This window comes from Nyctereutes procyonoides, unplaced genomic scaffold (genome assembly GCF_905146905.1).
Source record: "Nyctereutes procyonoides isolate TBG_1078 unplaced genomic scaffold, NYPRO_anot_genome, whole genome shotgun sequence".
NCBI lineage: Eukaryota > Metazoa > Chordata > Mammalia > Carnivora > Canidae > Nyctereutes > Nyctereutes procyonoides.
The window spans coordinates 27,494-162,987 of NW_026575139.1; the positions used below are offsets into that span (position 1 = coordinate 27,494).

The 135,494-nt window shown below is 62.8% G+C and overlaps 5 protein-coding genes and 1 long non-coding RNA gene across 16 annotated transcripts; 3 read left to right on the forward strand and 3 right to left on the reverse strand.

Annotated features, from left to right (window-relative positions):
• Nucleotides 1–4,104: 4,104 nt before the first annotated feature.
• CDCA4 (cell division cycle associated 4) lies at nt 4,105–12,543 on the forward strand. Of its 7 annotated transcripts, none has more exons than XM_055304490.1 (2): nt 4,105–4,212; nt 10,150–12,543. In XM_055304490.1, exon 2 carries the CDS (start codon nt 10,156–10,158, stop codon nt 10,879–10,881), a length of 726 nt encoding a protein of 241 aa, XP_055160465.1. In that variant the 5' UTR covers nt 4,105–4,212; nt 10,150–10,155; the 3' UTR covers nt 10,882–12,543. The 7 variants fall into 7 exon arrangements, with proteins under 7 accessions (XP_055160465.1, XP_055160466.1, XP_055160467.1 ...); XM_055304491.1 differs by having other exon boundaries at nt 4,105–4,197; XM_055304492.1 differs by having other exon boundaries at nt 4,117–4,182.
• A 3,012-nt stretch (nt 12,544–15,555) lies between these two features.
• On the reverse strand, nt 15,556–21,595 carry CLBA1 (clathrin binding box of aftiphilin containing 1). The gene is made up of 5 exons (XM_055304213.1): nt 21,299–21,595; nt 20,015–20,160; nt 18,501–18,630; nt 17,265–17,375; nt 15,556–16,243 (listed from the first exon to the last, which is right to left on the reverse strand). Exons 1-5 carry the CDS (start codon nt 21,572–21,574, stop codon nt 16,079–16,081), a joined length of 828 nt encoding a protein of 275 aa, XP_055160188.1. The 5' UTR covers nt 21,575–21,595; the 3' UTR covers nt 15,556–16,078.
• Nucleotides 21,596–27,081: 5,486 nt separating this feature from the next.
• Nucleotides 27,082–64,066, forward strand: AHNAK2 (AHNAK nucleoprotein 2). Its single transcript, XM_055303646.1, has 7 exons — nt 27,082–27,204; nt 41,955–42,013; nt 42,126–42,224; nt 42,793–42,897; nt 43,605–43,746; nt 44,050–44,234; nt 44,390–64,066. Exons 1-7 carry the CDS (start codon nt 27,150–27,152, stop codon nt 63,677–63,679), a joined length of 19,935 nt encoding a protein of 6,644 aa, XP_055159621.1. The 5' UTR covers nt 27,082–27,149; the 3' UTR covers nt 63,680–64,066.
• A 2,369-nt stretch (nt 64,067–66,435) lies between these two features.
• On the reverse strand, nt 66,436–73,778 carry PLD4 (phospholipase D family member 4). 3 transcript variants are annotated; one of them, XM_055304145.1, is made up of 10 exons: nt 73,676–73,778; nt 71,069–71,268; nt 70,444–70,627; nt 70,149–70,269; nt 69,482–69,609; nt 68,726–68,926; nt 67,923–68,062; nt 67,617–67,782; nt 67,440–67,536; nt 66,436–66,920 (listed from the first exon to the last, which is right to left on the reverse strand). In XM_055304145.1, the coding sequence occupies exons 1-10, from the start codon at nt 73,700–73,702 to the stop codon at nt 66,718–66,720; spliced, it is 1,467 nt and encodes a 488-aa protein (XP_055160120.1). In that variant the 5' UTR covers nt 73,703–73,778; the 3' UTR covers nt 66,436–66,717. The 3 variants fall into 3 exon arrangements, with proteins under 3 accessions (XP_055160120.1, XP_055160118.1, XP_055160119.1); XM_055304143.1 differs by having other exon boundaries at nt 67,923–68,926; XM_055304144.1 differs by having other exon boundaries at nt 67,923–68,926; nt 71,069–71,262; nt 73,676–73,769.
• A 12,185-nt stretch (nt 73,779–85,963) lies between these two features.
• Nucleotides 85,964–111,406, reverse strand: CEP170B (centrosomal protein 170B). 3 transcript variants are annotated; one of them, XM_055303764.1, is made up of 19 exons: nt 111,263–111,406; nt 108,480–108,611; nt 101,258–101,347; nt 99,735–99,815; nt 98,959–99,015; nt 97,785–97,923; nt 96,948–97,052; nt 96,316–96,798; nt 95,301–96,025; nt 95,051–95,221; nt 94,490–94,580; nt 92,605–94,305; nt 91,267–91,405; nt 89,304–89,463; nt 88,863–89,006; nt 88,637–88,725; nt 88,188–88,281; nt 88,034–88,085; nt 85,964–87,904 (listed from the first exon to the last, which is right to left on the reverse strand). In XM_055303764.1, exons 2-19 carry the CDS (start codon nt 108,582–108,584, stop codon nt 87,669–87,671), a joined length of 4,662 nt encoding a protein of 1,553 aa, XP_055159739.1. In that variant the 5' UTR covers nt 108,585–108,611; nt 111,263–111,406; the 3' UTR covers nt 85,964–87,668. The 3 variants fall into 3 exon arrangements, with proteins under 3 accessions (XP_055159739.1, XP_055159738.1, XP_055159740.1); XM_055303763.1 differs by having other exon boundaries at nt 91,267–91,510; nt 111,263–111,405; XM_055303765.1 differs by lacking the exons at nt 108,480–108,611; nt 111,263–111,406 and adding an exon at nt 102,915–103,993 and having other exon boundaries at nt 91,267–91,510.
• Nucleotides 111,407–111,903: 497 nt separating this feature from the next.
• On the forward strand, nt 111,904–113,325 carry LOC129495900 (uncharacterized). Its single transcript, XR_008661637.1, has 3 exons — nt 111,904–112,070; nt 112,485–112,539; nt 112,952–113,325. It is a non-coding gene; the product is annotated as an uncharacterized LOC129495900 (long non-coding RNA).
• Nucleotides 113,326–135,494: the final 22,169 nt, after the last annotated feature.

The window sequence follows — 135,494 nt, forward strand, 5'->3', positions numbered from 1 at the left end:
CTCAGATGGAGCATGGTGGGTCCGTTCGTTTCTCAGACAGACATCTCGCCTGGCCCCCCCCCCCCCCCCCCACCCCCCCCCCCCCCCCCCCCCCCCCCCCCCCCCCACCCCCCCCCCCCCCCCCCCCCCACCCCCCCCCCCTGCCCCCCCCCCCCCCCCCACCCCCCCCCCCCCCCCCCCCCCCCCCCCCCCCCACCCCCCCCCCCCCCCCCCCCACCCCCCCCCCCCCCCCCCCCCCCCCCCCCCCCACCACCCGCACCCCCCCTCCCCCCCCCCCCCCCCCCCCCCCCCCCCCCCCCCCCCCCCCCACCCCCCCCCCAGCCCCCCCCCCCCCCCCCCCCCAGTTCCCCTCCCACAGAACAGCTCCATCTGCTCTGAGCTTTCCACCGGTCAGGCTTCCCTGTCTGTTGTGTTCTGAGATCCACCCGCTTTGCCGGGTGTAGACCTGGCTTGCTCTTAGCTGGCGGCCTGCCCGCTCTCCTGCCGCTGCGCTCGGCTTGTTCTTACCCTGGGGCTGTTCATGGAGTATCCCTCCCCCCCTTTCGGAAAAGATTTTATTTATTTATTTGACAGAGAGAGAGAGTATGGGGGCGGGGGCAGAGGGGGGCACTCCGCACTGAGCAGGGAGCCCAGGACCCTGGGAGCATGCACGCCCGCGTGCCCGTCCGTTGGCGGCAGCAGGGAGCGTGATTCCATGTGGGGGCCTGGGACCACGTGCTTGGAAGCCCCGGGTCTGGGCCCTCCTGGGCCTCCCCCCGCCGGGCGGGGGTCTGTCCAGTGAGGCCTTGTGCATCGCGGCACCAAGGGCGGCCCTGGTGGGCGCAAACCTGCTGCGGGTGTTGAGGTCAGGGGGGAGCGGGGGCTGCTCCTAACCTTGCGCTTGTGTATATTCAGTTTGCTCAGTATTTTATCGTGAACGTGGGTTGCATGTTTTTTTATTTTTAAGATTTATGTATTTATTCATGAGAGAGATAGAGAGCCGCAGAGGGAGAAGCAGGCTCCCTGCAGAGAGCCAGATGTGGGCCTCGATCCCAGATCCCAGGATGAGGCCCTGAGCCGAAGGCAGACGCTCCCCTGCTGAGCCCCCCGGGAGTCCCAGGTTGCATGTTTTCAGGGGACTCTTCTCCGCCAGGCTGTTCCATTTTGCCTCATGACGTCATGAGTTACTTGGTTTGAGCTGGAAGGTTAACCTTGTTTCCCGGAGCAACCCTCACTCGGTTGTGCTGCGTCGTCTTTTCTGCGTATCGTGGGACTTTGAGCTGCTAATACTGTTGGAGGTTCCCGGTGAGGCCCCGAGAGCCATCAGCCTACGATTCGTCCTTTCCGGCCTCCTTTTCTGGGGTTTTAGCGTTGGGGTCTTGCTGGCCCTCTCACTGAGAAGAGTTGCTTCTTTCTCATCCAGAAAACTTTGTGTAAGATCGACGTTACTTCCTCCCCTTGAGTCATTTTATTTTTTTTACATTTGAGTCATTTTAGTACATTCCCGTTCCACTTGTCACTAATTTTTGTGAATAAAATGATTGCTGTTTTTTAAATATTTTATTTATTTATTCATGGAAGACACACAGAGAGAGGCAGAGACACAGGCAGAGGGAGGAGCAGGCTCCACGCAGGGAGCCCGACGTGGGACTCGATCCTGGGTCTCCAGGATCACGCCCCGGGCTGACGGCGACGCTAAACCACTGAGCCACCCGGGCTGCCCAATGATCACTATTTTAAAAAGTCTGAAAGCTCCAATGTCAGGATCACCCGTGAGTCCATTACTATACACTCTGTTTTTGTTTGTCTTTTTACCTTGTTTTTTCCATTTTCTGGGCTTGGGTCCCAGGATGCCTATTAATTTCTCATTTGATGCTGGACATCTGGGGTCAAAAAGACTGGTGGCTCCGGCAGACAGACGTGCTGCAGAGGATTCTGGGTTTCTGGCACTGTGCGGGCCTGCGCGCACCTAGCTCAGCGGCAACACCGCGGCTCTCCTTCCCGGGCCAAGGCCCTTCCACCAAGACAGGAAGCCTTGTCTCCGGTGCTCTGACCTGTGCGTTAACATCCTTTGCCCGCCTTCTACTGGTTTGTTCATCTTGCTTTCGTTGGGAGGGAATCTGCGCATCAGGGAATCTAATCCCTTGTGTGGCATATGGCTAGGACAAGGGCTCCCCCAGCTTTTCCACCGTTGGACACGCCAACATTTACACGTGTGCAAGTCCCATGTGTCAGAGCACATGGCGGTAACCTGGGCGGCCTTTCTCCTTCTCCCCTCGTCCCCCGCACACCTGTTCTCCACAGCGAGGCTCTCTGAGCCCCCGGAGAATGCCCCCCTCCGCCCCCAGGCACACGCAGTGTTGTGCCCAAGATCGCGGACCCGAGAAACCACCGAGGAGCTGGACACCGATGCAAACACACGAGGGTTTATTAACAAGCTCGAGCTTGGGGCCACGTGTACCCGACACAGCGGAGCAGGGACTTGGACCCCGCGGGGGGGTTACAGCTGGGTCTTTATGGGCTGGTCTAGGGGATTTTTGGAAGGGGTGGAGGAATTTCTTAAGCTCTGTTTTCATTCCAATATGGGACTTTCTGTCTCTGTCAAGGGCGTTCTGAGCTCTGTTTTCATTCTGATATGGGATTTTCTGTCAAGGGCATTAAGCTCTGTTCTCATTCTGTTATGGGACTGACTCTCTGTCAAGGGTGTTCTGAGGTTTTCCCTGTAAAGTTCAGCTCTTATCCACAGGGGCCTGAGATGGCGATACTTGTGCTAACGCTAAACTTGAGGTGGAGTGGCCTTAATTTTCTCGGCCTCCACAGCAGGCTCTGGGGTCTCCAACCTCCCCACTGCACATTCCCCGGGAACCCCAGGGCTCCTCGTCTCCAGCCTGGGACTCCCCCCACTTCGCTGTCTGCACAGGGTGCCCAGCACTTCCCACCCTGGGTGGGGTGCAGGGGGGCTGATGTCTTCAGCCCCATCAGCAGACAGCAGGGCGCGGGGGCCCTCACCCGGGACTGCGGCCCAGCCTGCGCTCAGGCAATGTTGCTTCGATTCATGCCGTCAGGATCTCATAGTCTATTTAAGACGTTTTTCCACTAAGAAATCATTTTTACAAAACCCCCCTGCTTTGCACTTTTAGGGTTTCATTTCTTGCATGTAAACTAGGAAGTACTGGGACGCCTGGTGGCTCAGTAGTTGGGCACCTGCCTTCGGCCCAGGGCGTGATCCTGGAGTCCCGGATCGAGTCCCACATCCCCACATCGGGCTCCTGGCATGGAGCCTGCCTCTCTGAGCGTCTCTCATGAACAAACAAAACAAACTAGGAAGTACTTGCGATCCTAGGCTGTCCACCGGGCTGCTGCCCCCTCCTCCTCTTCCCTCCCGCCCCCACCGCTCTGACTCCTACCTGCACCCCTCTTCCCAGGGCCCCTCTCCTCTCCTCCTCCTCCTCTCCCCTCCATCTCATTTCCTCCCCTCCATCCCCCCTCCTCTCCTGCCCTCCCTTCCCCCTCCCTCCCCGTCCTCGCCCCTCCCCCTCCTCTCCTCCCTTTCCCCCTCCTTCCCTGCCCTCCCCCTCCTCTCCCCTCCCTTCCCCCTCCTTCCCGTCCTTTCCCTCTCCTCCCTCCCCATCCTCTCCCCTCCCGTTTCCCCCTCCCCCTCCCTCCCTTTCCCTCCTTCCCCTCCCCTCCCTCCCCGTCCTCTCCTCTCCTCCCTTTCCCCCTCCCCTCCTCTCCCTTCCCCTTCTCCCCTCCCCCTCCTCCCCCTCCTGTCCCCTCCTCGTCCTCTCCCCCCTCCTCTCCCCTCCCCGTCCTCTCCCCTCCTCCCTTCCCCCTCCCCCCCTCCCCTCCCCTCCCCTCCCCTCCCGGGTCCTGCGCAGGCGCGCCGGGGCCGCGCGCGGAGACCTGGGAGCGGGCGGGGGCGGGGCGGGGCGGGGCGGGGCGGCCAGCGCGCGCGCCCCAACGGCCAACGCGTCCGCGCGGGAAGTCTCGCGCCAGGCCCCGCCCGCGGTTTGAACCGGAGGCCCCGCCCCCGCGCTCGGCCAATCAGCGTGCGGGGCGGCCGGCGCCATGGCGACCCTTCGTGGGCGCGGAGCGACCCCGCCCGCCCCCGCCCGCCCCCGCGGCCCCGCCCCTCCGTCGGCGGCGGGCTGGGGCTCGGGCTCGGGCTCGGGCTCGGGCTGGGGCGCGGACGGCGGCGGCCAGGTGAGCGGCGGCCAGGTGAGCGGCGGCCAGGTGAGCGGCGGGCGGGCGGGCGGGCGGGCGCCCCGGGGCGGGGGCGGGGCGCGGCGGGGGCCCGGCTGTCGGGGGTGCCCGCGGGCCCGGGGGTCGCCGCGCGGCCTGGCCCTGCCCTCCCGCCCGAGCCCACCTGCGCACCGGCTCCTTGTCCTTTGTGTCCCGGCCTCAGTGCTTCGAAGGGGCCGTGGGGGGCAACGGCCTGCGCCCCGGGTGCGGGCCCCGAGCTGCCGGACGCCGGCGGGGCCTCGGGGCGCAGGTGCTGCGGGGCGGGCCGGGGGCGGCGGGGGCGGTCAGCGGCGGTCAGCGGCGGTCAGCGGCGGTCAGCGGCGCAGGGCACGGATGGGCCGCCCGCCGCCCGCTCCCCGCCGCCCGCTCGCCGCTCGCCGCTCCCCGCGGGTGACCTTACGTGCAAGTTTTGCCGTGTTTTCCACGAAAAGTCCCGCTTTAACGTCTCCAGAAGGAACCGTGTCTCGGAAGGGCGCTAGGAAGTGTCCCCCAACGTCCGGACCGTGTTTCCAGGCCCAGACGGTGCACTTCACCCCAGGCCCAGGAGGAGCAGCGCCGCGGGAAGACGCCGCGCGGGGCACCCGGGCCCTTCTGCCGCCGCCCTGCCTGCCGGTTCGGTTCTCTGGGGTGACACGTTTCCGAGACAGCCTGAGCGTGTGACCGAAACAACGCAGCGTTCGCGTTATTTTGCCGGAAAAACCTGAGTCAGGAGCGAGCTTGCGGGTGGCTGAAGGTCGTAGGGATGCGCCAGGTCAGGGCCGAGTCTGCTGGCAGCCTGGGGGCTGCTGGCCACATACGGGAGAGCCGCTGCAGGACAGGGAGAGGCAGCTCCCAGGCCGGGGTCCCCTTTGTCTTGGGGGCGCCCTCATGGATGGGCACAGCACCCCTCCCAGGCTCCACCCCCGACGCGGGACCCCTCCCGTGATCTCTGTTCCATCAACCCTTGGTCTGGAGGCTGCTGTGCTCTGACCGAGGGCTGAACCCTGATGGCCTGCTTGTCCCCTGACGTTGGAGGGTTTGGAGCAAAACACCCTTAACCCTGAGGAGGTGATGGGATTGAACTCCGCGGGACCCTCTGGCTGTGTGTGGGGGGATGGAGGTGATACCAACGCTTTCTTGTTCAGGACTGAATGGTGAGTCTGCTTCTGCAGTTAGGGCAGCCTGGCAAGCGTGGGGCCTTGTGTGCTGATTTCGAAACGTCCAGCCCCAGGCCACTGTCGCGGGCTGCCCCAGGAGCTGTAACTTGGACCAGCCGGGCCCCCGGGGTCTGTGTGCCCACCTTGTGCTGACTTTGTTGTAAACACAACTGTGTGAGGACGGTGAGGCTCTCCGGCCCCCGTCAGCCTGACGCATCACCTCCACACAGGCTCTGGGGACCCTCCATCGGCTCCTGGAATTGGATGTGCTGCCCTCCGGCTACTCCTTCTGAAATCCTAATCGGCTAGCAGCTAGCGTTTGCTGGTACTGAGCGTAACAAAAATTAACAGTTGTTCAGGGGTTGGAACATCAGAAGGGAATGATTAGAGTGACTTTGAACACATACTTGTCCTGGCATGCCGAGTGAGATCCAGCGCTTAGTGATGCACGGGAGGCACTACCTAAAATGGTTTCACTTTAAATGAATGTGGTAGCCTCCCCCATCAACTCGATTCTGTATTTTTCTTTGTAACCAAGGTATCATTTACTTCATACAATGCAGTGGGCAGTTAGTAGTTGTGCAGTTGTGTGAATCTGACAAGGACCATGCACCTGTCTAGATGGGGTGCATTGCCATCATCCTGGAGACCTCCAGACCATCCCTGCCCCTCTGTTGGCAACCATTCTGCTATTTTACACCTTAGGTTAGCTTTACCTCTTCTCGAAGTTCATGTGAACAGAATTATAGGGTGCCTGTTTCTTTGTTCTTGCTTTGTGATTAGGCGTGATGGCCGAGGTTTGCTCTCGTTCCGTAGATCAGCGTGAACTTTGTTTCAGGATCGTGTTTGGTTGTCAGACATACCACAGCTTACATGTTTGACTTGCTTATTTTGAATCTGAAAATGTTTACACCCGGGGTGGTGAACTGGGTTTGTGGCAGGAGTATGGAGCAGGGATAATAATGGGTGAAGTGGTGGTGGTGGTGGGGGGGGGGCTTGCCAGCAAATGTGAGGAAGTCCATACAGAAAATCCTGGTGGAGAGTGAACTGATTCTGCTTCTTAGAAAGCAGCTTGATAATGTGGATCATGTGCCTGTCAATAAAGCCCCGGGTCGGAACCGAGCGTCACTGTAACTGGGGAGATTGTGAGCGGTGCAAATGCAGGGAATAAGGCTCAGTTCCTGCGCTGTGTTTATCCTGAGGGTCGGCTTTTGCTGACATGGAAAATGCGGTAACCAAGAACAGCTCGCCGTGAGCTCTCATGCAGAGAGGAGGCTGCTTAGGGAGATGCTGGGAAGAACCTGTGTGGTGACTGCTTCTCTGAGGAGTCGGCCACGGTGATTTTTGTCTTGTACTTTCTGATGTTCTTCCCAATTATGTACAGTAAGCTGCGGAAACAAGGGAAGGCGCCTGCATGAGAAGAGCAAAGGCTGTTTTTGGAAGTGGCTGCCGCCAGGGATTGGGCCACCTTCTGGCTTGCAGAAAGACACTTGGGGACAGGAAGGGGAGTCGGACTGGAAGGGCTTCCAGGGCCCCTGATGGGGTTGCAGCCTGAGGAGCCAGCCGCCCTGGTGGCTTTGTGGGGGGAGCACGTTTGGATTTCTCTAGGAGGTGGGGACAGATATTAGGAAAGCCGTCTGTTATTGATGAAGTCCAGACCCTTGGGGGTGATTGTTACAGAAGTCATTGGTTTCCTGGCCTGTCATGGAGATAGAAGTCTGACTTCCTGGGCCGTGTTAACCTTGAAAATGAAAGTTCGTTATTTCACTAGCAAAAAATGGGTTTATTTGGGAATAACAATAGCAGTTCAGGGTATAAAAATTAGTAAAACGATGCTTTTTAGAATGGCATCAGGAGGCCGGCAGGAGGAGCGCTCACACCCACCACTCACTGACCGCTGCAGACCCCACAGGAATGTGCGCCCCTTGCTCCTGGACACACTGCTACCATCCCAGCAGGGCGAAGGAAGGTTTCCTCCTGCCCTGGCAACAGCCCAGCCAATGGGAGACTGTCCCAGCCCAGCCAATGACAGATGGTAAACCGGCGTGAGGCTGCTGCGGGTCCGAGGAAGCGGAGGGTGGCGCGGGTGGGGGACCTGGGGTGCCCTGGGCGCATTCTGGTGCTCGCTGTGGCCCCCGCCCCTCCTCTGGGCTCCCGCGGCTGTTGCTGCGGCTGCGGGTGTAGCCGGTGCCCGGTGCGCACTCGGGCTCTGAGAGCGACTGTAACCCACCCCACCTCCCACCCCGGCTTCTCGGTGGAACGTGATGCTCCCGCTCCGCAGGCCGCGCTGGCCGCCCCGGCTGTGGGTGCACCGGCTCCCGCGGGCTCCCTGCCCGACGGCCGTCGGAGGACAGGGATGCTGTCTGAGGAGCCCCCGCGGCCACAGCCGGGCCCTGCTGCTGACTCGTCTTGCTGGGGGCGGAAGCGGGGGCTCAGGCTCATCCTGTGATTCCGGGGCCTTCAGTGGGCCTATATGAAATGGGCTGCCGTACAGACTTGGGATCTGAGGCCCTGAAGACAGGCACCCCGCACCCTGCATGTCCTTCCCCAGGCGGCACTAGTACCCCATCATCTCACCGAGATTCTCCACGTGCTCATCAGTGTTAAGCAAGTGACCTTTACACAAAGATTGACAGAAAAAACCTGTAAGAGTTGTTTGCAGCCATGAAACACTCGGATCCTTTACTGTCGTAGTGAGTGAAATCTTCACGCGGTTGGCAGTAGCTCCTTCGTCGTTCGTTTAAAAATAGGCAACAAGTCAGTGTGTGGCAGGTGTCGTGGTGGAAATGGCAGGTGGCTTCAGGGGCCTCAGAGTTGGTAGGTCAGAGCGGTCTGCTGCTCCAGGGGGGAACAAGCTACAGGCGCTTCGTATTGTAAACTTAGTTTTAAATAATTACAGGTGGGACAGCCGGGTGGCTCCGCGGTTGAGCATCTGCCCTGGGCTCAGGGCGTGACCCCGTGGCCCCGGGATCGGGTCTCAGGGGAGCCTGCTTCTCCCTCTGCCTGTGTCTTTGCCTCTCTGTGTGTCTCATGAATAAATAAAATCTTTTAAAATACATACATACATACATGCAGGTGCACGGGCCGCTGTAAAGAACCGGCCTGGAGAACACCTGCCTCCCTGGTGTCGGAGCTTCAGCAAGATGCCCAGGCAGCGTGTCCTGTGTGTGACCACAGAGCCGGTCGCGATCCTGGGTGCTCACACCGGGTTCTGCACCCTTAGAGCACATGCACGGCCTCATGGACCCGCTACACCCACCACATCTCTATGTCCTGTTCCACAAATATGCGTACCACGCACAACAGTTTGAGGTTGGCTTTCTCTTGGAGCATAACTCCCCTAAGATCCCTCCAAGTCTGGTGTCCCTAGGGCCCTCTGCCCTCCTGCCCAGTGGCCGCGTGCGGCCAGTGCCCTCAGGTGTCAGCCACTCCCTGGAGCAGGGCTTTACGTGTAGAGCCACCGTGAACATTCCTGTGCAGGTTATTGCATGAATGTTGGCTTTTCTTTGTTTGGGATAAGTGCCCCCAAAACACTTCATTTTAAAAATGTCTTAAAATGTTAAACATCCAGGAGATGAGATCTACGACACCGAAAGGAAACCCAGGGGACGGGGCTCCTCCTCCTCCCTGTTGAAGGGTGGGGCTGGCAGGAGGGAGTTCTCAGAGGGGCTCCTGGCAGGGGTGCCGAACTTGGGGGCCTGAGTGCAGACAGCACCGGCGCCACCCCACCCCACCTGGGTCTCCAGGGACCCCGGGCTTGCCAAAGTCCGGCCAGCAGCGGCCCCAGAGAGCCACTGCATTGATCTTTATAAAAAAGGAAATACAAAAATTTGCAGATTTGAAAGACCGTAATCCTCTTCATGAATAACTCGAATTACTGGAAATCAACACGGTTAGCTACCTACAAACCTGAGAAGAGAGACGCTTGATGCCTACCCCCGCCTCTGGTCTAGAGAGGGTGGTCCTCAGGCTGCTCGCCGTGTGCCCCGCGCCGGCTCTGGAGCCTCCTGGTGCCAGGCTGGGGGTGCAGGTGCCACCCTGCAGCCCCCAGACCCGTCCTGCTCTGCCTGTGATTGTCCGGAGCTCTCTCCGCTTAGAATCAGTTCGAAGGACAGTTTGCTTGTATTTTGGCTTCTGCGAGCAGAGGTAATGGCCTGCTGTGTGAGTGACACCAGTGCCACCCCAGAGCCTACGCAAGGTGCCTGGCCCCACCGGTGCCCGGTGAGATTGAGTCCCATCTGTACCTTGGGGGAGGGGACATGGTTGTAGGGAAGCCGCCCAGGTGCTGCTGGGGCACCGCCAGGGCTCTGGGCCGCGGGAGCCCTTGTAGCCCTCTTGCCGTGAGCCCTGAGGGAAGAGCAGCTGCCAGTGCCTGGGACCCACAGTTGTCAGCTTGGGCACAGGCAGGTGGCAGCAGGCAGGCAGGCACCTGTCCCGCTTCCTCCACTCTCCTCCCTTGTGGGCCCGGTGGGCACCAGTGCCCAGCATCCGGGTGTAGCGTTCCAGCCTTGTTTCCGACGAGTGTATTCCCTTACTTGCAGTCCATTTCTCTTTTTTCTGGTGGAGGCAGAGGGTGGGGGGGCCGTGTGGTGGTTTAGAGCTCTGTTCTGTGTCAGGGCTGTCCCAGGAGCCGGGCCCTGCTTGGACACATGCCCACAGGGCCACAGCGGTCATGTAACTGCAGCCGTCCCCTCCCAGGAACCCCGTCTTTGACAGTTGCAGACTGAGTCTCAGGGCAGGGTCTGCTGGGGACTCTGCAGTGTGCTAAATGGCATCTCCTTGCTTTCCACAGGGCACGATGTTTGCACGAGGGTTAAAGAGAAAAAGCGCCGAGGACGGGGAGGATGTGGAAGGAGGCCTGGCGGGCACCCAGGCCACGCCTTCCTACAGCCTGCAGCGCCAGTCGCTCCTGGACATGTCCCTGGTCAAGCTCCAGTTGTGCCACATGCTGGTCGAGCCCAACCTCTGTCGCTCGGTCCTCATAGCCAACACGGTCCGGCAGATCCAAGAAGAGATGACCCAGGACGGGACCTGGCGGGTGGTGGCACCCCAGGCGGCAGGGCGGGCACCGCTGGACCGCCTCGTGTCCACTGAGATCCTGTGTCGCTCGGTGCGGGAGCAGGAGGGGGAGCACCCTGCCCCTGACGGAGGTGGCCGCATGCCAGGCCTGGTCCCGGGACTTTCCGCGGTCCCATCTGCACAGGCCCTGCGGAGCCCGCAGAGCAGCCTCTGGGAAGTGGACAGCTCTCGAGAGAACAGAGGAGGCTTTCAGAAGTCACTAGATCAGATCTTTGAAACGCTGGAGAGTAAGACCCCTGGCTCTGTGGAGGAGCTGTTTTCAGACGTGGACAGCTCCTACTACGACCTGGACGCGGTGCTCACGGGGATGGTGGGCAGCACCCAGCCGGGCCACGGCAGCGGGCTCCAGGCCTTCACCTCTGCGGCCACCCCGCCCCCCGGCTCCAGCTGCAGGTCGGATCTGGGCGAGCTGGACCACGCGGTGGAGATCCTGGTGGAGACCTGAGAGGGCCCCTGTGCCCCGATGGGACACTTCACGGATGGGTTCGTAAGGCGTCCAGAGTGCTTGGCCCGGGAGTGCTCGCTGCCGTGCATCTGCGAGCTCAGCGCCTGGTTTGTCTGTGATGAGGAGAACCTTCCAGAACAACATCTAGTCGCCCTCTCCCCTTTCTTCCTGAAGGGGCTGCGCGGTTTTCCATTGGGCTGGTCACCCAGGCCGGCCGCTGGTGTCCTGCTGCAGCTCCGTGACCAGCCTGGTTTAACTTTAGATAGGTGAATTTTTTTAAATTAAGTTTTATATGTTTTGGGCAATATTTTGTCTTAAGATATATTTTTTAAACTTTTTATACTTTTATCTTTTTAGATTTTTTCAGCTATTTTCTTAAAAGTATATTTTTTCTATAAACATTTTCTGCTGCTACATTAGAAACTTATAACCTAAACAGTTGCAGTCGGTGTATTTCTTTTTATAAGGTTTAAATAAGGACTTTCTTACACGAGGCTTCACTACATTCTGTGTAGCGTACCTGGATCGTGAGTTTTCTCTTTATGTTGGCGTGAGCCTTCTCCTCGTCCTGCTGCAGTCAGAGCACCTTGCGCTGCCCACCTCTTATTCCTGAGTGTCATTACCACATCTGCCGTGCCAGCCACGTCTCCAGTGTGGACCTCGGAGGGTTTTATTTATGCCTATTTGTGTGTCAGTGTTGGAGGCGGGGGTCTCCGGCCCCCGGGGGCCTCAGGCGGTGCCTTCAGGGGCTCTGACTCCCGGGCCCCCTCCTGTACGTGCCCTGCCACCGTGGAGGCCCCTGACTGGCGTGGACATTGATCAAGGGAAGCGTCATTAAAATGTGGTGAGGAGGCCGGGGGGGGGGGGCTCTCCCGCCGTCCCACTGGACATCAAGGGTCGTAAGTCACAGGCCCAGCAGGAAAAGCTTCGGCCGGAGAGTTGGTTCCAGGCCCCACGGGAAGAAACCCACGAGAAACGGCCAGAGATGAGTCCCTGTCACCCTGGACTCCCACTTCTCGCCTGTGGACTCCTGTTCAAAACAGCCCTTCCAACTCCTCCCTTCTCCATAAATAACGTTCCTCTCATTTGTTGGCCTTGCCTCTGGTTCTGCCATGGTGGGTTGCAATTCTCTTATTCCTGAATAAGCCCATTCTGCTGGTAAAACGGTCAACGCTCGCCTGGCCGCTGGACCCACGTTTACTGGGCTGGCGTGCACAGGCTGCCGGGTGCCCAGGGTGTGGGAAGGGCGCTGTCTGGGGACCGCAGGCCTGCAGAGTGCCACGCTTGCTCTGGGACGCTGGTGCTGGGACAGAACTTCGAGGTTAAGTCTAGAATTAAATTTGGACACTCACTACATGTGACCTCCCAATCCCGGGGGCCGTTGGGGGGTTGGTGGGGCAGTGCCACCTAAGTGGGCTCTGGGGTACCTGCATGCGTGACCCCATGACGCTGTCCTGGACGCTAGGAACACTCAGACTTTTATTTGTTTCACTGGTTGACATGTAAGACCGCACTCTCTCCCCACCCCTGCCCCACTCCTGCTTCTGCCTTTCCTTCCTTACCCAGCCCTTGGCCAAAAAGACCTGTTTCTTTCCAACATGTGACCTTTCCTTAACATCAGCCATGTATGCGTCTCTATTAAAAATTATCCATCAAACCAAATGGAAATGTGTTCTTTATCAGCTGCATCATAATTCTCCAGGGGATCTCTTTTTCCTAGTTCAGTTCGGCTGCATTACCTGTTGCACTTGGGTGTGTTTCATCGGCATTTTGCCGACCACCCACACTTCGTGGTTCAGCACCCGCCTCCCTGCCCCAGGACTTGGGCTGGATTTGGGGACGGTGCCCTTGGAGGAGCCAGGACCAGGCTGAGACTTCGACCCACTGCCTCCTTCACATTCCATAGTTTTTTCTTGTGGAAAAGAAAGTATGTTTTATAAGGTATAACCTGAAGCGGTGTGAAAATCAGGACACCCCTATAGAATGGCATCAGGGGGAGCGCTCAGCCCCACCACTCACCACTGCAGACCCCACAGGAAGATGCGCCCCTTGCTCCTGGACACACTGCTACCATCCCAGCAGGATGGAGGAAGGTTTCCTCCTGCCCTGGCAACAGCCCAGCCAATGACAGATGGTCCAGCCAGCCATTGAGAGACTGTCTCGCCCCAGGCAATGAGAAACCTCCACACTCCAAGCTCCCAGTTTCCTCCAATGGACTTGCTGTTTACAACACGCCCCCACCTGCCCCATCAAAGAGCCTCTACTTTGCTCTCAGGACTGTGGGTGGCGTTCCTGGGGCTCGTCCTGGATGGGAGTTCTGTTATTCCCAGATGCATCCACCTGCCCAAGGGAGAAGCGCGGGCTTACCGTCTGGGGGACAGACTTCATGTCTTTAAGGGTCACATTCTGTGTCAACATCTGGGCGCCCACCTGGCTGTGGTCAGTAGGGCAGTTCCAAGGCCGTGCCGCCCCCCCTGCTGCACCCACCCAGAGCTCCCTCCTGGGGCCCCTCTGCAGGCCCCTCTGCCACCCCAGGCAGGCGGCACGTGCAGCGTCCCCGGAGTGGGGCTGAGGACAGCCGTACCTCCACCACACCTGGACCGGGGACTTGGGCTGGAGGGCAGGAGGTCCCGGCCCCCTGACCCCCCACCTCCCTGGCTCCCCAACCCCCACCCCCCCGGCCCCCCCCCGCCCACTCCCTGATACCCCGGCTCCCCAGCTGAGCCCCAATGCCCCACCTCCCCTGCTGTCCGGGCTGTGGCAGGGGACCCTGCCCACTGCCCCGACCCACAGCCCCCGGGTCACAGCGCCGCCCCCAGAGGGGCCTGCGGTTGGAAGAGCCTCCTGAGGCACCTGCTGCAGATGTCTCCCGGAGCTCTTCCCGGGAGCAGGTGACCGGGTGGAAGTACTGTCGCAGGGAGGCGGTGACGTCGGTCACGAAGCCCGGGAGAGGCGTGGACGGAGGCAGGCAGCCGTTATGCAGAGAGCTGCTGCCCTGCGCTCTGTGACGTTTCTGGATCTGGCCTCTTTACATTTTTCCTTTTCTCATTATGCTTCAAGTTGCTTTCTGTTGCTAATTTTGTTCTTGTACTTTTGTAGTCTTTGGGGAAAAGGCCCCAGAAGGTATAAACTGCAGCCCAGCGCTCCTTGGGGAGGCCTGCTGCCACCCGCCCCCAGGAGCCAGGGAGCCAGCTCGCCCAGGGAGCACCGAGCATGGGGCCCGCCCGCGGCCACCGTCTACAAGGGCGCACTCTCCCGGCACCTGCTGGCACGTTGGTGCAAGTACGAGGCCGTGGGAAGCAGTCGGGCCAGCTGACCCAGGGGGCTGGGGTCTCAGGAAGGCCGCAGCCACTGGCGGGGCGCTGGGCCCAAGGAGGGGCCGCCCCACGGAGGCCCCCCCCGTCGGATGGATGACAGGCCCGAGAGCAGGGCAGAGGCCGTGGCCGGGAGCGCCCGGGGCGAGGGCCCAGCTGCCCCGCGGGGCCCCTGGAGCGAGCAGCAGGACCCTGAGCTTCCCCCATGGGGGTCTCTCGCTTCTCCGGGCCCCACTCTGGACCTGCCAGGGGCATGGAGCTGCCCTGGGGTCCCCCGCTCTGGCCCTGGGGCACTGAATTTAATCAATGTAGGTTCCTTGAATCCGCGGCTCTGTGATTATTCTGGAGCTGCCCTGGCAGCTGACGGGGCACGTTCTGGCCGGGGGCACCTGTTGGCACTCACCCGCCGGGCTCAGAAGCCCCTCCTTGAGCAGACTGGCCAGACATCAGGACGTAGAATCAGAACCACACTTGAGGGATCCCTGGGTGGCGCAGCGGTTTGGCGCCTGCCTTTGGCCCAGGGCGCGATCCTGGAGACCCAGGATCGAGTCCCACGTCGGGCTCCCGGTGCATGGAGCCTGCTTCTCCCTCTGCCGGTGTCTCTGCCTCTCTCTCTCTCTCTCTCTCTCTGTGACTATCCTAAGTAAATAAAATAAAAAAATAAAAATAAAAAAAAAATAAAAAAAAAACCACACTTGACATCTACGTGGACGCGGAGTGAGGGACAGGCCTGGCCTGGGGCTTGGGGGGAAGGGTGGGGGGTGCTGGGCCGGCTGGGGGTCAGGAGAGGTCAGGGAGGGCAGCTGGGGGAGTTCAGCGCCGGGTCAGGGTGACTGGTGGGAGGAAGCAGACCATGGAACGGCCTATTTTGAGTTCACGTCTGACTTGAAGGAAAGACTGGGACACGATGCGCATCCCAGCGGGTCTGCTGGCGGGACCCCGGGGTCCCCAGGGGGATGCTGCCCTTTGGGGATAGCGTAGAAGAAAAGCAGTTTCCAAGTGTCCATCTCTCTGTGCCTGAAAGTGAAGACTTAGGGCACGTTTCCCAAACACCCGGCACTAAATCATCTGGTCACCCTTTAAAGAGAGACTCAAAACCACGCGCAGTCTGGGACTGCGCAGAGGGGGCGGAGGCAGGTGCCCTCTGCTGGCCACTCTGGGTCTGACCCCTGGGTTGGTGGGGCTGGGCCCTCCCAGCTGCACGGTGGCCCGGGTAGGACAGCGACGTGCGCCAGGCAATCCGCCAGCCTCAGGTCCCCAGGCCGCCCCCGGAGGGCCGGGCGGGCTCCCGGGCAGGGGCGGGCTGGAACGGGACTGCTGGCACGGTCCCCCGACGGCAGACGAGTCGCCAACAACGTGGGCTTATCCAGGCCACTTTATTTAATAAAATTTTACAAAAACCCGTGCCTCAGCCAGAACCAGCAAAGCTTGCGCAGAGTCGCGGGGACATCCGGACGCAGAGCCAGGCGGCTGAGCAGAGCCGCAGGCAGGTGCTCACGCTTCGCTCTGACCCACCAGGTGCCCTGCCCCAGGTGACAGCAATGCAATGGGACTTCCTGAGCTGCAAACGGCTGCCTTCCGTGACGGTCCAGCCTGGTGTGCCCCGGGCGGTGCCACGCTGGCAGCCAGGCCCCTCATGCCACCGTGGTCCGTATCAGGCGGGGGCGGAGCTCCTGGGACCCTGGGCGGCCCCTTCCTGTGGAGAAGGCTCTGCCCGAGGACACAGTCTTCTAAAGCGGTCAGACCCCTGCCCGTTGGCGCAGGACAGGTTTGCCCCGGGCGTCCCAGGAAACATGCCCACGACGCGGTCCCGGGCTCCAGCTACCCGGCTGAGCCAGTAAGAAAACATAAAATTCCTCATAAAAATACCAAGTACTCCTGTTTCAGCAGACGTCACTATGAAACAAGGTGATCTTCAGGGTACGTGGATTGAAAATCTTCTTTTTCCATGGGATTGGGACGTACTGCCCGTTTCTGCGTAAGGGCGTCTTCAGAAAGAGGCTGCAGGCAAGCAGGCTCCCCTGGCTGCCGCCGGACGGCCCCGAGAGCTGCCGGGAGGGGAGAGCGCGGTCAGGGCCCGCAGACGCCAGCGGCCGCCGCCCCCCCGGCCCCGTGGGGCTCACCCCACTGCCTCGAGCTGCTGTCCTCGGGCCATCACCCCGGACGTGTGCAGGAGGGAGCGCACAGCTAGCTCCGCGGCTTCCCCCGGCGCACGGGGCACCACGCTGGGAGGACGGCGGGCTGTGTCCCCGGGCCCAGGGCCACGCAGGCCTCCTGGTCCCAAGTGATGCTAGGACGCTGGCCTGAGGGCCTAGGTGGGGTCACAGGGCCCCGGTGCTGTGGGTCTGGCCTGTCCTGCTCTCGTCTGCAGCATCCACGGATTTCCGCCTACCAGCTGCTGGGACACGTGGGCTACTCTGAGTGATGCTGCTGTGGACGTTTCTAGACTGGCTGCTCTCAGGGGCCCCTGCTTGCACGTCTAGAAGCTTCTCTCTCCCACCTGTTGGGGTTCCCAAAGAGCAGATGGAGCAGCGTGCTTGGGCATCCCTGGAGAGGGCCCCGGCCTGTGTGACCGGACGACAAAGGGCCTCTCCTGTGCTCCGTCTGCCCTGCTGCCCTGTGTGTTCCCAGCGGCCGCAGCAGCAGCCCGGCCCCTCCCCGGCACACACTCTCCACACCAAGCACCATCAGGGCAGACCCTGCGGTGGGCGCCCCTGGGTGCCAGTGTTCTCCGGGGCAGGGGTGCGGGCAGAGGGAACCCCACCTGTGCCCCGGGGCCCTGCCTGGCCCGAGTGTGCAGGCCGCCCCAGCCCCAGGAAAGGCTGTGCCGGCCCTCAGAGGGGGGTGGGAGGGGCCCCTGGCCGCGCGCCCCTCCCTTGAGCCTCAGGTGCGCCCCTCGGCTTCCCTGCAGCCCCTGCTGCCGCCCAGCAGTCCTGTGACAGCTGCTCCCCTCCAGGTGCTCCGGCTGCCCCCGGACAGCGGCAGTGCCCGTTTGTCCCGAGTCCATGAGCCTCAGGTCGGAGGTGCCACCACGGAGGCCCACGCGGCCTGTCCCGGGGGGCGGCTCACCTTGGTCTGGATCAGGGCTCTGCAGGGCTGCAGACGGGAGGGCGCGCCCGCTTCTTCAGGCTCTTTGAGGTCGGAGCATTCCGGAATGTGACCCAGGTCTCCGGAAAGGTCCTAGTGAGGCGAGCCCAAGCCCGTCACCCAGCGGGAAGGAAGCTAAAGGGCCGCTTTCCCCGGGTTTCCCCGCCCCCGCCCCTCTGCGCAGCCACTGGGAAACCGCACCAGGGCTGGTCCCACCGTCCCCCCCTCCCTCCAGACCCCAGCGCCCTCTGCCTCCTCAAGTCCTCCCCGCTCCAGGGTGAGCCCTGCACCCCCAGCCCGGCCGCACCCTGCAGCCTGTCCCTTCCCCGTCCTCCCGGCTGACTCCTCGCACAAAGGCAAGGTGCGGGTGGGCTCACGGGGCCCCCGGGCCCCCACTGCTCGCGGTCCCCCTGGCCCGCGGCCAACGCAGCAGCCAGTCCCAGGGCCCGTCCTCACGAGGCCGCCAGCCGGTTCTTGTGTCCCGTGTCTGAATACGTCCTTAATACTTGGGACACAGGAGGGTCTTTGCCAACTGGATCGAGGAGACTGTTCTGGATACAACTGGTGAGGTCTCTGATGTCACGGTGGCCCCTCCTCGGCCACCCCTCACCCCTCTGCTCCAGCTCTGCTGGCTCCACCTCAGGTGCTAGGACCCACCTCTGCCTGCACTTGTGGCTCTGCTGAACCTGTGCCCCTCCCTGCACCCCCCCTGCAGCCCCTGAGCAGAGGCCACTCCTGCCTCCCCACCCCTGTAGCCTCTGAGCAGAGGCCACTCCTGTCCCCCCCTCACCCCTGCAGCCCCCCCCAGCAGAGGCCACTTCTGCCCTGCTCACCCCTGCAGCCCCTGAGCAGAGGCTGCTCCTGCGCCCCCTCACCCCTGTAGCCCCTGAGCAGAGACCACTCCTGCCACCACCCCCACTGCCCCCGCCAGCAATGCTGTGTCCATCCCTGCAGTCTGCCAATGTCCTGCCAGGAGCCTGGCACAGAGCAGGGGCCTGACTCTGATGAGCTGACCCGTCTCGCCCCTTCCCTGCCTGTGTTGCCTCATCACCCCCCTCCCCAGAAACCTGTGCATTTTCTCCCCCACCTCTGTTTTCTGGCAGCAAGGCCCCCCTACCCTCATGCTGTGTAGACAGCTCCCTGCGGCCACAGGGTGGCCGGCAAAGTTGCTGCGGAGTCCAGCTGCACCCCCAGGAGCCCCGTGTACACCTGAATCACCTTCTGAGCAGCATCTATCCCAAGAACAAGAAAGAAGTTTTCCTGGCAACGGGACTTGCTCCAGAGGCATCGAGAGGCCGACATGCCAGTTGTGTTCTGAAGGGCTCTCCAGAGTTCTCTAGATTCAGAACTGGAAGAGACATACGTTAGTTAAGAGGTGACGGAGAAGCCTTCAGAACAGCAGCCGGAGGGCACCTGCCCTCGGAGGCCGCGAGAACAGAGCACGCCTCCTCCGGGACAGCGAACACCCCAGCACTTGTGGCACCGCCACCCTCTGCCCCTGGCACCGCCAGGCTCATGGTCATGGCTGAGCGCTCCTCCAAGGGCACAAGCTCCTGGAGGCCTGGTACTACTTTTGTTCCTGATGATCTCGTGTACCAGAGATGCTCATCAACTCGGGCTGGAGGGGTGCCGAGAGGATGACCGCTGGGTGTCCGTCATGCACCGGCCACAGTTGCCAGCCCAGTGCCTCCGAGGGAAGAGAGGGGTGCCCACGGACCACAGTAGGGCAGTCACGCTAAGCACCTGCTTCCTTTCCAAGCCGTCCTCACGGGTTTACACCCCAAAGTAACAGCAATGTCCCGTCTGACCCCGCCAAACCTGACACCGGGGGCCCCTGTTTCTGGGTGTCTGAGGCTCATGCTGCCCCCGAAGGCCCTTCCACCTGCCTGCTGGCCTGGGCCACACCTCAGGGAAGCGCCACATCTGAAGGGCACATGGCCCTCTGGGCTATGGTGGTGACAGCCTCCTGGGCTTCAGGCCTGTCCCCAGGTCCCTGCCGGGGGTTTCCTGGGGCAGGCACTGGCTTAGACCCCAGGGGTGGCCCTGACTGGGGCCGAAGCCAGAGCCCAGCAGGGCCAGTCCGCAGAACTCCCTGACAAAGAGGTCAAGCACAGGGGCCAGGGAAGCCAGCTCACACCAGCCCTCTCCTCCTCCTCCTGTGGCCTGGACCCAGAGGACCTCGGGCTTTTCGACCACTACACAGGATCCAGTGAGCTACACGTGGGTTCCCCGGGTGCCCAGTGAAAGCGTGTCTGAGAACATGGCCATCTGGAACAGCTGTGTTTGTGACAGGCCATAGGACTAGTCCCGGGGACCACCAGCCTTGCTGGCAGCACCCAGAGCGCTCAGGCTGGCTGACCCTGTGGGTGCAGACTGTCCCTGCGGGGCATTGGCGTGTCTTCTCTGTGGCTGAGGATCAGCGGGTCAGGTCCCCCGGGGCAGCGCTGTGCCGCAGCCCAGGCCCCCAGGCCCTTCCACAGCCCCAGCACTCGCATTAAGACACAAGGAGCTGGCGCCCCCGGTCCGCCTTGCTCCAGGTGAGCGCGGCTCTCAGCGGGCGACCGTGGCCAGAGCATCACTCCGTGGCACCCAGTCCCTGTGTGAGGACCCCCTGACCCCAAGGCTGTGGGGACTTCAGGAGAGACGGGCTCTCGGGAAAGGTCCACTTATCAACCAAAAGTATAAACTCAGACTCGCTGTAAGAAATGTCCGTTCCCGTGTAGGTTCATTACCACGGTGTGTGTACAGGCTCGCAGCCAGGCTCCCCTTCGCTGCTTGTGTCTAAGACGTGGTCTAAGGGGGAGATGCCTTCAGCGGCCTGCGGGACCGGGACTTCTTGAAACGCAGACCTGAAAACGTCCGCGTAGCTGAGCGCGAGCTGAAAGAGAGAAACACACACACACTACGTCACCTTGTACCCAACACGCAGCCTCGGTGCAAACGAAGCGTGTGAACAACCACATCGTTACTGCTGCCACGGCGGGACACGCTCGCTCCTACAAGTCTCCGCCATGCACACTCCCGATGAGACGCGCAGGCAAAGTGGGTCAGGGCACGATACTCATAAGCCTCGTCAGTGACTCACGAGAAAGAGGCGCCCCTGTGTCAACTGTCTGGGAAGTCTAGCCACACGACACTAAGGGTGGCCGTTCCCGGACGGAGACCTGAGGTCGCAAGGTTGGGAGTTAGCGTGAAGTGCTGGAATGAGGGCTGTGCAAAGTCTGACAGCAAGTGCAGGAGTGCAAACCGGGGGGCTGGAGGTGAGGGCGGGTGAGCACTGGGCAGGTGGAGGTGAGGGCAGCTGTGCAAGCTGGGGTCCTGGGGGCCCCGAGAGCACTGGAGGTGTGCGTGTGTGCAGAGCTGCATCCACGGCAGCGGGGGGCGGTTTCCTTATTCCCCTAGTGTCTCTTGCAAAGCTCCCATTATCCTCAGACTGTTCCCTGACAAGTCCTGTTTCCAAGACAAGCGTCCTAGCAGGGTGGACTGATGAAGAGGGTGCCCCGCCGAGGTCCAGGGGTCACCGCCTGGCTCAGGAAGCAAACAGCTCACCCCTAGAACCAGAGAAACCTGTTCCCGGCCCTTCCCCATCTGACTGCTTTTGTTCTCCTGGTGCTGGGGCGGGGGGAGCCCTTGGGGGCAGATGGTGGAGGAAGAGAAGCCGAGAACGGAGGGATCAGGTGCAGTCACAGGACAGGTGGAACCGCTGTGAGGTCGGGAGGGGCAGAGCCAGGGGCCAAGGGGCCCAGAGTGCGGCATGGGCCGCAGGCTGGAAGTGACTCTCGGGGAGGCTTTCTAAGGAAGCAGAGTGACAATTCGGACGAAAAGCTCTTTCCAGTGTGCCCTGAACTGCGGCGGGCAAAGTGGGCCGGCGGACTGGGCGCCCGGGGGCGGGGAGCAGCGGGCACAGGGCGCCCAGCCCCTGAGGACCCCCCGCCCGGTCAGGAGGGCAGCAGGGACGGGCCCAGGGGAGACGCAGAGCCGAGCCCTCCCGGGAGCCCGGGTCGGCCCGCAGATACCTCACGAGGCGAGCTGCCCGCGGCTCCCGTCCCCCCAGCCTGCCGCCCTGGATGCGGGGGGCTCTCCGGGGCCTCCGAGTTTGCCGCGAACTGTCCAGCCTTGGCCGGGGCCTCCTGAAAGCCTTCGAACTCCCCCCAGGCGCTGCCGTGCTCCGCGGGCTCCGGGCCGCCCGGGGGGCGGGGGCCGGTCCTCAGCCCCTCCGCGGGGTCGCGGGGACACCGGCCGGGAGGGCGCGAGCGGCCAGGGCCTGCCCCCCGCTGCCGCTGGCCCTGCATGGCCGCGCCGCCGGGCCCGCGTCCACGCGCCGGGGAGCCGGGGAGGTGCACCCGCAGCGCCGCGCGGGGGCCTCGGGGGCCGCACGGGCGGGGGCGGGGGCGGGGGCGCCCCGGGCGGGGCTGACGGCAGCCGGGGGCCGGGCCGCCCGCTCCCGCCGCGGCCTGCGCGAGCCGCGGTCCCCACGCCTGCCCGTTGCCCGGCAACGGAGCGCGCCAACCCCGCCGCGGCGGCCGTCGTGACGTCAGCGCGCCGGCCCCGCCCGCCCCGCCGCGTGCTGCGTGTGCCCCGCCCCCGCCCTCGGCCCCGCCCCCGCCCTCAGGCCCCGCCCCCGCCCGCGGCCTCTGCGGAGGGGCTGCCCCCCCGCGCCGCCCGCCGCCCCCGCGAGCCCCGGGGCGCGCTGCTGCCAGCTGGGGGGGACCTGCCGCCGCCACCCGCCCAGGGCCTCCCTGCCGGCCCTTCCAGGCCCTTCCAGACCCTTCCCTGCGCGCCCGCCCCCAGGCCCGGGAAATCCAGCCTGATGCGTGCACAGGACTCCGTCCTGCCCGGATGCACGGCCCCCTCCCCCGCCCCCCTCCGTGCTCCCACGTCTCCGCCCTGCGACCTCCCTGGGCCCTGTCCCGCTGGCATGAGTCACCTGCCCTCCCCGCTACTGACCATTTTAATTTTGAAAATTAGCAGATGAGATCATCCCCGCCGCGGGACAGCAGAGTCCGGCCCCCCGCCCTGTTTCCCGAGGGGTGCATCAGGCGGCAGTGCAGTGTGCGAGCACCCAGCTCCGGCAGACACCTGGGTCACCCTGCGGGAAGGTGACCAGATGCCAGCTCTCCTGCCTGGATGTCACCCCAGGGACACTGTGGGTCCCAGGCAGTTCTGCTGTGTGCCCACTGCTTGGACCTCCTCATCCACCGTCCTTGCTGCCCTCATAGTCCAGGGAGCTGGAAAGGGGTACGAGGAGTGTTGCACTCGTGCGCAGGTGGGGAAACTGAGGCCCGGGCCCAGAGGGGGTGTTGCTGGGCTGGAACCAGGTCTCCTGAGCTCAGCAGTCTCCCACGCCCTGTCTGGGCCTCAGTGGAGAGTGAGGATGGCCTTGTGACCGTCAGGGTGCGGGTGGGCTGGTCTGCATTACAGCTGTGGCAGCTGATCAAGGCCACCCAGAGATGTCCACACCCCGATCCCCAGAACCCGTGGCTGCGACACCTTACAGGGGACTTTACAGACATGATTGCATTAAGGCTTTTGAGAAGTAAGTCCTGGGTCATGCTGTTGGGCCCGATGCCCTTACAAGGAGGAGGCAGGAGGGTCAGAGTCTGAGGAGACGGACAGACAGAAGCAGAGGTCAGGGTGATGCAGGGCTAGGAAGCAGGGGATGGGGCAGCCCCTAGAGCCTGAAAAGGGCAAGGAAGTACACCTCCCCTGAAACCCCAGAAGGAAAACAGCCGTACCAGCACCCAGCACCCAGCACCGCAGGGACTGAATGTGTGTTTAAGCCACTGTGTGGTTATTTGTTAGTGGCCATATGAAGCCAGTAGACTTGGGTGGCCCTTGGCTGCTAGGAAGGTGCTGCCTTGGGGGAGCCCAGACTCAGAGGAAGTGGCAGAGGTGACCCAACATAGGGTGCTCAGCCCTGGCTACAGGTGGAGGGGGGTAACCCACATAGCCGACAGGTGGCCCCTGGCTCCTCCGGCCAGCAACTGGGTGGACTGGGCAGGAGAGGGGCCACCAGCCGAGGGCCAGGCCTCCAGCTGGGGCGGCGGGGCACATAGCTGTTCAAGTTTAAAAGGCTTCACCTGCTGGGGGAGACTGGCCAGGGGGGAGCATGGCGCCATCCAGGCAGGAGTTCAGGGGACACATGCAGGACGCCCTGAGGGGCCGTGGAGGGGATGCAGGCAGTGTAGTCAGGAGGAAGAGTCCATATGCCCCCCCCAACTCCTCCTGGGACACCTTGGTCCATCCCTGGTCCCCATCCTGCCCAGCACGGGTGGGGACAGCTTCTCTGCCGCCAAGCTGAGCTTCCGCGTCCCAGCCTCCGAACAGGAGGAAGGGGCCGGCCTCCACTTGGCCCAGAGCCGCACAGTAGCCTGGCACCCCCTGGCCATTGCCTGGCGAGGGATGAGGAGGTGTCCTTTGCCCTCAGAAACATCTAGGTATCCTGCTCCTCTGGGGTTCTCAGCCCCAGATCATTGGGGTACGTCAATGAGGCCGCTGCCCCCAGGCCTGGAGCAGGCACCCAGTTCAGGGGAGACTGAGGCAGTCAGAAGCCAGGGGTCAGGAGACCTGAAGCTGCCGCAAACCCCTCCCCCTGCTGTGTGAGGACTGGATCGGTGGGGGGCAGATGGCGGCTGATGGGGTCCTGCGTTGTGACTCTGCGCTGGGCCAGGCCGCAGCAGGTACAATGGCAGAGCTATTTTTGCTTATGGTGCTGCGGCTGCCGCATGGAGACATGAATCATTGATGCTCCGGGCATCCCTGCCCGCCCGGAGAGGCCCGAGAGCGACCAGCGGGCGCGGAGTGGGGGTGGGGGGCTCTGCTGGGGAACCCCGGCCTGTGGAGTCGGCAGCCACCACCCGTCACCCTGGCCCCACCAGTTCCCAGACAGCCCACCTCGGGAGACCCCCGAGCATCACGAGGGCCGTGGGGTCCCCGGCGTGGTGGTCCCAGGGAGGCGGTGAAGCCCGTGCGTGCCAAGGGGAGAGAGCCCGGGGAACTGCACGACCGCCACTGCCCTCCCGGCGCTCAGTGGTGGGGGCCGTGTGGGGGCCAGGGGTGGGCGGGCTGGGCCCAGGGCTCTGTGCTTGTGGGGGAACAGTGACTCCTCAGCCACGTCCAACTGTTGTCACCTTCCCCAGCAGGCATCTGTGCCCGGAGGGGCCAAGGGGACCGGGCTGTCTCGGGGCATGACGACAGCAGCTCTGGCAGCTCAGGGCTCTGCGGCAGGCTCACTGCCAGGCTTCAGCTCCGGGGAGGGACAGGCGGGGAGTGGGGAGGCCTGGATGCGCTTCACAGGCTCCACCTGAGCAGCTTTCTCCCTGGGCCCACCCTGTGATCCTGGGGCCAGGCTGGGGCTTCTGAGGCCCCCGTAGGTGGGAGGAGGGAGTGGACACAGGAGGCAGGGCCCAGTCTGGCTGGCCCAGGGGGGAGAGGGCCGACTTAGGGGCCGTCTTCCTCTACACAGGGGCCAGGCCCCCCTATAGATGAAATGAGGCCCACAGGGTCCCCCGGGGAGTGTGCAGGGGTGAGCAGAACAGGTGATGCCAGCTTTCTGCAGGAGACGGGAGGGGCGGCCTCTGGGGCAGGAGTGCCCTGGATCTAGGGCCCTGGGTCAGTGCCGAGCCAACTCGCTTGCTGCAGGGTAAGCGAGGCTCCAGCAGGGCAGTGCAAGCCCACCCAGGCCTCACCAAGGCCAGTGCAGAAGCAGCTGCAGGGAGGGTCCCTGCCCTGGTCCCCCCCAGGCCCTGGCTGGTCAGGGTCCCAGGGACCGCCCAGCTGCACACTGGCCCGCTGGGGGCTGCTCCGTCAGCAGCCATGTGAGACCCCTCCTCCTGACCTCTGCTTAGGTGGGGCGGCTCCCTGGCCTCCCCACCCATCCCCCTCTGCCCTTCAGAGCCCCACATGCATCATGCTAGACGATCAGGATATGTCACATGGAATGAGACCGCTTCATTTGGACACACAACTTTGCCAAGGTCACTCATGTCATGGGGTGGGGGGACACAGAACTGGGTCTGTGTCCCAAGGTCCCCGCTTGGACAAGTGCCCCTTCTTCCCTGGCCCCCAATGCCAGACTCACATACACAGATGGGCAGGCTGGGATCCCAACAGATCTGGACAGATGTGGGACACACCCAGGGACACAAAAAGTGCTCCCTCCCTGCACCCATGAGCAGCTGACTCCCAGAAGAACAGAGCAGGGCAGGACTCCAGGGAAGGAGGAGGGCGCAGGGTCTGTGGCTCCAGGGCAATGCTGCCCAGCCCATAGGGAAAACCCCACACCCCATTGTCCCCACCTGAAGGACAGAGCTGCACCCCGTTGTCCGTGGGCCCCGTGGATGAGAGGCTGCAGAGCCTCTTCCCAGCAGTGATGTGCATGTCTGTGGGACCTGCTGCTGGCAGGCTGCCCGGCTGCAGCCCAGCTAACGGGAACTGGCACACATGAGTCATCCTGCTGGGCAGGCTCACCTGGGCCCTGCCGGCATCCCCAAGGAGCCCCAGGAGGAGAGTGCACCTGTGTGTGCATGTGTGTGTCTGTGTCCGGTTGTGCATACCTGGGCTCTTGGGTCCAACGGGTGCACTTGTGTCAGCATGGGTGGGACTGTGTGTGTGCCTCTCTGTGCACAGAGACACATTCAAACCCATCTGTGTATTGGTGTGAACATGTGCGTCATCTTGTCTACCTGTGTGTCTTGGGTGTGTCTCATGTGCGTCCCTGTGTCTGAGTGGCTCCCCGTCTCTCTCTGCCCCAGGAGCAGGTATGTGTGTGTGTCCACCTGTCCGTCCCAGCACCACCGGCACATGCCTAGGTGGCGCCCAGGCGTGGTCCTCCTTGGCGCAGCGATGCGTTCCTGGGTCTGTTCTGGCCCAGGCTCCCCGCCCGCAGCCCCAGTGGGACCCACACCTCCAAGGTGCCCTTCCTCAGGTCTACGCCAGGCTGGGCCTCAGCGAACTCCTACTTTGCTGGAAACAGAATTCTCCTGGGCCTTCCCACTCCCTGCCGGTTCCCCAAGGAGTGTGGTGTTCTGCACAGCACCCAGGCTGGAGCTCAGGGGCCCCCAGCCATCCCCACCCCAGCCCTTACCAAGGCCCTCTGGAGCATCCGGGGCCTTGTGGCCTTGTCTCCCTCCTCATATTGCTGCCCGGGCCCAGCCCCACCCTCCCTCTTGCAGGGCTCCCGACTTCCAGCAGGGCCCAAGCTCCCTGCCCCCCCGCCGCCGCCCCGGGGAGGGTCTGGGGAGGGTCTTTCCTCAGCTCCCACCGCCCGGTCTCGCTGCCCCCCGCCCCGCTGCACCTAATTCTCGGCCTGGGCCCTCTGTGGCCTCGAGGGAACACTCTTCCCGCACACTCCTGCGGTCCCAGCTGGGACGGCCCCTTGGGAGCCTGCCGGGACCCCCCACGCACCCCAACCGCGGCAGCGCGCTCCCCGGCAGAGCAGCGTCTAGACTGCGAGCCCCTGGGCGGGGCCGGGAGGTCGGATCTCCGGCCCGTCGCCCCTCGGGCTCCCTCTGCCCCTGTGACCCCGGGGTCCCGCCCCCGCTGGCGGCTCCAGTCCGCGTGGGGACCCCTGCCCGGCAGCGGCCCGAGGCGCGCGGTCTGGGCGGGCGGGGGCCGGCGGGCGGAGGGCGGAGGGGGCGGGGCCGGGGCCGGAGGGGCGGGGCCGGAGGGGCGGGGCCGGGGCGCGCCAGCCAATGGGCGGGAGGGGGCGGGGCGGGGCGGCGGCGGGGTCCCGGGCGCCGGCGGGGTCCGCAGTCGAGGCCCGCCGCCCGCGGCAGCGCCCTCCCGGCTCCCCGGCCGCCCGCGCGCCGAGCCCAGACCCGCGACCGGACGCGCCGGGCCCGCCGGCCCGCACCGCCCGGCGCCGCGATGTGCGACTGTTTCCACGTGGTGCTGCCCTCCTGGCCCGGAGCCCCCGGCAGCGGTGCGCCTCCTCCCGCCTGCTGCCTCCGCTGCACCTCGCCTCTCACCTGGCTCTGCCTCCCTCTCCCATCTCTGCCGCTCACCGTCTCGGGGTCGCTGACTCATCTCTGCCACTCCCTCTGTCGCTCCCGCCTCTGTCACTCTCCCTGCCTGGCTTTCCCTCCCTGTCACTGCCCCCGTGTCCCTAGAGGCGGCCGCTCGGCGAGGCCGCACGTGTGAGTGGGGCGTCGGGGCCGTGGGTCACCTGGCACGGGGACCTGCAGCCAGGCTTGCCCGGAGGGGCCCTGCTTTGGGGCCGGAGGACCACGGACTTAGGGCTGGGTGGGTCCACAGTGTGGCTGGCTCACCGGCTAGGCGGGGGCTCGGCAGGGCTGGCCCCAAGGGCTGCGGCTGGGTGAGGGGCCACAGGGCCCCTGGTGCTGGGCAAGGGAAGGTGGGTGTTGCCCTCGCCTCTGCCCGCAGAATGGGAAGCAGGTGCTTTGTCATCTGTCTGTCCCCGCTCGAGGTCTGGTTCCCGCGTCTGCGTGTCTCCGCGTCTTGGGGGGCAGGTGGGGTGAGGCAGGGGCAGTTATCCCAGCTCTGGGTCAGGGATGCGGCAGCCACGCCCAGGGCATCTGGCCAGTTGCCAGCAAGGAGGGTTGGGCCTTGCTGCAGTGGCGCAGACCGGACCCCACTCCTTGAGGAACGCAGAGGAGGAAGATGATGATGGTGCTGCTGATGCAGAGGGGGAGGGCTGCCCCTTGGCCTGGGCACGCCCCTCCAGCCGCAGCGGCAGTCCCCATGGTCCCTTCTGTTGCCCGTCTGTCTGCTGAACACCAGCTGGCCTCCTGTCAGGGCCTCCCTCGTCCCAGGGATGTTCCCTGGACAAGCCTTGGGAGGATGATAGATGCTGTGGGTCCCCAGCCCCCTCCTCCTGACCGTGGCGGCCCTGGCCCGCATCCCTGGGGATCTGCTGTATCACAGGGAAAGGAGGGGGGCAGAGGGACGTGGGGCCATTGCTCTGCTTCCGGCATCTCCCACCGGCCTACACCCTCACTCCCAGGCTGCCCAGAGGCGCCCGGGATGCAGGGTGCAAGGCCACCCCCTCCACCCGTCTGCCTTGAGATGGCCTGGTCGGGACAGCCCTCCCCCCCGCTGAGACCCTTATTCTCTGCTTTGACCTGGGGCCGGCCTGTGGGGCAGCCCTTAGGGAATGTCAGGGGCTGTCATGGGGCGTGGGTACGAGACCTAGTGCATCAGAGCCCCTGGGGGTTCCGTTCCGTCCAGCGTGCGGATCCCCAGGCCCTCGCCCTCCCTTCACGGAGGCTAGACAACATCACTTCACGTGCGGTCCTGGGGGTTTGGTCCAGGTCTTCCCAGCTGCGGTCCCCCCGCCGCCCCCCGTCGGGCGGGAGACGGGCAGGCGGCACCCCACCCTCATCCTGCTGCCCAGGTCCCAGCCTGCTCCTGGGCCAGCCATGCTAGGTCCTTTGAAGACCCCTCCCAGAGCCTGGGTGCCCTGCTACCCCCAGCCAGGGGGAGGCAGCCGTCGGCCGCCCCACCCGCACTGGGAGGCTGGCCCCTGGCGGCTGGCCAAACGGGCGTGGAAGGGAGCTCCACCGGGGTGCCCGGCCGCCCCTCCCCACCATCCCTCCGAGGCAGCCGGTTTCTTCCCAAGGCAGAGCTGGGTCCTGGGCAGCTGGACTGACAGGGAGCCCCCGGCTCCTGCCCCGGGCCCCTGCCCTGCACCTGAGGCCCCTGACTTGGCCTGAGACCCCCCCCATCCCCACTCTGAGAAGCCCCCACGAGGTCCAGGGAGGGCCCACCATGAAGGAGAGTCTGGGTGGTCTCTTCTTGTGGGGGGCCGTGGTAAGTCTGGGGCCCTTCCCAGGCGCATCGCAATGTGGGGCCTCCCTGCAGTGGCCTCCCTCCTCTGAACGGGGCTGGTGGCCTCTGCAGGGCCCTGGGCTTGGGGCTGCAGGGGTCTGTGGGCTGCGACTAGCACCTGTGAACGGGAGTGAGCACGGCCGCCCACAGCAGAGGCCGGGCGGAGAGGCCAAGTGCCGGCGCGGGTGGCAAGTGTCTCCAGTGTCCATGCTGGCAGCTTGCCCTGGGTTGTCCAGTGGCACAGGGCTGTGTCCCCATTTTGCAGACAGGGATGCTGAGTCTTGGAGCAGTGAGGCAGGGCCTTGCACTGAGGTCGAGGTCGAGCCTTCTGGTTTCTACAGGGGCCGGAGTGGCCAAACCGCAGGCCGAGGGCGGTGATGTCGGGCAGGTGCTGGTGCGGCCACCCCACCAGGCAGGGCTCTGGAGTGCCCCCTCCTGCCCAGAGTGTCCGTGGCAGGAGCCAGCAGCAAGGAGGAGGGGTGAAGGTCATCTTGGGCTGGTCCCCACCCTCCCTCCTTCCCTGTGCTTTCTGAGGTGGGTTCTCCCAGCCGCCGCAGGTGCTGCTGGCAGATGTGTCCCTGACAGCACCCCAGCTCTTCTCCCGGTAGGAAAACTCAAGCTGGACAGTCTGCCGCTGCTCCAGGGTCTCAGGAGAGTGGTGGGGGGGTAGGGCCCAGGAGCCCCTGCCTCCCCGTGTGCCAGCAGTGGTGAGTGCGGGGCCTTCTCTCCATCTGGTTGAGCTCTTCCATCCTGGACTTGCTAGAAGCTGCCTCTTCCAGGAAGCCTCCAGGATTGCTGGGCCCAACCCTGTCTCACCCTCAGGCTCCAGCCCGCGCTGTGTCCTTTCTCCCATGACTGCCCTTTGCTGAAGGCTTCTGTTTCAGGTTGAGCCTGGGGCTGGCCTGCCTGGGGGTGGGGAAGTGGCAGTGAGAGGGGGAAGGACCCAGCAGGTGGGGAAGGGCACTAGCCCTCTGCCCCCCCCCCCCCCCCCGCCACTCGCTCCAGGCATGAAAGCCCAGATCTCCCCAGCACAGCCCTCTGGGTGGAGGCAGGAGGAGGCCGACCGTGCACCCCGGGCTCTGGCAGGGGCCCCGGGACCTGGGAGGTCACACATCAGGGAACACTGTACCATTGTTTATTCGGCTAAGGTGAGTCAGGCACCTCTCGGCTGCACTGACGAGTCAGAGAGGGCTTCCTGGAGGAACGTGCGTGTGGCCTGGAGAGCCTTGGCTGGGGGACAACAAGCAGATTTACAGGGTGGGTCTGGGGATAGGCGTAGGGGTGAAGAAGGGTAGAGAGGGCAGGGGCCAGCGGTTGGGGGGGTTTGTTCCCAGGGCGCTCGGGGCTCCACACGGGTTCGGGGCAGTCCCCATGGGAAGAGATGAGGCTGGGCAGAGGAAGGGGAAATGGAGAGGCAGAGGGGCCCAGCGGGGAAGTGGGGAGAGGTGGGGGGCTCTTAGCTGGGTGCACGGTGGGACCCTGTGTGCGCCCGACCTCCCCGAGCCTCCCCATGGGCCAGGCCCCGCCCAGCTCCTGCTTCTACCTCCAGGCTTCCCTTTGTTTGTCTTTTTTTGGAAGCCGCAGGCCGCTGGGAGCCAAGGGTCCAGCTCACTGGGGTAAATATTTAATAGTTAGAGACACTTTCTCTAATGGAAAGGTCCCAGGAGCTGGGGCAGGGGGGCGGCAAGTGGTGGCCCCGCCCACGCCCAGCCCACTAGCCCCCTCTTCCCACCCCGCTTCCTGCCCTGCGCTGTCCCGTGTGGGTGGGGGGGTGCCATGCCCCCCGCCATTGTCGAGAGGAACCCCCTGAGGTGACTGGCTCCGAGCCAGCCGCCCCTGCCTGCAGGGTGGACGCTGGGGTCCGGGGCAGGAGTCCTGAGAAGGGCCCTTCGCACGCCTGCCTGGACACAGCCCCGGATGCGGGCGCCCGGTGCTGAAAGGACAGTGGAGGTTCAGAAAGGAGCGGCTGGGGACAGGAGCTCATGGGGCCCTTGTGCGGGCCTCCATGCCCTGTCAACACCCGCTTCTGCTGGAGGGGCTGCCCCGGCACTGGTGGGCACTGCTGTCTGCTGGGTGGGAGGCCCGGGGCTCAGCCCCGCTGGGCCAGGTCGTGTCCCCTTTGTTTGGGGGTCAAGCCCCTGGTGGGGGTCAGACCATGGGCTGCCTGCATCAGGTCTGGGTGCTCTGCATCCCCTGCCCCCACCGGCCCTGCACCTCTGTCTCCCATGCATGCTCGAGGTCCCTTCTGGGTGGGGCAGAGGATGGCCTCCCACTCCCACAAGGCACTAGGCCACGTGCGGGACCCCTGGAGGAGCAGCTCCTTCCCCGGCAGGCCTTACTCCTGGGTGGCACCAGCCCCCAGGGGCTCCTCTGTGACACATCTCCTGAGAATGCGGTGCTTGGCCCTGGCCACCTCCCCAGCTGATTCACTATCAGCTGCCCGTGGGCCTGCCCAGCCCCTGCCCAGCCCTTGCCAGCCCCCGAATTCCTGTGGTGACACTGAGCAGCAGCCCAGGGTGCAGGGGGCTTTGAGCGACGACTGCCTGTGAGGTGGGCATTGGCAGGCATGTGCTGGACGGCCTGGATCTCAGGACCCTTGGTGTGGCAGGTCAGCAGACACCCTTCAGCTGGCCCAGCACCACCTGGGGCCAGGGACCAGGCGGGTGGGGTCCTCAGTTGCCGAGGCAAGGGGGCGGGGCCCTACACGGGAGCCCTTACCTGCAGGAGAGCCAGGTATGACCCCTGTGGGACTGGACACCAGCACGGGGGCAAGGTATGGAGGGCGGCCCCCTGACGCTTGGCCCTACAAGGTCATGGTGGCCTGGAGCCAGAGCCCTGAGCCTCCAGCCTGAGTCCCTGCCCGCCCGGTGCCCCCGGCTGGCCCGTGCATCTGCAGGACCTGCTGGCACCCACCTCCCGTCTGCAGGGGCCTCACCCGGACACAGCGCTTGCCAAGGGCTGCGGGCAGCTGCCTGTGGGGAGGGAGTCCAGGGTCCGAGCTGGGAAAGCGCTTTGGGCAGAGCAAGCCTCATGTGCTCACCGAGAGTCTGGAGGGAGCCTGGGTGCGGCAGGGGTGGGGGGTGAGGGGTGGCAATGTGGGGGCGGGGGGAGCAGAGCACAGGGTGTCGGGGGGCGGGGGCAGGCCCAGCCTGCAGGCTACGCAGCGTGGGGCGACCTGGCCACATCTCCCCCTGGCTGCCGAGGTGGGGGCCCATGTGCTCCAGGGCCAGACGGCTGGGGGGCAGTGGGGTTCCCGAGGAGGGGGACGAGTGGCTCTGTGGGCTTGGGGTCCCGGGCTGGAGAGAGGAGTGCGTGGCCCGCTCTGAACCCGCAGCAGCCTCCTTCTGGCTGGGCTCAGCCCTGGCCTGGGGGCGATGAGAGAGCCGTGGGGTGCCAGGCAGCGTGGGGTGCCAGGCAGCGAGTTCCCAGGTGAGAACTGTCTGGGGCTGTGGGAGGGGTGAGGTCACCGCCAGCCGGCCTGGCCAGCTTTCCCGGCTCACTGTAAATAGAGTCATTTGTGACCGTTAAATTTTTAGAGAGGGGGAGGCTGGGAGAGGCCTGGGTACGGCACCTCCTTCCTGGACTGGGGGCCCACCCTGGGCCTCTCGCCCACCCTGACCCAAGAGCACCCCTGGCCCCGGGACGGGCTAGAGCCTTCTGTGTACCTGGGATCCCCCTGAGCGGCCAGATGCCTTCCCTTACTGTCACCCCCTCCATGTCTCCATGGGAGGCTCGCTGCCCTCGGCTGTCCCCAGAGCCCCCAGTTAGTGGCTGCCTTGCCGATCGGGCCTGGGGTGGCGGCAGGGGTGGGGGTGAAGCCATCCCACCACCACCTCCCCAGGGCTGGGCCTGACCCCTCACTGCCCTGGAACCCCAGGCTGGGTCCCTCAGCTGGGCGGGCCTGCTCTGACCTGCTTGTTGGGTGCAGGTGCCAGCAGCCAGCTGAGCCCCACCCCGCAGGGCCCCGGGGCAGGGCGGGGCAGCTTCGGGATCCAGCAAGAGATCTGCTGATGGCACAGGCTGCGCGGTCCTGCCCAGGCCTGCCAGGGCTCCGGGAGCTGGAGGGGCCGAGGAGCCAGACTCTGCGTCCTCCCACCCGCCCCCTGGGCCCCTGGGCTAGGGGCTGGGTCCTGGGGGTCCCGGGAGGTGACAGGAGGTGGTAGGCCAGGCAGTTGGCGCTTCGGGGAGGGCGGAGCTGGGGTCTTCGGGCTCAGAGAGGCTGCGTCTCAGCTCCCCCTCAGGCCCCAGTGACGCGGGCACGGGTCATACACGCGGGGTCCAGGGCCCTGCGGCGCCCAGCTCGTCAGAGGCCCCCGCTTTGGGTGGAGGCTGCTGTGGAGCTTGGGCTGAGGGGCTGCAAGGGTGGCGGGGTGCACGCCGAGGGGCACGGGCAGACCTAAGGTCACTCACTGGCCCAGGCTGCGGCGAGCTCGGGCTCGTCCTGCTCCGGCCTCGGTGGTCTCTGCCGGGGAAGGGGCTGGCTGTGCCCTGGGCAGGGGTCTCGGCACAGCCTGACGCGCCGTGTCACCCCGACGTCGCAGGTGGAGCAGGCGTTAGCACCCCGCGCCGGGCTCTCTTGGAAGGGCCTGGGTACCCCTCGGGCTGTGCCTCCCCTTCTCTGTGCCCCCAGCCTGGCCAGCTTCCAGCCTCTGTCCCTGCACGTACAGGGAAACTGAGGCACGGGGCCAAGGAACAGCCTGGCGGGGGGTGGGGGATCCTATCTGACATCTGCGGCTGCCTACCTGTCTACACAGCAGGACCGGACTGGACTGCGCTGGCGGGTGGTAGTGACTCAGACATCCCCAGGCGGGCGTTTCCTTTCCCAGTCAGCTGCTTGGGCTGGGGGGGGGGGCACTCTGGGGGAGGGGCCTGGCCCGGCTCCGGGCCTGTGAGGGGGCCGCCCAGCCCCCTGGTGGGGCTCCAGGCCAGCGAGGAGGAGGCCAGGGCGGGGCAGCGAGCGGGGCTCTGGAGGGGAGGGACCCAGGAGGGCAGCCGGAGGGAGCGCCAGCTGGGATCTTCACTCTGGGCAAGTTGGGAGGACGTCGACCTGGGTAAGCCACTGCGGCTGTCTTCTGTACCTGCCCCTGCCCCTGCCCCCTGCCCCCTGCTCCCAGCCTCCAGCCCCCTTCCCGGGGCTCAGCCCTAGGGTACCTGTGCCCCTCACCACCCAGTAGGCCTGTGGGGCCCGGGTGGGGGCTCGGGCTGCGGGCTGAGCAGGGCTGTCATCTCCCAGAGCCCCTGCCCTGCCTCATCCCAAGCCCACGTTGGTGGGCTGGGCCACCAGGTCGTGGTGGCCGAGGGCACAGACACAGCCATCGCCATCCCAGGGCAGGTCCCCAAGGTGGGACCATGTGGCCGGGGAGGATTCCTCAGGTGACGTCCACCATCCTTGTTTGGTGCACTGGGGACCCCAGGATTTTGGGGCGGGCGCTTCCAGCGTGTGCAGGCTCCCCTGCAGCGGGGCAGGTGGGCAGCGGTGGGCAGGACCTCCAGGGTACCGGCCTTTCAGCTCAGAGAGAGAAACGGGCTCAGGCCCACTCCCCTCCTGGCTGCTGGGCCCTCTGGAGTCAGAGGCCGGCGTGCCTGCCTCGGTTTCTCCAGGTTCAGAAGGACCCTCCCAGCCCCACAGCTCGGCGGCACCCTCAGGCCCGTGGACTTGCCCCTTCCCAGGAGAGCTGCCCTGCGCCTTCTCTTTCTTTCCCCATCTGCTCTCTGCACTGGCACTTATTATGCACCTACTGTGTGCAGGGCTCTGAGTGCTGGGGACCAGAGAGGAAGGGGGGCAGTGGCCAGGCTTGGTCTGAGAGTTGGCCGGGGTGGAAGAGCGAGGTGCCCGGGCTGGGGAGGCTGCTGGTCTGCAGCGCAGTTTGGAAGGTCTGGGCCCAGGCAGCGGTGGGAGGGCTGTGCACGGTCTGGGGGCGCTGCAGGGTGACCCGAAAGTCCTGGAAACTCCTGGCTGCAGCCGGGCAGCCGCGGGAGGGGTGTGGCTGCGGGTGGGTGCCAGCCCTCACTCCCAGGCCCAGCCGGCCAGGCGAGGGCCAGGCGAGGGCCTTGGGGGCAGAAGCGGGAGCCGAGCTGGCCTCCCCACGCAGTTACCTTGGGAGGGCCTCGCTGCCGGCTGTTGCTGTGGGAAGGCTGAAGGTCTCATGACCAGTCAGCCGAGCCCAGCACTTTCCTCGCGCAGTTCCAGGCTGGGGTGAGGCCTAAGCGTGCCGTGCGCCTCTGTGGGCACTGGGCTCCAGGCCCAAGGGTGAGCCTGCCTCGTGGAGTCCTGCCCCCGCGGCTCCCTGGGTGGCTGCGGGACTGTGCGCTGTGCTCAGGGAGGGTCCCAGGCGCAGGCACACACGCCCACGCTGGATCTGAGGCCACGGCCGGTCCGGGTTGCAGCTCCCCTTCCTGCCAGTGTCCTCGTTCCCAGGCCCACCAGTGCCCTGGCGACATGCAAATGCGCCCACCGTCCCTGGCCCCTCTGGAGGGCGGCCAGTTTCCATGCAAACTGGGCTTTTGTTAAGCACACTTGCCGCTGAGAACCCCCACTTGGCGGGGGGGGCTGCCTGGAGAGTCCCTGGCTCACCCCGAAGTATTAGTAGTCATTATTCGATGTGGCTGCTGAGCCGAGTCCCCACGGGGCCCGTCTGTGGGGCCCGGGTCAGGCCGACAGGACGCTGCCCCTGCACTCACGGCCGAGGGGGGCCCTCGGGTCGCAGGGCCCGGCAGGACGATGCTCTGGGGGATCCTGGGGTGCCACGGCCTCCCGCCCCGGGGTGCAGGTCCGAGGCCGGCAGGCCCCTGGCAGCTCTGCCCCGCAGCAGGCAGGATTTCCTCCTTCCTGTTTGTGTGACCCTGGGCCAGGCTGGGGCCAGCTGGCGGCTCTGAGGGGCGCCCAGGGACCCAGGGCTTAACCCCGCAGCCCCACCTTCCAGCCTGTGGCCTCGGGCTGGGCCCGCCCCCTCCAGGGCCTGCTCCTCACCCCCCAGCGGCTGCGGGTGCGGGTGTGGGTGCGGGTGCGGGTGCGGGTGCGGGCAGTGCAGCTGGCCCGCGGGAGCAGGGCAGTGGGCTTCTGGGCCTGCCTGGGTCCCCAGGATCCCGGTGCGGGCGTGCACCCACTTCCACGCCGCCACCGCCTACGCCCTGGTCCTCGACGCCTGTGAGACACCCCGGGGTCGATCTGGGGGTGCAGCTTCTCAGGGCCGGGGATCCCTGCCCTGCCCGGGAGCCTTCCCTGCGGTGGGCCCCCTCCCCCGGCCCGGCTGCCGGCTGGAGGCCCTGCCCGGGTGTCCTGTCCCAGGCCTGTGGGACTCCGCCCCCCGCCTCTCCGGGTCGCCTGCCGGGAGAGGGCGGCCACCGGGATCTTGTTTTGTTGTCTGACTCACAGAAAGGGCTGCGGCCGCGGAGGCGCTGGGCGGTGGTGAGCTTGGCAGGCTCCCCAAGCCCCTGGCCCCTCCCCGGGGCACACCCTCCTCTCGCCCCTGTGGGTCCCCTGTGCGCTGGGCTGGCCATGCAGGTGCCGCCTCCCTGGGACTCAGCCGGCCCCTGCGCCCCGCCCCAGGTGGCCGCCCTGGGCAAGCGGCTCCCCTCTTCCAGGCTGGGCATTCTCATTCCTCGTTGCTAACACACGGCGACCCCCCCCCCCGGGGCTGGGGGTAAGGGCCTGGGGGGGCCTGGATGGTAAACTGAGGCTGGAGAGTAGGGTCGGCCGCCGTCAGCGTCGGCTGCTGTGTGGGGGCAGCAGGCTCGTGGAGAAGAGGCGAGGCCGGGAGTCGGAGGCAGGGCTGTCCCCACTCTGTGTCCCCACCCTGTGCCCCTGCCCTGGCAGGCCCTCTGGTTCTCCTGGGCGCACGCAGCAGCCCTCAGACGCCCACGGGGAAATCAGGGCCCGGAGGAGGGACGGCCTTGCTCAGGGCCACACAGCAGCTTGGCCAGAGTGCAGTAGCCCAACCTGCGCTCCTGCGGGGACTGGGCCCCCATGTGCTCCACAGGGACAAGGACCTGCCCGGTCCCCGAAGCGGGGTGCCCACCCCACGGGGCTGACTGGGGTGCCTGTGGGGTTGGCAGGGGGCGCTTGTCCCCCTGGTCCCCGGCAGTGTGGGTGTCTGGAGAAGGGGTGTCCCCAGGCCCAGGCAGGCATGCCAGGGTGTCCCCAGCGCTGTCTCTTCCTGGAATGCGTAGTACGGTCCCGGGGGTGGGGGGGCTGGAGTCGTGTTGCTGGAAAGGCCGTGAATATGGCTTTCATTGTTCAACCACGACACAACCATGGAGAGTCCACTTCTCCTTGTGCGGCGTTGGCACAGCGCTCCTCTGCACGTGGGTCCTGCCGGTCTGAAGGTTCAAATCTGTGGCCATGAAGTCTGTCATTTCCTCTTTTCAGTTTCATGGAGAATTTTTTAAAGTCTCTCTTGAGAAGGAGTGCAAGTCGCAAGTGTGTGGCTTGAGGCATTTTCCCCAGGTGGCCACATGTGCGTCCCCGGGACGAGGCGCAGCCCCTCCGCTCCCCGAGGGTCCGTGCCTGCAGCTGAGCTGGCCGAGAGAGAGAGAGAGAGAGAGAGAGAGAGAGAGAGAGAGAGAGCGCAGGCAGGAGTGGGGGGAAGGGCAGAGGGAGAAAGAATCCCAAGGAGACTCCCCGCTGAGCGCGGAGCCTGAGGAAGGGATTGATCCATCCCATGACCCTGAGATCGTGAGCTGAGCCAAAATCAAGAGTCGGTGCTTGACCGACTGCGCCCTCCAGTCTTGCCCGTTTTTCTACTGGGTTGTCTGTCTTTTCCTTCTCGTCTGCAAGAATTCTCCGTGCGTTCTGGGGAGGAGGCCTTGGTTCGGCCACCGCGTTGCACGTCTCCGCCCGGTCCGTGGGCTGACGGCTGGCTCCCTCGCGGGGTCTTCTGGGGGGTGGAGGCTCTTCGCCGTGACCTAGACCTCTTTCTCAGCCATACCCCGTGGGCCTAGCGCCTTCCCTGTGCTGCTTAGGATTTGTTTCCCTTCCCCCAAAGTCATTCCTATTTATCCGCTGGAAGCTTTACCGTGAGACCTTCTGCTCGGGTTCTACAGCCCACACGGAATCACCTTTCTGGGGCTGCCATAATGTTGAGATTAACGTTTTTCCCGGGAAAGCCAACGGCCCCACGCGGGCGACGGAAAAGACCGTCCATTTCCCGCAGCTTTGCATCTGTGAGTTTGGTTCTGGGGTCTTTGTTCTGTTCTGTTGGTTTTAATTGGCGTTTTCCTGCCTGGCTAAGGAAGTTGACCGTCTTTTCTCGTGGGCATCGGTACAGCTTCTTTTGTCAAGGGTCTGTTCAGAGCTTTCGCCCATATTTCACTGAGGTGGGGTTGTTTTTGTTTGGTGTTTTTGTATTGATTTGTCAGAGTTTATCTGGATGCAAGTCCTTTGTCAGATCAACACGTTGCCTTTGCATTTCCTTAAGAATGCCTTTCAAGACCGGACGTACTTAATTATGATGAAATATAATTTATCGCATTTTCTTTTGTGAGTCACACCTTTGGTGTTCTAAGAGAACATTGCCTCCCCAGGGTGGCACAGAATGTCCAGTGTTTTCCTCTGGAAGGTTTATAGTTTTAGGTTTTACATTTAGCTCTATGATTCATTTTGAATTCATTTTTATGTGTTATGTAAGAGTCCAGGTGTTTTGTTTTGTTTTGTTTTGTTTTGTTTTGTTTTGTTTTGTTTTCCAAACACACATCCAGTTGTCCCAGCCCCATTGTTGCAAAGACTGTGATTTTCCTATTGAAATAACCTGGCCGCTTTGTCAAAAATCAATCGACCAATTCTGGACTTTCTATTCTGTTTCATTGATCTTTTATATTTATATCAGACTGTGTTGATTCCACTGGGCGTGATTCAAATTGTCTTAAACTTAGTGAAACATTTTATTTATTTCACTTTTTTAAGAGATTTGTTTATTTTTGAGGGAAAGAAATGGAGTGCATGAGGGGGAAGGGGGAGAGAGCCAGAGGGAAGGAGAGACTCTCAAGGAGACTCTCCGTTGAGCACAGAGCTGAGATCGCGACCTGAGCTGAAATGAAAAGTCGGATGCTCAAACCACTGTGCTCCCCGGCCCCCCTTTCCCCCTAAACTTACTGAGACATTTTCAATGACACATAGTCGTTTCAGCACATAGTCTATCTTGGTGAATGTCCCACGTGCGCATAGGAGGGAGGTGTATTTTGTTGTCCGAAGGTGGAGGGGTCTCCTAGCGCCAGTGTGGTCTCACCGGTTCACAGGTGGTTCACCCGTTGTTACGTGTCCTGTTTTGTACCCAGAGGAGGACTAGGATCTCCCGTCCAAATTGTGGATTTAAGTGTCCTGTCAGGGTTGCCAGTTTTCTCTTCTGTGTTTATACCCTCTGTTATTAGGTGTATACAGACATTAAGTTCATTGTTTTTTTTTTTTTTGAAGCATTATTCCCTTTTTTAAAATATTTATTTTTTTTATTTGAGAGCGAGAGAGTGAGTAGTGGGAAGGGGCGGAGGGAGAGGGAGAGAGAAACCGAAGCAGACGGTGCTCAACGCGGAACCTGAGATTGTGACCAAAGCCGAAACCAAGAGTCAGACGCTTAACCGACTGAGCCACCCGGGGCCCCTATACCTTTCATTGTTATGACATGTGAGGATAGTAAGTGCATCGTGTATGTTTTTCTTTCCTTTCACTTTTTAGCTGATCTAAAGCTTCATGTTTATAACCCAGTGCTTGTAAATAGCATATGGATAGGTCTTGCTTTTTTTTTTAATAAATAATATTTTATTTATTTATTCATAAGACAGAGAGAGAGGCAGAGACACAGGCAGAGGGAGAAGCAGGCTCCATGCAGGGAGCCTGACGTGGGTCTCGATCCGGGGACCCCAGGATCACGCCTCGGGCCGAAGGCAGGCACTAAACCACTGAGCCACCCAGGCGTCCCAGGTCTTGCTATTTTAAATCTCCTCTGACAATCTCTACCTTTTGGTTAGAATTATTAAGTCCCTTTATAGTTAATGTGATTGTCCGTGTGGTTGGTTGAAATCCCACCGTCTTGCCAATGGCTTCCTATTTTATCCTTGCTCCGTTCCCCCTTCTTCCTTACTATATTTTGGGATTGACTAAATACATGTATGCATATATAACCACGCAGTAATATATGTTATACATATACCCACACACGCATTGTAGGTATTTATAGATAACGTAGTTTTAGGATTCCATCTCATTTCCACTCCTGGCTTATTAGCGACGCGTCTTCGGTAATGCCTCCTTTGTGGCTCATATGGTGTATTCTGTACCCGTCGCAGTGCACTGGCCTCGTGTATAACATGAGAACCTTAGAACTCACCAGGAACTTCCATTCCCCATCCCCATCCTTCAAGCTACAGTTGTCATTTGCTTCACGTCTACATGTGGTAAATTTCACATTTTGTCGTTTTCATTTTGTGCGATTATGTTTTTCTTTTTTTTTTTTAAAGATTCTTAAATTTTATTTATTCATGACAGACACAGAGAGAGAGACAGAGAGACAGAGAGAGAGGCAGAGACACAGGCAGAGGGAGAAGCAGGCTGCACGCAGGGAACCCGACGTGGGGCTTGATCCCGGGCCTCCAGGATCGCGCCCCGAGCTGAAGGCGGCGCTAAACCGCTGGGCCACCGGGGCTGCCCAGATTATGTTTTTCTTTCACGGCGCAGTGGAGGGATAACTTAGACGCCATAAACCCTCCCCCCAGTTGTGAATGTACAATTCAATCGTTTTTAGTAACTTTATGGAGTTGTACGACCATCACCACGATCCATTCTGGGACGTTTCCGTCGCCCCAGACTCTCGTGAGCCTGTTTACGGTCCACGCCTGTGTCCACGCATAGCCCTAGTAATGTTGACTTCCTTCTGGCAAAGTACAGAAACTTCAATCCAGTGTGTGCGCTGTCCCCCGCCCCCTCCCATGGTGGTCACATATGGACCGCATCTGTATATGCTGCGATTCCAACGAGACGGCCCCGGGATGAGCGCCTCTCCTCTGGGGAGTGGACAGACTGGCCTGTGCACTAACCCCGCCTGCCGGTCTGGGGAGTTGAGGCTGTTGCCGCGCTCACGTGGCTCCTCTGCCCCAGCTCACGTGGCCTGCAAAGCCTAGACTAGTCACTGTCTGGGCTTCTAGAGAAAAGTTGCCCAACCCCTGCTTCCTACAACCTCGTGCCTGGTTTTTTTTGTTTTTTTTTTTTTTAAGATTTTAATTATTTATTCATGAGACACACAGAGAGGCAGAGACACAGGCAGAGGGAGAAGCAGGCTCCCTCCATGGGGGACTCGATCCTGGGACCTGGGATCACGTCCTGGGCCGAAGGCAGATGCTCAACCGCTGAGCCACCCAGGCGTCCCGTCGACTCCAGAATATCCATGTAGCCTGTTACAGTTTCTCTTCCTCGATGACAACCTCCCTTCACTGAGCGGTGGTATTTTCCACCTACAGCAGTTGCCGTGAAGTGTGCGCAGCCCCCCTCCGTGGGCATTCAGAGAGCACCCGGGAGTTCTGTTCCCTGCTATGGATCACAGGCTCTTGGCGTGTCGTGTAACTTTTGGTTGAGTGCTGGACACTGTGGGTGAGATACCGCAGCCGCTGTGGACTCTGGCCGCCCCAGGGCTGTCGTTGTTACCCTGGGTTTGTTAGCGACTTCCTTGGCCTCCATCTGTGAAGTCCACTTTGTGCGGGCTCACTGCCATCTGGCCTCACGTCACAACCTCCCCACCCCTGCATGTGCTCTCAGACCCAGGGTCCAGGATGGGGCAACACGGGCACAAACACAGTGCACGGCCTCGCCCGGGCCCCGTCCCCTGTCCCCCGTCCCCCCGGGGTCCACCATCTGGTCTCCCCACCTGCAAGGCTCCACTGACTCAGCCTCTCTCTTTGCAGTGTCTGGCCGGCAGCTGCAGCCCGAGGAGCCAGATGCAGAAACGGAAGAGGACCAGTCTGTAAGCGAGGTCCCGGGAGCATGCACGCCCTCGCCACTCAGCCCCCAGTCTCTCCTGGGCCCCGGGCAGAGCCCAGGTGGCTGAGGGTTACCTGGTTTTTGTCTCCCATCAGGTGACGGAAGGACCCGTGGACGAGATAATTCGGCCACGCCCACAGGGGTCCTCACCTGTGTATGAATACACCGCTGAGGGTGCCAGCTTTGGACTCCCGGTAAGGCTGCTGGACAGGGACCCCCAGGCTGAGGGACAGGCAGCTGGGGCCATGGGCAGCCGTGCCTCCTTCATCACCCCCCCATTTGTGCAGCCACGCTGCCCTGCCTGCTGCCCACTGGGCCACAGTTACACCCCTCCTGCCATCCTCTCTGACCCCTCCGTCCCCCAGGACCCCTTCGATCAGCGGGCCAAGATGCAGCTGAGGTAGTGCACGCGTGTGGGAGAGAGGCTCGGTGCTCTGGATGTGTGCGAACACGCGTGTCTCTGGAGACGAGGCCCGGGGGCGGGGGGCCGGGCATGGGAGCAGGTGAATTTACTAAAGGACTTGTTCTTGCCGTGTTTCCTTCTTACCCTGCACACAAAACCCCAGTTCCTGTCGGGTTTCCCTGGGCGTGGGTGCGGGGCCCGAGGCCGGGCCCTGCAGGAAGCAGCAGGATGGAGAGTCACCGAGCCCCCTTCCCGTGAGACCAGCGCCCTGTGCATGCAGCACTGCTCTGGGGCCTCCTGGCCTCCCGAGTCCTTCCCTGGGCCGAGCAGGGGGTGACCTCTGGCATCTGTGGCCGCAGGACACACCGAGCAGGCGGGCTTCCTCGGGCTCTGGAGGACGGAGATCCTGGTGGAAGCGAGACTCAGGGGACTCACGGACGTTCTCCAGGATGAGTCGTAGGCAGGTGGGTGAGGCAGTGCCTGAGGGTCAGGGAGCTGGGGTCTCTGCAGGGGCCCCTGGAGCCCAGACCCCCGGCCGGGCAGACCCAGGCACACAGACCTCAGTGTTCTCGGCTCTACAATAGGCAAAGTGCTGCCCGCTTCCTACACAAAGCATGGAAGGTGCTAGATTCTGGGGCCTCCCGGTGAGGAAGGTGCCCTGCCCCGAGGCAGCCTGTGCTGTCATCGGTGGCTCCCTCAGTTCTAAAACTCTGCTGGACCCAAAGCGCCTGGGGTCAGGCTGGTCGCACCGTCTGCTGCGTCAGACTTGCACTCGTGACCCTTGCACTCGTGACCCTCCTGTGTTTGAACACCAGCCTCCTTGCGTGCCGTTGACGCTCAGAGTGCGTGTGAAGAATGAGCAAGGCTTTGGCCGCTGAAGACCCCCCTGTTTGCTCACCGAGCCTGCTGGGCCCGGACTCGGCTCCCTAGTGCTGGCAGGAGGGGTGCCGCTCCCAAGGGACGTGGCCGGCAGCTGGCTCTTCTCCAGCGCGTGGACACAGCAGCCTGGGCCCTGGCTGGGGGCTCCCACTCATGCCCTGTGTCCCCTGGATGATGGGCGGGACTCTGGGGTCCCCGTGCTCATGGGAGGTAGGGCCCCACACCGATGCCCACGATGGCATAGGAAGAAGCTCACGATGGCCCTGACCTGCTTCTGCTCCGGTCCACGCAGGAGGCAACAGAGGTGACGCTACAGACCGAGGTGGAAGCTGGGGCCAGCGGCTACAGCGTCACAGGTGGCGGGGACCAGGGCATTTTTGTTAAGCAAGTGCTGAAGGACTCCTCAGCTGCCAAGCTCTTCAGCCTAAGAGAAGGTGTGCTGACCATCCCCACGCCGGGGTCCCCGACGGGACGGGAGGGACCTGGGGGGAAATGGGCCATACCTATACCTCGGGGTGCCCCCATTGACGCTGCCCAGGCATGTCCAGGCGGCGGCCACCGGCCGTGCAGGGCTTCCTCACCGGGGCCCAGGGGTGGCCTCCTTCCCAACACGGCCCCTGGAGGCCGGGGTGGGCTCCCTGTCAGGGGGCCTGTCTCGCATGCCCCTGGAGTTGCATCTGTCCAGGCCATGGCGGGACCGGGAGCTGACGCCCAGGGCCCCCCCTGTCTTTGTCTAGGCGATCAGCTGCTCAGCGCGACCATATTCTTTGACAACATTAAATATGAAGACGCTCTCAAAATTCTTCAGTACTCAGAGCCCTACAAGGTTCAGTTCCAAATCAAACGGAAACATCCTGCCGCAGAGGACGAGGAAGGGGCCTCGAGCGGGGCTCAGCTTGGCCCGGAGGGCAGCGAGGGGCAGGTGAGGCAGCACGGGCGTGGAGGCTGGGCGCCGTCGGGCCTCCCTGAACCCGGGACTGGGGCTGGGGGGCGCCACCAAACCGTCCTCTGTGCTCTGAGCCCAGGGCTCAGATGTCTTGTTCCAGCAGCACCAACTTCACTGTCCTTGTGTTTCAGGACAAAGATGTCGCCGATGGGTGCAGAGAGACCCCCCCGCAGACCCTGGAGGGGAGCGGAGACCGGGAGAGACTGCTCGCCAAGCCCAGGGAGGGCAGAGGCAGGCGGCCCCAGAAGGAGAGGCTCTCCTGGCCCAAATTCCAATCAATAACGAGCAAGCGCAGGCCAGGCCCGCGGAGGTCACACAGCTCCTCCGAGGCCTATGGGCGGGGAGGTGCCCCGGACGTGTCCCCCACAAGCACAGACACGGAGGCACAGCTGCCAGCAGAGGTGCAGGAGCAGAAGGCAGGCCCCGACGACCAGCGGAGGAGGAGCTTCCTGAACCTGAGATTCAGGGTGCGATCAGGGAAGGCTCCCATGCTGGAGGGGCGACCAGGCATGGCGGGCCAAGGCAGACCACTCGCGGCCAGTGCTGTGGAGGAGGCCGGATCCCACGAGGACAGCCAAAAGGCCAGTGAGCCCACCATGGACAGCAGGAGAGAGGACAGGACGGCAGAGGTGCCAGAGGGGCCATTGGCTCTGCCCAGCCAGGGAGCCCTGGGGGAAGGGCCGAGCGTGGCATCCAGGCCCTGGAGGAAGACAAAGGAGGCGAAGGACCAGGAGGATGCTGTGTCAGAAGGAAGGCCGGGGCCGGGCTCAGCCCCACGACAAGGTGGGGAAGGCTATGCCATAGAAATTGGGATTGCCAGATCAGCTCTGCAGGGCAAAGGGGACACACAGGGCCGTCAACCAGAATTCCAAATCCGAATCCCCACCACCTTAAAAACACCACGGTTTAAATTTGCCAAAGAAACAATACAAGAGACAGAGGATGCCATAGCAGTGCAGGGACAGGTGCACGGGGAGTCAGGGACCCTGGCAGAGAAGGCCCACTTCACAGAGGAGGGGCGGCAGGAACCCGAGGCACCTGCACCCAGGAGACCGTCGGTACACCTGCTGGAACGAGAGGCAGAGGCTGAGGGAGCCGAAGCAGCTCACGGGGAGGGACACCAGAAGGAAGGAGAAAAGGAAAGAGATGGGAAGGAGGACCGGACTACAGCACTCAGGTTCAAAATTCCCACTTTTGGGTGGTCACCCAGAAAGGATGGGAAACCAGCAGGAGAAAAACAAGAGCTGGACCTGGACGAAAAAGGAAGAAGCACCACTACAATGTCCACGCTGCACACTGAGGAAGGAGCAAAACGGAGAGAGGGTGAGGAAAGAAAACCTGACACCCCAGGGAGACACCCAAGAGTGGCGGAGGACCTAACATCCGAGGGCCAAAGGAAGCAGGCCGACCTGTCCCTGGGAGACAAGGGGGTGGCCGCCAGAGACAGCAAGTTCAAAATGCCAAAGTTCAAGATGCCGTCCTTTGGCGCGTCGACGCCGAGCAAGTCCTTGGAGGCGTCCGTGGACGTGTCCGTGCCCAAGATGCAGGCCGAAGTGTCCGTGCCCTCCATAGAGGCCGACGTCAAGACCACGGATGTGACCGTTGAGCTCCCACCTGCCGACCTAGAGCTCACAACCCCCGCGGCGGGCCTGAAGCTCCCTGAGGGCCAAGTGCCCGAGGGGGAGCCCCAGGAGCCCTCGGCCGCAGCCGGACTCAAGGGCCACCTGCCCAAGGTACAGATGCCCAGCCTCAAGATGCCCAAAGTGGACATCAAGGCGCCGCAGGTGGACATCAAGGCGCCCAAACTGGACCTGAAGGGCCCCAAAGCCGAGGTGAGCGCCCCCGACGTGGAAGTGTCCCTGCCCAGCGTGGAGGTGGACACCCAGGTGCCCGGCGCCAAGCTGGAGGCCGACCTGTCCCTGGGAGACAAGGGGGTGGCCGCCAGAGACAGCAAGTTCAAAATGCCAAAGTTCAAGATGCCGTCCTTTGGCGCGTCGACGCCGAGCAAGGATTTGGGAACTTCCGTGGACGTGTCCGTGCCCAAGGTCGGAGTGGAGGCCACCCTGCCCTCCGTGGGAGGGGAGATGCGAGCTCCCGAGGCTGCCGTCCAACTGCCCACTGCCGACGTGGACCTCCCTGGGGGAGAGCTGGAGGTGTCCCTGCCCGAGGGAGAGGTGTCTGTGTCCGGGCTCAAGGGCAAAGCAGAAGGAGTCAAGATCAAGGGACAGCTGCCCAAGGTCCACATGCCCAGCCTCAAGATGCCCAAAGTGGACATCACGGCCCCGCAGGTGGACATCAAGGCGCCCCAGGTGGACATCAAGGCGCCCAAACTGGACCTGAAGGGCCCCAAAGCCGAGGTGAGCGCCCCCGACGTGGAAGTGTCCCTGCCCAGCGTGGAGGTGGACACCCAGGTGCCCGGCGCCAAGCTGGAGGCCGACCTGTCCCTGGGAGACAAGGGGGTGGCCGCCAGAGACAGCAAGTTCAAAATGCCAAAGTTCAAGATGCCGTCCTTTGGCGCGTCGACGCCGAGCAAGTCCTTGGAGGCGTCCGTGGACGTGTCCGTGCCCAAGATGCAGGCCGAAGTGTCCGTGCCCTCCATAGAGGCCGACGTCAAGACCACGGATGTGACCGTTGAGCTCCCACCTGCCGACCTAGAGCTCACAACCCCCGCGGCGGGCCTGAAGCTCCCTGAGGGCCAAGTGCCCGAGGGGGAGCCCCAGGAGCCCTCGGCCGCAGCCGGACTCAAGGGCCACCTGCCCAAGGTACAGATGCCCAGCCTCAAGATGCCCAAAGTGGACATCAAGGCGCCCCAGGTGGACATCAAGGCGCCCAAACTGGACCTGAAGGGCTCCAAAGCCGAGGTGAGCGCCCCCGACGTGGAAGTGTCCCTGCCCAGCGTGGAGGTGGACACCCAGGTGCCCGGCGCCAAGCTGGAGGCCGACCTGTCCCTGGGAGACAAGGGGGTGGCCGCCAGAGACAGCAAGTTCAAAATGCCAAAGTTCAAGATGCCGTCCTTTGGCGCGTCGACGCCGAGCAAGGATTTGGGAACTTCCGTGGACGTGTCCGTGCCCAAGGTCGGAGTGGAGGCCACCCTGCCCTCCGTGGGAGGGGAGATGCGAGCTCCCGAGGCTGCCGTCCAACTGCCCACTGCCGACGTGGACCTCCCTGGGGGAGAGCTGGAGGTGTCCCTGCCCGAGGGAGAGGTGTCTGTGTCCGGGCTCAAGGGCAAAGCAGAAGGAGTCAAGATCAAGGGACAGCTGCCCAAGGTCCACATGCCCAGCCTCAAGATGCCCAAAGTGGACATCACGGCCCCGCAGGTGGACATCAAGGCGCCCCAGGTGGACATCAAGGCGCCCAAACTGGACCTGAAGGGCCCCAAAGCCGAGGTGAGCGCCCCCGACGTGGAAGTGTCCCTGCCCAGCGTGGAGGTGGACACCCAGGTGCCCGGCGCCAAGCTGGAGGCCGACCTGTCCCTGGGAGACAAGGGGGTGGCCGCCAGAGACAGCAAGTTCAAAATGCCAAAGTTCAAGATGCCGTCCTTTGGCGCGTCGACGCCGAGCAAGTCCTTGGAGGCGTCCGTGGACGTGTCCGTGCCCAAGATGCAGGCCGAAGTGTCCGTGCCCTCCATAGAGGCCGACGTCAAGACCACGGATGTGACCGTTGAGCTCCCACCTGCCGACCTAGAGCTCACAACCCCCGCGGCGGGCCTGAAGCTCCCTGAGGGCCAAGTGCCCGAGGGGGAGCCCCAGGAGCCCTCGGCCGCAGCCGGACTCAAGGGCCACCTGCCCAAGGTACAGATGCCCAGCCTCAAGATGCCCAAAGTGGACATCAAGGCGCCCCAGGTGGACATCAAGGCGCCCAAACTGGACCTGAAGGGCTCCAAAGCCGAGGTGAGCGCCCCCGACGTGGAAGTGTCCCTGCCCAGCGTGGAGGTGGACACCCAGGTGCCCGGCGCCAAGCTGGAGGCCGACCTGTCCCTGGGAGACAAGGGGGTGGCCGCCAGAGACAGCAAGTTCAAAATGCCAAAGTTCAAGATGCCGTCCTTTGGCGCGTCGACGCCGAGCAAGGATTTGGGAACTTCCGTGGACGTGTCCGTGCCCAAGGTCGGAGTGGAGGCCACCCTGCCCTCCGTGGGAGGGGAGATGCGAGCTCCCGAGGCTGCCGTCCAACTGCCCACTGCCGACGTGGACCTCCCTGGGGGAGAGCTGGAGGTGTCCCTGCCCGAGGGAGAGGTGTCTGTGTCCGGGCTCAAGGGCAAAGCAGAAGGAGTCAAGATCAAGGGACAGCTGCCCAAGGTCCACATGCCCAGCCTCAAGATGCCCAAAGTGGACATCACGGCCCCGCAGGTGGACATCAAGGCGCCCCAGGTGGACATCAAGGCGCCCAAACTGGACCTGAAGGGCCCCAAAGCCGAGGTGAGCGCCCCCGACGTGGAAGTGTCCCTGCCCAGCGTGGAGGTGGACACCCAGGTGCCCGGCGCCAAGCTGGAGGCCGACCTGTCCCTGGGAGACAAGGGGGTGGCCGCCAGAGACAGCAAGTTCAAAATGCCAAAGTTCAAGATGCCGTCCTTTGGCGCGTCGACGCCGAGCAAGTCCTTGGAGGCGTCCGTGGACGTGTCCGTGCCCAAGATGCAGGCCGAAGTGTCCGTGCCCTCCATAGAGGCCGACGTCAAGACCACGGATGTGACCGTTGAGCTCCCACCTGCCGACCTAGAGCTCACAACCCCCGCGGCGGGCCTGAAGCTCCCTGAGGGCCAAGTGCCCGAGGGGGAGCCCCAGGAGCCCTCGGCCGCAGCCGGACTCAAGGGCCACCTGCCCAAGGTACAGATGCCCAGCCTCAAGATGCCCAAAGTGGACATCAAGGCGCCGCAGGTGGACATCAAGGCGCCCAAACTGGACCTGAAGGGCCCCAAAGCCGAGGTGAGCGCCCCCGACGTGGAAGTGTCCCTGCCCAGCGTGGAGGTGGACACCCAGGTGCCCGGCGCCAAGCTGGAGGCCGACCTGTCCCTGGGAGACAAGGGGGTGGCCGCCAGAGACAGCAAGTTCAAAATGCCAAAGTTCAAGATGCCGTCCTTTGGCGCGTCGACGCCGAGCAAGGATTTGGGAACTTCCGTGGACGTGTCCGTGCCCAAGGTCGGAGTGGAGGCCACCCTGCCCTCCGTGGGAGGGGAGATGCGAGCTCCCGAGGCTGCCGTCCAACTGCCCACTGCCGACGTGGACCTCCCTGGGGGAGAGCTGGAGGTGTCCCTGCCCGAGGGAGAGGTGTCTGTGTCCGGGCTCAAGGGCAAAGCAGAAGGAGTCAAGATCAAGGGAGAGCTGCCCAAGGTCCACATTCCCAGCCTCAAGATGCCCAAAGTGGACATCACGGCCCCGCAGGTGGACATCAAGGCGCCCCAGGTGGACATCAAGGCGCCCAAACTGGACCTGAAAGGCCCCAAAGCCGAGGTGAGCGCCCCCGACGTGGAAGTGTCCCTGCCCAGCGTGGAGGTGGACACCCAGGTGCCCGGCGCCAAGCTGGAGGCCGACCTGTCCCTGGGAGACAAGGGGGTGGCCGCCAGAGACAGCAAGTTCAAAATGCCAAAGTTCAAGATGCCGTCCTTTGGCGCGTCGACGCCGAGCAAGTCCTTGGAGGCGTCCGTGGACGTGTCCGTGCCCAAGATGCAGGCCGAAGTGTCCGTGCCCTCCATAGAGGCCGACGTCAAGACCACGGATGTGACCGTTGAGCTCCCACCTGCCGACCTAGAGCTCACAACCCCCGCGGCGGGCCTGAAGCTCCCTGAGGGCCAAGTGCCCGAGGGGGAGCCCCAGGAGCCCTCGGCCGCAGCCGGACTCAAGGGCCACCTGCCCAAGGTACAGATGCCCAGCCTCAAGATGCCCAAAGTGGACATCAAGGCGCCGCAGGTGGACATCAAGGCGCCCAAACTGGACCTGAAGGGCCCCAAAGCCGAGGTGAGCGCCCCCGACGTGGAAGTGTCCCTGCCCAGCGTGGAGGTGGACACCCAGGTGCCCGGCGCCAAGCTGGAGGCCGACCTGTCCCTGGGAGACAAGGGGGTGGCCGCCAGAGACAGCAAGTTCAAAATGCCAAAGTTCAAGATGCCGTCCTTTGGCGCGTCGACGCCGAGCAAGGATTTGGGAACTTCCGTGGACGTGTCCGTGCCCAAGGTCGGAGTGGAGGCCACCCTGCCCTCCGTGGGAGGGGAGATGCGAGCTCCCGAGGCTGCCGTCCAACTGCCCACTGCCGACGTGGACCTCCCTGGGGGAGAGCTGGAGGTGTCCCTGCCCGAGGGAGAGGTGTCTGTGTCCGGGCTCAAGGGCAAAGCAGAAGGAGTCAAGATCAAGGGACAGCTGCCCAAGGTCCACATGCCCAGCCTCAAGATGCCCAAAGTGGACATCACGGCCCCGCAGGTGGACATCAAGGCGCCCCAGGTGGACATCAAGGCGCCCAAACTGGACCTGAAGGGCCCCAAAGCCGAGGTGAGCGCCCCCGACGTGGAAGTGTCCCTGCCCAGCGTGGAGGTGGACACCCAGGTGCCCGGCGCCAAGCTGGAGGCCGACCTGTCCCTGGGAGACAAGGGGGTGGCCGCCAGAGACAGCAAGTTCAAAATGCCAAAGTTCAAGATGCCGTCCTTTGGCGCGTCGACGCCGAGCAAGTCCTTGGAGGCGTCCGTGGACGTGTCCGTGCCCAAGATGCAGGCCGAAGTGTCCGTGCCCTCCATAGAGGCCGACGTCAAGACCACGGATGTGACCGTTGAGCTCCCACCTGCCGACCTAGAGCTCACAACCCCCGCGGCGGGCCTGAAGCTCCCTGAGGGCCAAGTGCCCGAGGGGGAGCCCCAGGAGCCCTCGGCCGCAGCCGGACTCAAGGGCCACCTGCCCAAGGTACAGATGCCCAGCCTCAAGATGCCCAAAGTGGACATCAAGGCGCCGCAGGTGGACATCAAGGCGCCCAAACTGGACCTGAAGGGCCCCAAAGCCGAGGTGAGCGCCCCCGACGTGGAAGTGTCCCTGCCCAGCGTGGAGGTGGACACCCAGGTGCCCGGCGCCAAGCTGGAGGCCGACCTGTCCCTGGGAGACAAGGGGGTGGCCGCCAGAGACAGCAAGTTCAAAATGCCAAAGTTCAAGATGCCGTCCTTTGGCGCGTCGACGCCGAGCAAGGATTTGGGAACTTCCGTGGACGTGTCCGTGCCCAAGGTCGGAGTGGAGGCCACCCTGCCCTCCGTGGGAGGGGAGATGCGAGCTCCCGAGGCTGCCGTCCAACTGCCCACTGCCGACGTGGACCTCCCTGGGGGAGAGCTGGAGGTGTCCCTGCCCGAGGGAGAGGTGTCTGTGTCCGGGCTCAAGGGCAAAGCAGAAGGAGTCAAGATCAAGGGACAGCTGCCCAAGGTCCACATGCCCAGCCTCAAGATGCCCAAAGTGGACATCACGGCCCCGCAGGTGGACATCAAGGCGCCCCAGGTGGACATCAAGGCGCCCAAACTGGACCTGAAGGGCCCCAAAGCCGAGGTGAGCGCCCCCGACGTGGAAGTGTCCCTGCCCAGCGTGGAGGTGGACACTCAGGTGCCCGGCGCCAAGCCGGAGGCCGACCTGTCCCTGGGAGACAAGGGGGTGGCCGCCAGAGACAGCAAGTTCAAAATGCCAAAGTTCAAGATGCCGTCCTTTGGCGCGTCGACGCCGAGCAAGTCCTTGGAGGCGTCCGTGGACGTGTCCGTGCCCAAGATGCAGGCCGAAGTGTCCGTGCCCTCCATAGAGGCCGACGTCAAGACCACGGATGTGACCGTTGAGCTCCCACCTGCCGACCTAGAGCTCACAACCCCCGCGGCGGGCCTGAAGCTCCCTGAGGGCCAAGTGCCCGAGGGGGAGCCCCAGGAGCCCTCGGCCGCAGCCGGACTCAAGGGCCACCTGCCCAAGGTACAGATGCCCAGCCTCAAGATGCCCAAAGTGGACATCAAGGCGCCCCAGGTGGACATCAAGGCGCCCAAACTGGACCTGAAGGGCCCCAAAGCCGAGGTGAGCGCCCCCGACGTGGAAGTGTCCCTGCCCAGCGTGGAGGTGGACACCCAGGTGCCCGGCGCCAAGCTGGAGGCCGACCTGTCCCTGGGAGACAAGGGGGTGGCCGCCAGAGACAGCAAGTTCAAAATGCCAAAGTTCAAGATGCCGTCCTTTGGCGCGTCGACGCCGAGCAAGTCCTTGGAGGCGTCCGTGGACGTGTCCGTGCCCAAGATGCAGGCCGAAGTGTCCGTGCCCTCCATAGAGGCCGACGTCAAGACCACGGATGTGACCGTTGAGCTCCCACCTGCCGACCTAGAGCTCACAACCCCCGCGGCGGGCCTGAAGCTCCCTGAGGGCCAAGTGCCCGAGGGGGAGCCCCAGGAGCCCTCGGCCGCAGCCGGACTCAAGGGCCACCTGCCCAAGGTACAGATGCCCAGCCTCAAGATGCCCAAAGTGGACATCAAGGCGCCCCAGGTGGACATCAAGGCGCCCAAACTGGACCTGAAGGGCTCCAAAGCCGAGGTGAGCGCCCCCGACGTGGAAGTGTCCCTGCCCAGCGTGGAGGTGGACACCCAGGTGCCCGGCGCCAAGCTGGAGGCCGACCTGTCCCTGGGAGACAAGGGGGTGGCCGCCAGAGACAGCAAGTTCAAAATGCCAAAGTTCAAGATGCCGTCCTTTGGCGCGTCGACGCCGAGCAAGGATTTGGGAACTTCCGTGGACGTGTCCGTGCCCAAGGTCGGAGTGGAGGCCACCCTGCCCTCCGTGGGAGGGGAGATGCGAGCTCCCGAGGCTGCCGTCCAACTGCCCACTGCCGACGTGGACCTCCCTGGGGGAGAGCTGGAGGTGTCCCTGCCCGAGGGAGAGGTGTCTGTGTCCGGGCTCAAGGGCAAAGCAGAAGGAGTCAAGATCAAGGGACAGCTGCCCAAGGTCCACATGCCCAGCCTCAAGATGCCCAAAGTGGACATCACGGCCCCGCAGGTGGACATCAAGGCGCCCCAGGTGGACATCAAGGCGCCCAAACTGGACCTGAAGGGCCCCAAAGCCGAGGTGAGCGCCCCCGACGTGGAAGTGTCCCTGCCCAGCGTGGAGGTGGACACCCAGGTGCCCGGCGCCAAGCTGGAGGCCGACCTGTCCCTGGGAGACAAGGGGGTGGCCGCCAGAGACAGCAAGTTCAAAATGCCAAAGTTCAAGATGCCGTCCTTTGGCGCGTCGACGCCGAGCAAGTCCTTGGAGGCGTCCGTGGACGTGTCCGTGCCCAAGATGCAGGCCGAAGTGTCCGTGCCCTCCATAGAGGCCGACGTCAAGACCACGGATGTGACCGTTGAGCTCCCACCTGCCGACCTAGAGCTCACAACCCCCGCGGCGGGCCTGAAGCTCCCTGAGGGCCAAGTGCCCGAGGGGGAGCCCCAGGAGCCCTCGGCCGCAGCCGGACTCAAGGGCCACCTGCCCAAGGTACAGATGCCCAGCCTCAAGATGCCCAAAGTGGACATCAAGGCGCCCCAGGTGGACATCAAGGCGCCCAAACTGGACCTGAAGGGCCCCAAAGCCGAGGTGAGCGCCCCCGACGTGGAAGTGTCCCTGCCCAGCGTGGAGGTGGACACCCAGGTGCCCGGCGCCAAGCTGGAGGCCGACCTGTCCCTGGGAGACAAGGGGGTGGCCGCCAGAGACAGCAAGTTCAAAATGCCAAAGTTCAAGATGCCGTCCTTTGGCGCGTCGACGCCGAGCAAGGATTTGGGAACTTCCGTGGACGTGTCCGTGCCCAAGGTCGGAGTGGAGGCCACCCTGCCCTCCGTGGGAGGGGAGATGCGAGCTCCCGAGGCTGCCGTCCAACTGCCCACTGCCGACGTGGACCTCCCTGGGGGAGAGCTGGAGGTGTCCCTGCCCGAGGGAGAGGTGTCTGTGTCCGGGCTCAAGGGCAAAGCAGAAGGAGTCAAGATCAAGGGACAGCTGCCCAAGGTCCACATGCCCAGCCTCAAGATGCCCAAAGTGGACATCACGGCCCCGCAGGTGGACATCAAGGCGCCCCAGGTGGACATCAAGGCGCCCAAACTGGACCTGAAGGGCCCCAAAGCCGAGGTGAGCGCCCCCGACGTGGAAGTGTCCCTGCCCAGCGTGGAGGTGGACACCCAGGTGCCCGGCGCCAAGCTGGAGGCCGACCTGTCCCTGGGAGACAAGGGGGTGGCCGCCAGAGACAGCAAGTTCAAAATGCCAAAGTTCAAGATGCCGTCCTTTGGCGCGTCGACGCCGAGCAAGGATTTGGGAACTTCCGTGGACGTGTCCGTGCCCAAGGTCGGAGTGGAGGCCACCCTGCCCTCCGTGGGAGGGGAGATGCGAGCTCCCGAGGCTGCCGTCCAACTGCCCACTGCCGACGTGGACCTCCCTGGGGGAGAGCTGGAGGTGTCCCTGCCCGAGGGAGAGGTGTCTGTGTCCGGGCTCAAGGGCAAAGCAGAAGGAGTCAAGATCAAGGGACAGCTGCCCAAGGTCCACATGCCCAGCCTCAAGATGCCCAAAGTGGACATCACGGCCCCGCAGGTGGACATCAAGGCGCCCCAGGTGGACATCAAGGCGCCCAAACTGGACCTGAAGGGCCCCAAAGCCGAGGTGAGCGCCCCCGACGTGGAAGTGTCCCTGCCCAGCGTGGAGGTGGACACCCAGGTGCCCGGCGCCAAGCTGGAGGCCGACCTGTCCCTGGGAGACAAGGGGGTGGCCGCCAGAGACAGCAAGTTCAAAATGCCAAAGTTCAAGATGCCGTCCTTTGGCGCGTCGACGCCGAGCAAGTCCTTGGAGGCGTCCGTGGACGTGTCCGTGCCCAAGATGCAGGCCGAAGTGTCCGTGCCCTCCATAGAGGCCGACGTCAAGACCACGGATGTGACCGTTGAGCTCCCACCTGCCGACCTAGAGCTCACAACCCCCGCGGCGGGCCTGAAGCTCCCTGAGGGCCAAGTGCCCGAGGGGGAGCCCCAGGAGCCCTCGGCCGCAGCCGGACTCAAGGGCCACCTGCCCAAGGTACAGATGCCCAGCCTCAAGATGCCCAAAGTGGACATCAAGGCGCCCCAGGTGGACATCAAGGCGCCCAAACTGGACCTGAAGGGCCCCAAAGCCGAGGTGAGCGCCCCCGACGTGGAAGTGTCCCTGCCCAGCGTGGAGGTGGACACCCAGGTGCCCGGCGCCAAGCTGGAGGCCGACCTGTCCCTGGGAGACAAGGGGGTGGCCGCCAGAGACAGCAAGTTCAAAATGCCAAAGTTCAAGATGCCGTCCTTTGGCGCGTCGACGCCGAGCAAGGATTTGGGAACTTCCGTGGACGTGTCCGTGCCCAAGGTCGGAGTGGAGGCCACCCTGCCCTCCGTGGGAGGGGAGATGCGAGCTCCCGAGGCTGCCGTCCAACTGCCCACTGCCGACGTGGACCTCCCTGGGGGAGAGCTGGAGGTGTCCCTGCCCGAGGGAGAGGTGTCTGTGTCTGGGCTCAAGGGCAAAGCAGAAGGAGTCAAGATCAAGGGACAGCTGCCCAAGGTCCACATGCCCAGCCTCAAGATGCCCAAAGTGGACATCACGGCCCCGCAGGTGGACATCAAGGCGCCCCAGGTGGACATCAAGGCGCCCAAACTGGACCTGAAGGGCCCCAAAGCCGAGGTGAGCGCCCCCGACGTGGAAGTGTCCCTGCCCAGCGTGGAGGTGGACACCCAGGTGCCCGGCGCCAAGCCGGAGGCCGACCTGTCCCTGGGAGACAAGGGGGTGGCCGCCAGAGACAGCAAGTTCAAAATGCCAAAGTTCAAGATGCCGTCCTTTGGCGCGTCGACGCCGAGCAAGTCCTTGGAGGCGTCCGTGGACGTGTCCGTGCCCAAGATGCAGGCCGAAGTGTCCGTGCCCTCCATAGAGGCCGACGTCAAGACCACGGATGTGACCGTTGAGCTCCCACCTGCCGACCTAGAGCTCACAACCCCCGCGGCGGGCCTGAAGCTCCCTGAGGGCCAAGTGCCCGAGGGGGAGCCCCAGGAGCCCTCGGCCGCAGCCGGACTCAAGGGCCACCTGCCCAAGGTACAGATGCCCAGCCTCAAGATGCCCAAAGTGGACATCAAGGCGCCCCAGGTGGACATCAAGGCGCCCAAACTGGACCTGAAGGGCCCCAAAGCCGAGGTGAGCGCCCCCGACGTGGAAGTGTCCCTGCCCAGCGTGGAGGTGGACACCCAGGTGCCCGGCGCCAAGCTGGAGGCCGACCTGTCCCTGGGAGACAAGGGGGTGGCCGCCAGAGACAGCAAGTTCAAAATGCCAAAGTTCAAGATGCCGTCCTTTGGCGCGTCGACGCCGAGCAAGGATTTGGGAACTTCCGTGGACGTGTCCGTGCCCAAGGTCGGAGTGGAGGCCACCCTGCCCTCCGTGGGAGGGGAGATGCGAGCTCCCGAGGCTGCCGTCCAACTGCCCACTGCCGACGTGGACCTCCCTGGGGGAGAGCTGGAGGTGTCCCTGCCCGAGGGAGAGGTGTCTGTGTCCGGGCTCAAGGGCAAAGCAGAAGGAGTCAAGATCAAGGGACAGCTGCCCAAGGTCCACATGCCCAGCCTCAAGATGCCCAAAGTGGACATCACGGCCCCGCAGGTGGACATCAAGGCGCCCCAGGTGGACATCAAGGCGCCCAAACTGGACCTGAAGGGCCCCAAAGCCGAGGTGAGCGCCCCCGACGTGGAAGTGTCCCTGCCCAGCGTGGAGGTGGACACCCAGGTGCCCGGCGCCAAGCCGGAGGCCGACCTGTCCCTGGGAGACAAGGGGGTGGCCGCCAGAGACAGCAAGTTCAAAATGCCAAAGTTCAAGATGCCGTCCTTTGGCGCGTCGACGCCGAGCAAGTCCTTGGAGGCGTCCGTGGACGTGTCCGTGCCCAAGATGCAGGCCGAAGTGTCCGTGCCCTCCATAGAGGCCGACGTCAAGACCACGGATGTGACCGTTGAGCTCCCACCTGCCGACCTAGAGCTCACAACCCCCGCGGCGGGCCTGAAGCTCCCTGAGGGCCAAGTGCCCGAGGGGGAGCCCCAGGAGCCCTCGGCCGCAGCCGGACTCAAGGGCCACCTGCCCAAGGTACAGATGCCCAGCCTCAAGATGCCCAAAGTGGACATCAAGGCGCCCCAGGTGGACATCAAGGCGCCCAAACTGGACCTGAAGGGCCCCAAAGCCGAGGTGAGCGCCCCCGACGTGGAAGTGTCCCTGCCCAGCGTGGAGGTGGACACCCAGGTGCCCGGCGCCAAGCTGGAGGCCGACCTGTCCCTGGGAGACAAGGGGGTGGCCGCCAGAGACAGCAAGTTCAAAATGCCAAAGTTCAAGATGCCGTCCTTTGGCGCGTCGACGCCGAGCAAGGATTTGGGAACTTCCGTGGACGTGTCCGTGCCCAAGGTCGGAGTGGAGGCCACCCTGCCCTCCGTGGGAGGGGAGATGCGAGCTCCCGAGGCTGCCGTCCAACTGCCCACTGCCGACGTGGACCTCCCTGGGGGAGAGCTGGAGGTGTCCCTGCCCGAGGGAGAGGTGTCTGTGTCCGGGCTCAAGGGCAAAGCAGAAGGAGTCAAGATCAAGGGACAGCTGCCCAAGGTCCACATGCCCAGCCTCAAGATGCCCAAAGTGGACATCACGGCCCCGCAGGTGGACATCAAGGCGCCCCAGGTGGACATCAAGGCGCCCAAACTGGACCTGAAGGGCCCCAAAGCCGAGGTGAGCGCCCCCGACGTGGAAGTGTCCCTGCCCAGCGTGGAGGTGGACACCCAGGTGCCCGGCGCCAAGCTGGAGGCCGACCTGTCCCTGGGAGACAAGGGGGTGGCCGCCAGAGACAGCAAGTTCAAAATGCCAAAGTTCAAGATGCCGTCCTTTGGCGCGTCGACGCCGAGCAAGTCCTTGGAGGCGTCCGTGGACGTGTCCGTGCCCAAGATGCAGGCCGAAGTGTCCGTGCCCTCCATAGAGGCCGACGTCAAGACCACGGATGTGACCGTTGAGCTCCCACCTGCCGACCTAGAGCTCACAACCCCCGCGGCGGGCCTGAAGCTCCCTGAGGGCCAAGTGCCCGAGGGGGAGCCCCAGGAGCCCTCGGCCGCAGCCGGACTCAAGGGCCACCTGCCCAAGGTACAGATGCCCAGCCTCAAGATGCCCAAAGTGGACATCAAGGCGCCCCAGGTGGACATCAAGGCGCCCAAACTGGACCTGAAGGGCTCCAAAGCCGAGGTGAGCGCCCCCGACGTGGAAGTGTCCCTGCCCAGCGTGGAGGTGGACACCCAGGTGCCCGGCGCCAAGCTGGAGGCCGACCTGTCCCTGGGAGACAAGGGGGTGGCCGCCAGAGACAGCAAGTTCAAAATGCCAAAGTTCAAGATGCCGTCCTTTGGCGCGTCGACGCCGAGCAAGGATTTGGGAACTTCCGTGGACGTGTCCGTGCCCAAGGTCGGAGTGGAGGCCACCCTGCCCTCCGTGGGAGGGGAGATGCGAGCTCCCGAGGCTGCCGTCCAACTGCCCACTGCCGACGTGGACCTCCCTGGGGGAGAGCTGGAGGTGTCCCTGCCCGAGGGAGAGGTGTCTGTGTCCGGGCTCAAGGGCAAAGCAGAAGGAGTCAAGATCAAGGGACAGCTGCCCAAGGTCCACATGCCCAGCCTCAAGATGCCCAAAGTGGACATCACGGCCCCGCAGGTGGACATCAAGGCGCCCCAGGTGGACATCAAGGCGCCCAAACTGGACCTGAAGGGCCCCAAAGCCGAGGTGAGCGCCCCCGACGTGGAAGTGTCCCTGCCCAGCGTGGAGGTGGACACCCAGGTGCCCGGCGCCAAGCTGGAGGCCGACCTGTCCCTGGGAGACAAGGGGGTGGCCGCCAGAGACAGCAAGTTCAAAATGCCAAAGTTCAAGATGCCGTCCTTTGGCGCGTCGACGCCGAGCAAGTCCTTGGAGGCGTCCGTGGACGTGTCCGTGCCCAAGATGCAGGCCGAAGTGTCCGTGCCCTCCATAGAGGCCGACGTCAAGACCACGGATGTGACCGTTGAGCTCCCACCTGCCGACCTAGAGCTCACAACCCCCGCGGCGGGCCTGAAGCTCCCTGAGGGCCAAGTGCCCGAGGGGGAGCCCCAGGAGCCCTCGGCCGCAGCTGGACTCAAGGGCCACCTGCCCAAGGTACAGATGCCCAGCCTCAAGATGCCCAAAGTGGACATCAAGGCGCCCCAGGTGGACATCAAGGCGCCCAAACTGGACCTGAAGGGCCCCAAAGCCGAGGTGAGCGCCCCCGACGTGGAAGTGTCCCTGCCCAGCGTGGAGGTGGACACCCAGGTGCCCGGCGCCAAGCTGGAGGCCGACCTGTCCCTGGGAGACAAGGGGGTGGCCGCCAGAGACAGCAAGTTCAAAATGCCAAAGTTCAAGATGCCGTCCTTTGGCGCGTCGACGCCGAGCAAGGATTTGGGAACTTCCGTGGACGTGTCCGTGCCCAAGGTCGGATTGGAGGCCACCCTGCCCTCCGTGGGAGGGGAGATGCGAGCTCCCGAGGCTGCCGTCCAACTGCCCACTGCCGACGTGGACCTCCCTGGGGGAGAGCTGGAGGTGTCCCTGCCCGAGGGAGAGGTGTCTGTGTCCGGGCTCAAGGGCAAAGCAGAAGGAGTCAAGATCAAGGGACAGCTGCCCAAGGTCCACATGCCCAGCCTCAAGATGCCCAAAGTGGACATCACGGCCCCGCAGGTGGACATCAAGGCGCCCCAGGTGGACATCAAGGCGCCCAAACTGGACCTGAAGGGCCCCAAAGCCGAGGTGAGCGCCCCCGACGTGGAAGTGTCCCTGCCCAGCGTGGAGGTGGACACCCAGGTGCCCGGCGCCAAGCTGGAGGCCGACCTGTCCCTGGGAGACAAGGGGGTGGCCGCCAGAGACAGCAAGTTCAAAATGCCAAAGTTCAAGATGCCGTCCTTTGGCGCGTCGACGCCGAGCAAGTCCTTGGAGGCGTCCGTGGACGTGTCCGTGCCCAAGATGCAGGCCGAAGTGTCCGTGCCCTCCATAGAGGCCGACGTCAAGACCACGGATGTGACCGTTGAGCTCCCACCTGCCGACCTAGAGCTCACAACCCCCGCGGCGGGCCTGAAGCTCCCTGAGGGCCAAGTGCCCGAGGGGGAGCCCCAGGAGCCCTCGGCCGCAGCCGGACTCAAGGGCCACCTGCCCAAGGTACAGATGCCCAGCCTCAAGATGCCCAAAGTGGACATCAAGGCGCCCCAGGTGGACATCAAGGCGCCCAAACTGGACCTGAAGGGCCCCAAAGCCGAGGTGAGCGCCCCCGACGTGGAAGTGTCCCTGCCCAGCGTGGAGGTGGACACCCAGGTGCCCGGCGTCAAGCTGGAGGCCGACCTGTCCCTGGGAGACAAGGGAATCTCCTTCAGTCATCGTGATCAGTCCCGTTTCCACGTGGAAAGTGATATTTCTTCGTCAGTTGGGAAAAGTGAGGAAAAAAGTAAAAGCAAAAAATTGCTTTTTAAAATGCCCAAAGTCTTCTCTCCAACTGGTAAAACAGCTAAAAGCTCCATAACCTCTTCCCGGGTATCTGAGGTCGAGACCTCGAGCCCTGATCCCTGTGATGGCGTCACTCTTACAAAGTTCCAGGTCACTGTCCCCAGAGGCCCCATCTCCCCCGAGCTGCCTTGTGAAACCCCGTCTGTGTCCCAAGCGGCATCTGAGCCTCCCAGCGCGGCCGGTGATGTTGACCTCACCTCCAGTGAGAGCCTTCTCCTGTCCCAGTCTGAAGGTCCCACAGCCCCAGTGGACACTGCACTTACTGAATCTTTAGGCCGGGTAACTTTCCCGAAGTTTCATCGACCGAAGTTCCGGGTGTCACTCCCCAAATCGGACCCTGGAGGAGTGGAGCCTGGAGGTGCAGAGTTTGCATCCCCCACGTCTCCTCCCTTCCCTGTGCAGGGGCCAGACTCCTCCTCCATGGAAGCCACGGCGTTCCCAATGCCAGGCAGCCAATTGCCACCTGCAGTTTTCTCTGTCGCCACCACGGGCACCTCAGTAGAGCCCCTCGTGGAAGCCCCAGGTGACAGTACAGAGTGCAAGGGGAGAGGCAGTCCCATAAAAGCAGCAAGGCTGAAGCTCCCCTCTTTCAGCTGGTCCCCAAAGAAGGGGGCGGAGTCCAAAGCGGACCCTGGCATCAGCGTGGTTATAGATGCAGGTGCTCTGGGTGACCCGCCTGGGGTTCGTGTTCCACCCACAGAAGCCCATGGGGATGTGGCTCTTGGGAAGGAGGGAGAGGCGGGAGGGGTGAGAACGCATGCCCTGGTCCTGCAGACGGTCGCCCCTCCTGGAGTGAAGGCTTCCACGGGAGGGGCCGGCCCGCTACCGGGAGACCCCGACCAGGCCCACACGGCCAGCGGGGAGGTTGGAATTGGGGGTGCTGGCGGCGCCGCGGGTCCCCCGGAAGGGGCGGATGTGAACCTCCACCTGCCACCGGCCCGTGTTCCCAGTTCTGACCTCAGACCCGGCGATGCCACAGTGGAGGGGAGCCTGTCTACGGGTGACCTTCCTGTTTCCAAACACGGCCTGTCTTTTGGAGGCAGCGCCAAGGAAGCCGGGCTCGGGGACAGCTCAACAAGCCAGCTTTGTGGGGAGGGGACGGCCCCCTCAGCAGAAGACCCACTTCTGCTATCCCCGACGGTGGGGAGCCCGGAGCGGGCTGCGGCCGCGGGAGGGGCGCCGGCGGGGTCCAGGGAGAGCTGGTTTAGGATGCCCTCGCTCCGCCTGCCCGGCTTCAGACGCCCCTCCAAGGAGAGAGCCGGGTCTGCGGGGCCGGGGGCCCAGAGCCCCACATCTGCTGCCAGCGCTCCAGGGGAAGGAGAGGCACCGGCTGCAGTGCAGGGTCAGGACGTCCGTGTGTCCGGGTCAGAGGTGGACGCCCCTAAGTCCCCGCAGCCACTGGAGGCTGGTGCAGACGGGGCAGCTGCTGGCAGCCTGGCTCCCTCCTACTCGGATGTTCTACAGAGGCACCTGGACCTTCACGCCCCTGCGGCAGGGGTATTGGCCTCCGAGGCCAGGGTCCGGCCCGGCGCAGGCTCCCTGCCCCTCCAGGTGCACGGGGCACCCGCAGAGCCCTGCGCCCCTCGGGGAGATGCAGGCCGGCCCCCTGTTCCTGGGCCAACGGGCCAGGGCACGGTCAGGGGGGCGGGGGGTGCCGAGGAGCCGCCTTCCCAGCCGGAGGGCCCCCTCAGACTGAGGGCTTCCAGCACCGATCTGCTGTCCCAGGTCTCCGTGGTCAACGTGGGTCAAGTCTGGGAAGACTCTGTGCTGAGCGTGCAGTTCCCCACCTTAACCGTGCCGAGGTTCAGCTTCCCGGCCCCCGGCTCGGAGGCGGATGTTTTCGTGCCCAGCCTCAGAGAGCTGCCCTGCCCGCAGAGCGGGCCTGACACGGCCCTGCACGAGCAAGGCCCTGGTGTGCCGGCCGCCGGCATCCCGACAGCCGCCGAGGCCCGAGGCCCCTCGGAGGCCGCCCCCATCTGCAAGGTCCGGGTGCACATCCAGGGCGCGGAGGCCGAGAGCCGCCAGGTCACCGTGCACAGCACAGTGACGGCCGTGTACACTGAGCTCTCAGGGCCCGAGGCTTTTCCCACCCAGATCGTGCGGGAGTCAGAGGTTCCCATGTCTGAGACCCAAACACCCTCTTATGGGTTCTCCTTGCTGAAGGGGAGGGTCCCAGAGGCCCCGGCTCGGGCGCGGGTGCACGTGGTGACCGCTGACTCTGGGCCGAGGGGGCGCCTTCCGGAGGCCCCTGAACCAGTGGTCCCGGGAGCTGACCCCGTCTCTGGAGACCTCCAGCCCGACACCGGAGAGCCGTTTGAAATCATCTCCACCAGTGTAGACCTGTCGGGACCCCCAGAGTGCTCATCCGACCTTCACTCTGGCCTCAGCCCCGCTGACAGCTGTTCCGACGAGGAGCCTGCGGAAATTCTGGAATTCCCATCTGAGGAGGGCCAGGAGGCGGCCGCCGGCCTGGGAGGGGAGGGCGGGGCTCCCAGAGCAAGGCCGGAAGGTAAACGGGCCTCGGGTCTGTTCCGATTCTGGCTCCCGAGCGTCGGCTTCTCTTCCTCCGTGGCCGAGGCGAGCCCCGATGCCCTCGCGGAAGCCCCGAGCGCGGCCCCGGTGCAGACCCAGCCCGCGGCGCGGCTGCCACCCTCCCAGGAGAAGGGGGGCTGGTTCCGATTCCCCAAATTGGGGTTCTCCTCCTCCCCTGCCAAGAAAAGCAAAAGTGCAGAAGAAGAGGCGAGTCCGACCGAGCAAACTCCCCAAGACGAGGCGGGTACCTTCTACGACGCCCGAGAAAGCTTCTCTCCCGAAGAGCGGGGCGCCGGGGAGCAGGCCCAGGGGAGCATGGTGGCCTCGGCGGCGAGAACCGAGCTCATCCTGCTGGAGCCCGACGGGGCCGCCCGCCAGCCGTCCGCGCCCAGGCCCGCCAGCAAGTGAGCACCGGCCGGCAGAGTCCTCCGGGGAGGCCCCGCTGCTCGCAGTCCCGACCCCGCGTCCACCCCGCTCCCGGAGTAGACCCCACGCCAACCACCGGACCCCTCCCACGTGGGGCCGGGGGCGGGGGCCGTGCCGGCTGCTGGGGTGCTGTCTCCGTTACCCACGCTTCCAGAGACCCACCCCTGCAGAGCCCCTCGACGGAGGCTTGCTAACGTCCGCGGGTGTAGACGTTGGGTTGCTAAAGTCTGGCGCATCCCAGTGCCCGTGCAGCCCCGCGCGTGGCCCCCAAGCCCCCACCCCCCCGCAGTGTACACGCTGCAGCCAGGCTGCGGGCAGAGCCTCCTCAGCTGTCCCCTGGACGGGCAATAAAGGACAAGATGCCTCCCACCACACCGACTGCGAGGTCTTTTGTTCCGGGTCGGAACACCCCTGCTTGCGCTCCCCCCGAACTCGTCTCTACGGGCTGCCCTAGAAGAGCAGGGCTGCTGCACGGCCCCTGGGACCTCGTGGTGGGCCGGGCGGGTAGTGGGCGCACTGTGGGCAGAGCCGAGAGAGCCTGCCGTGAGCCGGGGCCGGGGCAGGGTGCTGGCAGCGGGTTGGGTGCTGGCAGTGGGCTGGGACGGGGACTTGGAGCCGCCCAGGCACCTGCCCTGCAGAGGCAGGATCGGAATCCGCGTGGAGCCCGGTTCTGGCCCGTCTGCTGGATCAGAAGCCTGTCTCTGCGGCCCTGGCCTCTCTCGACCCCTGGCTTCTGACCAAAGCTTCGGAGCCCACCTGCCCTGTGGGAGCCCCCTATGCTGGCGCTCAGGGCTGGCCAGCGGCCCAAGGGACAGCAGAGTGGGACACCTGGGTCCTGCTGTCCCACACCCTGGGGTGCCCCTCCCTGTCCCCCGTTCTCTCTGCCCCCTGGTGAGCCGACAGGCTGCGGCCGGCCCCTTACACGTCAGCATCCTCGCTGGTGAAGAAGGTCCCCGAGCTCAGCCTGCTTCCCTTCCCAGACCTGCGAGAGGGTCCCGGGACCGTGCCAGTGATGCACGCAGCCCTGCAAGGCGTCCACGGCCTCCCGGGCCCGTCTGTGTGTGAGCGGCACTGGCCCAAGCCAAGGCCCGGGGGCCGCCGTGGCCGCTGCCCGTGTCCCGCGCGGGAGCCCCGTAGGAGCAGATACGCGCAGACCCACCCTGCTCTCCAGGGCTGCCTGTGGGGTTGGCGCTCTGGTCCTGGCCTCACAGCCGCCTTGTCCCGGGCGGGTCAGCCCCAGGCTCGCAGGGCTCCGGGCTCCCGGCCACGCTGCGACGACAGGTGCGGAGGCCACCCAGCAGCCCAGGGGCCATCACACCTCAGCGGCAGCCCGGGAGGCCTGCTCCACAGCAGGAGACCTACCTTGATGAGGCTCAAGAGCCCCCCCACCCCCCCCAGGATGCCTCCACGTGGCTCCTTCTGTGGCCGCGGTGGACAGACCCTAACGTGGCCCTCCTGCCCCTGCCCCCTGGAGCCCACGCCGTGTGATCCCGTCCCCTCGGGAGTGGGCCCAGCCCGTCTTTGCTTGTAAGCAATAGAGTACACAAAGGTGACACGCGTCCTTCCGTGATTATGCCTGTCGCGGCGTCCTCGCTGGCTGATGAAGCAAGCTCCTCGGCCGTGGCAGGTCCTTCAGAGAAGCCCCTGTGCCAGGGCACAGAGGGGGGCCCAGCAGGACAAGCAGCCCTGGGTCACCCGGCCTGCGAGGGCCGAACGGAGCTGGTGGGACAGGTGATGAGACCCCAGCCCCACTCACACCCCCACCGCAGCCTGCGGGGCGCTGAGCACAGGCCCCAGAGAAGCGGGTCCGTAGGGGCCGGGAGGTCGTAACGTGCGCTGTCGTCGGCCGCGATGTGTGGCAACGCCATCACGTGTGGAAAAGTCATGCAGGGAACGGACGCCGCGTGGGAAGACTGTGGCCCCTGCCTCGGGCACCAAGGCCTGGGAGCTCGGGCCTCGACTGGAGCTTTGGAGGAGGAGGAGGAGGCTGACCCCCACCGGGGTTCGCAGGACACCCACAGCCTCGCATGACAAACACCCTGCGGCTTCCTTCCTGTCCTCGTTCATGAACTGCCTGTTGTCCAGGGGATCCCACACCCCCTACATCGGGTGACCCTCCCCTCCAGCCGTGGGCAGGGGGCTCACTGCCCAGCTCTTGCTGCTGCCCCCACAGCTGGGAGCAGCCATTCTCCTCGGGGCGGGTGAGCAGGAGCCCCGGGCCTGGCAGGGGTGGGGCAGGCCGTGCTGGGGTCTGCAGAGCGAGCGCCCCAGCCGCGGAGAGGGGGACGCTGGGTAGCTGGGCGGCGGTGGGACACCCGGGAGCCTCACTCTGCTGCCCCACCTGGGTTTGCTCCCCGGCGCTGCCGCAGGAGGAGGAGGAGGAAGCTCCCCGAGGTGGGCCCCCATCAGGACCCCTGCGCTGCCTCCCCTTTGGGCGCAGTATCCCGTGCCCACAGTGCTGCCCACTACCCACCAGGCCCACCACGAGGTCCCAGGGGCCGTGCAGCAGCCCTGCACACCCTCCCCTCTCCAGGACGTGTCCCCACCGGGCTGGGTCCCTGCCCCTGCCCCTGCCCCTGTTCCTGCAGGTGGCCACTGGGCACTGTCAGGCAGAGCAGCCGCGCCCGGCAGCCGTATGGACACAGGCCCCGCACACGGTCAGGGGTGCTGAGCTCCAAGCTGGGGCTGGGGGCCCTGCAGCCCACGCGGGACTCACACAGAGAGGCAGGGAGGTGCGTCTGTATTCTGAGGCCCCCCTTTGTGGGTGGGGACGGTGGGTCTGTGGGTCAGGGAGGAGCATCCCGGAGGGCTCTCCGAGGAGGTGGGGTTTAAGAGAGGCTGGTGCGGAGAGCTGAGGGCGAGGAAGCAGTCTCCACCTGCCAGGGGTCGGGAAGTCCTGGCCCCGAGCAGGGCTGGCAGGATGGGCCGCTCGGAGCCCCGACGAGGACAGGTGCGGAGGTGCGGGGGGAAGCAGCGTCCACCGGGAGCCGTGGGGCCGGGGCGCCGCGCGGAGCTGGACCTCAGCCCTGCCAAGCACAGTCCTGGCCCTGGGCTTGCCCGTCCAGGCCCACAGCGTACTGGGAATCCCAGTCCCGTTCAAACAGGCGGCGCAGCTGCTCCTGCACGGTGCGCACCCCTGGCCGGGCGCCGGGCGGCCTCTGGCTGACCACCAGGCTCACCCCCGAGGTGCTGCTGAAGTAATCTTCTGACCAGTTGGAGGTGCCTGGGGGCGGAGATGGGAGGGAGTCCCTGGATGACTGGGCTCACGCGGCCCCTCGGCAGGGCAGCTGTGCGGCCCCGTTGTGCTCTGGGGACAGAGGGGGCCCAGCGGCCGCTCGGCGCTTGGACGCTGCGGCCGGGGCAGCTGCTTGGTCGCAGGGGGGCGATGAGCTCGCCACGCGTGGGGCTCCATCCGCGCCATCCTGGGACGGAGGGCCTGAAAACCCAGTGCTCAGGCCTTGCCGCCCTCCCCGTGGGCCCGGGTAGGGGCTGCGCTGCTGGCCTGGCCCCTAGAGCCCCGCTGGAGATCCCAATCCCCCTCGGCTGCCCTGGGCCGTGAGGGGTCCCTGCGGCCTGTGAGGGCAGCGTCCCCTTCCGCACCCCGGCCTGGCCTCCACTCGGGGCTCACGTCCCGGCCCTGTGGGTTTATGAGGCCTCTGGGGTTGTGCACACTTGCTGGGCCCCCTCCAAGACTCCAGGTCCTGGGGCCGCAGGCCTGAGCCCGCCGCCCGCGGCTGCTCACCTACGTAGGCCGCCTTCTCTGTGACCACGAACTTGCTGTGGTTCACTCTGCTGAACGGGATGTTGGTGTGATTCCTCACGGGCACGATGAAGACTTTCTTGGGGGAACAGAGAGGGGGGAGCGTGTGGGAAAGCGGGGAGCGCCCTCCCCGAGCCGGCCCTGGGAGCGGGTCCTCACCACATCCACCGAGACGCCGGCCGCGGGGTTGCTGAAGGCCTGCAGGGACCGCAGGCTGGGGAACATGCTGGGGTCCGTGTGGGGCCAGCAGCTGACCAGCAGGCGCACGCGCACACCCCTGTTGAAGGCCGCCGCCCGCAGCGCCGTGTCCAGCACCGGCCAGTACCTGCGGGACGGAGGCTCAGGGTCCCCGGGCCCGCAGCCGCGGGGGGCGGGGTCTCGGCGGGACAGGGGACGGGCCGGGGCCCCCCAGCAGCAAGGCGGGCCGTCCCCGGGGCCGCCGGGCTCCCCCCGCCCCACACGCACCTGGCGGGGTGGACGAAGCGCGTGGTGGGGAAGTACTCCATCACCGAGGCGTAGATGAAGTCCTGGGCGCCCCCCATCACTGCCAGCAGCGCTTCCAGGTCCCTGGTGCGGCCGTGCGGGCACAGCACCGGCGGCGACGCCTGTTCACGGGCAGCGGTCACTGAGGGCCCCGAGCGCCCCCTGACTGCGGCCCTACGGGGCACCCACCCTCCAGTGTTTGGGAGCCGGGGGAAGGCAAGAGACACCACCTGGAGAGGAGGGCAGGGGGGAGGGGGCTTAAACTGGTCCCCCCCCCGCTCCCCACCCCCACTCCTGGTTGGTCGGACTTCCCGGACGAGGGGGCTCAGCGGGGCCCGGTGGAGGAGCGCCCCCCGCGGTGCGGGGCCCAGACCAGCCAGCGGGGCAGCTGGAGGGCCGTCTGCTGCCGGCGCCCGGCGGAGGCGCTTGGCCCTTCCTTCCCCGCGGAGGGACAGAGCCACTCGATGAGCCGGTCCTCCCCGACTTCCTGGCCCCCAGCTGAAGCCACCTCGGCCCCACCGGGCAGCGCATTTGGAGACTCCCCGCCCTGGGCCGCAGGATGCCCTGCCAGCCCCGTCCCCCGGATGGCCATGGCCGCGTCCTCCCCTGGAGCTGGGCCTGCCCACGCCAGCCTGCCGCTCGCCAGGGGACCACGGCCCCATCCTGGGCGCTGGCTCCCCAGCTGCTGCCCGGAGGCCCCGGCAGGCACTACGGCAGGACAGGGTTCCCCGAGGGCCCGTGCAGCCGGGAGAGCAGGGGCATGACGGCCCCTCAGCCCCTCTTACGGAGAGGTAGGCCGCGGTGGGCACCCCGTCGAAGCGGCCCCGGAGGGGCTGGAAGCGGTTGATGTGGGACCAGAAGTTGTGAGGCCAGGCTTTGGGGAGGACAGCCTTTGGCGCCCCCAGCACCCAGTAGGTCTGGAAGGTCTTCTCCAGGTCGAGGGCCAGGTGGCTGCAGTTGTAGATGATGGCGCCGAGCTCCTTCACCTGCAGGGACGGGGCAGCGGCTGTGTGAGCCCCCCCGCCCCCCAGGCAGAGCGCAGCCCCCCACCCACACCCACACCGGCCCGGCACCGTGTCTCCGCAGGAGTCACAGCAGACAGGGTGCTCGGCGGAGCTGGGAGGTGGGGGCCCGGGGTGCCCCGCCGGCCTTCAACATTGTCTTCCAATGAACACAGAGACACGTGTTTGTGAAAAGATAGAAAATGCATAAAAGCCCCAGAAAGCCAGAAAATTCCATCTTTGCGTCCCTGTCTGGCTGCCTTTCCCGCCACGGTCCTTGAGCTGGTTTTTATCGCGTTGCTTCTCCTAAAGGGATGGGGCTGTGCAGTCGGCAGGTTTCCCCGGATAAAGACACTGGGACGTCCGTCTACAGGGTTGACGTGACATTCCACGGGGCGGGCGTGACAGCCGTGCGTGACTCCGTAACCAGTGCCACCGGGGTGAAGGCCCCAAAGCTGCACGGGACGCCAGGCCCAGCCCCTGGGAGTGCGGGCGGGGACGGGGCCAGGTGCACCTCCCTTCCCGGGGCTCGGCACTCACCTGCGTCAGGGACCGCCAGTCCATGTTGGCACTGCCCAGGTAGATGTGCCGCCCGTCCACGACCCAGAATTTGGAGTGCAGAACACCGCCGGTGAGCTTCTCCATGGGCACGTAGCGCACCTGCGCACCTGGCGAGAGTTCAGGACCCCATGGCCCACTGGCTCGTGTCACGGTCGCCTTCACGGGCCGAGCCTGATCTCGGGCTGACGACCCTCACGGCAGTGCTGCTGGGTTCATGCCATCATCGTCCCCACTTGACAGGCGGGGAAACGCAGGCCCTGACGCCCCGACTGGCCCCAGATCCCCCCGGGCAGCCCGGCTCCGGAGCCCGGGTCCGCAAGGACTGCTCCCCGGCTGAGCTCCCAGCCTGAGCCCACCCGCAGGTCTAAGCAGCGGGGCTCAGGGGGGCCCCAAGGCCACGCCAGGTTCTGCCCCGTGGAATACGGCCCTCGGGCTCCCTGGAACCAGCCCCGGCCCCGGGGGAAGCTGACCCGAGCATGCCGCCCTGGGTCCCCTCCATCCCGGGGAACTAGGGAAGCGGGGGGAGCCTTTCCCCACCTCCCCCCAGGCCGCCCTGCTCTGCTCATCCCTGTCCCTGTCCCTGTCCCTGTCCGGAGGCACATGCTTACCCCCGGGGCCGAGGCGTCCAGGACAGCCGGGCACCTACCTCGGGCCGCCAGGACCTGCAGGTCCGTGGACTTCTTGGCCAGCGACCGGCTGCTGGTAGCCACCACCAGGGAGATGTTCTTGTCCAGCAGCTGCTCCAGCTTCCGCAGAAGGGCCTCCCCCTGTGAGGCCAGGCCAGCCGTGAGGGGTGACTCCCTGCCCACTAGGAAGAGCCCAGACCTCTCCCGGGAGGCCACCCTGCCCCCCCCCACGCAGAGGCAGGGAGCTGTGCCCTGGCACCCGGCTGGGCGGGACGGCCTGCAGCCTCCGAGCAGGGTGGGGAGGCCCGGGCATACCTGCTGGGAAGACGAGTCGTTGACCCCGATGTCAGCCCCCGTGAGGGACCAGTAGAAGGAGGCCACGTGGATGCTCTCCTGGGCGGCGTCCAGCAGCTGCAGCCAGGCCTGGGCCAGGGGCTGGGCAGACGGGCTGCCGGCTGCAGAGGGCAGGTCCTGGGGGATGCTCTCCACGAGGACAAGCCTGCAGAAGGGGCACATGGGGCCTGAGCGGAGCCCAGGTGCCACCAACCTGCCTCGCATCACCCGTTCCTTCCCCACTGGCCAAACCGGGGGGCTCACTGCCAACATGGGGCCCGAGCCCAGGCCGAGGGTGCATGGAGGGGGTGCCAAATAGACTGGACAGGGCAGGCCTGAGCCCAGCAAGCCGGCGGGGGGGTGGCAACAGCCAGGAAGGAGCAGGGCGGGTTAGGGCCAATCCCAGGCACCGCCTTGGAGAGCCTGGGAGCCTGGGGAGCTGTGGCTCTGAGCGGAGATTTACTGGGGGGCAGGCCCTTGGAGGCGGCCCAAGCTGAGCCCGAGGAAGGGCTGGACCAGCAGCTGCATCTTCCAGGAGGCGACAGAGGCCCGTGTCCTCCCACGGGGCGACAGCGGGAAGCACCCAGAGGCACACGGGCTCACTCACCGGCAGGAGTCCTGTGGCGGCTTCAGGGCCTCCCCTCTCGGGGGCTCCCAGGCCCGGCTGGCCCCGTGGCCCCTGGACCTGCTGGGCCCTTCCTCGGGGCACACCTGGCCGCAGGTGGGAGGAAGGTGCACCTGCCACAGGACGTAGGCAAGAGCCATGGCGCCGAGCCACAGCGAGGCCAGCATTGCCAGCACCTGCAACTGGAGAAGGCGTCACCACGGGGCCCCTGGATGCCGCGGGTGCGCCCTACTTCAGGGTGGGCTGACGCGGCCCCTCCAGTGCTGACAGAGACTGTCCCCGGCTCCCCAAGGGGACCAGGCCCGCAGTGGGGCGAGGGCAGGGTGGACTGAGCAGGGCCCAAGCTGCCCATGTCGGGGGGCTCGGGTGGCCTGGGGCCGTCCCTCGGCTCCCCCTGAGCAGGGACATGGGCAGGCGAGGGCAGCCCACTGGTCTGGCTGCTGTCGTCATGGCCACTCTGCCCACCTGCCCCCGGGTCCCCCGCGCCGGCCTCTCTGTCCTGCGGGCTGTGGGGCGTGTGGAGCGGCCAGGCAGGGGCCCCGGCACTCTCTGTGGAGGCCTCAGCACCTGACAGGGCCACCGGGCGTCACCCGCAGCCCAGCCCCGCCTGGGCCGGGACCCCACAGAGCCTGCTGCTGAGGTGGTGCCTGGGCTGTGAGGCCAGTGCCAGGCTTCCCTCTGTTGCCTCTCCTGGGCACCCCGGCCTGCGGGTGGGGCCCTCTGCCCGGAGCCTGAGGCTGGTATACGGGTGTGTATGCGTGTGTGCGTGTGTGCAGGTGTGTGCATGTGTACGTGTGTGTGTGCATGTGTGTGCATGTGCGCACACATGTGCATGCATGACCCCACCTGTGCCTTGTGTGTGCATGTGTGTGTGTGCATGTGCACGTGTGTGTGCACGCAGGCAGGTGTGTGCATGCACATGTGTGCATGTGTAGGCATGTACGTGCATGTGTGTATGTATGACCCCACCTGTGCCTTGTGTGTGCGTGTATGTGTGTGCATGGGTGCACATGTGCGTGCACGCGTGTGTACGTGTGTCCCCATCTGTGCCTGTGACCCACCTGGCCCTCGGGCTGCTCCCCCCTCTCGGTCTCCCTCCCCGGGGGCATCTGCGTGTCTGAATCTCGCTTCCTTCTTTCAGCCACGCGTGTGGCGAGGCCCGGAGCCATTTCTGCTTTCAGCGGATGGGCCTGTAAGTCGCCGCTTCCCTTCCCAGGGCCGGGCCCCAGCCCCGCTCTCTGCAGCCCCTCCTGGGACCCGGGTAGCACCCCACCCTTCCCATGGCTGGGAGGGCGTGGGGCAGCTGATTTGGGGCCCTTCGCTGCTGTCCCGGAGGGTCGGGGGAACTGAGTGAGGACCCCGTGGCACCGTGTGGGGGCTCCCCCCGCACAGCAGGACTCTGTCACCCGCCGGGGCACGTCCCCCCAGGGCAGCTACCCCCAGAAAGACTGTGGAGCCAGGTGGGCTGGGCCGCTGCTGGACCCTCCCCGCCGTGGCCTCTGATGCCACCACGAGCCGGGCGCCCCCGGGTTCAGCACGCCCCCCTATGCAGTGACTGGGTCACCTGGCTAGCCACGCACCGTCCAGATGTCCACAAGCCTGGGCCGTGGTGGGGAGGGGGCCTCGGGGCCCGGGGCCACGCTGCAGGCCTCGTGGGCAGCTAGGCCAGGCACGTGCAGCCAGGCTGTCAGCGCCAGCCCCGTGGGCTCCGTGGTTAGTGTCCAGGCCCTTGGGCTTTGCTCTAGGACTGTCCTCCCTCCCGTGGGACACCCTGGCCTGCCTCGGGGTGGGAGACGGAGGCTGGAGGGGCTGTGTCTGCCCTCAGTCAGAACATTATAGGACGGTGGGGGCCTCAGAAGCCAGAACAAGGACCAGAGCAAGGCCTCAGGGCCTCAAGGTGCTCCTGCACCGGGCAGAGCCAGGCTCGGGGGGCCGCCCAGCCTCACCACCCCCTCCGCGGGTTCATCAGGCCCTCGCTGACCCTCAAGGGAGGCAGTGGGTGTGAAGCGGGGGCACCAGGGCCTCCTGGGACTGGCCGCTCCCCTACTGCAACACAGGGGAAAGGCGCTCGTCCCCCAGACCCAGACGTCCCCCGCAGAGGGCAGGTGAGAGCCCTGCGGCCCCACTGGGATGTGGAGCTGTCCTAGCACCTCCCCGACCACCGAGGCCCGGGCACATCCTCTCCTCTCTCGGCCACTGGGAACAGCACGGGGGCCCGGGAGGCCGGCCGCCCTGGCTGCAGACCCGCTCACTCACTGCAGCACTGGGGAGCCCATGTCCCTGGGCTGGGGGGCCCGCGGTGGGGAGAGGGTGGCCCACTAGGGATCGTGTCTCAGAGCTGTGGCGGGCTGTGGGGTCCCCGGCCATCAGAGGTCATGGCAGGTGTGGCGCTTCCTGCCTGCAGAGCGTGGGGTGCGGCTGTCAGCTCGAGGGGAGGCTCCCGGTGGTCCCTGCTGCGCAGACTAGAGGAGGGACAGTGGTCGGCAGGCCCCGCGGAGGCTCTGCGATCCCCTGGGCCTGGGGTGCTGGCAGCCGGCTTCCCCGGCCTTCGGGCTGGCTCTGCCCCTGCGCTGGGCCCCCTGGACTCACCTCGGGGGGTCGTGCCTTGGCGTCCATCTCACTGCAGCCGCAGACTGCAGCTCCCAGTCGGGCAGGCTGCCTCCGCCCGAGCCCACCTGCCTCCTCTCTGCAGCCTGCTGCTTCCCCTTCTGCCACTTCCTCTTAGCCCCGAGCACCTCCTTCTGCTCCCCCGACACACATCTGGAGCCCGGTGGGCCAGCGGGAGCGTAGGCCTGGGCACGCTCACCTCCAGATTCTCTCCCCCGGCCCCATGGCCCAGGCGGAGGCGTTCTCCAGGGCAGGTCCGGGTGTGGGTTAGGCCCGGTGCCCCCCACACAGACCCAAGGAGGCCGGCTGGAGCGAGATTGCTCATTTCTCTCTCACACTAACCAGGTTTAGGGGCTGGTGGCCTACCGCTGTGGGCTCCACGGCCATGGGGTGCCAGGTCCTCCAGGCTGCTCCTAGGGAATCCCAGCTCCCAATCCCTAGGGTTGGCCTGTAGCCTCGAGGGCCCACAACGGCTGCTGGAGTTCAGCCATCACCTCCGTGTTCCTAGGAGCATAAGGGACGTCCCGGAGGAGACATCCTGGAAGTCCCACGGGGCACTCCCGCTCGGGCATCAGGATTTAACGAATATCTTCCCTACAGGGTCGCAACACCAGTACCAGCCCTGACAGTCAGTGGTGCCTTGATATGGCCAGTCATGGTCTGGTTCCCGTCCTCCCGAGGCGAAGGGCTGCGGGCTCCTTCCTAAGGGCACGAATCCCATGTCAGGGGCTCCACCCTCCCGGCCTGACCTCCTCCCTCCCCGCGGAGTCTCCCTCCCGGCGGAGGCTCCTCTTCCTGCTACCTGGGCCCTGCGAGTGAGGCGGGGGCAGCTCGTCCTGGCAGGGGTGCGGCCGGGGGCGGGGGGGCTGCCCCGACAGCCACGGGTTCCGCTGGATCTCAGCTCCCCCACTAGTGACGCTAAGTCTGCTTGTTAGTACAACGCGCTCGCTGCCTTGCCGGCGCCCAGATCCTTACCGACCTGCTCCTGCTGGTGCCCGCGCGGCCGACGCCTTCCGAAAGAAGGTTCCAGCTCAGCCGAAACGTGGCAAGGGCTATCTTGCTTCTCTTGCTTTTTAATTTTATTATCCACTCCCCCACCCCCCAGCCCCGCCGTTTTATCGCGACCCACCTGCCATGTGCACGTCCGTTTCCGGCTATGACATCACGGTCGATACTTGGAGATGCTGCAAAATGCCCACCACGATGGGTTCAGGTGGCACCTGTCACCTCCGGGTCCGGTGCTGTTCGCCGCAGCGAGGACGGGGAAGACATGCCGTCCTGGCCACCTCCTAGCACACGGCCCTGCGCTGCCAGCCCCCCACCCGGGGATCCCCGGACGCCCGACGTGTGTCCCCGCTCCCCCGCCCCCGTGCCCGCCACGTCCGGCTCTGTCCACGAGCTCGGGTTTTGCAGACTCCCCAACTGGGCGCCTCCCAGGCTTCGTGACTCAGCTCCCTGCACAGTGCACCCTCCAGGTCCAACGGGGGGCGGGATCCCCTCTATCTCATGGTTGAGCGGCGTCCCACAGAGTAACAGTCCTAACGCCACTGCAAACAATGACACTACGAACTGGAATTTAAGATTTCTCTGCAAGGTCTTTCTCACGATTATGTCTGACCAAGGATGTAAACAGCAAGCACCGTGTTCTAAAGTCAGTCTTTAAAAAATAAATAAATAAATAAAGTCAGTCTTTCTTTTTTTTAAAGACTTTATTTATTTATTCAGAGAGAGGCAGAGGCACAGGCAGAGGGAGAAGCAGGCCCCATGCAGGGAGCCCGACGTGGGACTCGATCCCAGATCCCGGTGTCATGCCCCGGGCTGAAGGCAGGCGCTCAACCACTGACCCACCCATGCGTCCTAATCATCCCCAGACCTTAAGGGCATCTGAAAAAAATTACTGGAATGTTGATAATTCCTAGTAGAAATCTCAGGTGCTCCAACGAATAGCAATGACTTGAAGTGAAGTCTTGCCACGCCCACGCCCCTTATAAATCATTTATTAACATTTTGTCTCCCTGGCCCCGGAGTCGCTGGGAGGTCTGTGCTGGTCTGTGGGCGGATGCTTGCCTCCTGCAGGGAGGGCCGCACGCCAGGTGTCTCTTTACCCCCCTGACTAAACCACGTGCCACCGTGCACGACCCTCACTTTCCCTAATAACAGCTCCTGTCTTAAAACCTGCGTTGTCTGACTTTAATTTCCCTACGCTAGCTGTGCCTCGACAAACACTCACATGACTTTTAAAAATATCCTTCTCCCTTAGGTTGGTATGTGTCTGCTCTTCAGATCTGTGTCTCGTAAGCAACAGAGCTGGAATTTATTTTTTTTAAAGATCTTATTTATTGATTTGAGAGAGAGAGCGGACGCGCGTGAGAGGGCACGAGTGAGAGGAGGGGCAGAGGGAGAAGCCGACTCCCCCGCTGAGCAGGGAGCCCGACGCGGGACCCGATCCCAGGACCCCAGGATGGTGACCTGAGCCCAAGACAGACACTTCACCACCTGAGCGGCGCCCCCAGAGTTGGAATTTAAAGCCTATCTAACCCGACCATCTCTGCCTGTTCCAGCTGAGTTTAGTCTATTTACATTTATTGTGATAACCGCTACATTGTTATTTATTTTTCATTCCTTATATTGTGTGTTTGGCTCACATCGTAGGGTTCTGTGCGCCTCTCCCGGGTCCCCTGAGTTTTCTCCGGTTTTCCCCTCCCGGTCCAGCTATCCCCTGTCTTGGTGGTCTGGTTCCAATGCCCACCCAACCCCCCTTATCCTTTCCGTGAGCAGACAGGGTCATCCTTCCTGGACGTCCGTGGTCCACGTGGTGGCCCCAGGGCACGTTCCGACCCACGCACTGCGAGTGGAGACGTCTGGTCAAGGGGCCTCCAATGCTTCCTCCTGCCGCGTCCTGGGCTCCTATGGACGCAGAAGCGGGGGGCACCAGCTTCCCACCTGAAGGACGGTTTCCCCAAAGGGCCACTTGGACCCACTGCACGTTTTACATCCACAATAAATATTCTTTTTTTTTTTCACAATAAATACACTTTTGTTGTGTTGAGGCACTCACCTCCGCGTCCCCAGCGTTGTCGCTAGCTTGTCTTTGCCTTTCGCCCCTGCACCCGTAAGGAGGCAGGGACATATTTAACATCTTTCCCTCTCCTGGGTGACGCAAGGACCTTCGGGTACATCGGCACGACGTCCGATGATCTGCAGTGTATGTTGTCTCTCACGTTTGTCCTGTCTTGTCATGTTATGATTTTAAACCCCGTACATTACACATCTTATCATCAGTTTTTCCAGTCAGGCGGTGTGAGACTGATCTGCTTGTATCTCTGTCTGCTCAGCCTTCCTTCTCTTATTCCAGACCCCCCAGCGTCCCGCCCCCTGAAATACGTCCTCTACAACCCACCTAATAGGAATTCGCTGGTTATGACATTCTTGGCCGCCAGTTATTTTCCTTCAGTGGGAATGTGCTGAGGGACGCTCAGTCCTTAGCGACATGCAAATGTCTCTAATTTCCCTCCATTACTGAAGGACAGCTTTCCAGCCACAGGATTCTGGACAGACAGTTGTTTTCCCTGGAATCCCGAGGTCCTTAGGGCTCTGTTATTGCTGAGACACCTGCCCTCATTCCTTTCTAAGGCATTTCTTTCCTCTGTGGTTGGTTTTTAAATATTCTCCTTGTCTGTGGCATTCTTCAGTGCTACAAGGTGTAGCCAGGCGCAGTTTCCTTTTTTATTTTTTATTTATTTATTTATTTATTTATTTATTTATTTATTTATTTATTTATTTTAAAGGTTTATTTATGATAGACAGAGAGAGAGAGAGGCAGAGACACAGGAGGAGGGAGAAGCAGGCTCCATGCAGGGAGCCCGACGCGGGACTCGATCCTGGGACTCCAGGATCACGCCCTGGGCCAAAGGCAGGCGCTGAACCGCTGAGCCACCCAGGGATCCCCTTTAAAGTTCACTTATTGAAGCCATCTCTACACCCAACGCAGGGCTGGAACTCACAACCCTGAGATCAAGAATCTCATGCTCGGGGTGCCTGGGTGGCTCAGCGGTGAGGATCTGCCTTCAGCCCAGGGCGTGATCCCAGGTCCGGGGATCGGGTCCCGCATCAGGCTCCCTGCATGGAGCCTGCTTCTCCCTCTGCCTGTGTCTCTGCCTCTCTCTGTGTCTCTCATGAATTAAATAAATAAAATCTTAAAAAAACAAGTCTCCTGCTCTACCGACCGGAGGCTGGAAGGCCTGAATCCAGGCGTGGGCACGGGGTCCCTCTGAGCTCCTGGCACACCCGGCGGCCTCAACGACTCTTCATCCCTTCTTTCTAGAACTCAGAAGGATGCAGGCTCAATGCCTCTGAGTTAGGCCGTGGAAAGGAGCAGAGTACAGAGTCCCAAGGCCCAGAAGGTCCCCTTCATGAGGAGGCCATCGCCCGGCTGGGGCCCCCCTGGCAGGGCCACCCAGGGGCCCCGATCCTCTCACATCTTCAAGGGTGCAGTCCGACTTGCTGCTTTAATCGTGTTCCTGTGGGTGAGGCTGGCGGGAGCCCCCACAAGTGGGGAAGTTTGGAGGTTCATTACCCCCACGTTTCCCCCAGGTGGCACAGCACCCGGCCACGGGCAGAGCGGGCAGCGGGGAGCACTGTCTGGCTCTGCCTCCTGCGGGAAGGGGAGCTGGGCGGGAGCAGCCTGAGGCCGTGTCCCCCGCGGTGGGACTCCCTGAGGGCTCCAGTGGTCTACGTGGAGGCCACCTCCCGGGGGCGGCTAAGGATCTGCGGTGCACATGGGCCCGCCCCAGGAGCTGTCACCCGCCTCCAACCACGTCTACCCGCCCCCTTCACACAACACAGTTTGTTTCGAGTGGTGTCTTACCCAAAGCATGAGTGGACACAAACAGGCTTCTTTGAGTTCATTCATGGGCTGGTGGGGCTTTTGCATTTTGGCCCCGGAGGGGAGAATAGCCCTCAACAGGCTCACACACACCCAGCGACGGGGATCCCCCAGTGTCGGGGAGACCCCCCAGTATCGGGCAGACCCCCCAGCATCAGGCAGACCCCACAGCGTCGAGGAGACACCCCAATGCCGGGTGGACCCCCCAGCGCCGGGTGGACCCCCCAGCATCAGCCAGATCCCCAGCGCCGGGCGGATCGGCCAAGCCAGCGTCAGCCACTGCAGCTCCAGCCGAGGCGTGCTCCGCGGAGTCCCGCAAAGTGTTGCCCCGCGCTCTCATCCTTCAGGCACATCTTGCTCGGCGGAGCCGTCATCCCCCGTGGCTGGAAGCGAGCCCCCCCTTCCTGCCTGTGGCCAGCACCTGGCATCTCAGGGGTCCCCGCACTTCAGAGGCCGCCGCTAACCGCTCTCCCCGCGCTTCTGAACAACGAAAGGAACTTGGCTTCCAACTGCCTTGGGGATTCTGTTTATTCCTCTCCAGGGTGCCAGCCCCACCTTTTGTGGGGGGTGACGGGTCCCAGCCACCGTCATGGGCACGGGGATCTGCTGCATAGTTACCAGCCTCTGCACCCGCTCGCACGCCCAGTCTGCGGAGCTCCGCTCCTTCCTGAAGAACAGTAAAGCTGCAGGCGTCATCGGTGGAAAACGTCTCTCCCCCATCACTCTGGAACGACGGTTTTGCCGGGTGACAATTCTCTCCTGGAGCCTGAAGGGCCCGGCCTCCGACGGCTCTCTGGGGGGGACGTGCGTCCGTCCACCTGCTGCTCGCCTGGAGGCTGCTCTCCTACCTCTGTCTCCTCTGAAGGTTTGCTCTTTATCTTGGGTCCTCCGTGTTTCAGCGTGGCTGTGTCCAGGTGAGGCCGGTTCTCATCCACCGCCCTCCCCCTTGGGGCTCAGAGCTCTTAAATTGGAGGACTTGTGCCTGCAATCATTTCTAGAACATTCTCAGCTGTTATCTCATTAGACGGCCCCTGCCTATTTTCCGTACCCTCAGTGTGGAACTCGGGTTAGGTGTGCACCGAGCCTTCACATCCACACCCCACACCACAGACTCTCCTTCCACAGCGGCACGTCTTCGCCCCAACCTTCGGGTCCGGCTGACGTCGGGCCACCCAGCTGCATCTTTGGCTGTTTACCGGCTGCTCTGCATTCCTGAGGTTCCCACTTCTTACCTCAGATTTTTTTCTCCCGCCCAGAGCCAGGCAGCAGAGGAGCTTCCCTGCCCTGTCACCAGGCCCTGGGTGGGGTGCTCTGACCCCTTGCCCTGTGCGACCAGCCTTGGGGACACTTGGCTCTGCGCAGGATTCCTTTTTTTTTCTTTTTTTTTTCTGCGCAGGATTCCTAATTTCACCTCCGCTCTTACTGGGCGAGTGTGGACAGAAACCGCGAGTGCTCAGCCACGAGGAGGTTTCTGGGCCTGTAGCTGCCCCTGCGGGCTCCATACTCCAGCTCCCAGCACCCAGCTCCTGCTGCACGTCTAGTACTGGGCACTTCCCTTTCTTTACCAAAATCTCACATTTGCATCTGGTTTCAATTTTACTTTCAGCCAACAATTGTAGCTGTTCCGGTTGGCAGAGATGAAGCAGAAGTGTGAGAGGCTGAGAAGCCAGGCAAGCAGACAGAGCCAGTTTTGGCAGACTCACGAAGCCGGAGAGGAACACGCGGGCATTCCTGTGGTCCAGGGCCTCTAGGACTGGAGGGGTCGAGGTGCTGTGGAGAAAGAGAGCCGAGCGGACAGCGGGGCACTTGCCAACTTGTGCGCTGTGCAGGAACAGGAGGCTGAACAGAGTGGCCAAAAACCTAAACAAAGCTCCATAATATGGTTCTGGGGACACAAAATTGAGGTCAGACTCTCTTTCAAAGGAGGAGGGTGTTGGTAAGCTCACCTGACTCGCAGGTGGGGCTCTTGCGGACTCCAGGAGAGCCTACAAGGATGGGCAGACAAGACACAAGAGGTAGAACAAGCCCCATCGTGTCTAAAGCTCAGTCCCTGGCTGCATTGAAGGGACCTATCCCTGCTGGGTGATCCTCTCTGTTGAAATATGGCTTCATCCAGGCCAGCTCTGTTCTTCTCCATTCTCAATGTCAGTCACTTTAAACCAAGAGTCAACAGAGGCACCTGGGTGGCTCAGTTGGTGAAGAATTTGCCTTCATCTTGGGTCATGATCCCAGGGTCCTGGGATGGAGCCCCATGTCAGGCTCCCTGCTCAGTGGGGAGTCTACTTCTCCTTCTGCCCCTCTCCCTGCTCCTACACTTATCTGTCAGATAGACAAATAAAATCTCTAAAAAATTTTGAAAAATAAGTCAAGAGTCACCAGACATCAAACCATTGAGCCAAGAGCAGAAATAAGGATCCAGGTATTGGGGCTCAAACAAGCTTTGAAATAGCTGTGATGACTATGCTCAGAACAACAAATGACAAGATGGAAATTTTCACTTAGAGAAATGAAGTTTTTTAAAAACATTTTTATTTATTCATGAGACACAGAGAGAGTCAGAGACACAGGCAGAGGGAGAAGCAGTCTCCCCACAGGGAGCCTGATGTGGGACTTGATCCCACAGGATCATGCCCTGAGCCAAAGGCAGATGCTCAACCACTGAGCCACCCAGGTGTCTCTGAAATATTTTTTTAAGTCAAAGAAATTCTGGAACTAAAAATACAATAAAGAATGCAATGGGGGGATCCCTGGGTGGATCAGCAGATTAGCACCTGCCTTCGGCCCAGGGCCTGATCCTGGAGACCCTGGATCGAGTCTCACATCGGCCTCCCTGCATGGAGCCTGCTTCTCTCTCTGCCTGTGTCTCTCTTTCACTCTGTGTGTCTCTCATGAATAAATAAATAAAATCTTAAAAAAAAAAAAAAGAATGCAATGCATGGGTTCACGGCCAATTGGACAAGGCTGAGGGAGGCCTAGTGAGCTGTAATGTCAGTCACTGGAGAATAAAAGATGGGACACAGGAAGAAAATGCATAGAAAACACAGAAAACAGCATGAGAGACACATGGGACATACACGAAGGTTTAACACATGTATAAATGGAGTCCAAGCACGGAAAAGTTGGGAATGGGACAGAATTGTGTCTGAAGAGCAAGGAGACAAGGCTCTCCCCAAACTCCCAAACTAGTGAAAGCTGGACGCCACCACTTTTAGAACAGCTACAAACCTCAACACAGATGAGTACAAAGATGCTCCTTATTATAGTAAAGCCACTGGAAAACTAAAAACAAAGAGAAAATCTAAAACAGCCAGAAAAAAAAGGACACCATTTAGAAAGGCAACAATAACACGTCTGACTGCTCTGTGGAAGCACGGAGATCCAGGAGACAATGGAACGATATATTTTAAGTGCCAAAAAAACAGTGACTGCCAACTTAGAATACTGTATCAATCTACCAAGTGAAAGGAAAAGGCAAAATAAAAACATTTCCAGACACCCCCTACTCAAGACATTGAGAGGTTTTATTGCAGCAAACCTATACCGAAAATAAATCAGTGACGATCTGCTGGAAAATGATTCCAGATGGAAACATAGAAATGCAGAGTGAAAGAAGAGGGTACCAGAGATGAAATATGTCAATACATTTAGGGCATGTTGACAACAGAAAGTAATAAAAATAGTTCATTGTGGGGTTTACAACATTTGCAGAATTAAAATGCCCGATCATGATAGCACAAAGGTGCAAGAGGCAATCAGATTTAACGTGTTGGAAGGTCTTTACATGGTCTAGAAGTGGTAAAACTGTAAACTTACATTAGGCCCTAATAAGTGAGAGAGAAATTTTATAATTGGATTTTATTTTTTTATTTTTTAAGATTTTATTTATTTGTGAGAGACACAGAGAGAAAGACAGAGACATAGACAGAGGGAGAAGCAGGTTCCTCACAGGGAGCCTGATGAGGGACTCGATCCCAGGACCCCAGGATCAGGACCTGAGCCAAAGGCAGATGCTCAACTGGTGAGCCACCCAGGCATCCATATAATTGAATTTTATTTTATTTTTTAAAAGATTTTATTTATTTATTCATGAGAGACACACACACACAGAGACAGAGAGAGAGAGAGGCAGAGACACGGGCAGAGGGAGAAGCAGGCTCCATGCAGGGAGCCCGACGCCGGACTCAATCCTGGGTCTCCAGGATCACACCCTGGGCTGCAGGTGGCGCTAAACGCTGCGCCACCGGGGCTGCCTTATAATTGAATTTTAGAATTGTGAATTATTTTGTAATTGCCAGGAATTAGGAAAAACAATTTACATTAGACCATAATAACTGAAGGATGAATTTGATAATTGTTAGTAATATTTCATTATACTCTTAGTGGTCACCCTAACAAGCAAATGGGGAAATATGGAATAATAAGACAAAGAATACTAGGACAGCCCAGCGGTTTAGCGCCTGCCTTCGGCCCAGGGCATGATCCTGGAGTCCTGGGATCGAGTCCCACATCAGGCTCCCTGCATGGAGCCTGCTTCTCCCTCTGCCTGTGTCTCTGCCTCTCTCTCTGTGTGTGTCTCTCTTGAATAAATAAATAAAATCTTTTTTAAAAAATAATACTTTATTAATCCTAAGGAAAAAAGGAAAGAAAAACAGAACAAGTACCAGACAGAGTACAGAAGATTCAAAGTTAAATACATCAATAATTACAGTAAATGTACTAAAACTACTCCAAGTAAAAAATATATATGGTCTTACTGAATTTTATAAGATAAAATCTACAAAAGTTTAAGTAAAAGGATGAAAAATATGCTGTAACACTAACCAGAAAAAAGCTAGCACAGCTATACTAATATCATACAGAGTAGACTTTAAGGCGAGAAAAATAGAGATAAAGAAAACGTCATGATGATAAAAGGGCCCATCAGTCGGGAATATAACAATTCTAAATTATATGCACCGAATAACATAGTTTCAAAACACATAAAGAAAAACTGGCTCAAGTCATGATCTCAGAGTTCTGGGATTGAGCCCCTATCGGGCTCCTGCTCAGTGGGGAGCCTGCTTCTCCCTCTCCCTCTCTCACTTGCCTTGTGCTTGTGCTTGATCTAAGTAAATAAAATCTTTCTTAAAATGGAAGTAAACATATTCTTTTCAAAGGCACATGAAGCATTTATCACAATTGTCCATACCTTTCCAATGATTGAAATAATTTAAAGTATATATTCTGACCACAGTGGAAGTAGGATGGAAGTGAATTATGGAAGAATACCTGTGAGGAGAGCATGTGATGGGATGAACACTCGGTGTTATATTTTGACAAATTGAATTTATTTTTTTAAAAAGATTTTATTTATCTATTCACGAGAGACACACACAGAAAGAGAGAGAGAGAGAGAGAGAGAGAGAGGCAGAGACACAGGCAGAGGGAGAAGCAGGCTCCATGCAGGGAGCCCGACGTGGGACTCGATCCCGGGACCCCAGGATCACACCCTGGGCTGCAGGCGGCGCTAAACCGCTGAGCCGCCGGGGCTGCCTGACAAATTGAATTTAAATTTAAAAAATGTAAAAAAACCCAATAAATATATAGACTAATGTAAAAAATAATAACTGGAAAATTTTCAAATGTTTGGTGATTTAGCAACACATATCTAATAACTCAGGGCCAAGGAAGAAATCATTATGAATACTAAAAATTTTTTCACCCAAGTGATAATGAAGATACAACGTATCCAGCTTTATGAGGTCAGCTAAAGTTATGTTTAGAAGGACATTTGTAGCCTTACATTTGTGTATCAGAAAAGAAGGAAAGCTGGAAATCAAGGATTACCCATCTCACACATAAAGGAAGAAAGGAAGAAAGCAACCTTCAGACGGGGAAGAGGGGCAAAACCCAACAAATAAACATAAATCGAAGAATAACAGCAAAATTAATGAAACAGAAAACAAATGTGTCATAGAGAAAATCAAGACCAAACAGCTGGCTCTATGGAGAGGATAATAAAATTGATGAGGGCAGCCCGGGTGGCGCAGCGGTTTGGCGCCGGCTTCGGCCCAGGGCACGATCCTGGAGACCCGGGATCGAGTCCCGCATCGGGCTCCCTGTGCGTGGAGCCTGCTTCTCCCTCTGCCTGTGACTCTCCCTCTCTCTCTCTCTCTCTCTGTGTGACTATCATAAATAATAAATAAAAAAAAAATTAAAAGAAAAGATTTTTTTATTTATTCATGAGAGACACACAGAGAGAGGGAGAGACACAGGCAGAGGGAGAAGCAGGCTCCACGCACCGGGAGCCCGACGCGGGACTCGATCCCGGGTCTCCAGGATCGTGCCCTGGGCCGAAGCCGGCGCCAAACCGCTGCGCCACCCAGGGATCCCCAAATAAAAAAATCTTAAAAAAAAAAAAAAACTGATGGGACCCCAGCAGGACCGAGCATGAGAGAGTGAAGGAAGGAACCCTCTAGATGGGCCGGAACGAGAGCGTGGAAGCCAGAGGACGTGATGAGCAATCTCGGTGCCCCAAAAATTTTGTGTTAATACAGTCTTTTTCCCTATTGCTCTTCACTGCTCTGAATTCTTACTGCAGGTGTAATATGCACGTGTGGGGAACAGAGCTGGCGTGGGAACAGCTGGGACACTGGTGACTCCTGAGCCGGGTCGAGTGACCTGGTGAGCAGGGTCGGTGGCAGCCAGCCGGAGGGCTGACGGCGGGTGAATGCTTGCTCCAGCCCCATCGTCCACCTCCCCTAGGTCCTCCCTGCAGCCAGAGTTGGGGGATGTGACCCCTCCTCCCCGGGTCTGAAGACCCAGGGCTCTAGGCGCTCGGCAGTGTGACGTCACCACGGTCGGTTGCGGTGCAGTCAGAGATGCTCCAAAGCCGCGAAAAGCGTGAAGGCATCTGAAGCTGGAGCTCGAGCTCGGCACTCGGTGCCCGTCCCCCCTGCATCCCCCCCCCCCCCCCCCGGCGGCTGCCTCCCTGAGCGTGCTTCTGGTCGCCATACCCTTCAGTGGCTAGAATAAAATAGCCTTTTTTTTTTCTTCTTCTTCTTCTTTTCTTCTTCTTCTTCTTCTTCTTCTTCTTCTTCTTCTTCTTCTTCTTCTTCTTCTTCTTCTTCTTCTTTTTCTTCTTCTTCTTCTTCTTCTTCTTCTTCTTCTTCTTCTTCTTCTTCTTTTTTTTAAATAACTCCTTTTTGAGGAGGAAACACCTGAAATTTCCCGGGTTTTCTTTCTCACCTACGCTGCTCCCTGGTGGCAGCGTCTCCGCACTGCAGCATCCCTGGTCTCGGGTCAAATTGGGTTTTCCAGGCGGCGGAGACCCAGAGCACAGGGCCAGGCGCCCCCACTCAGACACCTCGGGTGGAGAAAAGAGGCCGAGGCAACAGGCGCCGGGGTCTCGCCATGTGATAGAATGATTTATTAGAACAAATTCCATGACAACTCATATAAAATAACCATTTTCTGAAAGACAGCCATAAGACCACCTGAGGACAAACATACAGAAGTACCTCCAAGAAGCCAGACAAATAAGTTACTGATCCCAAGTCAAAGGCTGGAGGGGGAGGAACGGGAATTTGTGAATAAAAACAAGTGTACAGCGATCACTGAGGGTGCGTGTGGATGAGAATGGCCACTGTTGGTCTCCAGGGGACAGGCTGGAGGGGACTGTGCGGGGCATGCAGGAGGCCTCCTCCGTGTGGACACAGCAGGCCCGGGGGGCGGGGTCCTGGCAGGAACCCCGTCCCCACTCACACACATACGTAAACATCACGGGGGTGGTGGGGGGGACAGGACCCATGCACGCAACTCCAAGTCAGCTAAATGTAAACACGGACACACGCATCACCCGTGGCGGCCCGGACTCACACCCACTGGCCCCCGGGCCCCATCCCGCAATCGCCACTCACACAGGCGCCAGGCACGGTGCGGAGTGACCCCCCGGAACGGCCGGGGTGGGCCAGCCCCGTCCCCACCTGCCCCAGCCCACGGGCTCTTTGGCTTAGAGGCTCCAGAAGCAGCCTCCTCTTGCCCCGGGGAGGCGTGCCCTGCCCACCCGGCATGTTCCCAGCTTAAAGAACCCTGAGAAGGCAAAACTGTCCCTGGGGCCTCTCCCTGCCCTCCACCCCCCAGGGGACCAGGAGCACAGCAGCCTGAAGGGCTCAGGGCTGGCTGCAGGCACCCACGTAATGCCCACAGCGTCAGGGGGTACGGGGGCTGGGGGAGGGGTGCAGCCCAGGGAGCTGCTGGAAGCCTGGTTTCCAGCCCCTGCGGTCCAGTGCTTGCTGCCCCCCCCCAGCCTAAAGCCGCAGGAAGCCAAGTGCAGATGCCCCACAGCCCTCGCTGGGAAGACCTGCCCCACGGTGTGGACGTGTGCCTGGGCGTGGGCGCGTGTGTCTGGCATGTGTGTGCCCGTGTGCACACCCGGTGTGGCAGCAGCCTGCACACTCAGCAGGTTTGGCAATTGCATTGGCACCAAAGGCTTGAAGTACTGGGGTTCCGGCCCCAAACGTCTCCACGGGCCACAGCCCGGGCCCAGGCGGCAGAGGCCGCTGGAGGGCCCTGGCCAGGCGCACCGAGCCCTCGAGTCCTGGGGCTTCACGGGCCCCCCCTGGCTCCGTGTTTGGCACTGAATGACGCCCCCCACCCCTGGCCCAGCCCCTCTTCCCCTGCCTGGCCCGGGCCAGCACCCAGGGAGGGACAGGTGAGCACGCACCCCAGCGCGAGAGGCGGGAGGAGGGCCTTCCAGGCCCGGGGGCTGCTGCCATGGCACAGACCAGCCTTTCCTTAAAAGCTACAGACAGAAATAACAGCAGTGGAGAGGACGCGGGGCACACATCTGTGACGCCAGCCCTCGGCAGTGGCCACGACAGGAGCTGGGCCGGAAGGCCAGCGGGGGCAGCCCAGGGGCTGGGCCGTCCCGCTGGGGTGCTGGCCGGGAGCGAGGGAGGGAGTCTGGGCACGGAGGCCCTGCCCACGGGGTCCTGGCACGTGGGGGGGTCTCTGTGGCGACCCGTCCGCAGCCGGGAGGGGCCGCAGCGGCCGACAGAGAGGCTGGAGGCGCCAGACCCGGGGCCACGGGGAGGCCGCCCCGGCCCGCGCCTAGATCAGGAACCTCTCTGCGTCGGGGAGGAAGTCGGGGAGGAAGGCGGGGTCCGGGAGGCCAGGGGACCCGCAGGTGCCCCGCTGCGGGAAGCTCCTCAGAGGCAGGGCCAAGGGGGGCGAGGACGGACTCTGGGCAGCCGGCCGGCCCTTCCCAAGCTGGGCCGAGCCCCCGGAGCCGCGGTTCCCGGTCAGCAGGTCCAGGTTCCCGCTGGGGTCCACGATGGCGTTGATGACTGCGGGAGGTGCAGGGTCAGGCCGGCCGGTGGGTCCTGTCCTGCCTCCCACACCCACCCGGCCTCCCTCTGCGGGCGCCACAGCGAGCAGCACCGGGGGCCTCGCCCGCACATCTAGGCCATACCTACCTTCCAGCTGCTTCTGCACGCGTCTCAGTTCTTTCAGGATGGAGCTGATCTCCTGGAAGTGGGCGGGAGGGGGTGCATGGAGCAGGACTGCCACGGGGACCCCCCACTCCCTGCAGCCAGGAGGCTGTTTGGCGGCGGCGGGGGCGGCCCTCACCTTGTTGGACGTCTTCAGGATGGGCACCTCGTTCTCCGAGTTGATTCTGGCTTCTAGCTCCTCCCAGGCTCGCCCTGTGTTCTGAAAGAGGATCCTGCCACCGAGGGGGGGAGCAAACAGGACAGGGAGGTTGGAACCTATACAAGCGCAACCAGCCCGCTGCCCCCACCCCTCCCTGTCTGTGTCCACGGGGGAACAGAGGCCCAGGGCAGGAGTGGGCTGGCCAGAAGCAGAGTCTCCATCTCTGGGCCTGACGTGGGGAGTACTGGGGTCGTCCCGGGGGCTCTGGGGTGGGCGCAGGGGGTGCCGGCTGCCAGGCCCAGGTGCACACATGCGCATGAGCACCCCCTGGGCGGTCCTGGCTTTGGGCGCATGTTAGCGTCTGCATCTGAGGGGACGCTGGCGGGGGCAGCTCCCACCGGCCTGCAGAGCCCGGGGGCCCCACGCACTTCATCTTCTCGGCCAGGTGCTCCGTGTTCTCCCGGATGGCGTGAGACAGCTGGGACACTGGGTTCAGCATCAGGTTGTCAAAGATCACCTGCAAGGACCAGGCATTAGCGTGGCACCCAGGACCCCCCGGAAGGCCCTGCTCCCTGGTGCACCCCAACACCCAGCCTGGAGGGCCCTGTGCGCGCAGCCGGGCCAGCTTTCTGCGGGGTAGGTGGGGTGACCTGCCTCCTCGCGGCTCCGGGGCCGCATCTTGCTGGCGAGGGGGTCCTCACAGCGGTCGTTCATGTTCTGGTCCACGTCTCGAGAGCTCAGGGAGCCGGGTGGCACCTTCTGGAAGTTGAGGCTGGCCTCGGGGATGCGTTGTACCAGCTGTAGACAGGGGCAGGGTGGTGTCAGCCCTCCTGGGGGCAGGGGGCATCCACCCACAGGGGCAGACCATGTCCCTCCCCTGCCGTGACAGTAGGGGGACTGAGCAGACTCGGGCCCCGGGATGCCCCTACCCCCAAACACAGGGGGTCCTGGATCCTGTGCTCCGGGGTGGCCGTGTGGGGAGCCGAGCACAGGACACACGGCCTCGGCAAGTGCCCCTGGCTGAGACTGCCTGTGCAAGGAGCTGCCTGAAGGCCGGGGTGGGCCAGACCTCAGCAGGGTGGCGGCCAGGCTCACCTCCTCACGTGCAGAGATGGTCGAAGCAGGGGTGCTGGGCACGTTGCTGAGAGAGGGGCTGCGGGTGGGCCCCGGTGAGCCCAGCGAGTCACCGTCCCCAGCCACGTCGTGGATCTCCCGGGCGAGGATGGCCACGTCCTTCACCAGCGTCTGGCTCAGCCTGCAGCCCGCAGGAAAGAAGGCAGGTCCTGTCGGGTCCCCCTGGGCCAAGCGCCCGTGTTGGGAAGGTCGGGAAGCAGCGGCCTGATGGATCCCTCCCCGGGTCGACCGCCCCTCGCAGGTGCAGGCAGGCGTCCTGCCCAAGAGGCAGGTGCTGGGTGAGGGTTAGGGGTCGGGGGTGTGCAGCCTCCAGCCTGACCCCAACTGCGCCCACCCGGCCACTGGCAATGCCAGACCTCACAGGGCCCCAAAGGGAGGCCCCAGGAACCATGGCAGGGGTGGGGCTGGGGCCAGGCAGGAAGGGTGGGCAGGCACAGAGGTCCCACAACCAGCCTGTCCTGTGTCACCTGAGCCCTCGGCCCAGGCTGGGGTACAGGAGTCCCCTGTCACTGTGCACCACCACCTCCTTCACTCGACAGGGGTTACGAGCTCCACCTGGAAGCTTCCTCGGCACATGGATGCCAGCAGTTGCCCCAGCAACAGGGCCTCCAAGGCCAACCAAGGCCCCGACCTCCAGCTTCCATCGTCCCAGCACTGCCCAGGGCGCCTCCCAGCCGGCCCTGAGGGCCCGTCCACTCTGAACGGCACCTGCACCCCTGCCTGGCACGGCCACCGCACTCAGTCCCTCCCAGAAATGCCGAGACGGCTGGAGAAAACTGTTCCAGCCACCCCCTCCCCCCAGCGTGGCTGACCTAGACCCCTCGAGATGGGGGTCCCCCAACTGCACCCACTCTCCCTACACTGAGAAACACAGGACATCCCTCAAACTCACAGTGATGCCATGGGCGTGCACCCCTGCCTTAGTGCCAGCCCCCAGCCGGGCAGGATGCCCAAGCTTGCCCACTCAGGAAGCAGAGGCCCCGAAGCCCACAGGGGCCGCCCACCCCCCCTCCTCTGCACGCCCCTCACCTCTGAGGAGCCCACCTCGGCAGTCCGCCCCATTGTCAGCCGCTGCCCGCCCTCCGTGTCCTGGGAGCCGCCATCCCTGGCCCCCCTCATGCCCCCGCAGGCCCTCCCTGCTCAACCTTGAGCCACCATGGCCTGTGTCCTCTCTGTGCCTGCATCCCCACGGGCCATTTGCCCAGGAACCACCTGCCTCTAGTCACCTCTTTCTAAGAGCTCAGCAGCCTCAGCACCAAACACCCGCCGTTCACCCTAAAGCCCCGGACTCCTCCTGCCCCTGCACGAGCCCCACAGAGCCCAACCACCGTGGCACTGACCACTGCTCAGCCAAACACTGCCCTCTAGTCCCGCTGCCTCTGCACCAGCCTCCCAGCTCCTGGCCTGGAGCTGACCCAGGGAACGACAACACGAGAGACATGATCTTTAACAAAAATAATGCAGTTCTTCCTCATACCAGAGGTCCCGCACTCTTCTGAGCAGATCTGCCTCCATCCACCTGCCCGCCCAGCTGATATCCATCCACGCATCCGTGACCCATCTGCCCTCCCAGGATCCATCTATGTATCTGGTACCCACCTGCCCTCCTAGGACCCAACTGCTTACCTGGGACCCATACGCCCACCTGGGATCCATCCACCCACCCAGGATCCATCCACGCACCCAGTACCCATCCACCCACCCAGTACCCATCCACACACCCGGGATCCATCCACGCACCCAGTACCCATCCGCCCTCCCGGGACCCATCCACCCACCCAGGATCCAAGCCCCCAATAACCGCATCCACCCCCCGACAAGCAGAGCTCAGGCGGACAGAGCCTCCAGCCCAGTCCCGGCCCAAGGGGCGCTCTGGCCCTAAGGGTGGCGCGGCCGGCTCAGCGGCTCCGCTTGCGCCGCTCACCTGGCGATCTCGGCGATCTCCGCTGTCTGCACGATAAAGCCGTAGGGGTCAGGGTCTTCCTCCTCGTCATCCGTGTCCCGGAGGCCGGGCGCCCGGGGTCGCGCGCGGCCAGAGCCGCCAGCCCGCGGGGTCTGCGTGGCTGTAGAGGCATGGGAGCGAGTGTGTTTGGGGGAGCCGTGGTGGGAGCCGTACTCCTCCTCGGACGTGGACGTGCAATCCGAGCCCTGCTGCCGGCGGCGCGTGCCTGGGAGCGCGAATCGGTTCCAGAAGCAAGAACAGAACAGAGCGGCAGCTCAGCACCCCGTGGCAGCCCCGGGGTCCCAGGCAAGGGCTCAATGCTGCGCAAAGCCACGCTGCCGGCGGCCCCCCACCCATGCCTAGAGGCCCTTTAGCTGAAGCGCCAGCAGCTGCAGAGCTCCAGGGTCTGGAGGGCACCAGCGGCCCAGAGGCGGGGGCCTGGGGCTGGTCGGCCTGTGGGCAGAGGCCACGGGGACGGTCTGTACCCATCAGACGGGAGGTGGCAGGCGTGGTGGCAGGGCAGCGTTACACCCAGAGATGCCCCAAATCAGGGCAGCCCTCCCCACGTGAACTGGCCCCAGGCCTGGGTGGGACCCAAGGGTGGCTGAGCTCGGCCCCCGCAGCCCCCTCCCTTGCCTGCCTGCCCCTCGGACCTGGCTCCTCACCCACCCTGCTCTGGAGCCCCGCGGTGGCAGCAAACACACGCAGCCAAAAAAGCAGCGGAGGGGCAGCGGCTCCGGCTCCCACCCAGCAGTGGTCCCCAGCCTGCCACCACCGTCCCCGCCCATCCCTCCCTCCAGCGGACACTGCCCCTCAGCACTGGGCGCCCCTAGCGGACCCAGGAGGCAGGGGGAGCCCCACCCCAGCAGCTTCAGGAGCCCTGAGGAGCTGGGCCAGCAGAGCCTATGTTCAGCTCACAAGGGTGACCGGCCTGGCTGAGCGCACGTGCACACACACACGCAGCCCCCTGGGGCAGCAGCAAAGCACCGGCGGCCACAGCACTGTCCCTGCTGGCCACGCACGTGCACAGGCCACAGGCTGCATGGGGCCTCTGCCTGGGGGGTGAGGGGGTGGACACAGCCCTCCCCCGCCACGGCATCCCGCACGCCCTGGCAGGGCAGCCGAGGGCAGAGCTCCCCAAGCCCGAGGCCTGGCGCGCAGCCGCGGAGCCCTCCATCCTGGCTCCCCGAGGATGGTCACACATGCACACGGTTCGTGTGTGCGTCCGTGGAGACGGGCCCGCCTATGGGAACAGGGAAGCTGCGCACCCTCCGCCCCGGCTGCCTGGGCCCGGGGCACCCGCCTGCTCCCGGCACTCACTGGGTGACGAGTATCGGGCACTGCCCGGGCGCGCCCTGCTAAAGGGCTGGCGGGGGACCGCAGTGGCGTTGGCGGCCTTCCTGGCGGCGGCCCGAGCCTCGGCCATGACGGGCTTGCGGCCCGAGCAGTACAGCTCGACGCTGCGGCCGGAGAAGCCAGCCCGCGCGGGGGCCGCCTCGGAGTCGCTGGGCCCCGTGAAGGAGCCGGCCCGCTTCCGGGGCATGGCCAGGATGTCCAGGCGCGACAGCTTCTTGGCCTGCTCGGGGGCGGGCCGCCCCGCCGGCTCCGCGGTGGCTGGGGGCCCCCGCTCCCCGTCGGCAGCCTCCGTGTCCGAGGCCTCCCCCAGCCGGGCCCGCCTCAGCCGGGAGGCCCGCGTGGGCCGCGGGGTGGACAGGCTGTTGGAGCGGGTCAGCACCTGCTGGGCCTTCTGGGAGCCGGCGGGGCCGCGGCTCTGCTCCTCCCGGGCAGCTGGCGGCGGCGGCGGGGCGGCGGGTTTCCGCCGAGGGCCTGGCCTCCCCGCCCCAGCGGCCCCGGGGGCCTCGTGGTCAGAGGTGACCGCGTCGGCGCCAGGCGGGGGTGCCAGGCCACAGCCCCGATCGTCGTCAGGCCAGTCCGAGGAGCCCCGGGGCCCGGGGCCACGCCGCACGGCCAGGCGCCTCCCCGGCTCTGCACGGCCCACGTCGCTCGGGCCCAGCGGGCGCCGCTGCTTGTCCGAGAGCCGCTCACGGGCGCTGTTCAAGGCGACACCCCCCGGGTCCTGTGCTGCCTGCGGGGACGGCGGCTTGTCCCTCTGCGGTCCCGCGGGCTGCGGGCTGGTTGGGCTGGGCCCGTTCTTCCCGCTGAGCAGACTGACCGTGCTGGCCGTGTCCACGTCAGAGTCCCCGGACAGCGAGTCCTCCGGCGGCCTGGGGGCACTGCCCGTGGGGCCCTCTGCCTCCTCCGCGGATCTGGACAGCAGCCGGGCCTCCAGGGCGGCCAGGGCCGTCTCTGTCTCCTTCAGGATCAGGTGGGTGTCCTGGGGGTGCAGGTCCATGCGCGAGGCCCGGGCGGCAGCCAGGTCCTGCAGGAGGGGGTGGCTGGAGATGTGCGGCAGATGGCCGTGCGCTGGGGCGCCGCCAGCCGGCTCCTTGCTGAAGCTGTCCTGCCGGACCAAGGCCGGGGCGGGGCTCTCGGGCTCCGGGGACCGCCCTGTCCGCAGCTGGATCACCATCCTCCCGCTGGTGCCGACGGAGAGGCTGTCCCTCGCCAGGGGGCTGGCCTGGGCCACCCGCCCCGGGCCTTCCACCTCCCCTGGAGCCACAGGTTTCCTGGGGAAGGCCGTCTCCCCGTTCTGGTCCCCAATGAAGAAAGAGGTGGGGGCTGGCTCTCCAGGGGCCCTCGGCGAGCGCCGGCCCTTTGTCCATGCCAGTCCCTCCTGGGGGCTCCGGCGTCTCTCCTCTTGCGGGCCCCCACCCCGCTCGGAGCCCCGCCCACCGTCTGACCCGCTGGCATCGCTGAGGCTGTCAGGTTCCAAGTCCTCCTGGCCCAAGAAGCAGCCGGCCTGCTCACTGCCTGGCTCCGGTGGCCCGGGGCCGCTCCTCCTGGTGGCCTCGGGGCCCCCAGGGCTGTCTGCGCGATCGCTGGGCAGCTGTGGGAGCAGCCGTCGCTGGCGCACAGGCAGGGTCCCCTCGAGCTCCCCGGCTCTGCGCCCAGGGCTCTCCTCTGCAAAGACAAGGGCAGCCTGGTAGGGAGCGGTCGCTGGCTGCGGGCCCTGGGTGCCTACGGGACGCCCGGCCCTCCGCCAGACTCGGCTGGCACGCTCGCGCCTGCAGGTCCAGTTAAAGGCCTGAGCCCACCCCCAGTCCCAGCCCCAGCCCCACCCCACCGCTGAGCCTGAGCCACTCACCTGCCAGGCCTGGGTCTGAGTAGCTGTCGGCCAGGCTGGCCCAGCGGGACACCCACTTCTGACTCCCGGGAGAGCCCGGCACCGTGAGGCCCTGCAGAGCAAAGGGCAAGCGTGTGTCTCCCGCAGGGGAGGCAGGAGGTGCCCGGGCAGCCACAGCAGCTCGCCTGACACCTGGCCCTACCCATGCCATCTCTGTACCCGTGGCACACTCCCCCACGGACACAGCCAGGAAACCCCGATGCGCTCCTGCGTTTGCCCCCAACACAACTACCTAACCTGAGCCCAGTTCAGGGGCTCACAGGCCAGCCGCTGTGACTCAGCGCAGCCCTGCCTGTGGGTACACGGGACGCACCCAGGTGCCCAGCCAGACTTGGGGCCTCCGGGCCCGCCCTTGAGCCCTCCACGCAGGGGCCCCAGCCCACCTGCCAGGGCACACTACCCAGCAGGCTGGACCCAGCCTCCTCTGGGGCCTGGAATCCGACACAGGCGAGACCTCCGAGCTCACACAGGCCCCGATGCGGGGGCCCCCGCCCCTCCCCAGGCAGTGTGCTTCCCAGGTACCTGGAGCTCCCCTTGGGGGGCCATGCCCGCTGACCGGGAGGCGAACTCCTGCAGTAGGGCCATTCGCTGGGCTACCCCGTCGCCGGCCTCGTCTCTGTCTCCTCTGATGACGGGACGGAAGGTGGCGGAGGACACCCTGGAGAGCTCAGGAGACTCGAGTACCCCAAAGACCTGCCAGGAGGGATGGCCAGGCCCCCGGGTCAGTGCCAGCCCACCCCTGGCCCGGCCCCCACCGCCCTGCCATGCTGACCTGGTCGATCATCTGGCGGGCCTCCTCCACCTCCGGGTCCTGCACCTCTGTCTCGATGGTGTAGGTCCCTGCATCACTCAGGCTGTCGTCCTCGTCCTGTTTGCGCGCCTTGGTCAGCTGGGGGTCGGCAGGGGGTGGTGGCGGGGTCGCCGGGGCCACGGGGCTGGCCCCACGGGGTGTCTCGGGGGCCGGTGCTGCTGGGGGTGCCTTGTCAGGGCCGGGCCGGGCGGCCGGGGAGCCCTCCCGCAGGCACTGCGCCATGAAGTCCTGGGCCAGACGGGAGCGGCGTCCCACACTGCCGAAGGGCCGCGCGGAGCCCCGGGGGGTGGGCGAGGGCCCCCCCAGCCGCTCCTCTGTCCTCTCCCGCTTGAGCGAGCTGGCCCGCTGTGGCCCCGAGCTGCCGCCCGTGCCCCGCGCCGGGGCAGGGACGCCCGAGCGGTCTTTGTCAGCCGGCCCGGGGCCTCGGCGCTTGTCGGCCTTGGGGTCCCCGGGAGGGGTGTGCGTGAAGGACTGGGAGCGCTTCTTGCGCGGCGTGTCCTGGTCAAAGAACTCGATGACAAAGGCCTGCTGGTTGTGCAGCAGCTCCTGGGGATCTCGCTTCATTTGCCTCTGCAGCCGCACCTGCGCCCCGCCACCCTCCGCAGGGACCCCGGCCGCCACCGCCGCCGCCGCCTTCGCCGCGGGGTCCTCCGAGTCGCTCTGGGTGCCGTCCTCATGCTTGTGGCCTGGGGGTGGGGGAACCGCAACTCATCAGGCCAAGGGAAAGGATGCAGCGATCTGGGGGGTGGGGGACTCTTCACCCCATGCCCAAGCTGTCACGTGTGGCTGGGGACACAGCGCCCATCTCACGGATACCACCACGCGTGGCCAAGATAAGCGAGGAGAACACGAGGGACAGCCCCGACGCGGAGCAGGTCTTCAGCAAGGAACCGCCAGCAGGCAAGCACTGAGGCCGGTGGGGACGCCCCGCGGCAGGTCCGGAGCCCCACGCTGGGCCCGCCAGCCCGGCACTCACCCTTCAGGGTGCGGGTGTGGACCGGCAGGTCGCTCTTGGTGCTGTGACGGTCGTCGCCGGGGCCGGCCCGGCACAGCAGGCTCGGGTCATTCTGCACCAGCCAGTCGGCCACCTTGGTCTCCGCAGACACGGCCTCCGCAGGTGCGGCCTCCTTGCCCGGCGGCCGCCTCTGGCGCAGGGAGAACTTGGTCACGTGGTCCTTGATCTTCACCTTGCCCGGGCTGCAGTCGTCAAACTCGATGGTGAAGGAGGCGTGGCTCTGCACTACGGGGGCCGCCCCGCCCGGCTCCCCTTCCTTGGTGGGTGCCTCCTGCGCCGGCACCTCGGGGGGCCGTGGCGGCGGCGGCGGGGCCTCCTTCGTGGGGATCTCAAAGTAACTGGGCTCCCGCCTGAATGAGTAGCTCTGAGGCTCCACCGAGGCCCGGAAGCCAGCCATCGTCCCGGGGAGCTCCCCGTCCTGCTGCGCCAGCTCCTTGGGCCGCTCTGGGGGGAGGGAGGAACATGTGCTTGGGGGCCCCAGGGTGGCAACGCCCGCCCACCCGCCCCGCCAGGACTGTCAGCTCGGTCTCCCCCAGAGCGGGCATTTCCAGGCCAGGCCGCCTTCAGGAGCTCTAGCGACCTCTGGGACCCACCTGCGTAGGGCTCCTCCTGGCGCCGCTCCTCGGGCGGGGTGCCACCATCATCTTCTCCCCACCAGGAGGGCTGCCCGTACAGGGGGGTGCGGTAGGCCGCTGCCTCTGCACAAGGAGAGCGTTTGACTCTGGGTCGCTGTGGCCCCAACGCAGACCAGGAGGGGAGACCCGGGGCTGGGGAAGCCCTGGGTTCTGGAGGGGCCCTGGCCTCACCTCCCATCTCAGCCCAGGCCCCCCTGCCCCAGTGCTCCAGCCTCATCACCCTGAGGCCCGTTTCCACATCTGTGGCGAGCGACCGCTGTGAGTCTGTGACCCTCGCTGTCCCCAGCCCCGCCCAGGCCTCCCTGTGGAGGAGGCTCACCTGGGGCAGACAGTCCTCAGCAGCCCCATCCTGAGGCAGGCAACCCCCCAGCCCTGCCTGAGCCCTCTGCCCCCAGAGCCTGCCTGCCAGAAGGACAGGAGGACAGCAGAGTCCACAGCCAGGGCGGGTCTCTCTCTCCAGGGTCTGTAAACGACTCAAGTCACAGAGGGCCGACCCTGAAGCCTGGGCCCCCCGCAGGCTGACCGGACCACACGGGTCCCAGGGGTGCAGTGTGCACAGGTGGGTGTGTCTTGGGGTGCGGAGGTGTGGGGTGCATGGGTGCCTGAGCTCACCCGAGGGCAGCTTTGTGCTGTGCCCGCCGGGATGCCATGAGCCCAGGAGGCTGGCGGGTGGAGGGGCTGTGCTGGGAGGGGAGCTTGACCCAGATGAGGCAGGTCGCAGGGAGCCGCGGGGAGGCCCGTGGGGGGCAGGCCCATGTGCACCTCCCTCCCAGGCCGTATGCCATGCCGCCCTACCTGTTCCTGGCCTCCGGTCCCCCCTCTCTGGCCTGGGACCCAAGGACTCGCAATACGGGGGGTGCTGGGGCAGCGCTTCGCCCTTCCTGGGTGCCGGGCCCTTGATGCTCACCTGCAGCTGGCTGGTATACTTCTCGTGCTGTGGGCAGTGAGGCAGGGGTGAGGGCAGGGCCCACTCCAGGAGGACACCCAGGGCAGCCTGCCTCCCTCTTGGTCCAGAGACGGCCTGCACTGGCCCCTCACGCCAGGAGGTCTCCTTCATGACTCCCGTGGAGGTGACATCCTGAGGCTCAAAGCCAAGGGTCCTTGCCCCAGCCTGGGGGGGGGGGGTCCTCAGGAACACAAAGCTTCCAGGAAGGAGCCTGGAGTGGGCAGCAGCTATCGGAGGTGGTTCATAACCCCCACTCAGGAGACACAGAGGGGTGGGGACAGGCCCCAGGCCATGGGGTCAGCGGCTCAGGGGCCACGAGAGGCGGGCAGCAGTGGTCTATGTGGGCACACCGTGTAGGTCTGTGTGTGTGCCTGTGTGTGCACACGTGTGAGGGCGTGTGCATGCAGCGGCCCCACCTGGCTGAGCTCTGCAGCTGTCAGGGCAGGGGTCACACTGGCCCTGCGACTCTGGGCAGGCTGCCCACACTGCCCGTGCTGCCCACAGCTCGGGGCCAAGGCTAGTCTCCCCCACGCAGGGTTCCACACAGGGTTCCTGGGCAAAGCTCTGGGCAGTGGCCCCAGGCCGAGGCTCCATGACCTCCACCAAACGAGCCAGAGCGGAGTCCTCCCACCATGGCCCCGGACCCAGGTTCCTCAAGCCCCAACGGGGAGTACCCGAAGGCACTCATCACCCAGGAGTCCCCCCAGGGCTGTCCCCAGAGGCTTCCCCTCCTGCCCGTCCCGGCTACCACCTGTGATAGCCTCGGCGCGGTCCTCCCCGCCCCCAGCCAGGTACCGCAGTCTCCTCTCCACGCTGCCAGCCGCGACGGCTGGGGAGGGCGGGGAGCGACTATCTTCCCCACCTGCTAGACCGGGCCATCCTGCAGGACAGGCCGGGCCAGGCTGACTCATGGCACCACAGCCAGGCAGAGGCAGCCAAGAGATACGGGAGCGCCGGGCGGGGGCGGGGGCGGGGTGCGGGGGTGCGGGGCGGCGGGGCCCTGGGCTGAGTGCGGGCACTGACCCTGAGCGCCTCCTCGGGGACCCGGTGCTGCACACGCTCCAGTACGTACATGTTGGAATGTGACAGCGAGTTAAGGCGAACCCGGAGCAGAAGACCCAGGACGGCCTTTGGACGGGGGCATGGGTCACGTGGGGCGGGCCTTCTCCGCAGGGAGAGACCAGACAGCTCTCGATCGAGTCAGACGGAGAGGGGAGGCCTGGGGGGACTGCGCTGCCCCCCACACCCACCTGTGCACCTACCGTGTGTCTACACTGCACCTGCTTGGACAAGCAGCACACACGCGCATGAGTGTGCCCTTTAGCCCCTCACCGCAAGGGCAGGACAGGGCAGGGCAGGGGATATGCCCGGAGCCAGGTGGGGCCCCAGCTCCCATCCCAAACCACCCCTCAGCCCTGGCCTCCCCAGGTTCTAGGCGTTGGGGGGGCTTCAGATGGTGGCTGGGCCCACGAGTGGCAGCAGAGGCAGGCAGAGAAGAGGACACGCTCCTGCCATGTGTGTGGGGCCCCAGGGGAAGCACGCTCCTCGGGGCGGAGGCACAGAATGCCACATCCAGGCAGCCCCCAGGTCACTGGGGACCCTGGGTCCCAGGGAGGGCTCACTTTTCCTGAAGTCCTGTGTGAGCTCAGACCAGGAGGCAGGAAGCAGGTGCCTGTGATTGGGGGCTTCTGTCGGGGGAACAGGGGCTGGAGCCCCACCTGGGGTCATGCCCACTACCCTCTCACACCGGCCGGCCCCTGCTGCGCCCACTGAGGCCCCCACCACTGCCAGGAAAGGATATCGTAGCCGAATCGGATGACGTCATGGAGCTTCAGCGTGATGTACTTCTGGTCCGGGATGCGCACATCATTCACGAACGTCTGGGGGGGAGACGGATGAGAGGGCCAAGCCAGCAGCAGGCATCTGGGGTCCCCCTCCCTCCAAGCTGCTCTGGGCTAGGCACTGTCCCTCTGATGCACGTGCACCCAGCCTCACACCCTGAAGGGACCACAGGACAGGCGGCCGCTGAAGGACTGGACTCGCCCAGCACCCCGGGACCCTGGGGTGGCAGTAGCCCCGCGGCAGGGCTGGCTGGGCTAGGTGATGCCTGCTCCCCAGAGATCCTCTTCCCTGCACCAGGGGCTCTAACTGGCCACCGCCACCACGCTGTGGCCAGATGTGTGAGCACCCAACACGCCCGAGGCCTCTGCAGCAGCCCGGGTGACAGCGGGAAGACAGATGTGGCTCAGGCAGGGCCACTGTGCCAGAGTTTGGTGGAAGAAACCAGAAGCGTGGAGGACTGGGGACAGGACAGAGGAGGGTCCCGGGAGCCGAGCAGGAGGTGGGTGCACAGGGCGGCGTCCCGGGCCAGGGCCGTGGTATGCAGGGATGGGCAACACGGACGCTCACTGCCCCTGCGGCCCCACTCAGGTCGGGCTACTGTATCTGACAGGAGGGCCCACAGAGGAGGGGCTGGGGGGGGCAGATGCCGCCCGGGGCCCCGAGTGGAGGCGAGCTCGGGATGGAGACGGCAGGCGGCCCGAGCTGGGCAGGACAGAGCAGCAGGCAGACCCGAGCACGGCCACACTGGACCCCTCCCTGCTCAGGGTTCCGCATCCCCCAGGACAGGGTATCCCAGTCCGCAGGAGGCCCGCCCCCCCTGCGCACCCTAGGGCCCTCCCCCCAAACAACCCTGCCCTGCGGGAAGCCCTCCCAAGGAGGCCATGGAGCCACTGCACCTGAAGGTGGCTTCCCCCCACCTGAGCACGAGATCCAGGAGGAGGCCAGGTGGGGACAGAGCAGAGGGATGCGGTCCCCGAGGGGAAAGGAGCAGAGCAGGTGGGCAGAGCTGCAGGGGGGCCGGAGGAGAGGGGAGGCCAGCACAGGGAGGAGGTCACGAGGAGGGGCGGGGCCAAGGCGGAGGGGTAGGTCATGATGTGGGGGGCAGGGCGGGGCTACTATGGGGGACAGGGTGTTCTGAAGGGGGGACACCATGGGGAGGGCGGGGCCCGCAGGAGAGGGAGACAGAAAGGTCGTGAGAGGGGGGGGACCAGCAAGGGGCGGGGCCCTGGAGGGGGCGGGGGGGCGGGCCGGCAAGAGAACGGAGATATGGTGGGGGGCGGGGCCAGCAAGGGGGCGGTCCAGGAGAGGGGTGGAGCCAGCGAGGGGCGGGGCCCTGCGGGGGCGGGGCCAGCAAGGGAATGGAGATGCGGAGAGGGGCGGGGCCAGCAAGGGGGCGGGGCCAGCAAGGAAGGGGAGACGTGGTGGAGGGGGCGGGGCCAGCCCAGGGGGCGGAGGCAGCACCAGCACCTCTGGCACTCACCCCGTTCAAGCTTCCCAGGTCCTTCACCCAGTGCTCGTCCCTGTCCTGGTCGTAGTTGATGACGGCATGCTGCTTGTCCACGCTGCGGGACTGGGGACACACAGACGGCCGTCAGCTGGCCTTCCTGGCGAGGTGAGGCCCAGGAGGCGGAGGAACCCCCCACAGGAGCCCCCTCCTCCACCGCCCGGCAATGCCAACACTGGCCACCGGGGCCTGGGAGCCCGCAGCGCCCAGCCCGCACCCCGACACCCGGACAGCCCACCCAGGCTTGACCGCGCCAGCTGTCTCAGCCGCTGGAACAGGCCGCAGGGACTTGCTGAGATGCCAAGGGCAGGTGCTCCCGCCCCACTGCCACCCAAGCCCCTCCTCTTCTGTGCAGCCCTCTGTGGCACCCGTGGGCCAGATCCCTGGGTCAGCCGGGGCAGGGCTGAGAACCTCTGCTCATCTGGGACATGCTGCTCACTCCCAAGGGCAGGTGGGGGCAGGCAGAGACCACAGGGGGGCTGGAGAGGCTGGGGGCTCAGGGAGAGGCCCCCCCACTCCTGGGCAGCCCCTCAGGGGCACAGCCTCTCCAAGCGATGGTCACACTCATGCAGGATGGGCCTCAGACCCTACAGCTATGTGCCTGCATGCACAGGGCTCACACATGTCCTAAGCACACCCTGCCGCCCACGTGCAAGCGTGCACACACCCGTGCAAGTGCGCACACATAAGAGCTGAGCACTTCCAACTTTCCCTGGCCACCAGACCTCCCATGACGGCTCCCAGGACGCACCCCGCCCCCTCAGTCAGGAGAAGAGCACACGCAAGTCCCCACCACACCTCTCCACTGCCAGGCTCGTGGTGCAGAGGCAGGGACGGGCTCATGGGGTCACATTGTTTGCTCAGGCATGGCCAGCACAGCCACGAGGCCCGCGGTCTTGGCACAGAGCACAGCACCACTGCCCACCCCACATCCACTCTGCTGGAGGCTCTGGGCATCCCTGGGTAGCCCCTGCATCCCTCTTCCGCCACCTAAGGAGACACAGGCCTGGGGACCAGGCCCTGGAGAGGCCAGCAGAAATGGCCAACCTAGGAGATGTCCAGACCTGCCAGGATGACAGTACGGGACCCTGTGGTCCTGCCAGACAGGGCCTCCACAGGACACCCAGACCTACCTCCAGGTCACATGCATGGGGACAGGGCTGCACACCAGCTCTCCACGGCAAGGGACAGGATGGCCCCTAACCCGCTAGAGGGTGGCCCAACACCTGAGTCCCTGCGTCACCATACCACCAGGGTTCTCAGTTCTCACAGCTGTGTGCCCAGCCCTCCACACAGCCCACTTGCTCCCTGGTTTCCAGGGGAGGCCCCAGCACCCTCCCAAGGCCTAGACACCCCTAGGGCACAGCAAGGTTGCGGTGGGGGTGAGCACAGGCTGTGGCCTAGCCCTGCCCTGTCCCAGGTCACTCAGCTTGACCGACGTGCCAGGTGCCCTAGAGGGCAGCCCGCAGCGGGTAGGGCTTGTAGGGGCTGTGGCCCTCAGCCCAAGCAGTAGGCAACATGCTCCAGCCCTGCCTGCACTCCCCAGGTGGCCAGCTGGGCCCACAGGAATGCTGCCGCAGTGGGGGAGCTGGGGGGAGTGGCACGAAGAGGGAATGGGACGCAGGACCCATACCTCATCCTGCGTGGACCTTCAGTCCTCTGGAAGGAAGCAGAGGTGCAGGGGCGATCCAGTGGGTAGAGCGGTCAGTGGGGCCAGCCGGAGCCTCCCTGACACAGAGGCCACCCCTGGGCCACGTGCCCCAGTGCTGCCCAAGGGAGCCAGGGAAGCAGGGTCAGCAGCACAGCCCGCTGCAAGCATCTGCCCTACGAAGCCCCCAGGATAGCCTGGTGGGGGTCCTGGTGCCAACTCATCTGCTCCCACAGCAGCAGGTATCTGGCCCGTGTCCAACCGTGAGACCTACTGCCTCTCCCCCCAGACCTCACCTCTGCCCCCATCCCGAACTCCTCACCCAAAGTTGGCGCTCACGATCAGACAGCTCCTGGCCACTCCGGCCACAGCCTCTTCCCTGGATGCCAGGCACCCCCTCCACCATCAGACCCCCCCTGCCTGTGCCGGGTGTGGCTCCGCCCGGTGCTCACCTACCCCCAAAGGGTGACCCTGTATGGCAGGCCCGCCACCTGGCACAGGCGGGGGTGGGGGTGCAGGGCTTGCTGGGGCCCCCGGCATCCCTTACCTGGGCCTCGGTCTCCTGGCTGCAGTGGGGTTGGCAAGAACCAGCAGCCACGTGGGGGAGCCTGAGCGCTCGGGCTCGTCTCCCCCCAAGCCAGTGAACCACCCCTCTGGGTGCCCTTGTGAGTCAGCGACCGCGACTCCTACAGTCCAGCCTGGCAGCTGAGAGAACTGGTGAGGGGTCTGGGGTTCTGCACCCTTTCTCGAGAACAGCCCAGCTGCCCACCTCAGCCCTGTCTGAGGGCGGGCCCTGGCCTCCTTGCCGCCAGGTATCAGCACTCGGGGGTGCTGCAGGCCTGGGAAGGGGTGGCCACGGGGCTCTTGCCAGCTCCACACCAGCACGCGGGGTGACACAGGCTGGCCCAAGGCGGACCGGGCGGGCAGCAGGAGGGTGCGCCATCCCTCAGGCTCGGACGCCACTTCTGCCAAGGAGTAACCCCCTCCAGGGGCCTCCGGGCTGACCTCCAGCCTGAACAACCCCCTTCTCTCCCCGAGCCTCAGACCTCCAGCCCCTGGACACACCCCAGCACCTTCTGGGCAGCTCAAGCCTGGCCGGGCCAAACCAGACCCCCCTCCCCGCCCCCCTGGCCCTGCAGCCTTCCCCTAGGAATGCCGGCAGCCGAGCGTCCGGCAGCTCCCACACAGCCCCTTGCCCCCAGGCACCCACCGGCCCTTCTCTGCAACCTATCACCCCCCGCGGCCCCCTTTCTCCCATCCTCCCAGCCCTCGGTCCAGCCCATCGTTCTTCTGCAGAAACTTCTGAGGCCCCCGGCCAGCCCGGGAGGAAAGGCTGGCCTCGTCCATGAGCCACAGGCCCCGGAGGCCTCTCCAAACCTCCTCCCTGCCCTGCCCTGCCCTCTGGCCAGACCGCCCTGTGGGCTCTGGAGATGCCATGCCCATTCTTGGACCTGGGTCCTTCGCCCAGGACTGCCACCCTCCCTGTGCCACCTTCCCACCCACCTCACCACCCTTCCCTGCCTTCTGGCTCCTTGGACCCTACAGTGCCCCCCACCATTTGCACCCAGTGCCTGGGCTGCCCCATCTAGTCCCCAGGCCTACCCTCCACCCACGACTGGGGCTCCAGCACCAGGCACATCTCCTGCAAAGCCCCCTCCCAGGCTGCAGGTAGCACCAGGCCTGGTGGGGAACAGGCAGAGGGGCCCCAGCTCCAGAAGCCACCCTCCCAGCGCCGGGCCCCGAGCCAGCAGCCGGCCCCAGATCCACACCTCGGAGGCCGGGCAGCCCAGCACAGAAGGCAGAGCAGCCCCTTGTCCTGGATCAGAGACTTAACAGGACACAAACCAGGGGACGCCCGGTGGTTCAGCAGGTGAGCGTCTGCCTCAGCCCAGGGCGTGATCCCGGCTCCTGGGATCGAGTCCCGCATCGGGCTCCTGTGGGAAACCTGCTTCTCCCTCTACCTGGGTCTCTGCCTCTCTCTTTCTGTCTCTCGTGAATAAATAAATAAAATCTTTAAAAAAAAAAAACAGGATACAAACCAGGCCCTGCAGAAAGCAGCTGTGCCACGCGTGATGGGAAATACTGTGAAACAGGCTAATAAAAGGGCCCTGAGAAGCTCCCAACATAGATTTTTGGGAAAAGGTCTAATTATACTCACTTTAAAAAGAATAAAGATATGTTTCCAAACTTTGTGTGTCCCTGTGTGGAAAATGGGCGCTGCCCGGAACAGCCTGATCCCGGCAGCAGCCAGAACCCGGGGTTCTGGGCACAGCCTCCTGCCAGCGCACCCCGACATCGCCCTGGTGGAGCTGCGAGCGCCCAGGGGGCTCCCCGCCTGCCTTCTCGGGGCGGGAGTCTCCAGACAGAGCCCGGCTGCCACACGCTCCTATGGGGCGAACTGGGCAGTCTCAGGGCAGGCACCTGTGCACAAGCACACAATGGCACGCGGGCACACACACACATGCACAGGCACCCGCCGTGCCCCGGAGCGCCGCCCCCCCAGGGCAAGACCCACAGCACGTGGCCTCGGCTCTGCACCCGGCAGACCTGGGCCTGCACCCACGTGCACGTGCGGCGTCCAGCACCCCGGCGGGGCACCAGCTCGGGGCCAGGCTGGCACCGCACGGGACACGGCGGCTGCTGGAGAGCGTGGGGGGCATGGGGCCAGGCTGGCCGGCTCTGCCTCCAGGATGCCCCCCACACTCCCTCTGCCCCCTGAGGTCCAAGCCACAGCCCCTCTTGCCTAATTCGCGGCACAGGCCCCCCGAACAGGCCTCTGCTCCCCGGCCTCAACCCTGCGGGCCCCCCGAGCCCCTTGTCCTCCTGAGCGTCCAGTTGGCCCCTCGTCCCCCATCCCATTCCCAGCACCACCTCCTTCGCCTTCTCCCCCGGGGTATCATCAGGTCCCTGCTCACATGTGTGTGGCCGGCCCCACCCTTGGCGTGGTGACCCCGGGGGCAGGGTCTCTGCGTGGCCCTCCCGGTGGCAGGACAGTGCGGTGCTCCATCACAACTGCTGAGTGACAACACGGGTATGAAGCACGGACCCCGCAGAGGGGAGGCCCGGGCCCTCCGGGCGCACGAGGCAGGGAGGGGGTGAGGAGGAGCGGGCTGGTGAGGACGCGCAGGGGAGGGCGCCCGGCAGAGGGACTGCGATGAGGCAGCTGTAGGATGAGGCCGAGATCCACTGGTGTGTGTCCCCGACCCGAGGTGTGGCAGCAGTGCCACCAGGGGATGCCCAAGCACAGGTAAGGGACAGGGAAAGTCAGGCCTCGTCCCTGGCCCGCTGGCGGGGACCCTGCTGCAGAGGACGGGGGCTGATGGGTTTTGCTTGGTAGCACAGAGCTTGGGCACAGGGAGCTGGAGGCTGGGAACAGGACGGGCGAGGACACCGTGTGAGCCACCTGAGCAGATGTGGAATCCAAGGCAAGGGTGTGACGGGACCTCCAGGAGACGCGGGGGGGACCGCCCAGTACGCTCAGGGCCCAGGCAGAGGGGGAGGCTGCAGGGGCTGGACAGCATCCTGGTGCTCGCTCTACACCCGCACGATCTCCTGGGGCCTCAGTTTCCCCAACTGCTGGAGGACAGCCAGGGCAGGAACACGGGTGCTGCCAAGCCAAGGGCTGCCCCACATGAAGGGCTGAGAAGCCCCTGCTGCTCCTGCCCCTCTCAAGGCTCCACCACCGACGAACCAGAAGCAGGAACTGGACCCAAACTCGCTCTGAGCGCCCTGACCCTTGCCTCCCGAGCCAGAGGCCTCTCCACCGGCACCTGCGAAGGGCGGCAAGCAGAGTGAGGGCCTGGTGCAGGGGACAGAGCAGGAAGGGCAGGACAGGGTGGGAAGACCACGCACGCTGGGCCCCGGGCACCCACAGCCTTCCAGGATCTGCGGGCCCCTGTCAAGTGCCACCTCCTCCAAGAGGTCCTCCTGGCCACCCTAGGGAGACCGGAGAAGCCATCAACATGCCTCACAGCCACAGCACCTTGCCAGGGGTCAGCGACCCAGCACACTTTCAGATCTGCTTCCAATGACAGAGCACGGGGGTCATGTTACACGACACCATGAGGGAGCAGCTGGCCACATCCAGGCCTCACCTGGGCCGCTCGGGGGGCCTGGGGTACAACCCGCAGCCTGCACCTGCTGTGTAGACTGCTACTCTGGGGCCTCGGGGGACAGGGGTGCACCCCTCAGCCTGCAGCTGCTCTGTGTGGACTGCGTGCTCCTGGGGCTCAGGGGGCCAGGGGTGCACCCCGCAGCCTGCACCTGCTCCATGTGGACCGTGTGCTCTGGGGGCTCTTCATATTTGTAAACGGTCTTTAATAAATCAAGACTACTTCACGCCAGGCGACAACGGAAGAGGAAGAGGGACGTTTTGACGCCGTGAAGAAGCCTGACTGGTGCCACCCGCCTGCCGCTCCCCTGTCCTCAGGCCACTGCTTCCCAGCACCGGCAAACCTGAGTGGTGGCCGAGGAGGCAGGTGCCCGACAGGCCTCAGAGATACACCCCGGGCTTCACAGAGACACCTGCCCGTCCCCGGACAGTCCCTGACGCGGCCTCTCCAGCGTCCAACAACGGGAAGAGAAATAAGGGGACAGGCTGTGCCAAGCCGCAGACACCAGGCGGCCCAGCAAGCAGACAGATGCGGGAGCTTGTCCGGTCTAGTCAACCAAGTCTGAGGACCCTTGCGGAGAAGCCAGGGGGTCCAGACAGGGACAGGCTCGTCCTCAGGAGAGGGAGACAGACGACATCTGCCATCTGCATGTGGGGGGCCCGAGCCCCCCGTCTGCAGCCCGAGCCCCTCACGTCCCAGGAGTGGGCAGTAGCAGCCCGGCTGGCACAGGGAACCAGGGCCTGAGCAAGGCCTCACCCTGCACCCAGGACACATGTCTCCTTCTGGGGGTCCCATAATGGGGGGCGTGAGTGTGGGGGCAGGGGCCAGGGCTGCAGGAGGCCCGGCTGGATCACCCCCTTGGGGAGCAGCGCAAAGGACGGCTGAACTAAGGGGAACCCTGTAGGGTCAGTCCACTTCCCCTCCGTCCTCGTTCCCAAACAGCCAGACCCAGACTCTGAGACCAGGGCTTGAAGGTCCTGCTTGCCAAGTGCACGGGGTGCTGGCGCCACCACCCTTTTCTACCTGGGTGCCTCAAGGGGCGCCAGCCTCCCCTCGGACAGCTCTGACGGCCAGAGTGGGCCTCACGGTTCCCCAGTCTGCCATGGCCCAGGGGGGCCCCAGACAACAAAACCACAGATAGGTCCACTTTCCAGCACCTTCCAAAGGTGGATTCCCGATGCCCTGAGAACCTGACAGAAGCCTGAACGACCTCCTGTCAGGAAAGCCCCGACACGCGGAGGCGGGACTGGCCTGTGAGCGCACACGCAGGCCTGCACTCGCCCCCCGTGGGTCCCAGGCGAGGCGGAGGCCCAGGCGGAGGCGCGCAGCACTAGGCTGCCTCCAGGGCTCTCAGCAGGCTCCTGCAGCAGGGAGGACGGGCGCTGTCCTGCCCTGGGCCCGCCCCTGCCTTCTCTGCCCCAGAGATGCTCACACTCACCTGCAGCATGAGCTCACACTCATCACGCCCCACGAAGATGAGCTCTCGCGGGAGCCGGTGGCGGGTGCCGCTGCTGCTCACCAGGAACCAGGAGGTGACACTCATCTTGGCACTGGCAAGGCCCGTCTGGCCCTGAGGGGAAGGAGGCGTCAGAGCCGGCTTCCCTTCCTGGGTCCCAGCCCCTGGACGCGAAAGGCCCCGGCGCAGATCCGCCCCCTGACGTCCAAGCACCCCCGTGGCAGCACAGCGGCCGCCACTGGAGACGCTGGGCCCAGCCGCACGAGGCCACCGCCCTCCCTGGAGTGCGCCTGCCCCTGTGGACGCCTTCCCCAGCTAAGTTCTCCTGGCCCTCCCTTGTGCTCTGTCTCCCCAACCCAGGTACCCGGCGTTGAGTCCATCAGGCACGGGCCACACTGTCCACGTGTGGAACCGCACACGTCTCATGACCCAACCAAGAACAGCTCTCGAGTGGGACTCGCCATGGCCCATCAGGGTCCCCACAATGCCAGGTGTACAGGGCCTGACCCTGCCCTGGACACAAACTCTGAATCAGAGGACCTATTTCCCCCACCAGACGCTCTGGGGTGGGCCTGGCAGGAGGGCCAGGGGGTGGGGGAACAGCTGAAAACAGGAACTCTGAGCCATCAATACAGCGATCGCTTACAGGAGACCCAACACCCCCCGCGTGGCCACCGTGGCCATCCCGCAGAGGTCCCCAGGCCCGGACAGCACCAGGTAACGGAGGCATCAGGCTCCGGGGCCTACAAGGCCCTGCCAGCATCAGTGAAGGAGAGGTAGGAGGGGCTGGTAAGGTCAAGATGGGCAGGCAAGTGCCATGGCAGCTGGTGAGGCACAGTGCGGGCAATCTGAGTGACAGCAAGGGCCCATGCCACCTTGACACCAGGCTCTGGGGCAGCCAGCCTGCCCATGCTCTCACATAGGCGCCCCGCTCACCCAGGGCAGAGCTGTGTGGCTCCAGCAGCACAGGTGCACGGGCACCAAACATGCACACGCTCACAGGACACACGTGTGCACAGGGCCTCCATGCGTACCCAGAGCACCGCCCACAAGTGTCCTGGCCACTCTTCTCTGCACAAACACACACACACAGGATAGATCCCACCCCGAGCACTGCCTGTGTGCCAAGGGGTGCCCTGGGCTCTGAGCCCCCTGTGACCTGCATCACCCGCCTTCCCGCCAGCCGGGGAGGCAGACAGCAAAGGTGAGAGGCTCTGAGAAGGTGTGAGTGTCCCAGAGGAAAAATGAAGCAGTGGGTGTGGGGGGATGGGCGGGGGGGGGATGTCTGGGAAGGCTCCTGGGAAGGCATCATCTGAGCAATGCCCACCAGGAGCAGGAGCAGGAGAGGAAGCGGATGGATGGAAACGGGCTTGTCAACATCTGGGGACTGCGCTGCAAGCAGAGGAAGTAACCGGTGCAGACGCGGGGGTCACAAGGCTCGGGGAGTCCTGGGCGTGTGCTGGAGCCAAAGGGTAGTTCCAGGACCTGCCTCATCTCTGAGAGGCTCAGCACAAAATGAAAACGTGGCCGCCTCGCCTATAAGTCATGAACAACTTCAAAGACGCCGGGCACGGAGCACTGGGCAGAGCACATGGTGCAAGGGCGTGGGTGGGTGCGGTGGCCAGCCGGGGAGGTCCTGGGGTCACAATGGGACTCCGAGGACAGAGCACAGAGGGAGGTCAGACGGTGAGGGAGAGAAGTGACAGCGGGAGCAGTGGGGGGATCCCCAGTCCCCGCGGTACCCACGCCCACAGGCCCAGCCTCAGCCCCCTCCCGGGCGGGCGGTGAGCAACGCCACCGCCAGGACCCACGGTCCATGAAGGTCCAAGTGCCCGCGTATCGCCCGCGTATCCCTCAGCACACCCACGGGCACCTGGGGCAAGCAGGTGGGAGCACCAGGAAAGCCCCGCCCCAGCGCCCCAGGACAGCGCGGCCGGAACCCCCTCCCCAGAGCCCCAGGCGCGGCCTCAGAGTCCACCCGGAGCGCTGGGCCCCGGAGGCCGAGGGGGTGGGGACCTGCCCCCCGCCCCCCCCCCCGCAGGGCTCCGGAGGCCTCCGCAGCCCCAACCTCCTCCAAGGCCCCTCCTCCCGGCGGTGGGGGGAGGGGAAGCCTGGGCCCGGCTCCTGCCCCATCACCGCACTTCCCAGCCCCCACGCCCCTCCTCCATCACCTGCCACCCCCCACGGGCCGCGACCCCACCCGGCGGAGGGCGCCGCCTTTCAGCCTGGGGAGGCCAAGGCCCGAGCTGGCTCTGCGGCGCTGCCAGGGCCGGGCCCGCCGCCACCAGCAGCCCTTCCCGACCGGCTCGGCCGCGAGCTGGGCTGTTCCCACACCGCCTGCGGCCGGCGCAGCGAGGGGGAAGCAGCAACACCCCAAGCTGCCCCCGCGCGCCCCGGCCCGAGGGGGGGGGGCGGATGGGGCAGGGGCCGGGCGGCGGGGGCACCGCAACGGAGGCCGGGCCGGGCCGAGCCAGGAGGCAGGGGCGGCGGCGACACGGCGACGGGAGGCCGCGGGGGGGACCGCGGGGCGGGGGCGCGCTCTGGATCCGCCGGCGCCCGGCCCGCGCCCCCCCGCGGGCCGCGAACCCGCGCCCCGGCCCCTCCCGGCGGCGGGGACCCTCCCGGCCAGGTGCGCCGCGGCCCGCGCCTTTGTCCGGCCCCGAGGGCCCGCGCCCCGCCCGCCCCCCGCGCGGCCCCGCAGGCGCAGGTGCGGGCGCAGGAGGCCCCGGCGGGCGCGGGGCGCGGGGCGCGGGGCGCGCTCTTACCTGCGGCTCGGCCCGGCGCGGCCCCGCTCGGCCCGGCCCCGGCCCCGGCCCTCCCGCCCGCCCGCCGGCCGAGCGCTGGGCGGGGCCGCCGCCTAGGACATGCCCGGCGCGGCCAGCACGCTCGCGGCAGCCCCGGCCGAGCCCACGGCGAGCGGCGGCCCCGGCCTGGCGCGCGGGTCCCTGACGTCTGCGGGCGCCCGCCCCGCCCCGCGCCCCGCCCGCGCCCGCCCCGCCCCGCCCCCGGAAGCCAGGTTAGGGCGCGCCCCGCCGCCAGGTGCACGCCGCCCTGCCCCCGCCGCCCGAGTCGGGGTCCCTCCCCGCCGGAGCCCCCGCCCCCAGGCGCCCTCGCTGTCGGGGTCCGGGTCCCCGGCCCCCCCATACTAGCTCCCTCCCCGCGGGACACCCCGCCCCGCCCCGCCCCCAGGCCCCCCCGCTGTCGGGGTCGGGGTCCCCGGCCCGCCCCCCCCCCGACGAGCTCCCACCCCGCGGGAGCCCCCCTCCCCGCCTGGCCGCCCCCGCCCCCCCCACACCTCCCTGGCTGTCCCGGTCGGGGTCCGCCCCCCATACTAGCTCCCACCCCGCCCGTGGCCCCCTCCCCCGTCCCCTCCCCCTCCCGTCCCCTCCCCGTCTCCGCCCCGCCAGGGCCTCGGCTGGGGGACCCGCCCCCGCTTGCGGGGAGGAACCTAGGGCCGGGAGCTGCCCCGCGTCCTGGCCCTGGGCCGGCGGGTTATCGCTTGACCGGACTCGGGGAGCCTTCCCCAGCCGCTAACCTTGAGCCCCGCCCGCCCGAGTGAGGGGGGAGCTTGGGGTAAGGGGGGGGAGTCCCAGAGGCCCGCCCGGATCCTGCCGACCCCCGGCGTTCCAGGCTCGGGGTGGGGGTCGAGGGGCGGGGTGGGTCGGGACTCGCGGTGCTCACCCCTCCCGGGGCTAGGGCCCAGGGGAACCCGGGAGTGGGAGGGGGAAGGGACTAACGCTGGGGCGGGGGCAGCGTGGGGGACGCCTGGCGGAGCGATGCCTCCCAGGTATGGGGAAGGCCTGGCCAAGGGCCGGGGTGCGCAGTGGAGGGAAGGCCTGGGAGCCGCCGAGCCTGGCAGCTGGAGGCCCCCCTGTGCCAGCTCGGGCAGCCGGGGCCCCCCGTGGGAACCGGGCTTGAGGGGGTGGGCGGAGCAGGCCCGGGGAGGGACCTGCAGGGGTGATCAAGACGTTTGGACTTCATCCCAAGGACAACGTGGCGCCGCAGGAGGGTTTGATGCCAGCCAAGACCTGCCCTGACGAGGGTATTAGAGAGCTCTGGGTGCCCGGGAGAGTGGGTGGGGGCGGGGAGGGTCAGGTATCCAGCCAGAGGCCCTGGGCTGGACAAGGTGGAGACTGAGGAGAGGGAAGAGGTTGGACTGGGCATTCCGGGCTTGCCCCCCCTACACCCTGCCCTGAGCTGCGGACTACACTAGTGGCCCCATCCCCCACCCCCTGGCTTCCGGGTGAGTTTGGCCTGCAGCCCAGAGGTTGGGGAATTTCCCCAACTACCTGCTGGACACAGACCAACCCTCTCCCTGAGCCCCAGCCCTTGCCCAGTGGCCCTTTCCTACCCTCTCAGGGCTCTGGGGCCAGGCCTCACCCAGAGCTTCACCCACCTTGGTAAATGGCCCTAAATAAAAGTCCTTTTCTCTCTTTGTGTCTTTTTCCTGCCAGGATCCTGACTTCTTCCAAGCAGCGGGAGAGGGGAGGCAAGTACGGTTCCCAGCAGTGACCTGGACAGCCTGCTGTCCCTGGGAAACAGGTGATCAGGTGTGCAGGGGTCAGCCGCTGAGAGTTTGACACGGGGTGAGGACCTGGAGGACAAGCAGGTGAGCCGTCCAGTAACATCTGGGAGGCCAGGACAGAACTGGGGAGCAGCTCTAGGCGCCATCAGGAATGGGGGAAGACCTAGAGCCACAGGGAGGGGCTGGAAAGAATGAGGCGCACCAGCCAGGAACCCACAGAGGAGCGACGGAAAGGAAAACAGGGCAAGTGGGGCCACAGCCCCCCCAAACTGATCTGTACACTGAATACAATCCAGTAGAAGTAGCTACAAGATATTTTTTTTACAACTGCATAAACAAGTTCTTTAAATATTTTTTTATTTATTTATTTTTATTTACTTATGACAATCACACAGATAGAGAGAGAGAGAGGCAGAGACACAGGCAGAGGGAGAAGCAGGCTCCATGCACCGGGAGCCCGACGTGGGATTCGATCCCGGGTCTCCAGGATCGCGCCCTGGGCCAAAGGCAGGCGCCAAACCGCTGCGCCACCCAGGGATCCCTGCATAAACAAGTTCTAAAGTTCACGTGGAGAGTAAAGGTACAAGAATAAACAGGCTGAAAAAAAAAAAAGAATAAACAGGCTGAGGGGCACCCGGGTGGCTCCGTCGGTTGAGCGTCCGACTCTTGGTTTTGGGTCCGGTCCTGATCTCAGGGTGGTGGGATCGGGCCCTGCGTCATTGTCCTCAGGCTCTATGCTCAGCGAGGAGTCTGCTTCTCCCTCTCCCTCCACCCCTCCCCCTGCTCTCTCTCCCTCAAATGAATAAATCTTTCAAAAAAATAGGGCCACCCAGGGGGCTCAGCGGTTGAGCCCCTGCCTTAGCCAGGGCCATGACCCCGGGGTCCCAGGATCGAGTTCCACATCCGGCTCCCCACAGGGAGCCTGCTTCTCCCTCTGCCTGTGTCTCTGCCTCTCTCTCTCTTTCCCTGTGTGTCTCTCATGAATAAATAAATAAAATCTAAAAATATATATATATTTAAAAAAATAAAAAGAATAAATAGACTAAAAGTGCTGAACCGGACGTGTTCCCAAAGAAGATGCGCAGACAGCCACAGCACATGGAAAGGGGCTCAACACCATCCCTTCTAGGGCGGCGCAAAACCTCCCACACCCATTAGGATCGTTACTATCAAGAAATGTAGGTAGAGAAAAAAAAAGAAAAGAAGTGTAGGTAGATAGATAAACAGACAGATAAAATAAGTACTGGCAAGGATGTGAAGAAATTGGAGCCCTGTGCACTGTCGGTGGGAATATAAAATGGTACAACTGCTCCGGGGAACAGTATGGCAGTTCTTTGAAAACTTAAAAATAGAATTATTATATGATCCAGCCATTCCACATCTGAGTGTTCACCCAAGAGCTGAAAGCCGGGACAGGGACAGACGTCTGTCTCTATGCTCAGTAGCATTACTCACGGCAGCCAAGAGGTGGCAGCGCCCAATGCCCCTTGATGGACAGATGGAGGAGCAAAAAGGGACCCATCCCTACTGGGCGTGGAGGGATGGGGCGGGGAGTGTTCAGTGGACAGAGTTTCAATTTGGGGAGATGAAAAAGGTTCAGGAAAAGGGTGGTGGTGGTTGCGCAGTGACGTGGATGTACTGAATGCCACTGAACCGTACCCGTAAAACTGGGTCAGATGGTAAATTTTATGTCATATATATTTACCACAACAAAAAAAGAAAAAAGAAAGCCGCAGAAAATCCTATAAAATTCTGTAAACAGAAGGCTCTCGCTGTGCTGGAGGGCAGACTCTCTCTTAGAACCAACTGGAACATTTCGTTAGGGGCAGTTCACCGGCCACACAGATCAGAGGTTTGTGTCATCATTTAGCATTTGATTATTTGGCATTTACAATCCATGAGGAAAAGGTCATTATTTAATTAAGCGTATTGGGACAACTGGCAGCCATCTGCAAAAAAAGGCATTGGACTCCTATGTCCATAATAAAATCCTTGTGGTCCAGAAACAGAAGAAGAAGAAAAAAACCCCACGAAAGCATTCCAAGAAAACACAGGAGACTTTGATAGTCTCAGGATGAGGAAGGCTTTTCTCAGCATGATACAAATGCAGAAGACATTAAACGGGAAAGTTTGTAAATGGAATTAAATTACAAATTGCAACATTTTGCATAGATACAACCTTTTAGGCCCAGGGATACCTAACAAAGGGGGGGGGGACTCGGTAAGGCATGCGCTCAGCAATGGGCCGGCTCCCCTAACCCAGGGCTCCCCTAACCCAGAACTCCGTAAACAAGTGAGGGGAGGGAGTCCGTCCAGCAGCCTGGACACGTGCAGAGGGAACCAGGGATAGTATTTGCTGAAAAGTGCTGAACTTCACTCATAATCCGAGAAATGCAAGTGCGCGCTCCCCGCTCCCCGGAGGCAGTACTCTCCCCCTGCAGGGACACTGAGGAAGTCTTGAAGCCGGTCAGGAGGGGAGGGGATGGAGAGACGGGCGCGCCCAGTTACATCCCCGAGTGGGAGGGTGCGGTTGGGGTGGGGAGCCAGGTGCGTTGGGTGGGGAGCCAGGGCCCGTCAGCCCCAGGACAGCAGGTGTCTGGCCAGCCCTGCGGCCCTGCTGGGGTCCGTCCCGCCGGAACGCCCACGCACACACGTGCACCCACCTCGCATCGCCACCTTGCTCCTGCCAGCAAAGCTAGAGACAGCCTGAGCGTGTGTCCCTGCAAGGGCGCCCCTGAGTGAGCAGCCTTGGGCACAGCAGCATCCTGGGCCGCGCGGAGCCTTCTCTTTGATCCTTGAAGTGACCCCGCAGCCCCTCTGACTCTACACTGTCTGGTCCAGTGGTGGCCTCGGCACGTGGGGCGGGGGGGGGGCGGGCAGAGGCCTGGTTTCCACCACTTACCTGTGGCTCGGCTTGACGTTTTTTAAACCAGGAAGCCCTTTAAAGATGACAAAACACGGGGCGCCTGGTGGCTCAGTGGTTGAGCATCTGCCTTGGGCTCAGCGCGTGACACCAGGATCTTGGAATCGAGTCCCACGTCGGGCTCCCTGCAGGGAGCCTGCTTCTCCCTCTGCCTCTGTCTCTGCCTCTCTCTGTGTCTCTCATGAGTAAATAAGTAAAATCTTAAAAAAAAAAAAAAAAAAGGTGACAAAACGTGCTGTATTCTTTAGGGAAGAGACTCTGCCCTGCAGAATGTGCCAGAGTCCAGGGAGCACCCAGCAGCTCCCGGGAGCTTCGGGGTCAGGCCGGCCCCGAGCTTTAGGTGGAGCGAGGAGACGGCCTCCGCTCCGGGATGTCTGTCAGAGATGAAACAGGGTTGCCTGTCCCCAGCCAGGGCCCCGTGGCCCTTTGAAGCCATCAGGCTCTGCAGCCTGCAGGTGAGGTGGGGACTGGGACCGGCCTCCTCCTGGGCCTCATAGCCCACGCTCCGGGAGTGGAGTGTGGTCGAGCCCTCATGAGCTGGACCTCGGTCAGCCCAGCTGCCTTGTCTTCCTCAGGAGGGTGGGGGCGTCAGGGGTCCTGGAACTGTGACCATCGCTCCCCTTGCCTTTGGATTTTTGCATAGCTTGTGACACAGGGGTGCCTGACACACACCTAGCAGACGGACCCCACCGGCTCTTCCCTGCCCAGCGGTCTGTCTGGGCCTGGCACATCCCTGCTGGTGTCCAGAAGCCAAAGGTCACCTGTACCCAGGCAGTGGGTCCCCCGGAGGTGGGGCCAGGGGAACCTCCTTGTTTGCATCCACCGTGTGGCTGCCCGGTCTGCATGGGCCTGTCTGGCCCGGGAGGGGACAGGCGCCACGCTTGTCTGCAGGCCCTGGGCCCACGGGCCCCCAGCTAGGGAACCCTCTGGGCTTGCCTGTGGCCTGAGCACTGGGACAGCGGCCATGCTCGGGGACTGGAGACGATGACCCCGGCAGAGCCTCCACACTGGCCTCGCTCGCCACAGAGGCCTGGAGCCCCCCACTCCCCCCACAACCCAGGCTTGTTGGCGTCCTAGACACCAGTCCTCTGGACTCAGCCTCAGGGCTGAAGGTAATTATCTGCAGGCAGCAGGAGGCCGGGCCGGAAGCCTGAGCTGCATTGAGTCCACGTTTAATTATTCACGCCAGCTGAGACCACTCTGCTGGGGGGGGGGCGGCACCCGCCCTCCTGGGCCCAGCTTGGGAGCAGCGGGGCGCTGGGCTGGAGCAGAATGGCATGAGCCCCAGGACTGGTACACCCGAGGGGTGAGGGCGGAGGCGGGGGGCTGTGCGGTGGTGTCCACGAGGCCCTCTCGGAGCCTCCTTCCATAAGGACAGTGTATCTGGGACCTTCTCCCTCTGCCTGTGTCTCTGCCTCTCTCTCTCTCTCTCTCTCTCTCTCTCTGTGTGTGTGTGTGTGTGTGTGTGTCTGTCATGAATAAATAAATAAAATCTTTAAAGAAGAAAAAAGGGATGCCTTGGGCAGCTCAGCAGTTGAGTGCCTGCCTATGGCTCAGGGCGTGACCCTGGAGTCCCGGGATCGAGTCCCATGTCGGGCTCCCTGCATGGAGCCTGCTTCTCTCCCTTCTGGGTGTCTCATGAATAAATAAATAAATAAATCTTTAAAAAAATAAAAAATAAAGAATCTGCTGGCACCCCTCCCAGACATGACCCCGCACAGGTCACCCACAGGTGAAGGCAGCGTCCATGTCCCACTGTCCCCCCACACCCCTGTCCCCACTGCCCCTCCCGCCCCTTGCTCCTGCCTATAGGACAGAGTAGGACAGAGTAGGACAGTGAGGAGCTAGGAGAAGATCCGGTCAGGAGGCCCCGTTGCTCTCGTGCACCGTCAGGGTGGGGTGCAGAGCCCATCTGCTGAGAGCCCGGGCTCATCACACCCCGACACTTGCGCACAGCCCTGCAGCTCCCCTGGCAGACAAGGCCGCGGGGTCCTCTCAGGGCGGCCGTCCCAGACCAAGGAGGGCTTCTGCTCACCTGCTGCAGCTCAGGCCTCCCGTGGCAGGTGCAGGGCGCTGTGGGATAGCCCACGTCCGCTCTACAGTCCTGTAGTCCGGAAGGCCCCATCTCATCCCTTACTGAACGGTGGCAGAGAAGGCTTCCGCTGTAGCTCTCATCAAAGACTTCTTAAGATATTGAAATGTCACTTTTTATTAAGCAAAATGCCTTTCTATCGTGATTCCCATGACGGAATTTTTGGTTCCATGTCTCAGACTTACATTTTACTTTTATACGCTTTAGATACTTATGTTTATTTTGACACTCTACATTGATTTGTGTATTTTGACGCATGCACAGAGGTTCTTTGTACAGTTTTTCTTTTTAAAGATTTTATTTATTCATCCATGAGAGACACACAGAGAGAGAGAGAGAGAGAGAGAGGCAGAGACACAGGCAGGGGGAGAAGCAGGCTCCACGCAGGGAGCCCGATGTGGGACTCGATCCCGGAACCCCAGGATCACGCTGAGCTGAAGGCAGGCGCTAAACCGCTGAGCCACCAGGGATCCCCTCTTTGTACAGTTTTAAACTTCTAATGGAAGCCGACATGTTTTTAAAATGCATCACACCAGCAGATGTGGATGTCGTTAGGCATGACGTCCCTGTGAGCCCACCCCACTCCCGGGGCCTGGGGCCCGCACCTCCTCGGGCCCTGTCCTTGCAGCACCTGCCAGCTCTGCGTGCTTCCTGCCCCAAATCAGGCATCCTGCTCTACAATTTCAACACACATCACAGAGCCCGTGGGTGTTGGCTGTATCCCGAACACGTAGGCCACGCACACTGTTTTCCTGGTTCTATGGCTCCAACAGGGCAGTACTGAACAAAACGTAGCGAGGTTTTGTGGCCTCACACTGGACCCAAATCAAATGAGGCAGAAATCCAAGTGCTTCCAAGTGAAGATAAGTGATTGCAGCCTCCCAGACGCAGGCAGAACCGAAAGGCCCAACTCCCAAGTATCAGAACAAGATGTACGCGTGCCTGCTGCTCTCCTTTGCAGTAGATAAACCGGAGTTTTCGGACTATTCTGGAATTGTGCTAGTGCTGAACGGAGTCCAAGATTCCCACGGAGAAACCACGTACCGGGGGGGGGTCAGACAATCCTAATGAAGGGTTTTGCTCTCAGGTCCAAGCGTATAAGGAGGAAAAAAAAGAAAATACTCTATCTTGACATGTTTTCTTTCTTAATATGTTTCTTTTTTTTTTTTATGATAGTCAGAGAGAGAGAGAGAGAGAGAGAGAGAGAGAGAGAGAGAGGCAGAGACATAGGCAGAGGGAGAAGCAGGCTCCATGCACCGGGAGCCCGACGTGGGATTCGATCCCGGGTCTCCAGGATCGCGCCCTGGGCCAAAGGCAGGCGCCAAACCGCTGCGCCACCCAGGGATCCCGTCTTAATATGTTTCTTACCTAAAATGAATGCAACCTACTTCTCTCATTATTCTGTTATACAATTAAAACTCAATATGTATATAATTTTAATAATTTCTTACATGAAGTCATCTAGTAGGTTGATTTTACCATCTCCCCATCAAATGTATGGCACTCATTATAGTTTATTGCACCATTTAATTTTTATTTTTTGATTTTATTTTTTTTTAAAATTTTATTTATTTATTCATGAGAGACACAGAGAGAGGCAGAGACACAGGCAGAGGGAGAAGCAGGCTCCCCGCAGGGAGCCTGATGCAGGACTCAATCCCAGGACCCCGGGATCATGCCCCGAGCCGAAGGCAAGACGCTCAACTGCTGAGTCACCCAGGAGTCCCTAGACCATTTAATTTTTTATCACAATCATGAAACTCCATGCACCCAAAAGTAAAGTCTCAGCACAAAGCAAAAACTTCTGCTTCGAGCTGTGACGAATAGCAAATACCAAACAAACCTGCCTACAACAAGTCTAAAAACTTCATTTAAAAGCACATAGTAGGGGGATCCCTGGGTGGCGCAGCGGTTTGGCGCCTGCCTTTGGCCCAGGGCGCGATCCTGGAGACCCGGGATCGAATCCCACGTCAGGCTCCCGGTGCATGGAGCCTGCTTCTCCCTCTGCCTGTGTCTCTGCCTCTCTCTCTCTCTCTCTCTCTGTGACTATCATAAATAAATAAAAAAAAAAAATTAAAAAAAAAAAAATAAAAGCACATAGTAGGGCAGCCCCAGTGGCTCAGTGGTTTAGCGCCGCCTTCGGCCCAGGGCAGGATCCTGGAGACTCGGGATCGAGTCCCGCATCGGGCACCCTGCGTGGAGCCTGTTTCTCCCTCTGCCTGTGTCTCTGCCTCTCTCTGTCTCTCTCATGAGTAAATAAATAAAATCTTTAAAAATGAAAAAAAAATCAAGTAACTGCAATTAAGAGCTTGATGGCTAAGTCCCATGGCCGGTTAGCCGTGGACTCCCCCTGGAGGAGAGGCTGTCAGCCCCACGCCGAAGGAGTCACCCCGGCCCGCCCCCAGCTCCGTGGCACAGCCGTGCGGGTAGAGGGGTTCCCGTGGCCCACCGGGGCTGCCCACCCCCCCACCCCACCTCCCTCACCGCACACGCTGGCCTTCACCTCGGGGTCTGCTGCGGGGACACCCTACTGACAGTGGCGTCCCGGCAGGGTGGGGTGAGAGGCAGCCACTGCAGGGCTGTGGGCAAGGGGCCTGGGGCCTGTGGGAGGGAGGCAGCCTCCGGAAGAGGGGGTCTCTGGGTGGGGAAGGCGGAGCCCGGCCTTCTGCAGAAGACCCACAGCCCCCCTTCGTGGCCTCCGAGCCCCCCAGCTCACCAGAGAACATTCCCGAGGTGAGGGGCTCTTCCCCCGGATCCCGGGGCCCAGGGTGAGCGGAGGCCGGTGCGGCCCCTGCCTGGCCTGGGCTCTGGCCCCGTCCCTGCCCGGCAGACAGCGGCGGCCCCGCAGCACAACCTAACTCCCCGCGGCCTTCGGGGCCACACCGCAGACCCGGGCCTCTGGGAGCCTCTCCCCTCCAGCCCCGTCCCCAGTCTGTGAGTGCCGGGGCCACCCCTCCGCACTCGCACTCTGGCCTCTGCTGCTGGCGGCGGCCGCCCCCACCCTTGTCCTGGCAGAAGGCCCCTCCCGCGGGGCACTCGCCCACCCGCCTCGCTCTGCCCTGGACGTGCCGCGCTGTCGCACGTGTGTCACACTGCATCCTCCCCCCAGTTAAACCCCGCGAGGGCCTGCCTGGCTGGATGAGGAGGGCCGAGGCCGGGGCTGCGGGTCCCGCCGCTGGGTCACCGCCTTCGCCTTCCCACCCAGACTCCGGGCGCCACAACGTCCCCTCTGCACCCACTGCGCTCTGAGCCGGTGTCCTGAGCTGGTGTCCTGACCTGCGGCATCAGAGACCTCTCCGCCCGACCAACCCACGGCCAGAAATACAGGCGCGGGGAAGGGGCCTGAGCTCACAGAGCTACCCTGGAGGCCGCCCCCCCCCCCCCCCCCCCGAACACAGAGGGACAGAGGAGCGGCCGTCCAGCCTGGAGCGCAGACACAGGTCCTGCCGTCCCGGAGGGACTCGTGCTCCACCCAGCAGCTTGTGGTTTGCAGCGAGGAGTCCCGTGGCTTCTCTGGGACTCAGTTTCCTTACCCTGCCATCTGGAAGACTGGACGTGGTGCCCCTGCGCCAGCGGCCGGGGCGAAGGAAGGAGGGGGCGGGAGGGGCTGTAAAGAGCCCCCACCTGGCAGGGTTGGCAACCACAGGAGCCAAGAGGAGCCCCAGGCCACCTAAGTTGGGGGCTGGGGGAGGGGTGAGCTGTGAACTGGCCCCAGAAGGGGGCAGATGAGATTTTTGTGGGTTTTTTTAAAGATTTTATTTATTTATTCATGAGAGACAGAGAGAGAGGCAGAGACACAGGAGAGGGAGAAGCAGGCTCCCTATGGGGAGCCCGATGTGGGACTCGATCCTGGCACCCCAGGAATCAGGATCCGAGCAGAAGGTAGATGTTCAACCGCTGAGCCACCCAGGCGTCCCACATGAGGTTTTTAGATATGTGCTTTCTTTTCCCATAAGAGAGGGGCCAAGAACCATATTTGACATGCAGCCCCTTCTACCTCGGAGGGGCCCCAGGGACAACTGTCACCTTCTTTTGACTTTCCAAAGCCACAGGGAGACCAGGGTCCCAAAGCCAACATGCTCATCCTTTTCAGCTGGGAGCTTTTCCCTGGAGTGGGGGGGAGAACTGGGGTGTGGACAAGCATGAAGGTGCCGGGGGGTCACCAGGGGAGGGGGCACCGCAGCATCCCCACGGTGCCAGAGAGCCGAGGTGTCAGGGAACCCGCCTGAAAGCTCTGCACCAAGGCCACGGCCCAGTCTGCTCCGGCAAGATCCCAGAGCCCTACCCGGCTGTGAGCCCCTGACTCTCCCGACGGGGACCCCGCCAGCAAGGACAGGGGTTCCAGGAACGTGCCCACTATGCAGCGTCGTGGGCACCCCTGGCCCAGCCTGGGTAGCTCAGAAGAGCCAAAGACCACAGACTGCAGAGAGCAAGAGGGGGGGCAGCAGGAGGTTCCAGACAGCCCACTGCGGGGGCCAAGGAAGTCAGGGAGGTGTGGGGGCAGGCTGGGAGGAGGAGGCGATGGCCAGGAAGGTGGGAGGGGCAAGATGTCACTGGCTTCACTGGTTTCTCAGGAGGGGGAGCCTGACAGGTGCCGATGGTGGGCAGGATGATGGACTCCGTGGGAGCGTGGCTGGGAGGCACAGGAGAGCCCGAGAGGGCCGGCTCAGGAGGGAGGGACACTTCCAAGACTGAGCACCACTGTATGCCTGCTTCTGGGAAGCCCTGGCCTTGCCTTATTCCCGGGGGTGGCACATACCACCTGCACTAAGGGGGTGGGGGCTGGGGTAGGTGACAGTGCACCCAACAGCTGCACCGGCCTGGCTCCTCACGGCCCCGCGCAGGGGGCTCTAGGCTTCCCCTTCTCAGCCCTCAAGCCTACGACTGGGGGCTCACACTCACACCCCAGGTTGAGGGGAGGCATCGGCGAAAGGGCCGGGCCTCCACACAGGACTCTTGGATCCAGGCGAGCAGGGACCAGTCTCACCTCCCGCCCAACCACCCTGGGTGGGCAGGGAGCAGATGACTTGTCCTGTGGGGACCACGGCAGGTGGTGAGCAAAGGAGGCTGGAAAAATGCAGGAGGAGCAGTACTGACCCTATTCTATCCCACAGGGAAAGGCGGGCCTCCGCCTCCCCCCAGCCCGCTGGTAACAGATGGTACAAGAAAAAGAAGATAGCCATCCCACTTATGAATATAGATGGAAGTAGGGTAATTAGCATAAATATTGCAAATTACAAAGCCACCTCGATGGGAGGATGAGATGCTTGACTACCTGGACAATCTGAGACACTCTAGTAAAAACTACTGGGATTAATAGAATAATCTGGTGAATTGGCAAGAAGAGAAGCATATGGAATGATCAGTCTTTTATTTATTTTCTTAAAAGATTTTATTTATTAATTCATGAGACACAGAGAGAGAGAGAGGGGCAGAGACACAGGCAGAGGGAGAAGCAGGCTCCCTGCAGGGAGCCCGTCGTGGGAGTTGATCCCAGGACCCCGGGATCACGCCCTGAGTTGAAGGCAGACACTTAACTGCTGAACTACCCAGGTGCCCCTTTTTTTCTATTCCAGTAATGAGCTTTTAAACTAGAAAATCTGGGGATCCCTGGGTGGCGCAGCGGTTTAGCGCCTGTCTTTGGCCCAGGGCGCGATCCTGGAGTCCTGGGATTGAGTCCCACATCGGGCTCCTGGCATGGAGCCTGCTTCTCCCTCTGCCGGTGTCTCTGCCCCTCTCTCTCTCTCTCTCTATGTCTATCATAAATAAATAAATAAATCTTTAAAAAATAAATAAATAAACTAGAAAATCTGTTCCATTTGTTATAGCCACACAGAAATACAAAATACTTCCGGAGATCACTAGGAAGGCCCAAGACCTAAATGAAGAAAGCTATACAATGTCGCAGAGCAGTGCAGAGCGAGATCTGAGCAAAGGAAAGCAGTGCCAGCTGGTACCACAGGGCTTTGCAGCAGCTACAATGACCTTAGGACACATATGAGGTGGGTCAGCTGGTGGCTGAGTGGTTGAGCACCTACTTTGGCCCAGGGCGTGATCCTGGAGTCCAGGGATCGAGTCCCGCACGAGGCTCCCCGCAGGGAGTCTGCTTCTCCTTCTGCCTATGTCTCTGCCTCTCTCTCTCTCTCTCTCTCTCTCTATCTCTCATGAATAAATAAATAAAATCTTAAAAATAATTAAATAAAATCTTAAAAAAAAAGATGCATGCAAGTAAATGCCCACAACAGCTGAGGAAAGAGCAAAAGGGGATAAAGTATAAAAGATGCAAAAGGGCAAAGGACAGTCTGCCTTCCCAGATACTAGGCCAACCTCTAACGCTACCGTAAACCAGTAAATGTGGAACTGTTTTAGGAATAGACAGACAAATCCCTGGACCAGAGTGGAAATTCTAGAAATCGTCACCAATCTACAGGTGAATTTCAGCCACGACAGCAGAAGAAGGTGGCTTCAGGGGGAAAGGCCCGGCTGCTCCATAAGTGGTGTTGGCACGAGACAACCATCCGTAGGAAAATCTCCCGTAGTGTGTCAGTGCCACAACCAGATTGACTAAATCATTAAATATAGAAATTGAAAAATTGGAGGGGAAAGAAAACAGATCAGCATATATGTAACTCAGGTTGAAAAAAACATGTTAATCCAAGCAAGGTCCCCTAAAACTATAAAAGAAAGGTAGACATTATTTGCTCCATGGAAATATTGCATTTTGTACAGAACAGGAAACAGTAAACAAGTTCAATATAAAAATGGTAAATGAAAAAAAAAGTGGTAAATAGAGGGGGGGCACCCGGCTGGCTCAGTCAGTGGAGATGGGACTCTTGATCTCAGGGCTGTGAGTTCAAGCCCCACATTAGAGGTAGAGATTACTTTTTAAAATATGGTAACTTTGGAAAAAACCATATATTTGTAAAGCAGACAACAGACAAATGATGAATATCTATAATACAGAAAAGGCTTTGGGAAAGTGAAAAGAAACAATTTTTTTCAAGTTTTATTTGTTTAAGTCATCGCTTAACTGATGTGGGATTTGAACTCACAACCCTGAGATCAAGAGATGCATACTCTTCCGACTGAGCCAGCCATGTGCCCCCAAGAAATGATTTTTAAGAACTTTTTAAAGAAAGGGACACCTACAGGGATCCCTGGGTGGCGCAGTGGTTTGGCGCCTGCCTTTGGCTCAGGACGCGATCCTGGAGACCCGGGATCGAATCCCACGTCGGGCTCCCGGTGCATGGAGCCTGCTTCTCCCTCTGCCTGTGTCTCTGCCTCTCTCTCTCTCTCTCTCTCTCTCTCTCTCTGTGACTATCATAAATAAATAAAAATTAAAAAAAAAAAAAAAGAAAGGGATACCTACAGGGATCCCTGGGTGGCGCAGGGGTTTGGCGCCTGCCTTTGGCTCAGGGTGCGATCCTGTAGACCCGGGATCGAATCCCACGTCGGGCTCCCAGTGCATGGAGCCTGTGTCTCTGCCTCTCTCTCTCTCTCTCTCTCTCTCTCTCTCTCTCTCTCTCTCGTAAATAAATAAAAAGAAAAAGAAAAAAGAAAAAAAAAAGGGACACCTGAAAAAAAAAAAAAGAAAGAAAGAAAGTGAAACCTGGGTGGCTCGGCAGTTGAGCATCTGCCTCTGGCTCAGGTCGCTATCGCAGGGTCCCGGGATCGAGTCCACATCGGGCTCCCTGCATGAAGCCTGCTTCTTCCTCTGCCTGTGTCTCTGCCTCTTCTGTGAATAAATAAATAAAATTAAAAAAAAAAAGAAAAGAAAAAAGAAAGAAAGATGGACAAAGGGTATAAATAAACAATTCAGGGAAGACAAAGACAAGTGGTCACTACACACATGCATTCACTCCCTGTTGGGGAAATGCCCAGTAAAGCACCAGTGACACAGGCCTCCACCCTCAGGCCGCCAGACACTGGACGGGGGCTAGAGCCTCGTGGTTCTGGGGGTGGAGGGGTCAGGGACCCTCACGCTGGTGGAGGCGCCTCACAAAGCAGCCTGTCAACCACAAATAACATCAAAAAGACAAATAGGGATCCCTGGGTGGCGCACCGGTTTGGCGCCTGCCTTTGGCCCAGGGCGCGATCCTGGAGACCTGGGATCGAATCCCACGTCGGGCTCCCGGTGCATGGAGCCTGCTTCTCCCTCTGCCTGTGTCTCTGCCTCTCTCTCTCTCTCTCTCTCTCTCTCTCTCTCTCACTATCATAAAAAAAATAAATAAATAAAATAAATAAAAAAGTTATAAAAAAAAAAGACAAATAGATATCACTCCCCCGATTGAGAATTTCTGCCATAAAAATAAAACCTCCATTGCACGAAGCATGTTGACCGACGCCTAGTGTCGCGGCCTTCACGGTGGCACAAGGGGGAAAAGTCTGGTCGGTAGAGCGAACGCCAATATAGGCAGACACGTCCTCTGGCCATTCGTGCACTCAACAGTTACGTGTGGAACTCTGTGCGGGACACTGTTTTCAGATCCAAGACTATGGCAGTAAACAAATCAAAGCTCCAGCCCTTATGGAAGTTTTATTCTAGTAAAAAAAAAAAAGAGAGAGAGAGAGAGAGAGACAAAAAATGTATTTAAATGTTAGGCAGTAGCAAGTGCTAAGACCAAAAAAATAATTCAAGAGACAAAAAGACATTAAGAAAGCAATTCCATCCTCAACAGCATCTCAACAAATTAAATATTTATTTTTAAATATTGACTGGCTGGCTCAGGCCGTTCCGCATCTGACTCTTCCTTACCGCACAGGTCACGATCCCGGGGCGTGAGATGGAGCCCCACTTGGGGCTCTGAGCTCAGCAGGGCGTCTGCTCAGGATTCTCTCTCCCTCTCCCTCTGCCCCGCCCCCCTGCACTACCACCAGCACCACCCCCCTCCCGCGTGCATGCACACTCTCTCTCAAAAATAAAAATAAAAAAATAAAAAGAGAGAGAGAGAGAGAGAGAGAAAGAAAAAAAAAGAATAAAATATTTAGGAATAAATCCATCAAGTCGGTAGAAAGAAAAAAAAAAAGGATTAACTATTTAAGAATAAATCTACCCAAGTTGGCGAAAGCCTTGAGTGCTGAGAACTATAAAGCATGGCTGAAAGGAATTTCAGAGGCCCTGCATAAACACACACCTGTGCCCACTGATCAGAAGACTCAACATTAAAAACAAACAAACAAACAAAAAACAACAACAACAAAAAGAAGACTCAACATTGTTCAGGGTCAGTACTACCCAAAGCAATCAACACTGTCTCCGTGAAACTTCCAGAAGCCTCTCCCACAGAAATAGGAAGGCCGATCCTCAAATTCACGTGGAATTGCAAGGGGCCCGAAGTAGCCCCCGCGGTCCTGAAAAAAAATAAAGTCGGAGGACTCACACTTCCTGACTTCGAAACTTACTGCAAAGCTACAGTGATTAGAACAGTACAGCGCTGGCACGAGGATGGGTGTAGAGACCAACGGAACAGGACAGGGAGCCCAGAAACAAACCTTCACACGTAGGCCTCTCGGTTTTTCACGAAGGTGCCAAGACCACTCAGTGGGGAAAGGACAGTCTCTTCAGCAAATGGGGCTGGGAAAACCGGCCACTGACAAGCAAAAGAACGACGTTGGACCCTTACCTCATGTCATAATCAAAAATTAACTCATGGGGCCCCCGGCTGGCTCAGCGTGCGACTCTGGATCTTGGGGTCATGAGTTCAAGCCCCGCATTGGGCATAGAGCTTATTTTTTAAATAAATAATTAATTAATTGGCTCAAAATAAATCGAAGACCTAAACATAAGAACTAAAGCTATGAAGTTCAGAATAAAATATGGGGTAAAGGGACGCCTGGGTGGCTCAGCGGTAAAGCGTCTGCCTTCAGCCCAGGGTGTGATCTCGGAGACCCAGGATTGAGTCCCATGTGGGGCTCCCTGCGTAGAGCCTGCTTCTCCCTCTGCCTGTGTCTCTGCCTCTCTCTGTGTCTTTCATGAATAAATAAATAAAATCTTTTAAAAAAAATTAGAAAACTTTTGGGATGCTGGATGGCTCAGTGGTTGGACTCTGCTTTTAGGTCAGGGCATGGTCCTGGAGTTTGGGGATTGAATTCCACATCGGGCTCCCTGCGCGGAGCCTGCTTCCCCCCCTGCCTGTGTCCCTGCCTCTCTCTCTGTGCCTCTCATGAATAAATAAATAAAATCTTTTTAAAAAAATTAGAAAACCTTCTAAACCAAAGGACAAGGCAATCCACATAATGGGGCAAAGTATTTGCAAATCCTACATCAGATAAGAGATTAATATTCAGAGTATATAAAGAACTCCTACAACTCGACAGCAGCAACAAAACTAAAAAGACAACTAAAAAATAAGCAAAAGAGGGGGACCCAGGTGGCTCAGTTGGTTGAACATCCGACTCTTGATCTCAGCTTGGGTCTTGATCTCAGGGTCATGAGTTCAAGACCAATGTAGGACTCCATGCTGAGTATGGAGCCTGCTTTTTTTTTTTTTTAAAGCAAAATATTTAAACATTTCTCGAAGAAGACATACAGATGGCCAATGAGCACATGAAAGATGCTCAACATCATTAGTCACTAGGGAAATGCCAGTGAAACCACAATGAGTCATCACTACACCCCCACAAGGATGACTATGATTTAGAAATGGAAAACCACAAATATTGGCGAAGATGTGGAGAAACAGTCAAGTTGATCCTAAAATTCTCGTGGAAATGCAAAAGACCCCCAAATAACCAATCTTTAAAACGAACAAAGGGAAGTCACACTTTCTGATTTCAAGATGTATGCAAAGCGACAGCAATTCAGACAGTGTGGCACCGGCGTCACGATGCGCAGACCGGACCCCCAGAGCAGAACCGAGAGTCCAGACGTGAACCCAGACATTTATCCTGAACTGATTTCCAGCGAGAGCGCCAAGAAGTGGGACGAGAGCGGTCTTCAGCGAGTGCCGCCGGGGCAACTGAGGTTCTGCACCAAAGGACTGAACTTGAACCACTCTCTCCCAATATGTACAAAATCACCTCAAAATGTATCTTAAGGGCACCTGGGGGGGCTCAGTCCGTTAAGCGTCTGACTCTTGGTTTCGGCTCAGGTCACCATCTCAGGGTCATGAGATCAAGCCCCGCACCGGGCTCCGTGTTGGGCGTGGAGCCTGCTGGGGAGTCTCTCTCTCTCCTCTCGCTCTGCCCCTCCCCCACCGCTTGTGCTCTCTCTCTTCCTCTCCCTCTTAAAGAAAAAAAATAATCACAGACCCAAACGTACGGACTAGAGCCATAAAACCCTAAGAAGAAAACACTGAATGGGACGCCTGGGTGACTCAGCGGTTGAGCATCTGCCTTTGGCTCAGGGCGTGACCTCCTGGGACCCCTAAGTGTATGGGGTCCTGGGACCAAGTCCCATGTTGGGCTCCCTGCAGGGAGCCTGCTTCTCCCTCTGCCTGTGTCTCTGCCTCTCTCTGTGTGTCTCTCATGAATAAATAAATGAAACCTTTAAATAGGGATCCCTGGGTGGCACAGCGGTTTAGCGCCTGCCTTTGGCCCAGGGCGTGATCCTGGAGACCCGGGATCGAATCCCACGTCGGGCTCCCGGTGCATGGAGCCTGCTTCTCCCTCTGCCTGTGTCTCTGCCTCTCTCTCTCTCTCTCTCTCTCTCTCTGTGACTATCATAAATAAAAAAAAAAGAATCCTTTAAATAAATAAATAGATGAATGAATGAATGAATGAATAAATAAATAAATAAATAATCGCAAGGCGACGCCGTTTCACCCCTGCTGGCATGGCTGTCATCCAAAGACACCCAGTAACAAGTGTCGGTGAGGATGTGGACCCAGGGGCCCTCGTATGTCACTGCTGGGAAAGCACACGGTGCAGGCGTTTTGGAGACACTTTACCACTCCCTCAACAATTTAGGCCTGGCAGCTCCCGTGCGATCCAGAGATTCAGCTTCCAGACACCTAGTCACGAGACTGAAAAACATACGTCCGCACAAGCACGTGCATGTGTGTCCACGGCAGCAGCATTCACGATAACCCAAAGGACAACCAGCCCATGCCCGCCCGCAGCTGAGCGCATGAACAACGTGCGGTCCCTCCGCGCGGCGAACATACTCAGTCATGACAAGGAACGAGGCACTGGCGCCGGCTGCCGCGTGGACGGTCCCCAAATCGTCGTGCTCCGTGAAAGGAGCCAGTCGCCACAGGCCACCTGTTGTGTGACTCCGTTTACATGAAAGGTCCAGGACGGGTTAAGTCCGTTAAGTCCGGAGACACAGAGAGCAGAGCTGGGGCGGCCCGTGCGGAGGGGGAGGGACTGCACATGGGGACCGGGTTTCTTTTTGGGGTGATGAAACACTTCAAAGTTAGATCATGGTGATGGATGATGTTGGCACAACTCTGTGAACACTAACAGCCCCTAAACTGTACCCTCCGAAAGGGTGAATTTTATGGTATGTGAATTCTATCTCAATTTTTTACGTTTTTAAAAAGAATAAAAAGTGAGAATTAGAGGCTTTGCCTACAAGCAGTATCCTACGTGGGGTGCTTGGGGGGCTCGGTCAGCTGGCTCTTGGTTTCGGCTCAGGTCACCATCTCAGGGGCGAGAGATCGATCCCCGCATCAGGCTCTGTGCTCAGCTGGGTGTCAGCTGGAGATTCCCTCCCTCTCCCTCTGCCCCTCCCCTCCGCTCGCTCTCTTTCTCTCAAATAAATAAATAAAATCTTAAAAAAAAAAAAGAGACCCTATTGCTCCATCCAACACATGGATGGATCTCGTGGACATCTTCCTAAGTGAAAACAAGTGAGATGCAGAAGAGAGCATGTTGCCCGAGTCCCTTCGGAGGAAGCTCCAAACCAGTCAGAGCCTGTGTGTGGTTAAGGTCGGGGCGCCCCCGGAATGGACACGAGGGTGCCCGCTGCGCCCGTGCGCTTGGAGTCCGCAGGGCCGTCTATGCACGCACACGGGACGCAGCTGTACGCCTAGCTTCGGGGCTCCGCACCGTGTGTCAGGCACACCTCAAGGCAAACGGGAAGTACAGAAGCAGCATGATTTTGAACACGGTGCCATCGTGTAAGTTTAAAACACACACGTGAAATCAGCTTGAACGCTTGTTTAGACAAACAATCACTTTATCCCAGGCGGGCGCGGCCAGGAGGGCCGCCCCCCACCCCCCATCACAGGCCGGGGTGAAGGGACGGCGGGGAGGTGGTGTGTAAGGGGAGCTCATCCTGGCCCTGCCGCCCCTGAGCCCTGGTGGCCCCTTCTCTCCCCTCCTCCGCGTCCCCAAACCTCTCCCGCCAGGGTCCAGGGAGGGGCAGCAAGCCCTGTGATCACCGGCCCTGGGCAGCCGGTCAGCTTGCTGGGTCCCCGGGGTGGATGCAGGCGGTGATCTGCATCCCAGGAGAGATTCTGAGGGCACCTGAGGGCACCCCGAGACAGCATCCTAGGCACGTAGACTGGGTTCCCACAGAGGCGCCCCCTCTAGAGGCCCCAGATGGAGCAGCTTGGGGGACAGGCTGCAGTGACCGTAGGGGAGAATTGAGCAGAGGGACTGGCCTGCAGGGCAGAGGGCGGCTGGGTGTGGACCCTCCGTGGTCCTGGGGGTCCTGGAGCCCCTCCAGCTCCCACCCTCCTGGGACTGCTGCCCCCAAGCTGCCCAGAGACCCCCAGTGGGCTCCGGGACCCTCGGCTGCTTCCTCCACCAAGACCACCTCTCCAGGGCCCACTTCTCTCCCACCAACCCCCTGCCCCCCTGCACCCTCACGGGCCCCCATAACCTCAATACCCAGGCCTGTGCTGGCCCCCTCAACTCCCAGGACCCACCCACGCCTCTCTCTTCCCCCAACGCCGGGTCAGAGCCCAGGTCACCACCCTGGTGCCCCCGCATCCCCCTCTGGCTGTTAGATCTCAGCCCTGGCCACCTGCCTCTCCGCCTCCCGTCCACACTGGCAGCCCAGCAAGGCCGTTACCGCCTACTTGGTGGAAGTGGTGGGGGGATTCCAGTCTTGCCTGCCCCGACCAGTGCGCCCCCCCCCCCCGCCCCTGCCTGCGGAGCCACCAGCCTAAAGCCCCCGTGCCTGCCCTTCTCCTGGGAGCCCCCGCGGCCAGCCCCGCACACCGCGGCCGGGTCTCCGGGCAGGGCCAGGTCTCCCCAGTCCCCACCCAGTGGGGCGGGACCCCAACCTCCACCCGCGCCAGCTGCACTGGGAGGGCGGAGGGCGCTGTCTGCAGCTGCGCTCGGTGCGGAGGGGGTTTGCGCGGACCCGCAGCGCATCCCTGGGAAAGGCGGGTCCTGTGCGGGCCGCCAGATGGCGCGCTGGTCGCGGGGACGAGGCCCGAGGCCTCCCCGGAGGTCCCAGGATGCTGCGAGGAGGCCGGAAGCCCCCCAATCCCAGATGCAGAGAGCCCCCAATCCGGAGGCTGAGAACGTCCTGGATGCCAAGCAGCCCCGAGCTCCTGCAGGAAGGGGGTCTCTCCCCGCAGATACCTGGTTCCACGCTGCCGCAGAGCAAGGGTACAGGGTGGCCCCGGGACCTGAGGGTGACTGAGGACCCCGTCCCCCAGCCGCCCCCGGGCTGACCCAGTCCGCACAGCTTTCCAAGTGGACCAAACCTCTCCCCCAGGAGCCCTCACTGGGAACCGCAGAGCACTCGACCCTACCCGGCAGGGCCTGGTTGAGCGAGCTGCGTGGCCACCCTCCCAGGGGCAGCGCCCACGCAGCCTGAGCACAAGAACCAAAGTCCTCCTGCCTTGGCATCTCGCCCCAGCCCCCCGGCCCGCCCCCTGCACTACCGTCTTGCACTACTGCAGCCCCCTCCCTGGCCCCGCTCCTTCGGCTTTGCACACGGCAGCGAGGAAGATGCGGCCAGAAGCCAAGTCTGAGCTTCTCACTCAGGGACCCAACCCTTCAGCGGCTCCCACTCACTCAAGATCAAAGTCGAAATGTCTCCAATGGCCGCAGCCTCTCCCGTCCCCTGCCCCCCTCGCCTTCCTCCTCCAGCTCCAGACATACTGGCCAGCTCGCTGCACCTCCGCGCCCCAACAGGCTCGGCCTGAATCTCCTCCAGCCTCTGCTCAAGCCAGCCAGGCCATCGCTGCCACGACCTCACACCGTCAGCATCTGGCACCCCAAAGACTTCCTTTCCTCTTTCCTTATTGGGCCACAGGAATCTGCCACCTGCCATTATTAACCCCCCACCTCCCCCGGACCAGGCCCCAGAGCATACCTCACCCTGTTCCTGCCTCTGCCCCACACCGGCCACGGCCCCCTGACCTCACCCAGGAGAAAGGCTTCCTCCCTCCTGCACCCCCAGCACTCAGGACGGGACACTGAGTCAGGGTTCCACGGACACAGGCGGAGTTTCCAAACCTTCCAGAGTTCTCAGGCGACATCCCTCCCTCCGTCCGTTCATCTTCTCCTACGCGTCCACCCCCAGGCACCCATCCACGCACCTGCCCCTGAACACCCGTGCGCACTTCCATCCGAACAACTGTCCACGCATCCATCAACCAGTCTCGGTCCATCCACGTGTCCGTCCATCCTTCCATCCTCCACCACCACCTGTTCTCAACCCGTCCGGTCATCCAGCTATGCCTGCTGTTTGGAGGCATCTCAGCTCGTGGGGTGGCGGGGGGGGGGATAAACCCCGTGTGCCCCATCCAATCCCACCTTTCCCGCCCGTATTACATGTCAGACTCAGGCAGAGTGCACAGCGTCAGGCAGCAAAATAACCCGGCTCGTTACCAGTAGCCGTCTCATAGCCAGTGTAGGCACCACCGTGCCCCGCTAGTTCTCCCTGCGGGCCCTACCCGTGACTCAAGGGAGCTGAACCTGGGCAGAGGCGTGGTCCCGGCGCTCACACACTCCAGCCCCTGGGGCCCAGGAGGAGCGAGGTGGAGCCGCTGCTGGGACCAGCAATTACCTCCTTCTCCTGGGTCTTGGTCCCTCAAAGTTAGGGGTGCAGGATGGGCCACGTGCAGGGGAGACTCCCATTCGTGCCCTAGCCCGGCGCTCAGCGATGCATGTCCTGAGGTTCACTGGCCTCTTTTACCTTCTCCTTCCCTCTGCTTCCTAAGACGAGGATTACGGGGGCTAACACACAACCTGGAGCTCAGCTGGAAGCACGGCCTACGCCGACCCTCCTCTCTGACTTCATTTCTTTCTTCTTGGGTACGAGGATCACATTCCAGCGAAGGACAGGTGTGCACGCGGAGCTCAGAGGTGTGCCCTGGACGGGTGCTCTGTGTCTCCCTCCCACCCCCAGACCACTGGCTCAGAATGTCACATGTCTGGCTCCTTGGCCAGCGGGATTTGCATGGGGGGGGAGAGGCCATGGGAGTCACAGGCAGGAGCGGGGGGTGGGGTGGGGTGAGAACAGGCCCGGGGCGTCCCTGCCCACCCCTCTGCTTTGGCGCTGGGCCCACAGCCCAACCTCTGCACCCACAGCTCTCCAGGCCTCAGTCCTCACTGGGGTCCAGATGCAGACAACCGCACGGCTGTACGGCCCCAAATGCACACACTTCTGAGCTCGTCTTTCAGGAGAAAAAAAAAAAACGTGTGCATAGATCTAGGTACACCCATACACAGGTACGGCTGCATCCACACGGTACACGTGCGGGTATAGCTCCTGCTGAATCCGTGTTCCTGACGTTTAGACTTTTGTTGTTCTTCATCTTACCTTTTTGAGAAACAGACACAGAGAGAGAGCACAGGAGTGGGGATGGGGAGGGCCGGAGGGAGGAGCAGAGCCCCAGTGAGCAGGACTCGATCCCAGGACCCCGGGACCGTGATCTGAGCCGAGGGCAGATGCTCCACCGCTGAGCCGCCCGGGGCCCTCAGTGTCCGTTGTTGAAGCCGCTTAGTGTGTTTCGGCAGCTCGAGCGCGTGTGCGAGTGTCTCCGTGTGCCTCCGTGTGCCTCTGTCCTTCTCATCTTTCCCTTCTCCCGTGTACTCTATATTTTATGTCTGTATTTTTTTTTTATTTTCATTTATTTATGATAGTCACAGAGAGAGAGAGAGAGAGAGAGGCAGAGACACAGGCGGAGGGAGAAGCAGGCTCCATGCACCGGGAGCCCGACCTGGGACTCGACCCCAGGTCTCCAGGATCGCGCCCGGGCCAAGGCAGGCCACACCGCCGCGCCACCCGGATCCCCTTCATGTCTGTATTTATTTTCTCTACAACTTCTACCAATTTTCCAGACCGTGTGACTCTGTGCATGCGCTTCTGGGGTCCCCGCACCCCGGGGTGCAGGAAGGGCTGGCGGGGGCGGGGCCCCTGGGCTGGCCCGGCTCTGAGGGCCTTGGCGCCCTTCCTCCCGCCCTCTGGCACCTGCGAGCCCGCGTCACCCAGGTCTGCACGTGAGCTGGGAGGTCAGGCCTGGACACCGCGCAGCTCTCGGGGTCTGCGGGTCACCCCGGAGGAGCGCGCGGGCCTCGGGCCTCGGGGAGGGGGAGGGGGAGGGGGAA

Excerpts from the sequence above, each read along its gene's own strand:
- CDCA4 (XM_055304485.1), top strand. The coding sequence starts at position 8,586 with ATGCACGGCCTCATGGACCCGCTACACCCACCACATCTCTATGTCCTG. Across the intron at positions 8,670-10,149 it reads ACCACGCACAACAGTTTGAG|GGCACGATGTTTGCACGAGG; the intron begins GTTGGCTTTCTC and ends TGCTTTCCACAG.
- CLBA1 (XM_055304213.1), bottom strand. The coding sequence starts at position 21,574 with ATGCAGGGCCAGCGGCAGCGGGGGGCAGGCCCTGGCCGCTCGCGCCCT. Across the intron at positions 20,161-21,298 it reads CGGGCAGCTCGCCTCGTGAG|CTCGCGCTCAGCTACGCGGA; the intron begins GTATCTGCGGGC and ends TCTCTCTTTCAG. Across the intron at positions 17,376-18,500 it reads GGATAGATGCTGCTCAGAAG|GACCTTTCCGGAGACCTGGG; the intron begins GTGATTCAGGTG and ends TCGCCTCACTAG.
- AHNAK2 (XM_055303646.1), top strand. The coding sequence starts at position 27,150 with ATGTGCGACTGTTTCCACGTGGTGCTGCCCTCCTGGCCCGGAGCCCCC. Across the intron at positions 42,014-42,125 it reads AAACGGAAGAGGACCAGTCT|GTGACGGAAGGACCCGTGGA; the intron begins GTAAGCGAGGTC and ends GTCTCCCATCAG. Across the intron at positions 43,747-44,049 it reads GCTCTTCAGCCTAAGAGAAG|GCGATCAGCTGCTCAGCGCG; the intron begins GTGTGCTGACCA and ends GTCTTTGTCTAG.
- PLD4 (XM_055304143.1), bottom strand. The coding sequence starts at position 73,702 with ATGGACGCCAAGGCACGACCCCCCGAG. Across the intron at positions 70,270-70,443 it reads ACGACTCGTCTTCCCAGCAG|GGGGAGGCCCTTCTGCGGAA; the intron begins GTATGCCCGGGC and ends CTGGCCTCACAG. Across the intron at positions 67,783-67,922 it reads CGCTTCGTCCACCCCGCCAG|GTACTGGCCGGTGCTGGACA; the intron begins GTGCGTGTGGGG and ends TCCGTCCCGCAG.
- CEP170B (XM_055303763.1), bottom strand. The coding sequence starts at position 108,584 with ATGAGTGTCACCTCCTGGTTCCTGGTGAGCAGCAGCGGCACCCGCCAC. Across the intron at positions 95,222-95,300 it reads CCCGCCAGATGATCGACCAG|GTCTTTGGGGTACTCGAGTC; the intron begins GTCAGCATGGCA and ends CCCTCCTGGCAG. Across the intron at positions 94,306-94,489 it reads CTCAGACCCAGGCCTGGCAG|AGGAGAGCCCTGGGCGCAGA; the intron begins GTGAGTGGCTCA and ends TTGTCTTTGCAG.